Source organism: Xenopus laevis, chromosome 8L, assembly GCF_017654675.1.
Source record: "Xenopus laevis strain J_2021 chromosome 8L, Xenopus_laevis_v10.1, whole genome shotgun sequence".
NCBI classification, from domain to species: Eukaryota; Metazoa; Chordata; class Amphibia; order Anura; family Pipidae; genus Xenopus; species Xenopus laevis.
Genome location: NC_054385.1, coordinates 81766567 through 81910745, shown reverse-complemented (window position 1 = coordinate 81910745; position 144179 = coordinate 81766567). Strand labels below are relative to the sequence as shown.

The window sequence follows — 144179 nt, the reverse complement described above, 5'->3', positions numbered from 1 at the left end:
AGATAATTAGTTTGGCTACAGATGGTTATCACAGTATTATATTTTGCTTCACAAAAAATGTATATTTAAACATTAAGGGGCAGATTTATCAAAGGTCGAAGTGAAAATTCGAATTAAAGGAATAGTAACACCAAAAAATGAAAGCGTTTTAAAGGAATGACAATTTAATGTATTGTTGCCCTGTACTGGTAGATCTGGGTTCTTTGCTTCAGAAACACTACTATAGTTTATATAAACATATAAACAAGCTGCTGTGTAGCCATGGGGGCAGCCATTCAAGCACAGGATACACAATAGATAACAGATAAGAGCTGAAGAATCCCATTGTATACTACAGAGCTTATCTGTTATCTGCTGTGTAACCTGTGCTTTTTCTCCTTTTTCAGTTTTCAATGGCTGCCCCCATGGCTACACAGCAGCTTGTTTATATAAACTATAGTAGAGTATCTGAAACAAACACATCCGTTTTACCAGTGCAGGGCAACACTATATTATATTGTCATTACTTTAAAATACTTTAATTTTTTGGTGTTACCGTTCCATTAAAAAATTTTGCATTTCGAGCTAATTTTTGTGAACTTTGATTAGGGAGTCTATTAGAGATTAGATAAATTCAATTATTTTTTAGAAAAAAATTCAAATTTTGAAATTTATCATGTACTGTCTCTTTAAAAATTAGACTTTGACCATTTACCATCTAAAACCTCCCAAATTGCTGTTTTAGCCTATGGGTACCTGCTAGAACCTATTTGGAGTCAATTGGTGGACTTTGAAAAATCAAAGTTTTTGGGGGAAATTCGAATGCGCTATCACTTTGATTCATACGATTGGAATTTGAACGAAAACTGATCTATTTGATCAAAAAAATTATCTATTCAGCCCAAAAAACTTCAATTTAATTTTGGCCTTTTGAATTCGAATTTCGAAGTTTTTCAATTCGAAATTCGACCCTTGATAAATCTGCCCCTAAATAATAGAAAAATAGTTAATAAATTACCATACGTAAGCTCATTACAAAGCATGATTCAAAAGTGGCATGTGCATTCTCCCTTAGGGTTTGGTAACGTCCATCCCCATAATAAGGCTAAAGCTTTTAGAACTGAAATAACTGAATAACTGGATATTGGTACTAATCTAATGATTACATTTTATTTCTGCAAGGTCACAGTACAAGGCTTTGGTATAAGTCATGGTCAAAGCTAAATAAGATGACATAAAAGCAAGTCAAAAAAAGTTTTCATTTATTTCAGCTAGTAATAAACTCATTCTGACACCCAAGTCTTACAGTGTGTGTGTGTTCTGTACACAGCCCAAAGGTCCAATTTTTGCAATGTGACATGTAGCATTGAAGGGATATTACAAAGCTATGGGAACCTCAGATACTGCTTTAATTAGAGACCTTTTGGCTGTGACATCCTCTACTGTTATTTGTACAGTTTATATGGATGAAATCAATGTACAGTGAGCATTATACAGCTCCTATAAATAATGAGCATTTAATTAAAAGCACAGACTGAAAAACAAGTATTTGCTGAATAGATACAAGAATAATGTGAACTGAGCAGACAGGGAGACAACTCTCTTGCATAAAGCCACTTAGTTTATTTGTGCTAAACAATGGTTCACTTCAGGTGACCCATGAAGTTAGCACAAACAACAAAACATAAACTAAATCCAATACAGTAATTTTATTTCATTTTGTGGCAGGATACAGACTAGTCTGAATATTTTTTCACATTAAGAACAAAGCTGAACATGCTGCAAACCACCTTATTATATACCAAGTGAAAACCAGCAAGTTAACTCCTTCAAACATATTTTCTGGCCTATAGTTTACATACATAAATAAATACATTAACAGACCACCAGTGCTAGGTACTGATTTCATGGGACTGTGATAGTGACTCAGACTGGAATTAATTTACAAACAGGGACAAAGTATTAAATAAAAAAATGGAAAATCTAAACTTTTCCTCCCAGTAAAGTCTTCATATGAAATTCCAGAATGATTGCACCCAATGCATGCACCATTAGGCTAATGCAGGGGGGATATTTGTCCAATTTATAGGCATTATACAAATTGTATAGGCATCATTATTGAAACCAAATGGGTGCCTCCAAAATCTCACACCATTTGCACATAAGAACACACCCATTACTTATGTGCATATGGCATGGAACCGCACTGGGGCCAGCAAAAAAAATATTCTGATGAATTATACCTTTTAAAACTCATAATAATGACTTTTATGGGGGAATGTAATAAAAGTTGGTACCACAAAAACTATTCACAATCCGAAAAGTTAAGCCTTTTGCAAATCCGGAAACTGTTTAGCGACCACTTCCGACATGGAAGAAAGTTTGTGAATTTTATAGTTTGCACCAATGCGCAGTGAATGTAATAAAACTTCTTACTGAAAAAGTTATGTTTGTTCCAAAAGATTATGATACCTTCGAGCACTTCGTTAAAATGTGCAATTTAAAATTCGCAATGCACAATTAAAATTCAGAGTGCAATAACAGTTTAAGGAAGAATATTACATTGCGAGATGTGAATTTTTGTTCGGTGCAAATTGTTTTTCACTTTGCGACTTTTATTACATTCCCCCTTTAATCTCATAATTATGACTTTAAAAAGTAAAAAAATGACTTTATATCTCACAATTATGACTTTAAAAAGTAGGAATTATGACTTTTAACATTTTGAGCTTAAAGGGCAGATTTATCAAGGGTCGAATTAAAATTTTGAATTCAAATTTATTTTTTTATGGTCAAAACTCTCAAATTCGAATAGGGAGTTATCCAAATTCGATTTAAAATTTTTTAAAAATTTGAATTAGATTTTTGAGATTTATCATACTCTAGCATTCAAGAATTCAAATTCAACTATTTGCCACCTAAAATCTGCTGAATTGCTGGTATCCAGGGATCAATTTGGAGATGTTTGCAGCCTTCCTGACATTCCAGATTTTTTCCAGAGAAAAAACTCGAATCGAATTTGATTGAACTTGATTCTAATTCGATTTGAGTTTTCGGGTTGTTTTCATTAGTCCTACTTTAAAAAATGTGATTTTAATAATACATTTTGATTAGTTGAATATCGAATTTATGGGAGTTTAGGGGAGTTTTAAAAAACTCACATGAATTCAAAATTCAACCCTTGATAAATGTGCATATAATGCATGTTAATGGAGCAGGATTATATAGGAACCTCATTAGCATATAACATACAACCCCCATGACAAGCCCAACATATTAAGGCCAAACAACACACCTAGGTATTAGTGGGTTTAATGGTCATTGTTGAGTTCATATAGAGGAAGGCTTCTACAAAGACTCTACCTTATATCTTTAGATTTATTACTAAACATTATTACAATGGGGGACTAATAGGTTTAAAGGGTAAGCAAATGACAATATTCCCATCTGAATAACATGCTTTGAAAGGTAAGTGAAAAGATTTTGAAGCTTCACAAACACAAAATCGGATTTAGGAATAAGGGCCCAACAAAATATGCGGCCTTCTTTGGCCCTTGCAAACCCGCGTTGCTAGAAATTAACTATTTCTGGGGTTTGTTAAACTTACAACTAAAGTGTGCATTGATGTGTCTCTCACGCACTTTTCTTCCCTGTGGTTGGTTATCCATCACTTAGTATACTGCTGAAGGTGGGCTGGCTCATGCCAATGAGGCGTGAAGATACTTGCTGGAAGCTACCAGTGTCCAGGAAATGCAAAACTGCAAGTAGCTTGCACATCCCAGGCACTGCCTGAGACCGTGCTGTCACAGGTTCAATGGCTTCACTGATGAGACCATAAACCTGGAGAATGGCGGCATGGCTCAGGCTGTACATCTTCACAACCTCATCGTCAGGCAGCTAGTCAAGAGAAAGGATGCAACTGCTTGATACTAGTTAATGGCTCTTTTTAAGGCACTTAATGAATTGCAATTGTTTTCATATATAATTTTTGCAACTTTTTTTTTTTTTTTTACAGATTTCCAGATACAACAAAGCATAGAATTGAATAGGAGGAAAAGAAGATATGTTTTATTATGTGCAGTATATGATGTGGGAACATGCTTGACATATTAGAGCAGGGGGTATCGTGTAGGTTATACCTGTGGGTTGTTGGCTGTGCTTTGAGTACCTGAATCCAGATTCCAGTTGCTGAATTACATCAATTTTCAGGTAGTGATCTCCTCCTCAAGAGAAACATTATCTCTGTCTGTCCTTCCATGACTTGTAAAGGACAAACCTGAATGCACCAACTATAAATCAAAACAATTCAGAATAACTAGGTGTGAAAGAAGGTAACACTCTCATATTTTGTAAAGTCCTCTCTAATTTTCTTTCTGCATTTCATGTAGGAAGTGCAAATCTGGGAAATCTTGTTATAAAGCCCCAGACATAAAAAAAAAAAAAAATCAGCATAAGCTTCTGCTCTTAATCTGTTATCATTTAAGGTGCTCATACACAATAAGATTTGCTCTTTGGCAAGGTGCCCTCCTAAGGTGGATGATATTGGGCTTTAATACAATCATTAATTTAGGGTCAAACAATAGATTACTACTGTGGGTAAACAAGCCATCAGAGCAGGGCCGGAACTAGGGGTAGGCAGAAGAGGCAGCTGCTTAGGGAGCAACGATGTGGGGTGCTGGGCTGCTTCCACTTCTGCCTACCCCTAGACCGGGCTGCGCTCCTCTAACAGCACTTATGTGCGCCAGATTTGCCGTGCATGCATGCACTAGCGTAGCTGCGCCTGCATGCACCAGCGTAACCGCACATGTGTGTGCGCCAGCATAACCACACATCTGCAGACACCAGCATCACCACACATGTGCACAGGAGCTACAGGGGAAGGAGGGGGGCGAGCTGTCCAGCTGGGTTGCCTATGGCACCCAGCGAGCCTGGCCCACCTCTGCATCAACGAGCTGATGCGGCCCCCTGATCCAACAGGAAAATATAACATGCCCGATCAACACATTGCTGATTTTTGACCAGATTTTGGTCAGGTAAACTGCCAAATTGATATAAAGGGCCTGAACCAGCAGAACAAAACTGTCTATGTATGGCCACCTTAATATGCCACTAAATTGGCTGCAGTCAGTTATGCATTTTTTGCACTTTTGTATCATTGAGCTTGGTGCCTCTGAGATACAGCTGATACTGTTGTTGCCAATGTGTCAAAAGTGATAGAGTTGTGATGACACTTCAACACAGATCAGATGTAACTGTACTGAAAAATCTAGTTGTTAAGTGATGGGCGAGGGTAAGTTGCAGTACTTGGTACAGTGGAAGTGATAAAGGCCTATGGAGAACCCTTGGTTTCCTGTTTCTGATGTCAGGGTTGACTGTCTTAGAAAACAATTTTATCTCAGGTTTCCTGACAAACCTGGGTGGCCCCTGGGTGGTCTGGTGGCCTCTCCTCGAGGGGGGGTAATGTGAGGACTCACCCTGATGGTCTAGTTGGCAGTTGGGGACACCCTCCATGGTGATCCTTCTCCTTTGCTTGCCTGCTCTTCTATGGCACGTGTGGTGCACACTTCTGGGTTTTACGCGTTGCGAGTATCTTGAAATCATTGCATTTGGCCAAATTTTGAATATTTAAAGGGGCTTTGAATCCAAACTCATTGCCCATTGTTAGGTCTAACTTGTAAGTATCCTGGGTGTGGTTTTTGTCTTGTTTGATTCCAGTTTTGACCCTTGCCTGCCTGACTATTGTAAACTCTGCCAATCCTGACCCTTTGCTTGCCTGACTACTCTGAACTCTGCCAATTCTGACCCTTGCCTGCCTGACTCTTCTGAACTCTACCAGTATTGACCGTGCCTGCCTGACTATGCTGCCTGTACTGACCCAGGCCTGATTGAACTCCACCTGAACCGACCACTGCCTGTCTGACTCTGCTTGAACTCTGCCTGTACCTACCCCGGCCTGCCTGACTATGCTTTACATCTATTCCCGGAACTGTTGCCTTCTGTCCAAAACCTTGGAAACGCATGTGCCCCTTTGCTCGTTCAGAACATCTGCTTTGCTCCTCTCAAGGTAAGACCTGGCGGCATCTGAGTAGCTGAGGGCTCCTCCCAAGACAAAAGGTGGCTGCTACAGGAGGAAGATTGAGCCGTGACCAGGAAGCTTAGCACTTGTTCTGAATTTAGGAAACCGTATGTGACAACTGTATTGGTGAGAGGCGAGAAGTTGTGGCATGTTGGTGTCCCACACTGTTGTGTCCAAAGTAAATGACTACTATTATGATGCTTATGGCTAGAAAGGATGTCAACTATACTACCTTCTTTGTAGTATCTCTCTTTGTTTATTTATTATTTCCTCTTAAGTAAATTGACAAGTTGATAAGCACAAGCTTTGGTGTATGTTATCATTGGTGTATGCTATAAACCACCTTGTATAAGTGACGAGTATGAAGCCCAGCTACTTTTACAAATAGAAGCGGCTTTACAACTATGTCACGTTTTTACTATGGATGACTTCAATTATCAAGACATTGACTGGAGTAATAGGGTTGCCAAGACAGAAAAGCCAGTAGGTTTGTAAATATGCTGAATGACAACTTTATATTTTAGCTCGTTCAAGAACCTACTAGGAAAAACTCTCATTTGGATCTTGTAATAACTAATAATATTGAACTCATCTCTAGCATTTGCATGGATAAGCATTTAGGGAATAGTGATCATAACATGGTCTCCTTTGAGATTCTGTCGCAGAGGCAATTCTATAAGGGAGTAACTAAAACACTAAATTTCAGACGTGCAAACTTTGATAGTATAAGGGCATCATTGCAACATATTAAGTGGGAAATGCTTTTCACAGGTTTAAACACGGAACTAAAATGGGAAGTCTTTAAAATGCTGCTTAATAAATATACATGTCAGTATATTTCCCTTGTAAACAAGGAACGTCGTTGCAAAGCAAAACCTTTTTAGTTCAATAGAAGTGTTGGTGTTGAGGTGGGTTAAAAGAGATGTTTTTAAGGCTTTCAAGTTATCTGGGACTGCCGAATCATTTATAAGGTACAAGGAGGCCAAAATAACAATCTTGCAAAAAAGCAGATCTTGCAATCTTGCAAAAAAGCAGAAAAAAATCAGGCAAGCTAAAATCCATATGGAAAAAGGTATTGCAGCAAGCAGTAAAAAAAAATCGAAAATAATTTTTTAAATATTTTAAATATGTAAATATGTAATATAAAAACTAAGCAGAAAGGGGTGGGACCCTTAATATCAGAGGAAGGTCAGCTGATTGATGAGAAGAAAAGAGCGAAAAGAGATTCTGAATTATTTTTCTTCTGTCTACACAAATGATGAACCAATTAATGAAGGTTTCCATCTTAATAGTCCTAATTCTAGTAATAGAACTAATGATGAATGGTTTACACATGAAAAAATTCAAAAGAGACTAGAACATGTTAAAATTATAAAAGGTCCAGGGCCGGATGGTATAAATCCCAGGGTACTTAGTGAGCTTAGCTCTGTGATTGCCAAACCTCTTTACTTAATTTTTCAGGATTCATTGAGGTCTAGCATGGTGCTGAGAGACTGGCGAATTGCTAATGTGGTGCCGCTATTCTGACAGTGGTAGGAAAGCTTTTTCAAGGGTTAATAAAGGATATGGTACTGGACTTCATAGCAAATCATAATACTATGAGTTTGTGCCAGCATGGTTTTATGCATAATAGATCTTGCCAGACTAACTGAATTTCTTTTTATGAGAAGATGAGCAGGGACATCGATTCTGGGATGGCAGTGGATGTGATTTACTTAGACTTTGCTAAAGCAATTGATACAGTACCCCACAAAAGGTTACTGGTTAAATTAAGGAATGTTGGAACATAGTATTTGTACCTGGGTAGAGAACTGGCTAATAGTGATGGGCGAATTTATTCGCCACGCGGCGAATTCGCAGCGAATTTGCGCGTTTCGCCGCCAGCGAATAAATTCGCGAAACGCCCGCGAAAATTCGCGGCAAAAATTCGCCGTCATCAAAAAAAAATTTTCCGAAAAAACGGACGCCGGCGTCAAAAATTCGTTTCGCGAATTTTTCGCCGTTTCGCGAATTTCGTGCAAAATTCGCAAATTTTTCGGCGAAGCGAAACGGCGCAAATTCGCCCATCACTACTGGCTAAAATAGAGATTACAAAGTGTGGTGGTAAACAAATTTTTTAATTGGACCAGTGTTGTTAGTGGAGTACCACAGGGCTTTTTACTTGGTCCTTTGCTTTTTAACTTGTTGATTAAAGGAACAGTAACACCAAAAAATTTAAATGTTTTAAAGTAATGAAAATATCATGTACTGTTGCCCTGAACTGGTAAAACTGATCTGTTTGCTTCAGAAACACTACTATATTTCATATAAACAAGCTGCTGTGGAACAATGGCGGAAATCGAAAAATGGCTATATGGCACAGGTTAACGAATGGATAACAGATAACACCATTAGACAGACAGAGCTTATCTGCTATCTGCTATGTAACTTGAGCTTTTTCTCCTTTGAATGGCTGCCTCAATTGCTACACAGCAGCTTATTTATATAAACAATAGTAGTGTTTCTTAAGCAAACACAGTTTTACCAGTGCAGGGCAACACTGCATTATATTTTTATTACTTTAAAACACTTTTATTTTTTGACGTTACTGTTCCTTTAATGACCTGGAGGTGGGCATTGAAAGTATTGTTTTTTTTTCGTTTTTTTCTGCAGATGATACTAAATTGTGCAGAACAATAGGTTCCATGCAGGATGCTGCCACTTTGTAGAGTGATTTGAATAAGTTGGAAAACTGGGCAGCAATTGAATGAGGTTCAATGTTGATGAAAGCAAGGTTATGCACTTTGGCAAAAATAATATAAATGCAAGTTATACACTAAATGGCAGTGTGTTGGGAGTTCCCTTAACTGAGAAGGATCTAGGGGTTTTTGTAGATAACAAGTTGTCTAATTCTTGGCAGTGTCATTCTGTGGCCACAAAAGCAAATAAAGTTCTGTCTTGCATAAAAAAGGGAATAAACTCAAGGGATGAAGACATAGTTATGCCTCTTTATAGGTCATTGGTAAGGCCACACCTGGAATATACAGTCCTTAAGAAGGATATAAATGAGCTGGAGAGAGTGCAGAGACATGCAACTAAACTGGTTGAATTATGAGGGTAGACTGTCAAGGTTGAAGTTGTTTTCTCTGGAAAGTGGACATGATTACACTTTACAAGTATATTAGAGGACATTATAGACAAATAGCAGGGGACCTTTTTACCCAAAAAGATGATCACCACTTCAGACTAGAAGAAAAGAATTTTAACTTGAAGCAATATAGGTGGTTCTTTACAGTGAGGACAGTGATGTTGTGGAATGTACTGCCGGGTGATGTGATGGCTGATGAAGTTAATGCCTTTAAGAATGGCTTGGATCTATAATCCCTTCCAAACATGCCAGGCTACGGTCACGTATCCTATTATTCTATGCAAAGAAAACAGTGGCAATGCACTGGATGGGTAGTTCTCCACCCTCCCTCAGAGTATGGAAGCAGTTGGTCAACAATGCTGTCCCACTTTTCAAACTTACATATGAAATTAGAGGTTCACCCACCAAATTTGACAAGGTCTGGGGGCCGTGGTGTGATATCGATCCGATCCCTGAATTAGGGTAACCTAGTGGACCCCTACATAAGACAATTAAGCAACTTCACAATTTAGTTTGGAGCAGATGGTGGCTCAAAAATAATTCATAAAGAATACTTCTAAGAGTGTCCAATTGACCCCAATACAGGGTTCTTACTGTTACAATTCTCTATCGACTGGTAATTCATGTCTGATTTCATGTAATGCATACGAGATGTGCTGTTATGTCTTGTTTTACGTGTTTAAAACAATAAAACTTACCTTTTAAAAAGAATGGCTTGGATGATTTTTTGGATAGACATAATATCAAAGGCTATTTTGATACTAAACTCTATAGTTAGTATAGATATGGGTATATAGAATTTATATGAAAGTAGGGAGGGGTGTGTGTATGGATGCTGGGTTTTAATTTGGAGGGGTAAACTTGATGGACTTTGTATTTTTTCAACCTGATCAAACTATGTAACTATGTATGTAACTTTTAAAAATGTGGATTATTTGTATAATATGGAGTCAATGGGAGACGGCCTTTCCATAAGTCAAAGCTTTCTGGATAACTGGTTTCCGGATAAAGGATCCTATAGCTGTATATGCAAATATTGAGTGTACATATGCTTTTTTTATTTTGTTTAACTGGTTAGTTTACAGAAAATATTTACCACCCTGTCTGTTTCTTGCAGTTGGGCTCACGAAACAGACCGGTGTGTTACCTTACACAGTAAACATATTGGCCCAAAAAATGTGCAACAAGGCCGGAAAAGTAAAAAAGAGCAGCAAAAATATATAATTACAGTGTGTTAAGTTTCTAGAAAATGAAAGCAGAAATAAAAAGGTGGTCTATAAAATATCAAAATAAACATTATCTAACATTTCTAGAAAATGGGCAGCACAAAGCATTTCATACACAAATATGCATCTTGACATATGCGGTTGCTGCTGCTGATTAAGAAAACACAACGTTTATCAAACACTTAAGAAGTAATGTAATCAGAATGCCTTCAAAAGCATTTGTTTCTCTATAAAACTTCCTATTGTTTTTTGTCAGGCCTCTCACATACTGAAAGCAAATTGTGCCACAGGACAACGATTAAAAAAGAATGAGGTCAAACCCAGCAGTTTAAGGTTATGCTTTTATTGAACAGCCCAGCGTGCATTGTAAAGGAAATGCTCAAATAAAATTTTAGAAGGGTAACTTTGTAGAAGTCAGAACAAAGCACAGACAATGCAATTTAATGAGGGTTAAGGTAAGTTGGAGAAGCAAGATGTATGCTGGATTTCTAACCTGTTATTCACTTTGCCCAATTTAAATTTATCCAGCAGCTCATGGTGAAAGTAATGTTTTGTAAGATATCAATATGACTTACTAGCTAAAAGACACATACATTTCAGATTAAGAGTTACAGTCATAACAGATATTGTGTTGAAACAATGAGTGCAAACATAAAGGAACAGTAACACCAAAAAATTAAAGTGTATTAAAGTAATGAAAATGTGATGTAGTGTTACCCTGCACTGGTAAAACTGATCTGCTTGTTTCAGAACTGCCATTGCTGCTGAGTAACAATGGCAGAAATTGAAAAAAAAAGGCTATATGGCACAGGATAAATAGTGGATAGCAGATAACATTATGTTCTACAGAGCTTATCTGCTATCGGCTGTGTAACTTGAGCCTCTTCTCCTTTGAATGGCTGCCCCCATTGCTACACAGCAGTTTATTTTTATAAACAATATTAGTGTTTCTGAAGCGCAAACAGTAGTTTTACTAGTGCAGGGCAACACTGCATTACATTTTTATTACTGTAAAACAATTAAATTTTTTGATGTTACTGGTCTTTTAAATGTGGGCAGCACAGCAAACATACAGTATGCCATGATTGTCAAAGATGAACAAGTGAATGTAAGTCAGGGAGACCCGATCAGATTAGAAAGGCTTTCCTTGTCCTTTAAGGCTTCTTACAGGATAAACTCAAAAAGTATGATACCTCTTCTTCTCCTACATTTTATTGTGACCTTTCTTCACCCAAAGCAAAGCATGGCTTTTAGCTATCGCAGAACCTCTTGGAAAAACAAAACACTTTTAAGCCAGGTAAACTGTCATGTTCAAGCATAGGAAAAAGAAAAAAGCTATCCTTGCTGGATATCACGTCTTTTTTCTCATTCCAAAATCCCCATCATCCTGAACACAGACTGACAGAATTATAACAAAACACTGGAGAGAACCATGGCTTTGTCATTTGACTCTATCAAAATGTAGAATTTGATACATATGCAAATCCTCATATAAACAACAGCTTTATGAATGTTTAAAGCTATGATCAGTTTATTACTGCTGCTCAGGTGCCTTTTGTTTAGAAACCATCTGTTTCAGTGTCCTGTTACTTTCTGCTGTACAAATGGAAAAAATAAAAAAGGACTGTTCATTGTAATCATAGTGCTAGACATTAAAACAAAGAAGCTATTGATAGCAGGGGTCATTTATTATATAAAATGTTCTTAAAACACAATGGGAGCATCGGTCATTGTGATTTGCGTATATTTCAGTCCTGTCAACCAGTTGCCAGTGTTTTCTTGGAGTTGTTTATCAACATCATTACAATGGTGGCTGCCCGTTCATATAATCTGCAGGCACATGTTTAAGCAGCAAGAATGGCGTGGCAGCAAAAAATTTACACTATGCAAAGTCATGGGCACCAGATGCAATTGATATATATATATTGAACTATCTCTTTCATTAAATAACCCTTATAACCAAGAATACTCGTGTATATGAGAATAAATATACGTATTTACATAAATATATCCTTGGTTAACAATAGCAACCAATCAACAGGAAGCATTTACTGGTCATCTGTTTAAAAGCAAACAGCTTATTGGTTGCTATGGATTACTGCTCCTGGGCAAACTTAATGCCTTTTATTACATATGGGGGATAGTTAGTTAGACAAAATGTAATGAGAGCCTTCACAGGCAACAATTCTTTAGTAAAGATTAGCAGATATCCAATGTTCATGAATGTTGGGATCCTTGAGTCAACATGTACCAAAGTCATAATCGTTATACATAACTTGTTTTTTTATAATTGGTTATTGAAAGTACATCACCATCTGCTTTGTTCAGTAATTAAGATTGCCTAAAACTGCCAGAGACTATCGTCTACTCTGCACATATAAATGCCTTGCAAGTTGTTAGTAGCAGGAAAGCACGTTTTAGAAGAAAACGGATTGTAGTTTAAACCAAAAAACAAAAGTCTAAAAAAAAAAGTCTAAATCTGAAATTCTGTAAATAATTTAAATATGAAATCATACTTACTATTTAAAAAGTAATAGCTGAGGTTAGAGGACTGTTCAGCGTGTTATGGTACTGTAACACATCATTTCCAGGTACACATGAATAACTATGATCGGCATTGAAATCCAGATGGGACTTTATAATCTTTGCAGTAAGTAAAGAAAGCAGGGACTAATAGAATCCAATCAGCAAGTGGTACTGAATTATGAGACTAATGAGCAAGGGGTTTTGTTAAGTATATGTGTGTAAATCTGGAGAAACTGCTACTGCTGGATTAAAGTTCTCAGCGTGATTTGCATTAATAAGGAAAAAGCATAAGTAAACGACAGCAGTTATGAAATTATTCAGACTGGGTAAGTAAAACAGTATATGTGTTTACAGTTGTGTTGAACAGTATATATGTGTGTGTGTATATATATATATATATATATATATATATATATATATATATATATATATATATATATATATATTAGCTATTTAAAAATAAATATGTGTGTGGGTATCAGCAGCTCTGAGGGCTCTGTACAAGTTTCTAAGAGCAGCTACCTTACCTAGGCAAAATAATAAAGAAAAGAGGTGTATAGCTCCGCTCCTGAAAAAAATCAAATAACAAAGTCCAAAAAAGAGAAAAATAGAAAAACAAATGTGTGGTCATCTCCTCAAAAGATCCCTAGTCCAAGGGAAATCAATTTTTATGAAATACAATATGAATTAGAAGCAATCCAATACTAGTAAAGCAGTAGTAAGTGCCCATTTGGCTACTAGTGATGGGCGAATTTATTCGCCAGGCGCGAATTCGCGGCGAATTTGCGCGTTTCACCGCCAGCGAATAAATTCGGGGTCAAAAACGGGCGCCGACATCAAAAACGGGCGCCGGCGTAAAAAAAAACCGGGTGCTGGCGTCAAAAACAGGCACCGTTTCGCGAATTTTTTGCGCAAATTCGCCCATCACTAAAGGCTACACATGTTGTAATAAAGATTGTTTTAGTTTTCATAATTATATTGGCTACTGCATTAATTGTATTGGATCTCTTCTAGGCAAAAAAATGTCCAAATGTACTGTCTCTCCTGTTGCTTGTGGGTACTTACTTTTCTTCTGCACTAGTATCTGTAAACTGTGCTGCCCAGAGTATCATTATGGCAGGGGGGCAGTGGATTGCTGACCATATCAGTTTGCAAGTATGCATGTAAATATGTTTGCTGCGTGCATCTATGTATTTGCACAGTTATAACAGTAATACTGACAATATACGCAAATATCGTTCTCAGATATTGCTTGAAAGGAACATTAAAGGACAGAGAAAGGCTAATTCGGGGGGGGGTGACAAAATGTTAGACTTTGCTTTCTTTTCTAGACTAGTGGTCCTTTTTTTGAGGAAAATTATATTTTATTTATTATATTATATATTAAATTATATATTTATTATATTATAATTGTTTTCAGACTTTAGTATAATGCAGTTGTGCAATCCCAAACTTACACAAGGAATCCATGTAAATTAGAAGTTGCATTTCCTTAGATCAGTGATCCCCAACCAGTAGCTCGTGAGCAACATGTTTCTCTCCAACCCCTTGGATATTGCTCTCAGTGTCCTCAAAGCAGATACTTATTTTTGAATTCCAGGCTTGGAAGCGAGTTTTAAGTGCATAAAATATAGTATTACTAAGTAGTACTAAGTATAGTATAAGTATAGTGCCAATTAGAGCCTCTTGTAGGCTGCTGGTCCCAAAGGGGCTACCAAATAGCCAATCACAACACTTATTTGGCACCCTAATGAACTTTTTCATGCTTGTGTTACTCGCCAACACTTTTTACATTTGAATGTGGCTCACGGGTCAAAAAGGTTGGGGATCGCTGCCTTAAATAGATCTCTGAGTTCATTTTCCAAAAAGCAATAGTGAGAGAATAATGTTTTTATTGACTGGTGGGATGACTAACATTTAGGCCTTTAAATCCAGCTGCATAACAATAGCACTATATTGTCCATATAATTTTTTTCCCCTAAAAATCTTACCTAACAGTGTCCGTGTTACACCTTTCCAACCAAGCAAGCATATTAGTGGAGTTTTCTAGAGCTCTCTATAGGGCAAATTTACTAAAGGGCGAAGTGGCTAACAATAGTGAAAATTCGCCAGTGTGACGTCATTTTGCCACTTTGACGATTTAGTAACGGTTGCTGGCGTAAATTTGCTAGCGAAGTGGACCTACTCTAGCGCTACTTCGCACCCTTACACCAGGCAAAGTTTCGCTCTGGCGAAGGGACGTAACTACGCTAGTTCAATAAGTTGCAGATTTTCGTGAATGTTACCTCTTGTGCCAGACTTTACTTCGCCACCTTAGACCAGGCGAAGTGCAGAAGTCCCAAAAAAATTAACTTTTTATAGGGTGATAGGCTGAAAAAAATTGAAATTGTTTTTTAGGGTACCCTCTCCCCCCCTACATTTGATAACATATGGCACCTAAACTATAATGTGGGCACATGTGTAGGGCATTAGAACACATTTATTAAGGTTCCCTGGCCTTGTGTAGTGTAATGTGTTTGCTGCTGTATATACTGCCATTGTTCTTTAACTGCACGCCGTATGCAAATTTTCCATCGTTAGCGTAAATTCGAACCGCTGAACGTAACATTACTAGCGCAACTTCGCAAATGATGGTAACTTGTGCGCCACTTCAGATCTTCTTGAATTTGCACAGCCCTGGCGAATCTACACCTGGTGAGGCGAAGCCAACGCTGGTGCAACTTCGAAAGGTAAGTAAATTTGCCCCTTAGAGAACAGAGCCTAAAACTGTGAATAGGCTAGCCAGAGATCCTAAACCAGTACAGCTAAGCCAATGTGCTTGCTATGGCTATTTGATACTATGACTTCGAATTTACTTCAACTTCGATTCGAAGTAAAATCGTTTGAATATTCGACCGATAGTTGAAGTACTGTCTCTTTAAAAATCATTTGATTTCAATACTTAGCCAAATTAAAGCTACCGAATTGCTATATTAGCCTATGGGGACCTTCCAGTGCATTTTTTAAAGTTTTTGGCATCGAATAAAAATCCTTCGATCAATTGCTAAAAATCGTTCGAATCGTTCGATTTGAAGGATTTAATCGTTTGATTGAACGATTTTTATTCGATCGAATGCTATTTTAGCGCTAAATTCTTCAAATTTCGATATTTGAATTCAAAGGATTTCAATTCGATGGTTGCATTTCAAGGGCTTTAACCCCTCGAAGTTTGACCCTTGATAAATCTGCCCCGTTGTGTAATATTTTCGCATAATAGTATCTGTATTTATGTATTATATGAATCAGGGGAAACTTTTTTTATACTCATATTAATTTACTAATAAAAGTATACTGTAAATGGTATAGTATTTTAAATGGCCTTTTAGATTTTTGTCATCACATAATATATTTTGTACTTTGTACTTTGTATTTGCACATGTAGTCTAATATATATCAACTTGTATGAGTCTGCTTAGAATTTATCTTACTTTTTTCATCCTACATGGCTTTAATATAGGAAAAAAGCATTGACCTCAACCATAACATTGTACTTGTTTTATGGGGCAGTAACAAATATCAACCCGTCAGCAAGTAGTTTTTACTGGTCATCTGCTTAACATTTTCTTCGTTGCTACGAGTTATTCCACGTTAATGAATGAAAAGAATGGAATGTAACAATCAATCTTAAAATGCAAAATAAAGGTTCACACTATATTCAAGTAAATATATGCCACTGTGTATCATTTATATTAACATATTTGCAAGATCATACTACATAATTATTTATGTCAAACTTATCCAATGTATTTATCCCTATACACCACATTGTATCCAATGAATTTATTGCATGCACTTTTTTTTATAAACTATAACCTGTAACCTAGGGGCCCATTTACTTAGAATTTCGAATGGTCGAATATGGCTACTTCGACCATCGAATTGGCTACTTCGACCGTCGGCTACGACTTCGAATTGAATGATTCGAACTAAAAAACGTTAGACTATTCGACCATTCGATAGTCGAAGTACTGTCTCTTTAAAAAGTACTTTGACCCCCTAGTTCGCCACCTAAAACCTACCGAGGCCAATGTTAGCCTATGGGGAAGGTCCCCATAGGCTTCCTAACAATTTTCTGATCGAAGGAAAATCCTTCGATCCATGGATTAAAATCCTTTGAATAATTCGATTCGAAGGATTTAATCGTTCGATTGAACCATTATTCCTTCGATCGTTCGATCGTAGGAATAGCACTAAATCCTTCGACTTTGATATTCAACGTCAAAGGATTTACATTCGGCAGTTGAATATCGAGGGTTAATTAACCCTCGATATTCAACCCCATGTAAATCTGCCCCCTAAAGTATAATTAAGAACTATCTTTTAAATATGGGTAAAAGTGGTACACATGATAGAATCAATACAAGAAATGCATTTTACTGCATTTTTATTGTTTTTCAGTTGTGGAAGATGGAAAATGTAATAATACAGATTGTTCCAATCAGTCTATTTCCTATACATGTCAATGAATATGTATGAACACCATTTTCGAAAAATGTAAATAAAAATACATTTTAGTTTAGTGTGAATGGGATTTATCCAATTGCAGTATGTCATGGAAAGTTCAGTACATATTATTATGTATCAGCCATATTTAAATTTCTTGGATTCTTTTAAACCCTGCTTTTGCTTGTAATCCTAAACAAGTAGTAAACTTGTAGTTGTAAAATTGTAAACTCAAATAAAACATTTTGCATGATGAATGCAAATTTTAACTTTGAGCAAAGCCATTACAGATGGGGCACTTTAGCAAAACGAATCATATGTAGTGTTTTACATCCAGTGACTCCATTGTATGGGGAGGGGAAGGAATTTTTTGGCACTGAGGAGATTACCCATAAGCGACACAGCACCCTGTCTGTTTCCCCAAATCAAACTTTTTAGTGCTTAAAATCCTGTGTTTTTACTCTAAACCCTGAAAATGTTTATACTTATAAGTGTAAAAAGTAGGAAAAAAAATGCTAATATAAAACTTTGCCATCTAAAAGCTGACAAAATCATGTAGAACTCAAGGGGAGCTGTCATTATCAAATTATAAATTCTTTATTTACAGGTTTTCATATTTTTTTTCACTTGTAATCGCAAGTAATCATTGTTATATTTGTATTCCCTATGTGTTTTATTTGTTTATGCTTTTTATATTCCGATTTTAAAATAAATATGTTGACATTCCTGCTTTTTCAAAATGTTAGTTTAGTCAAACTAGGAAAAAACTCAAAAATCCGAATTTTGATAAATAAGGCCCTTAGGGGCAAATTTAATAACCTCTGAAAATTCGCCAATGACTGCTTCGCTCACATCGCAACACTTAAACAGTCGTAGATTCGCCAGGACAACGCTAATTCACTAAAATCTGAAGTTGCGTCCAGGGTGCCCAATGATGGCGAAGTTGCGCTAGTGTTACTGCAGCATGCAAACCGAAGTTGCATACGGAGGGAAGTTAAAGTTGAATGGACGTATATGTTGCAGCAAATACATTACACTACACAAGCCCAGGGAACCTTAATAAAAGAAAATAGAGTTTTTATATTGCCCTACACATGAGCCCAGTGTATAGTTATGTGCCATATGTTAGGAAATGTAGGGGGGAAGCAGGTTACCCCCAAAAAAATTACGATCTTTTGCAGCCTATCACCCTGTAAAAAGGAAAAGACGCCAGCATTTTTTTGGGACTTAGGAGGAAGTCCTATCTACTCTATTGCACTTCACCTGGTCTGAGGTGGTGCAAGAGGTAACGTTCAGTAAAATCTGCATCTTAGTGAATTTGCGAAGTAACGCTCTTTCGCCAGAGCGAAACTTTACCTGGCGTAAGAGTGTGAAGTAGTGCTAGAGTCTAACTCCTTTGGTAGCTAAGTTACGCCGGCGACCATTAGTAAATCGGCAAAGTACCGAAATGACATCACGCTGGCGAATTTTCGCTAGCGTTAGTCACTTTGCCCTTTAATAAATTTGCCCCTTAATTTTTATGCCTTGTAAAGCACTGCATATGCTTGTGGTGCTATATAAATAGTGAGAATACAATACGTCATTTTTGATCTAGCTAAAATGTTAACTTCTGCTCACCATGACTCTTTAGTTAAGATTATCATGTAGGCAGAAAAGCAGCTCTACTATTTAAATGCTCAGTCTGTATGTGAAATTGATATTTATCTTTAAAACAGTCATAAAATGTAAAGTTTTAAATTTGATATATTCATATTTAAGTGCAAGTTAACAAACTAATTTAAAATCAATATTTTTTTAATCCTAAATGTCATGTTTGATTTCCTGTCCTACAGGATGTAAAGTCTTTTGTTTTCACACCTAATAACACAAGCGAAAGGTTAAAAGGTTCAACAGGATATTTTTCCTCTTGTGTTAAATGTCAGTTAGATGCTTGCTCAGAGCTATCAATAGAAGCCCTATTTAAATCAATATTTTCTATTCTTTAGGCAGATGCTATAGGATAGGAAAGTAAATCAGAGTGTGAATCTTTCCTGTAAAAAGAACAATGATCATTAATATGGGTCTAAATTACCATTTTCTCTTGCCCAGATACAATAATCTGTATTTCTCAACAGTGCTGGGCAATTTTCTCTCAATAAACATATCAAGTTTTTTCGAATAAAATTACATATTTTAAAAGGAACATGAAGTTTATTGATTTTCCTTAGTAAGCTTTCTTACATTAATCGTGCAGTGCTGTTATGGGCTTAATCCTAATGTTCTTTTTTTAATCCCAGTATCTCAGACCACATCGATATAAAGATTATCCTAGCTGAATATACAGATCTACTTCTTTGTAAGCTCAGAAATGACTGTCCATTATGTCAATGCACACAGAAATAAAATCACATAAAATAGTGGTGAAGCAACAACATTTTTCAACATTAATTTAATGAATAAGGCTTTTACTGTACTTTTTTTTTGCCTTTTTTATTAATTAGAAAATATACAGAATATGGTTTTGTGTTAGTTCTTGCACTACACTAGACAAAAATTGGAAACTGAAACTAAAAATACATTGTGTGTCCTGGTTTGTCCAAGCACAAATAAAAAGAATAAGCAGTCTACTGAGTTGCCTCTGTATAATGAGCTGCTGTACATTTAGCCTAACTGGCTGCAGCTGGGGGAAAGGAGGGTTTTGTTTATATAGAGGGCATATTAGTTGACTGATGAACTGTTTTGATTGTGCTCAGATGAACCATGAAGTAGAATGTGACTTTACTTTTAATTTCAGAGTTTGCAAGGAATATCAAAAACCTTATATATTTTTTAACTAAAGCAATAGCTCAATTCAGTATACTGTAGATTCCACTAACCAGATGAAATAAATTGTACATTATTTAGCATGTTCTAAGTTACTTTCAGAAAAGTGTCCTTTTTCACACACACTTTGCTAGTGTAATGTGACTGTGTTTTTGCCAGAAAGGAAACAAAAAGCTTCTATTCCATTTTCACAAAACAGCACATCTACACAATTTTCTAAAAAAATGTGTATATAAAAATATTTAAATGTCAGAAAGCATCCCTTAAAAATGTTTTTGGAGTCCTATAGTTGGTGAGCAAGGGCATCCATCAAGCAGGTCATTCAAGCAGTAATAAGCATAAAACACGATGAGAAAAAATAAATTGCATTGTACTTGTGTTAAAGATAAAGCAACATTTAATTAATGGCTTTCTGGTACTGATACCTTGTAGAGGAAAACTAAGAGATGAATAATCTTGTTGTTAAAGCCTTAAATTACTCATTTACAATCATGGCTTTTAATTGCTTCTTCTTCATTCTGCAATATATAAAAAACACGGACAATGAGAATCTTTAAACTTATCATGTACAATTGGCACTTGTAAAAGCCCACATGCTTATGAAATATTCCAGCTGTTAAAGAGCTTTAGCTAGTTTTCATGACAGCATGTTTTTATTAGTTTTATGTACTCTAAACCAGAGATTCTTATCCTTTTTTCATCTGGGTCTAAATAATATATTTTTAGATTATCAGTTATATAACAGTAAAAAATAAATCAGATATGTTTTACTTTAAAGCAGGGGTGTCCAACCTTTTGGCTTCCCTGGGCCACATTGGAAAAAGAAAAAATGTCTGGGGCTACACATGAAATACACAATCACTTTTGATTTGTAAAAGTACCACTTGGATAACCAGATGGAGTTATAAACTGGAATATGAGACACCTGGATATTAAATAGACTTATTATTATTACTAACTGGGCAATGGGCAGAGTCCCCTCTCCTCCCAACTCCATAGGTCACCACATTGTTACAACCTGGCATAGTAAGCCTGTTCCTAACAAGACAACAGACTGAGGTGGTTAATGTGTCTGGATTTAGAGAGCACAAAGTGTTATTTCACTCTCTTGTTTTCTCCTATTTCCATACCTTTATTTCTTAATTTCTTTCTTTTTTTTTCTCCTTCTCTTCATTCATTGGCACCCCTCCCCCAGATTAGATGAATGTCTACCAAAAATAATAAACAAACCACTACTGCCCCCCCTGTATGTTTGCTCAAGTAGTAGAGGAGCCAGGCAAATCTAATGTCAAGGGGCGCATTTACTAAGGGGCAGATTTACATAGGGTCGAATATCGAGGGTTAATTAACCCTCAATATTCGACTGCCGAATGTAAATCCTTCGACTTTGAATATTGAAGTCGAAGGATTTACCGCAAATACTTAGATCGAACAATCGAAGGAAAAATCATTCGATCGAACAATTGAATCCTTCGAATCTAACGATTCGAAGGATTTTAATACATCGATCGAAGGATTTTCCGTCGATCAAAAAAAAGCTTAGAAAACATATGGGGAAGGTCCCCATAGGCTAACATTGATGCTCGGTAGGTTTAAAGTGCCAAAGTAGGTAGTCGAAGTTTTTTTTAAAGAGACAGTACTTCGACTATCGAATGGTCGAATAGTCAAACGATTTTTAGTTCGATTCGAAGGTCGAAGTAGCTTATTCGATGGTCGAAGTACCCCAAAAAAAACTTCTAAATTCAAAGTTTTTTTACTTCGAATCCTTCACTCGAGCTAAGTAAATGTGCCCACAAGTGTTACAGAGATGAGAACGTGCAGCAGCTTATGAGAAAACAGTGTTCCAACTCAGTGAAGTGCTCAGCACAAGCAGCCAGAAACCACACTGATTTTGCTCCACAGCTGCTCCCTCCACCAATGCGCCTCTCTCCCGCAATTCTCCCGCACGTGAAGAACGCAAGACAGACATATGCGCAGAACCAGTGCGCAGCAGTAACAACATGCTGAATTGCCAATGCCAGGCACCAAGTAGTGGCAGCCTGCAGGCCCATTAGGTCCGGAGGGGGGCATATTCTTTGCGATGGGAACCAAGTATTTCAAACTGGGCCGCAGGTTGGACACCCCTGCTTTTAAAAAAAAGTGATAATAAATAAATAAATAAATGGGTTCATACCCTTAGAGGGTTGGAAGAGATTTTAAACTAGGGGGGGGTACTCTCCTTCTCCTCCTTCCCCCCTACATTTCCTATACAGTGGGCAAATGTATAGGGCACAATAACAACTCTATTTTATTTTATGAAACTTTCCCAGGCTTGTGTAGTGTAATTTATTTGATGCTACATATACGTCCATTGTACTTTAACTTGGCGCCGTATGCAAATTAGGCATTGCTAGAGTAACTTCGCTTTCCTTGACGAATTAACGCTAGTGCAACTTCGCTACCATTCGCCTCCCTGAGCGCAACTTCGTATTTTAGTGAATTAGTGGCGTCCTGGTGAAACTTCGCATGACGAGCAACATTACTGCCAGGACAATTAATGGGAACAAGTTTATAAACTTGTTGCATGGCAATTGTACGGCACAGGTTGTTGAGGAGTCAACCAGAAAAAATGCTATACTGGATCTAATGATCTCTAATGACTCAGAATGTATAGCAAATGTGTAAGTAATTGAACCCCTGGGCAATAGTGAACATAATGGAATCTAATTTAATGGCTGGTGCAAAAAACAAATATACACTGGGGCACCAAAAACCCTGAATTTCAAAAGCTAATTTTAGACATGGTTTGCATTCAAAAGAAGTAAATGTAGAAGAACCAAGAAACGCCATATGTGGATTAATATAGAGGTAAAGAAGTTAATAGGAATAAAGAGAAAGGCATTTAAAAACTACAAGTCTGTGACAGCTACTGAAAAATAAAGATCTCACGAGTCTAAAGAAATGCTCTTTTATATAAAATATAAACTAAAAAAAAGAAAGACCATTGAGTGCTTGAAGATTTTGAACAGTGCAGGGCATTCCATTTTGGAAAAAAATGAAAAATAGATTAAAATTTCAGGTACAGAATATGAAAACATATATAACATATTGAACAGATAAAAACTGGTATGGAACAAAATAATTCAAAATATTTTGTGGAGAAATACAACTAAGATATTAATCAGACTGGAGCATCAAACATTTGAAACATTCCTGGCAGGAAGAAGACATAAAACCAGATCTTAAAAGTAGATGGATTTATAGGATAATTATATTATAATCATAGAATCCCTATACAAACATACAATATGATAAGAATGCTCTCCTCGCACAGAAATGCAGCATTTATAATATAACATCTACCCCTTAGAGTGCAGGTACATGGAACACTCTAACATAAAGCAATCACTCATTCCTCCCACCAAGGGGACAATAAAAAATAATCAAGATAATATTAAATGAAAGTCCATCAAAATAGAATTACCATGATAAAAAGCATTTTGTTTCAAACCCCTACTATACTTACTGTAGGTGCAGCCAATTCGGACCACTGTACAATATAGTATGGTTAATATCACTATGTCAATGAACTGTTATACATAATATATCTAATAAAGATCTCCGCTGCTGTAGTAAAATTATATCTTGTACTGAGGATCACTATTCATGTATATATTATATACATATATATGCACACTCCCGCTCATACAATGTAGCACATAATTAAGTCCAATTATGTTAAGTCCAATGGCCTAGCCACAATAATGTAAAGGAATACATATGTATTGATATAATAGCCAAATAAATCATACATGGACAAGCAAAATATGTGGAAATTAGTGTTGAACGAAGGTTTTTTATGTCGTGTATCTACAGATTCCTTCTCTCTCCCTATTTCTGTTTTGACTAATTCAGCATGTAATTAAGAGCTATGGGGGAAGCTTCCATGGTGTAGAATTCATTCCTTAGACCCCCCCCAACAATGGAGACTTTAGGCTGAAATCCCCAATTAATGAGAAATAATCAATTCCCTTGTCTTTTTTAAACCAAAAATTGTTGCCTTGGTGACTGATTTGCCTTTGCAAAGCTTACATCTCTATGTCAATATGATATACTGTACGTCAATAGAGTTTAGAAAGTATCACTATGGCAACCAATTCATTTTTGCAATTTCTGATATCAATAAATATTATGATATGTATTTTTAGTATAATTTTAATATGTATATGTCCACAATGGCTGATTATGCAATATTGTATAGCCACATATATTGATAGACTGAGATATACTGTTTATTAGACACTGATATGTCCATGGAGTACAAACTGATAATGTGAAATAGAGTTGGAGTTTCAGGTCACATGGAAACTGAAAGGCTAAAAATGTCACATTGTTCTCGTGAGCAAAATTAGATGTTCTTACAGAGCCTGCAATTTAAAGCATGAAACATTATGGGGTATATTTATCAAAGAGTGAAGTTAGAAGTCCACAGAGTGAAATACCGCCTCTCACCATTCATTTCTATGGGATTTTTAAAGGTGCATTATCACCTTTTGATAAATATGCTTTTAAAAATCCCATAGAAATGAATGGAGAGAGGTGGTATTTCACTCTGTGGACTGTGGAGATCTCTAACTTCACTCTTTGTTAAATATACCCCTTTATGTCTAGCCTCGACTGATCTTATTTGTTTCTCTGTTTTGGACTATCCATTTAACATACTAGATGTTAATTTGTTGGACAGCCATGCCCCAATGCCTGTTGTACCGTGGGATTAATTACAATGACTTGAAAACCTCTTCTTCTGATTTGTGTATTAACGTCAAACTCTGCTAGGAACAAGAATAATCAGCCCTACAGTACATACGCTCTGCTCAGGCTTATTTGGCATTGTATGACCTATGCTTTCCTTTCCCTGAGTAAATCTCACAGGAAAGATCCTGATTGATCCAAACCCCAACCTTATCTGTTCATTTAATTCTACATGACCTACTTCTGTATTCAGTGCCAAATGGGGATTAAAGGTGTTTGAATTGCTCCAAATAACTCATAAAATGTAGACACCTCTGTAACCTATGCTTTGGTAAGCCTCCAATTTTTGATTCATTCCCCATGGCCATGTGCAGAACATTTAACGGTTAACATTATAAAGGGCTTTAGAAATCAAAGCTTTCATCCCTAGAGAACTCTGCAACTATTTCCTAAATTTGGAAAGCAGCCAGCACAAACAGCAGAGCCCTGCCATTATAGTCAAAGCCACAGAAACAGAGGTATTTATATCATATAAACAGCTATATCAGCTATACTTTTTTGATAGACAGACAGACAAATAGACAGTCAATGTTACATTTTAGATCTTCTTGCCCCAACCTTTTTTAATTGTGAGCCAAATTTAAAAGAGTTGGAGAGCAGCACAAGTATGAAAAAGTCCATGGGGATGTCAAAGGGCTGTGATTGGCTGTTTGGTAGCCTCTATATGTACTTGTAGCCTACAGGAGGTAACTAAAACTTGCCCACAAGCCTGGAATTCAAGAATAAGCACTTGCTTTGAGGTCAATGGGAGCAACATCCAAGGGGTTGGTGAGCAACATGTTGCTCACAAGCTACTGGTTGGGGATCATTGCACTAGACAAAGTACTATGCCATGCATACAATGTTTTCAGATTCCATCAGAGCTGTATACAGTGGGACTCATTTAAAAACACTGGGCAAATTTGCATCTCGGCAGTAACCCGTGGTAACCAAAGTTTTGTTTTTATTGTTCATCCTGCAGGTGGCTGGAAAAAAAGCCACTCACTGATTGGTTGCTATGGTTTACTGCCCAGGTTCAAATTTGCCAGTGGTTATAAATGAGCCCCAGTATCTCCAGAGAAATGTTAACATGGTCAACACTTCTACAAAGGTTCAAAATAAGAACAAAAACTAAAATGACACTAAAACCAAAATTACAATTTCTGACTCGGCTCTTCAGACCTGGCTCACTCAGACCCGGTTGCATAAGTGTTCCAATTCTGTCCAGAGGACCAAAGTTACAAAATGTATCCACTAGGCAGTTCATAACAAATTGGCATGGCCAGTTTATGTTTTGTAGTATGCATGAATACTGTAAAGATTATTAATGTATAATTATTGTACAGGTATGGGACCTGTTATGCAGAATGCTCGGGACCTGGGGTTTTCCGGATAACGGATCTTTCCGTAATTTGGGTCTTCATGCCTTAAGTCTGCTAGAAGTTCATTTAAACATTAAATAAACACAATAGGCTGGTTTTGCTTCCAATAAGGATTAATTATATCTTAGTTGGGATCAAGTACAAGCTACTGTTTTATTATTACAGAGAAAAAGGAAATCATTTTTAAAAATTTGGATTATTTAGATAAAATGGAGTCTATGGGAGACAGCCATTCTGTAATTCGGAGCTTTCTGGATATCGGGTTTCCAGATAACCTTACAGGGTGATATAAAATGAAAAATAATCTACTTCAGGTTCTAACTTGAAATTTACAGGAAACACATTTCGGTGGGCTTTTTAAAGTAAAATATGTCAGCAGAAAGCAGAAATTGTAAGGTGCATTTACTCCAAGGTTCAGCCTTGCATGAGGTAACGAGTTCTAATGAAAAGCCCTAAATTAAGTGTTCCCCACTATCTCCACCGAAGATAATTAATTTGATGTAGGACTCATTTAAACAAATATTTAGAAACCACCCTCTTAGAACCAGAAGACAAAGATTTAAACATCTTCCAGATGTGAAAGAATGGTGGTTGCCATGGTAAAAGGCTATTGTTAAGAATAAAAATCTTAAAATCACTATTTGTATAGGCGTATAGGCAAAAGCTTACAATGTGCTGGGTATTCAAATAAATATGAAAATATATACAGATTTTGTCACAGAGAATCAGTGAACGGCAAGTGTATGACCTTTTCTGCTGATGTATTTCTACAAGGGATACACCGAATCCACTATTTTGGATTCAGCCGAACCCCCGAATCCTTCATGAAAGATTCGGCAGAATACCGAACCGAATCCTAAAGGAGGGGGAAAACATTTTTTACTTCCTTGTTTTGTGACACAAAGTCACGCAATTTCCTAACCCGCCCCTAATTTGCATATGCAAATTAGGATTCGGATTTGGTTCAGCCGGGCAGAAGGATTCGGCCGAATCCAAATCCTGCTGAAAAAGCCCGAATCCTGGCCGAATCACACTGAATCCTGGATTCGGTGCATCCCTAATTTTTACAGTGTATTTAAAGAAAACTGAACTTGAATGAATTCCTCTGTGAGAATGTATCAACTAAATTCCTTTTTGTGCTTACGATTTTAACAATGCAGCAGTTTCCACCTAGTAATACATGCAAGCACAGTGAACCATTTTCTTTAGGTTATTCCTAGTGCTCCATAAACTCCTTCTAGTGTGTAATCCATTGAAAGGTTGGCCCTCTCACCTGGCTCAATACAATATTTTATCTTTTTTCCAATTTCTGACTTTTTAAAGGAGACATATAGGATAAATGAAAAAAACATTATTTTGTAGGCAATTGAAAGTAATATATGGTGTTTTTAAAAATAGCCCCTCCATTGGAGCTCCCTATAGATGTTCTCTGGTCCTTGTCTGTGTTTCAAATGAGGGGTGAATGGTCCCTGCCAGAAGCACAGTAGGAGGGGGACAGCCAATCACAGCCCTGCAGTCACACAAGCACAGACAGGCTTCAGTTCAGTTCCCTATCAGGTCCTACTAGCTGCTTATTTTTTTACACAAAATGTCTCTTTGAACACTAAGGGGGTTATTTACTAAACTCCAAATGCAAAAATCACGAAACATTCATGATTTTTTTGTTATAAAATCAGACTTTGAAAAAAATCACAAATTTTTCTGAATTTATTAAACCTTGAGGATGGAAAAGTCTGAATCTGAAAATCCAGACCTGTCGAGGTTACATATAAGTCAATAGGGAATGTGCGCTGGGTTTCGTGCAATACCCCGAAGTTTTCAGAATTTTCGGGTGAAAATTCTGAAAACATTGTGAAATTCGTGAAAATCTGATGAAAATATAATTTTTACCCGCAAAGCAAATTTTCGGGAAAATTTAATAATAAATAAGCGTCAAAAAAACAGAGCGGATTTGATCGGAGTTTGTAGCAGAAAATATTGCAATAAATTCGGACTTTGATAAATAACCCCCCAACTGTCCGACAGGCACAATAGCAGGTGTTAATAGATGTAATAAAAGGCAGAATGTTTGCTACGGGTCTAATCACCTATAGCAACCAACCACAACCAACCAGCCGGTAGCAATTACTTATCACCTGCTTAAAGGAAAACTAAATCCTCAAAGAATGTAGGTCTCTATAAAAATATATATTGCATAAAACAGCTCATATGTAAAACCTTGCTTCATGTACATAAACTATTTTCATAATAATATACTTTTTACTAGTATGTGCCATTTAGTAATCCTAAATAGAGAATTATAAAGGTCACCCACTGGGATCCTACCATTCACAGTGCGCACAAACAAACCAAAAAAACATACATGTAAGGTTACATGAGCTAATTAACAGACAGAGTTCTGTCTTTTGCTTCCACATTTCATCCTGTTACAGTTAGAGCTGCAGTATTTCTGGTCAGGTGATCTCTGAGGCAACACACAGACCATCCCAAAATTGTGGTTCAAGGTAAGAGATGTAAAAAGGCAATATTTACTTAAAGATATATTCCAGTTTGACAAGATTTTTTAATATTAGGGATGCACAAAACCCACTATTTTGGATTCGGCCGAACCCCCGAATCCTTCATGAAGGATTCGGCCGAATACCGAACCGAATCCGAATTTGCATATGCAAATTAGGGGTGGGAAGGGGAAAACATATTTTACTTCCTTGTTTTGAGACAAAAAGTCACGCGATTTCCCTCCCCGCTCCTAGTTTGCACATGCAAATTAGGATTCGGTTCGGCCGGACAGAAGGATTCGGCCGAATCCGAATCCTGCTGAAAAAGGCTGAATCCTGAACCGAATCCTGGATTCGGTGCAGCCCTATTTAATATGCCACTTAATATTTTATAAACTGTTGTTTAAGTAATAATTTTGGAGGGAAAGTTTTTCTTTGAAAGCAAATGTGTTGGGTGTTGGGTAAACCTAATGCGATTATATGCAAAAAGCTGATATATCACCAGCTGTAGCTATGGTTACTATTTGATATCAAAAGATTTTGTTTTTTATTCTATTCCGAATAAACATAGTGCAGAAAATATATTTAACGAATCAAACACTTGTCCACAGACTGGCATTAGAATTAGTTTAGCTTTGGTTCATAGGACAAACTGGTTTATTGGAGAAATGCTGTAATAAATGAAGAAATTTGTCAAAACATTATCATGATTGTTCGAACCATTAGGGAAGTGTTAATAATTGAAAACAATTTCAACTGCTGCAGCAACTCCCTAAGGAATCACCAGTTTAATTTTCAAAAAATCTGCCTGCAAGGGTTTTGCAGCTCAGATTGCTGTTGCAAAAAGATGCCTATATCTGATCGGATCATTCAATAAGCACTATTGTCTGAAGTAATGCTGCACAGTGGCAGGTGCAGGGCAGCACTGTTCTTAGACCATAGGGCAGGTGGTAATTATAGGGCTCTTTTGTAGGGATAAATAGGGGGGCAGAAGTTAAAGTTATAATTATACCATGGGCCATTGTTCCTGTTAGCAGAAACCTGCACCAGCCTGGGGTACTTCTGTATGAGCATCATATTCTTTCACCTCTTCATTCATCAATGGCCCAGGTCTGACGCTGACATTTTGCTTAAAGTTCAGATTCTCCCTCTACTGTGTGAAGAAGGAAGATGAGAAGAAGATTGCAATGTGCTAGAATCACAGAAGTACCCTGGGCTAGTCCAATTTTCTATTAACAGGAGCAAATGCCAAGGAACCAGCTAAGTGATTTTTTTTTTGTTTTGAAAAAGAAAATATACTGTAGTTGAATGAACTTATGTCAGCTCAGTCTAGCATTAATGAATAATTTTAATCTTTGTTTAACAATACTGTAGCTTCTATATTTAGCAATTAAGCTTGAGTAATTCCATCATGTCGATGTGTCCCATTATGTATTTGCCCTGGGTGTCCATAATGTTGTATATAACAGGGAAAACTGAGGCTGGGAGTAGGTGGTAGAATGGTAACTTTGACTTCAATGATTTTATTTACTGTAACCTACAGAAATAAAATTGATTCCCCAATTTGGTTATACTTCTTGCAAGAGGATATATAGGGTTCTATAGCAAATGTCACATCCCAAAGGTATCAGAGATATTACAGTCAAGAAGGAATATGTTCACAGATGAATCCATGGGCACTTTAAAGGGGTAATTTATCCCCCCTTTTTTAGAGGTTTTTTTTTTATATCTTAGAGATATATATACCTCGAATTAACTCTTAACTTTAATGGTTTCTAATTTAAGAAAAAACTTGAATGGAAAAAACTTGATTCAGCGAGTTTGGGGTTGATTTTATGTCAAAACCCTCAAAAAAAACATCTTCAAATGGTCCAAGGGACCTCTGCCATTGACTCCTACATGACCTCAACAGGTTTTCGATGGTGTATTTTCAGATACGAGCTATTTCCAGGGTCAGAGGTTTTTATTTTTACCTGAAAATGAGTTTTGACCAAAAAAAATGTAACTTTGTAATTTTCATGGAAAACACAACTTAAACATTAATAAATCTGCCCCATGATGTAATACCATGCCCTTCAAATTATTAAGGATTTTATGGCTCCTGTCCTTTTATTCTAGACAGTTTCCTACTTTTCGTATCCTTTATTTATATAGTGCAGACATACAGTATTCATCGACACTTTGCAGAGATCTCTGCCCCAGTGGAGCTTATAAACTAAGTCTTGTAAGCAACAATAACACTGTTGAATCATGCTAAGTACATAAAGAAGTTTAACTTCTGCTTGTATTTGCTCTTCCTGGAACAACCAGATTGTGATTTACACCTTTATATTATTTGATGTTCAACATTTATCATTTGCCAGGGTACCATTGCTCACTTTTGGCAACTGAAGTGACATACTATCTCTGTCTCTATTCCTGCTCTATCTACATGCACTGCTGCTCTGCTTAAATGGCTAAGCCATAATTTCTCTGACCTGTGCTGCATTATTGGCACATCTGTTTAATTCAGTTGCTCTTATATAGATGGCAACCATCTGTCGAATGTTAAGGACACAATGTGGTATCTAATAAAAGTCTAAAATGCATGCAAAGTGAGTTGGTAGGGAGTGTAAATACTTCCCTGCTCCCACATACCCACCTGTATATGGGATGGTTAGTTCTTCGCAGTTGACACATATGTCAGATTTTTGTGTAAATATTTAACATTCTATAGTGTCCCAAAATACTACAATGTTCCAGCAAGAAGGTTATCAAAAAAGGCAAATAACCCCAGATTATATGTCAGTGGTATATAAAACAACAGAACAAACTGCAGCTGTTGGCCCTCTATGAAGAAAAATAATTTTCTTTGAATAATGAGCAATTTCTTCTGGAATGTCATAATATCTATAATTATCTGCAATAAAAATAATTCATAACACACCATTGAAACTTGACTAACTTCAATGACTGTCCAAAGCATCATTATAAAAATAACACACTAGCAATCTAACACAGATCTTCGAAGAATGGAATTGACCCTTTCATTGTCATCATCTATCTTTATTAATATTAGGTTATTATCACCATAACCACCAGTCATCTATAAAAAAAACACATCATTACATAATTTGAAGCAAGATTTCTTCTACAGTAGAAGATATTTTTGACAATAAATAGAGTTTGACCACTTTATCTCCCATATTGAAGCCGAACACATGAAACTGAATCCGTAATGAGAAGATAAATACTCATTTGCATAGAAATTAAAATGACTCACAATAAATAAACGTCTGAGGAATACATAATGGGTCTGTGGCTTCTCAGATATATTACTGCTTTTGAGTATAGACATATCATTATCACTTGCATGAACTCCATGGATATTTTGGTGCACTTTACCTCAAACCGTGCAGTTTTGTATGTTACATTTGTGCCTTTCTCTAGAGGGGAAACTGAGGGATGGTACAACTGAGGGACTGTGCAAATCTGATTTAATAACACTACATTGCAATGCATTTTACATCAATGAAGGCACAATGAGAAAGAAAATCTTAAGACTTTATTTACAAACAGCAAAATAATATAATATGATTATAGGATAAGATAGCAAGTTCCCATTCCTCTTGTTTGCCTGCTCCGAGTTTGTTTGAGCAGTGCCAGCACAAATCCAAAAGTGCAGTGTATGTATTCAGACAGCTTAATTTGAAACAGGGATAACAAACACATTTAGTGCCATATATCCGCCTATATTTCAGTAAGTCACATATATTGATAGATCATTCTGATTCATAAAATAAAGTACAGAGATTCTATATATATTTGCTCTGTGAAATAAAGAAAATCCAGCATTATGGGGAGCTAACACAGAAATGAAACTGCCCTAATTCAAGGGCCTTTCTGTGAGTCCACTTGTTTTCTTACATACAGTAAGTTTCATTGTTATTCCTATCATGTCTCCATGCTGTACCATGTAGAATCGATGTGTCTAAATTGAAGAAAATGTAAGCAGCTTTTCAAATACAGCAAACAATCAATCAGCTTACTAAAACGGTAGCTTGTTTGCCTGGCCCCAGTGCCTTGTTTTAGCAGCTCTGTTGTGTGCTCTGTAGGTAGAAATGGTCTACTAACTGTCATCACATATAACAGAATTGCTAATGTGTGTCCTAATTGTCTGACCCAAATACTCTGTTGTATATTAGCTCCACATGCTTCATGCAACATTTCAGATAATAAAGCCCATCTTTCTTCTAGTAAGGAGAAAAACAGAAACGGAAAACTGAACTGTACAAGACAATAGAGTTCATTCATGACAGACTGGGGTAAGATGTGCAGAGCACTACGGAGTGATCATTCTGCTAGCACTTTTCCTTCAGTCTGGCAATGGTAAACACCTCACACCAGATATGAAGCATACATTAGGGGGGTTATTTAATAAAACTCAAATTTTTCTGGTCAAGGTTTTAAAGGGGAAAAGTCAATGCTTTTAGAGGGAAAAAAAATGATTTTTCAAGATTTATTATACCCCGAAGCTGCTAAAAGTCTGAATCTGAGAGTAGAAATACACTGGCACTCAAGGCAACTTCAATGTAGGGTTACCCCTTGCTGGTTTATTTGGTGCGAACTTTCATCTGCCAGAAAGAAAAAATGCACTTCCATATTTTACATTTAGGGGTAGATTTAGTAAGGTTCGAGTTTGAGTTTTTAAGGTTATTTTTGTGTCAAAAATCGATTTTTCAAAACAACTCAAATTTTTCGAGATTTATTATACCCCTATGCTTGAAATAGCTTGAATCGGAAAATACACCATCTAAAACCTGTCACGGTCATGTAGAAGTCAATGACAGAGGTCCCTTGAACCATTTGAAGATGTTAATAGCCTTCATGATGTTCGAGTTTTTTTCCGGATGGTTTTGTCCAAAAACTAGATCAATTTGAGCAATTCAAGTTTTTTCAATCAATTTGAGTTTTTATGTTGTTAACCCCAAATGTGCTAATTTTCCATAAACGTTTATTCTTAAAAAAGAAACCATTAGAGTTGTGAGTTCATTCAAGTTCATTCAAGTTCTAAAAAACTCTAAAATTCAACCTCTGATAAATAACCCCCATCATTTTTTTCTGCCTTTTTGGCCTATTGAGACTGGGTTAAATTTGATGGATGCGACGTCAGTCAGTCAATAAGAAATGATAGCAGACTGTATATTGTGCCATCCTAGGTGGCCTTTTTCCTTATATAGGCATCGGTGCCTATTTGTGCATGTACATGGAGAGCAGGGGATCCACAAACCACCACACTTCACTATCACCAGGTTCCAACATAACAAGTGCATTTTCACAGTGATCCTGTCTCCATATTATTCACTTTAGTCTTTCCACTCGAACCTTGACTGGACACTTCAAGGGAAACAAACTACAGACTGAAGTAAAAAAGGGGGTTCTGCGTTGTCAGTGGAGTTTATGCTGATGATGAAAATTCGCCCAGCTAATGGGGGACTGATTAATTGCCCCTGTCTTTACATTTGATTGTGGGTAGCTATAAAATACTATTCCCTCACTAGAGTCAGTGCTGGCCTATTTCTTTCTAATAGAGTGTTGTTGTTTGCCTCAAGCTAAAGGGTAGGGGCCATGCACAAAAGCTCAAAATGTTTTTCAGCTGTTCTACATTATTGGCTTATAATTTTACTTTTTTCATACATACTGTAAAGATGCTTCCTCGTCCTAAACTAAGCAATATTATACCTACATTTGGAATTCCATCTACATATTGCTCTCAGGTCTCTGAAATGATTTCTGCTATCACATCTGGTATTCAGTCACCGGAAAATGGAAATTTCTTTGACATTCTGCTTCCTTGGTTCATGTCATGACTGCCTAATCTCTAATTTATGAAATAAAGTGAACTGATCTGAGTAGATAATTTTGCTTTATTTAAATTATTTTTCTCTAATAGTAGAAATCTCATCCATAAACACAATTTTGCAAATGTATTAACATTACAGGCAAAGCAACATGAGTGCAAATGACGGTGGGCACTACAACAGTTATAAATCATGGAAAAGCATCAGCTGACAAGAGAAAGCAAAAAAATACAAAAAAATTGATAAGTAATATCTGATGGTGAAATACAAAGACAAAACAACACGTATATGCCCTTTTGGGAAAAAAAGACATACACAAACCCTAATTTATCCAGGGCTGAGAAGTGGGCTATTTTGTCATTAACTCATTTTTATTTCACCTACTCACGAAAGATAATAGCCCAGATAAAAATAAACTCTGTTTATAAAAGACTGACAATGGATCTAAATATGCACCTACTGTGGGTCGATTGTGGTCATATATGGCCCAATCCTCCATATAGTATCTGACTGATTGGCTTGTTGGCCAAATTGACAGGTACAGTATGTGTGTACAGGTGTATGGCCATCTGCCATTGGTCCATTTATTCTGTGAAGAGAAGAATTGCTCACCTAATCTGGGCATTTATGGCTATCTTAAAGGAATACTGTGATGGGAAAACATGTTTTTTTCAAAACGCATCAGTTAATTGTGCTACTCCAGCAGACTTCCGCACTGAAATCCAATTCTCAAAAGAGCAAACAGATTTTTTTTTTTATATTTCATTTTAAAATCTGACATGGGGCTAGATATATATTCAGTCAGTTTCCCGACCGCCCCCCAGTCATGTGACTTGTGCCTGCACTTTAGGATGGAACTACTTTCTGGCAGGCTGTTATTTCTCCTACTTAATGTAACTGAATCAGTCTCAGTGGGACTTGGCTTTTACTATTGAGTGTTGTTTTTAGATCTACCAGGGAGCTGTTATCTGGTGTTAGGGAGCTGCTATCTGATTACCTTCCCATTTTTCTGTTGTTAGGCTGCTGGGGGGGAGGGAGGGGTGATATCACGCCAACTTGCAGTAAAGAGTGACTGAAGTGTATCAGAGCACAAGTCACATGACTGGGGGCAGCTGGGAAACTGACAATATGTCTAGACCCATGTCAGATTTCACAATTACATTTAAAAAAAATCTGTTCACTCTTTGAAAAATGGATTTCAGAGCAGAAGTCTGAAGCAGCACTATTAACTGATGCATTTTAATAAAAAACATGTTTTCCCATGACAGTATCCCTTTAATATATGGGTTGAATGCTATTTTATCAATGAGGACACAAACCACATTCTGGAAACAAAGCCAATTTGTAAAGCATGATGATGACTTCTTTATACAGTATGTCAATTTGTTTATATTCTTAGTAAAATACATAAATCTAGTATTTACCACTGGGTACAGAAGGTTTTACTGCTTTGTTTTAGTAGAAGTTATTTACGTAGGCAGTGCATAATATTTATAATATACACAACAGAATACAGACTGCATGAGCATGGTACATTTTGCTGCTTTTGCCTGATTGTAAGTTTGGTAGCATGGCTTCTTCAATATATTCTCTAACAGGTATGCAACCTATCATCCAGAATGCTCAGGATCTGGGGTTTTCTGGATAAGGGGTCTTTATGTAATTTGGATCTCCATAACTTAAGTTTGCTAAAATAAAATTTTAACATTAAATAAACCTTATACGGATTAATGATATCTTGGTTGGGAAGGTACTGTTTTATTATTATAGAGAAGTAGCAAATAATTTAAAAAATTCTAAATTATTTCCTTAAAATAGAGTCTATGGTAGACGGCCTTCCCTTAAATTCAGAGATTTCGGATAATCAATCCCATAACTGTACTACTGCCAAAGATAACCATTATACTATATGTGGGTACAGTTATTGCCTATGGAGAAGGTCTAAATGTAATTATGCAGAGAAACATATATTGAAAATGACTGCATAAGGGAAGCTGGCGCATAATTAGTTTGCAACATGGTCTTTCAAAAAGACTCAATTTTCTCTTATAGTCATGTTTTGGCCATGTTTTTGTTCTGTATCTATGAAAGTCTTAATTTGCCAAATGAAATAAGTTTGACTTAATGTAGTTTGCCAACATAAAATGATTTTGTGGTGATCAAAAGAGCTACACTGTGGGTTTCTTTATATGTTTCTCTTACCTTAAATACCCTCAAGAGCTTATTAGAAAATTCAGCTTATCGAAGCTCGGACCTGTCAAGACAAAATATAATCACCTGCAGAAAAGTTATTAAAGTGCTGACACAAATGCTGTAAGGGATACTCTTGCTTATTTCTCTATAGAATTCTGAGGATATCTTATCAATCACTGCAACGCACTTATTCTTTAGAGAGGAAAGTACACCAAATTACAGTCAAGGAAATGCATATGCATCAAGATATTTTCTAACATTACTACGTAAATTAAAAGTTGAAACAATCTTTTAAAGATGGGCTGGTTTGATAATATATAGTATATCTTTGTAAAGTAATTGTTTATGTTAGAACTTCATTTCTCTTATCCACCATTATAAAAGGTGTGTGTGGGGAATACCATAACATAAAAAAAGCTTGGTTACATTACTATTATCAATGCATTTCTGCACTGAATTACATTTCTAAGGCTGCAATGTATTGTTGAGGATTCCTATAAGGATATAGACAAAAATAATCATGTGTATGCCATATGTATTATTAAGCTGTACAGTATGTTGACTATAGCAACTAGCTTTCTGCAATCCAGAACCCATGACAGAGACTCCAGTAGTGGAGCCCATCAAATTTAGTTTGAGATCTTGACATACCTTTCTCAGCTGACCCTTTAGAAGCCCAAAGAAAGATGCAAGGGGTGATTAATTATGCATGGGGAGGGTGCAAAGTACAAAAATAGGTTCAAGCCGCCATGTTTTTCATAGTATGCCCTCTGTCCAATGGATGACCACTCAAAATGTGCAGCACCTTGCACAATACCTGTGCTTGCCCAGTAAATACAGTGCTTCCCGCATCAGATCAGCTGTATTCACAAGGGGCTGGGGGGGGGGGAGTATACCTTCTTACATTGTATCAGGTGGCATCTCAGACCAACTGCACAGTATGTTGCCCAAAAAGGTCCGTTACTATAGAAACTGTAATGCTGGATACTTTTGTGGTCACTGAATGAACTGGTTCATGTGGGATCAAAATGTCTCTAAACAGGTAGCTGATATAAGCTACAGATTTATTTTAGGGCCCTTCTGAAAGGGACTATGTTTTATTAGCTTTAAAATCAAAGATATTATCCCTGGTACTGACAATTTTGAGTTTACTAAGACATGGCATTGTTTTAAACCTGTACTTTCAGATATCCCTCCTCCTAATCATTCTTAGCATTTATTACATTACAATATGTTCTTATACTCTGCAGTGTTAAATATGGCATTTCAGTGGAAAATCAATACAATTGGTCTTAGGGAGAGAAAAGGGAAATCAAACTGACAAGATTTCAAAGGATTTTCCTGCTGCACAATGGCAAGCTAGAAATACATTTTTTTCTGTGCACACACTTAAATGTCAAATGAAATCAGAGCTTTGCTCTTCATTTTTGAAATGCATGCACTTATCTGCTCTGGGGACTGCTTTAATGCATGCCTAACCTCATCTTTAGCATCTTCTTGACTACAGTTGTTAAAAAAATACAGCATTTTTAGGGTTCATGCCAAAAGAGGAGTTGAGAGGGGTCAGAGTGGTGACCCTCTAGTAAATTTAGAAATTTACAGTAATGCACATAATCCAGTAAGTCTTCATAGTATAGTATCATAGTGATTAAAAGATCCTTAGAGGAACAGTAAAGCCAACAATTTTATTCTAAGCCCTTCCAATAATTGGTCAGTCCTACTCTAACTTCATTATTTGCAATGCTTAATATATAAATACCTTCATACAATGTCAAGTCAAGAGTCAAGAGTTTATTGCCATTTCATCCATATACATTTGTACAGTACACAGTGAAACTAAACAACGTTCCTCTAGGACCATGGTGCTACACACAACATAGATGTACCGGACAACAGACAAAAAGTGCAAGTGCAAAAATATGCAACTCCTGCAAGACAGGACAGCATAGTGCAGGGACAGGACAATACACTGCACACTCAGAAGATGTAATATGTTAAGTAAATAATGCTAAACATCAGACATGATGGGTGTATTATTGTGACATGACAGTTGCAAGAACATGATAAAGAACATGACAAAGTGCAGATGTGCTCATAGAGAACAACTGTATCCAATGGCTATTCATCCATACAATGGCGTACAGTGGCTGTGTAATGTTGTGGTATATAGTAAGGTCAGATGGAGTGTGTGTGTGAGAAAGAGATCTGTCCGGTCCCTGAGTATTCAGGAGCCTTATGGCTTGGGGGAAGAAACTGTTACACAGTCTGGTAGTGAGGGCCACAATGCTTCGGTACCTTTTTCCAGATGGTAGGAGTGTAAAAAGTGAGTGTGAGGGGTTTGTTGGATCAGCCACAATGCTGGTGGCTTTACGGATGCAGCAAGTGGTGTAAATGTCTGTGATGGAAGGAATAGAGACACCTATGATCTTCTCTGCTGTCTTCACTATCCTCTGTAGGGTCTTGCGCTCCATGACAGTGCAGTTCCCAGCCCAGACAGTGATCTGCACATTCTCTTAGCACTCTTCCAGGGATATTGTCTGGTCCTGCAGCCTTCCGTGGGTTTACTCTTTCCAGAGTCATCCTCATGTCAGCCACCGTCAGACGCAGTGCCTGGTCACTAGGCAGAGTGACGTATACTCATCCAAGTTGATGTAGTCGATGTAGGTTGCAGCCTCCCTAAACATGTTCCAGTCAGGGCACTCAAAACAGTCCTGAAGAGCAGTCATGGCTCCTGCTGGCCATGTTTTCACCTGCTTCAGAACCAGTTTAGAGTGCCTGACAAGTGGTCTGTATGCTGGAATTAGCATAACAAAGATGTGGTCTGAGTATCCGAAGTGTGGGCGGGGCTCTGCTCGGTACGTACTGGAAATGTTTGTGTAAACCTGATCCAGCGTGCTTGGCCCTCTCGTCAAAAATTCTACATGCTGAAGGAATTTAGGGAGCATTGACCTGAGATTTGCATGGTTAAAATATCCAGTGATGATAATCAGTCCATCTGGGTGAGTGTTTTGTATGTCCGTGATAGAGCTGTACAGCACCCAGAGCGCATATTTGGTGTTCGAGCTGGGAGCAATGTAAGCTCCAATAATATAAATGGAGACAATTTCACAGGGTAAATAAAAGGGTCTGCACTCCACAAGAGTTGTCTAATTCTGGGCAGTGTCATTCTGTGGCTACTAAAGCAAATAAAGTTCTGTTTTGCATAAAAAAAGGGCATTAACTCAAGGGATGAAAATATAATTATGCCTCTTTATAGGTCCCTGGTAAGGCCTCATCTGGAGTATGCAGTGCAGTTTTGGACTCCAGTCCTTAAGAGGGATATAAATGAGCTGGAGAGAGTGCAGAGTCGTGCAACTAAACTGGTTAGAGGGATGGAAGACTTAAATTATGAGGGTAGACTGTCAAGGTTGGGGTTGTTTTCCCTGGAAAAAAGGCGCTTGTGAGGGGACATGATTACACTTTACAAGTACATTAGAGGACATTATAGACAAACAGCAGGGGACCTTTTTACCCATAAAGAGGATCACCGTACCAGAGGCCACCCCTTTAGACTAGAAGAAAAGAACTTTCATTTGAAGCAACGTAGGGGGTTCTTCACAGTCAGGACAGTGAGGTTGTGAAATGCACTGCCGGGTGATGTTGTGATGGCTGATTCAGTTAATGCCTTTAAGAATGGCTTGGATGATTTTTTTGGACAGACATAATATCAAAGGCTATTGTGATACTAAGCTCTATAGTTAGTATAGGTATGGGTATATAGAATTTAATTAAAAGTAGGGAGGGGTGTGTGTATGGATGCTGGGTTTTCATTTGGAGGGGTTGAACTTGATGGACTTTGTCTTTTTTCAACCCAATTTAACTATGTAACAAACTCCACCAGCGTTGAGCAGTGGCTGGACACAAGCACAGAGTTCCTGCACCATTTCATGTTGATGTAAACACACAGACTACCACGCGATTCTTACCGCTCAGAGCAGCGACTCTGTCAGCTCAAATCGCGACTAGCTCATCCAGCTGAATGGCGGCATTCGGGACTCTCTCGCTGAGCCACGTATCCGTGAATACGAATATGCAGCAGTCTCTGAATTCAAGCTGGGTAGTTTGCTGGAGTGGAATGTAGTCCATTTTATTTTCTATGGAGCAGACGTTACACAGTAGTATGGACGAGAGAGCAGGTTGGCTGGGGTTAGTTCTTAGCCTAGCACGGACTTCTGCTCGCTTTCCACACTTCCGCGTCCTCGTACACTGTTTCCGAGTGCTTCTCCTCCCGCTATTGGCCCCAGACTCCCGCTATTGGTCAGAAGATCTGGCTCCCGAAGTAGCCAAGATCCCATAGTGTGTACAATAAGCCATCCTTTATCATAAGATATACATGATTGCTGTACCGAAGGAGTGTCTGGCGATTATAGACCTGGACCTTAGTTGTTCCGACATCCATAGCTTCACAAAAAACAAAGTAAAAATGCACAAAAACCACAAAAAGGCTGCTGCAATCTACTGTCATGCCGCCATCTTGTTTGCTACTAGGCCCATAGCCTCCCCCGAGGAGCCCCACGTCACCAGGCCAGCAGTCTGCCTGCAGCTCAGCAGTCTGCCCTGCAGTTCAGGCCCCAGCTTGGTCCCGGGTACCTCTACTACTCGAGTCCCCGGCTTCTGTTGAGGAGGTAGGCCCACTTTTGTTCTCTGGCTCTGTGTGTGCTAGAGAGACAGTTTTTCCTCCTTTAGGCAGCAGATGTCCCTTTTAGGCTGCTGGCGTGGGAGATGTTGGCAAAGGGGACTTGTAAAGCACGAATGGGTGCAGATTAAAAAAATAGCATTAGGCAGCATTCTCAAAGTAGAGATTTGCGTGCACATTCCCATCCTCTCCTATACTGAAACTGGTCAGTTTCCATTCTTGTCATCCAAATACGTTTACAGAGTCTGCCAAGTAAGTTTGCAATCCATGTTGACATATGTTCTCCTCATAAACTGTGCTGACAATGCACAGTGATGTCACTTTTGGTCACAAAGAACTGGAAGGGAAGGATGGGATGACGGAAGGTAGAGTTAGAGAGGATCCAGGGAAGCTAAACATCATAGTGATACTTAGGGGCCCCACACAAAAGTGGCAAAGCCTTGTTCCTCATTGTGTCCAGTGGGCCATCTCTGTGGTAAGGACCATAAGTTAACCTTCCCTAAATTATGCCCTGAGGATCAGTACAGATTTGTTTCTTAAACAAACATACCGTAACAACTTTCTTCATAATAATAGCAATCTTCCTACTAATAGTGCTGTGCAATAATAATTTTAAATAATAATAATAATCTTCGAATTCTGTCTAAAAACATATTTAAAATGAGAGAGGCTAGACTGCCTTTTGTATCCTAATCTACTTATTCACTCTTGATTATGAGAGTGAACAGAAAACAATGGTCATTGTTGCAATCTCTCTCATTGATGTCATATTGTAGACTACCTAAAGTTAAAGATTAAATAACTAAGACATCTACTAGTAAAGTCTATAAAGAAGATCCTTTTACTAAAATGGGTCTTGGAGAATCTGATACATTACTTTGTTTGTCTTGCAACTTGGTCATTCAATGTGAATTTGTACACCATTTCCATAGTAGACAATTTAAAGTTAATTTATTTAGGCAATAGTCGCTTTGTTTCTTATCTTATCAAGTTACCATGTAGGTTTAATTTATGTTTGCTAGACAATCCAATCTGTTAGGCTAGGGCCTGGGCCACACAGGGTCAAAATCAGCCTGCTGAAATCCACAGGTTAATATCAGCCCCTACCACTGGCAGTAGCTTACTTCTTCAGTGGATTTTGACACAAAATGCAAAGTCTTGTGGTCCTAGGCTTATGGATTGGATTGCCAAACATAAACAATGTGGATTTAAATATTAATCAGTCTGTAAACATTTTTAAACAGTTTTAGATAGGTCATACTCCCTCACAACTGCCACATTTTATGTACAATACTTAACCATATTTTATATACTGAACTAACTGCATCAGCCTAAAGACACAGCATCTTTATCAGTATCTCAGTAATGATCCAGGCCTTTAAAGTTTTTAAAGGGGGTCACTGTCTTGAATTTTGTTAGGGGTGTCTATGACACACACTTGTCAGTGGGCTTTGAGCAGCTGTTGAGAAATTAAGCAAATTACAAATTATCAAGCAGAGAATGAGGTTTGCTTGACATGATACAGGGTTGATTATTAAATTATGATGCTAATTGCACTGGTTTCAAAGCTGCCATGCAATGAACATCTAAATACATATACAGTGTATTGTGCATCGGCCCCTAAACTGACAGCATCACAGAGCATGTGCAGTGAATCAGCAGAAATGAAGATGGGGATCTACAAAAGCATTTTGGAGGCACTGATACATGAGCCCTAACATAATGTATAATATTTCTGCCCTACTTCTTTAGTTAAGCTTTTGTTTTCCTTTAAGAGAATAGAATGTTTGCCAGTTGCAATGGAACTAGCTCTTTAAACTGAAAGTTGCCTTATTTATTAACACAGTCACTTGTGTTAACAGTGCACAATCTGTATTTATGCTGGAGAAACATTTACACCTTAGAACAAAAGTCTTTTTACATTTTACATTGCTACGAGAGCTACAGTATATGAGATCATGCTGGTGAGAATAAAATAAAACACCAGTATAACTTACAAGAATCATTAGATAGCACCAACACCAGTTTTAATAATATAGATTATCAGTCAAACTGACACTTAAAATACAGTGCCCATTGCAGCTGTATAAATGCTATTCATTATGCTAATACTGTTTTCGTTCCCATCCTTGCCTTGACAGAACTCGAGTATTGTTAAAATTTAAAAATAAATCCAATTTCATTTTCACAATTCTAAGTCGGATGAAAAAGCAGAGAATGTTTTGGAATAGGAAATAATTGTTCTATGCGAAGCATTGTTTGCCTGAAAAAGCTTTCTAAACTTTTGTCCTACTGAAAAAAAGTATATATTTCTCTTTACCTTGTGTGAATTATATGTTAGAAAATGATTTAAATGTGCTCACCAGAATAATAGAGCTTGCCAGCTCAGCGTTCTAGCTTATGCATGCAGCAAAAGCAAAAACTATTTGAGCATTTCAAAAAAACCTTTCCAAATACAGGAACAAATGTTTATGGCTTATGTAGAAATTGCTTTATGTTAAATCTAACATATTTTCAGAGCTCTAGAAGGCCCTGGATTCAGTACATTTGAAAGCACAAAAGGATAAAATCAAACGTCTGATTGGATGCTATGGGTTACCAAACTAAAACACCATTACACTTTATGGACAAGGCACACATAAAACATGATCTCTCAGATTTGTAGTCCCCCTTTGTGACTTTTTAATCACTTTTTTTGTGTTTTAGCCATTACTTTCCATGAAACAGATTTCTCTAAAGTCTTTTCTGCCATCTTTTATCTGTCATTTGATGTAAGTGCAATATACAAAGTAAGGGTGAGCCTGGTGCAGGTCAGAGCTGGGCTTTATGAGTCACAAGAAATCAGCCCTTTATAGTTAATCAGGGACAGGCATTAGTGAAGCAGGGGAAGTCAAAATACAATAAAACTGTTGAAGAGAGGTCAAACAGGCAAGATTTGGCAATGGGAAGTTACAGGTGCAGGCAGGCACTGGAACAAGAGGCAAGAGTGGTCAGGACAAGCCAAGATTGAGAAACAGTAAAACAGTCTCCAATAAAAGATCGGGTAAAGCGAAAGACAAAGATCTGGTCAATGCAGACTGTATGAAAACAAAACAATAATACAAGGAAATAATCAGCAATTATCAGTTAATGTAAGTGATCAATGAGTATTACCTATGTTTTAACACTATGCATACTAGGTGGAAAAGGTGCCAATACAAAATACTTTTTATGCCATAAATCTATCTTAAGTTTTAGGGGGTTATTTACTAAAATTTGAATTTATCTCATTTTCCCAATAAAAAAAGTTTGACCAAACTCCCATGACCGATTTTGGCTTATTTATTCATAAATTAACTTGATTTAATCAGATCTGTAAAAAAACACAAAAAATTTTTTTCAAGCTTGATTTTTTTCATTTTTGCCTGAAAACCCAGAAAAAGTCAGATTTTCAGCTAAACCCAGTGCAGACTATAACTACAAATTGGGATAGGTGCCTCTCCCATTGACTTATACAGGACCTCGACAGATCTGAGATGACAGATTTTCGGATTCTGGTTTTTTGCAGTTCAAGGTTTTTTTTCCATGAAAAATGTCTTTGTCAAAAAACGGTTTAGTAAAGAACCCCCTCAATATTAAAAAAGTGTTTGAAATCTTTAAAAAACTTGTTTGAAATCCCAGATACAGAAAGCAGGTTGATTTTAGTATTTTGAGCATTACTGCCCTGCTTTTCACAAGACTGCCTTCACCTGTAATTTCATTTTTTTCTTTCTTTTCTTTCATTTGAGTACTTTACCATTTGCTTTTTGCTCTTATAGCGTTAATAAGATCTGATAAAAAATATCCCTCACCTCATAGAGAGCAGCCATATGGCAGAGAATATAAGCTGTTTAGCCCTCTCAACTAATAATACAATTTTAAACATGGAAAAGTAACATTTCTTTATACAGGTACAGGATCTACTGTATCTGTATACAAAACTGTTTTTTGCTTTTCATCTTTGAGTGATTTGCTTTTTCTCTATAATAATATATGTTTTTATTGCAAAACAATATTTATTATATTGATTTTTTAGTAGATATAAGGAAGCACTATCTCCCTTTAAAGAACATTTGTTCTGGGCCCCTCTTGGCTCATTACAAGATTACAGACATATAACAACCATAGTTAAAAAATATCAAGGATTGCAAATAAGTTTCACTTTAATTGAACTTCAAGCTACTGTAGGTTTCTAGGACCATCTAAGTGAGTAAAGAGGCATTCTACTCAAAGCTTACACTTACTGGTCTACAAGGTAGGCATACCTAGGGGCAAATTCACCAAGGGTCGAATATCGAGGGTTAATTAACCCTCAATATTCGACTAGGAATTAAAATCCTTTGACTTCGAATATCGAAGTCGAAGGATTTTAGAGCAATAACTGTGATCGAACGATCGAAGGAATAATCCTTCTACCGAACGATTAAATCCTTTTGATTCGAAGTATTTTAATCCAACGATCGAAGGATTATCCTTCGACCAAAAAAACTTAGGCAAGCCTATGAGGACCTTCCCCATAGGCTAACATTGGGTTCGGTAGGTTTTAGATGGCGAACTAGGGGGTCAAAGTTTTTTCTTAAAGAGACAGTACTTCGACTATCGAATGGTCGAATAGTCGAACGATTTTTAGTTCGAATCCTTCGATTCGAAGTCGAAGGTCGAAGTAGCCCATTCGATGGTCGAAGTAGCCCAAAAAACAATTCGAAATTCGAAGTTTTTTTACTTCGAATCCTTCACTCGAGCTTGGTGAATTGGCCCCCTAATGTCTGAAAACTGTGGCCTGTAAAGCTTAAAAAAACTGAATGTAAAATTGCAGTTTGCAATTCACATTCTTTTTTTTCCGTTTCTTGGCTATTTAAGTTTTTACTAACTGTCAATATAATTAATTTTTGTAACAACAGAAAAACTTGTGATTTCTTTATTGACCCCACTCATTTGATAAAAAATAAATATAAAGTGCCAGTGCTTTTTTTTTTATAAAACAATAAATTGTTAATATCACTCCATCGACTCTGTGTGTTTTTTACAATTAATTTTCAGTTAATAGTTGATTATCACAATAACGTATGTAAGAAGGTGATTGGTTTGTGTGCATGAAAATGTGTATTGTATGTTTAAAGTGAATGTGAGTGCTGTAAAAATGTTAAAGTAATGTTTAAGTGATTGAAAGTGTTAAACGTGTTGGAAGACTGTAATGTGTAAAATGTACCACAAGATGGCAGTGTTGTCATGTAAATGGATGATAAAGGTTCCTGGGTAACAGAGGGAAAGCACATGTACAGTATTGAGAATAGCACATGCACAGTAAGTGTCAGGGTAGTGTTTAATTGAAGAAGGTATTTAAAGGGGAGACACACCCAAAGGGTTGTTCACATGCATTTGGATTTAGATAGAGAGAGGGCACAAGTGTGAAATACTAGGTATTTCAGATAGTCAGGACTATTTAGCATGGGTAGTTAAGACCCCAATGAGGAGGTAGTGGCATATGTGCCAAGGCTAAGCCAGTGAGGGTGCAAGTGGAAGTTATAGGAAAAAGGACATCCTGAAGGAGGGGGAAAAGAAAAGTCCTATCCGGAGTAGGCCAGAGGGGCATAGGTCGTATGCCGGACTGGTAGGACCGGAAGGTGTCACAAGGAAATTCCTACCCTGAAAGGTCAGTGGTGCACTGGCGTGGTGTTAGCCCGGCTGAAGCAGGGAGGTGGTGAGTAACCCTGGAAAGGGATGTCCTTCGGAAGGTTTCGGGGAAAAACCTTTGTGTGTTTGGAGTGTCGGCTTAGCCAGTAAAGGAGAAGTTTAATATTGCCCGTGGATTGTATAACTGTATGCCCTGATGTGTGGAAGAGTCAACTGATGAAAAAGTGTGCCAAATAAACAGTTCCAGTTTTTGTTATAATCAAGAGTGTGGACTTTAATCCTTGGATCAAGCTGGGTTTCCATGGTGACGGTGTTTAACCCTTTAACCCCCTTACATAATTTGGCGCTGCGAGCAGGGTGAGGAAGAGTATGTGCTTTGGGAAACCCCTGTGAAGATTGGATTTGTTTATTGGGACTGTGACCATCGCTGTTTCCTGATTTGGCTGGCTACAATTGATGTGACCGGAAGAGCATATACCAAGTAACGGTACTTGCCAGGCAGGAAGTGGGCAAGCAGCCTGGGACCCATTTTCGCGCCACAGGAACAGGAAACAGTAGTGTGGCCAGCTTAAAAGTCTAAAGACCGTGCGGAGTGGCGCAGTGCTGTGGTGCCGAGAGATTGGAAGGAATAGACGCACCTGTTACTATGCAGAGTACCTCCGCAACCGAGATGTCGGATAAACAGCTGGCCGACACCGGCCGTCGGTTTATGTGGACTGGAGTCTTTGCCCAGAAAGTTTGCCGCAACGGAGCAACCGTGATGGTTCCCATGTGTGGGAGCTGCGGCAATGAGGCCCAGTGGTCGGATGTGCGGGCGGCTGGACATTGTTCGGTCTGTACCCGGGATTACTTCACTGGCCCGGTTTACCTCAAGAACCAGTTATCGAAATCCTTGAAGGACATCGACCGGCGCCTGACAGCATGGGAGGCCTGGCGTCTCACAGTACCTGAAGGTGAGGCGGCACAGATCGCAGGCACGATGGCGGTGATTGGGTCGCTAAATTCGGATTCAAGCCACGAGGCTCCACCGCCCTATATCATGGCGGATGGCGGTGTGGAAGCGCCTGCCCCACGCCCCACCTTGGCAGCGGGTATGTTGCACAAAGCGTTGCGCACCAACGTTATGCCGTGGCATACTAACAGCAGTCGCAGTACGCTACCGAGTGTCACAATACCCCCAGTGGTGCAGGATTCCATTGAGCGAGTGGATTCCTGGCTGGATCCGCACAGTACCGGAGCATCGGAAGGGGCCCCATGGGAGGAGGAGTGGGAGGCAGACCCCCTTGCTGCAAGTACAGAAGGTGCCGCGTCGGTGACGGCGGTGCCTGCGATGACCGAGATGGTTAAAGCGGCAGTCCCTGAAGTGGAGCAGTGGGTCTCGCCTCCAGTAAGTGTGCTATCATTGGGTGTTCGACCCCGCAGCAGTGCGTATCAATCGCCACATACCCAAATGGTGAACGACGAGAGTACATTTTGGGTACTACCAGGGAAGGCCCAGGAAAAAGAATTTCGGGCCGTGTCCCAGGTTCAAAAGAAGATCAACCTGGAGATTAGTAAGAAATGGGGATTCTACATGCCGTACGCCCCAGAGTATGTGTTTGACGAGATTGAGAAGAATTTAGAAAAATGGGTGCGGCAGGATATTCTCTCATATCTGAAACTGGATGAGTACAGTTTGGTGCACCCCGATGGTGATACTCGGAAGAGGGCAAAAGATCTCCTGGAGGAGACCGTTCCCATGTGGTGGCAAGGGTGCACCGTGATGCGACACTATGTACGAAGTGTGACCAAGCACACCCCAGAGCGGCACCTCAGTGTCGATGTACCCTTGGAGGGTGGAGGTACTGTTGAAAAACCTCACCCAAGGTACTACATATCGTTTGTCAATACCAAGAATTGGTTCACTCGGATGATTTGAGAACAGAGACTGTTAGTTGATTGCACAGAACTGTTGGTGAGTGCAAAGTTTACAGAGACTGTTATTTGGTTTTGAACATTTCAAAGGATTACCCAGTCGGGGTAATTCATTCAGACTTTATGTTTGAAACTTGTTTCGCATCCAGTTGGAGGATGCATCATACCCTTAGGTTGAAGATGGTTACCCAGTCGGGGTTAACCGTGGACTTATTGTTCAGTTTTAGAAGTGTGCCTTGTTCTACAGTTTTATATTGAAAATTTTACTAACCTTATGAAGGTAATAAGGTTTTGTTACTAAAAAAATCAAGTTATTTAAGCAAATGCAAACTTTTGTGTCTGTTTTCATTTTCATGTGTGATTGGTTGTGTGCACGAGGACGTGCTTGATTTAAAAAGTGTCGAGTGTAAGAAGGTGATTGGTTTGTGTGCATGAAAATGTGTATTGTATGTTTAAAGTGAATGTGAGTGCTGTAAAAATGTTAAAGTAATGTTTAAGTGATTGAAAGTGTTAAACGTGTTGGAAGACTGTAATGTGTAAAATGTACCACAAGATGGCAGTGTTGTCATGTAAATGGATGATAAAGGTTCCATGCTGGGTAACAGAGGGAAAGCACATGTACAGTATTGAGAATAGCACATGCACAGTAAGTGTCAGGGTAGTGTTTAATTGAAGAAGGTATTTAAAGGGGAGACACACCCAAAGGGTTGTTCACATGCATTTGGATTTAGATAGAGAGAGGGCACAAGTGTGAAATACTAGGTATTTCAGATAGTCAGGACTATTTAGCATGGGTAGTTAAGACCCCAATGAGGAGGTAGTGGCATATGTGCCAAGGCTAAGCCAGTGAGGGTGCAAGTGGAAGTTATAGGAAAAAGGACATCCTGAAGGAGGGGGAAAAGAAAAGTCCTATCCGGAGTAGGCCAGAGGGGCATAGGTCGTATGCCGGACTGGTAGGACCGGAAGGTGTCACAAGGAAATTCCTACCCTGAAAGGTCAGTGGTGCACTGGCGTGGTGTTAGCCCGGCTGAAGCAGGGAGGTGGTGAGTAACCCTGGAAAGGGATGTCCTTCGGAAGGTTTCGGGGAAAAACCTTTGTGTGTTTGGAGTGTCGGCTTAGCCAGTAAAGGAGAAGTTTAATATTGCCCGTGGATTGTATAACTGTATGCCCTGATGTGTGGAAGAGTCAACTGATGAAAAAGTGTGCCAAATAAACAGTTCCAGTTTTTGTTATAATCAAGAGTGTGGACTTTAATCCTTGGATCAAGCTGGGTTTCCATGGTGACGGTGTTTAACCCTTTAACCCCCTTACACGTATAAAGTGCCTGTTTTTCTTAATTCATTAATTATCATCAATTGCTACAATTGATTTATAAAGTGCCTGTGCTCTTATCAATTCATTGGATCCAACCTTTCACTCCATGTTTATAATTAATCAATTTTAAAGTGACCAGTGCTAGTTGTTAAATGTGCTAGATGTGAAATATTAAAAATTATATGTCTCCAATACGGCGTCCACCCAGTAGCTCCTTGTTCGTAAGTAAGGAAATTGGAATATAGATAGTAGGTGGAGTTGCCAGGGGCGATCCTGGCCCCTCCGCCGCCTGAGGCAGCAGCAGTTGCTGCTGCCCTCCCTCCCCCCGGAAACCCACAGCATTAATTTGCTTGCAGAGTGCTCTCCTCATTTCCTTATAAATTGGGTTTTAAAATAGTAGGTATTACTCAGCCACAAACAAGGTTTTTTTTTCTCTCTATTTTTGAATTTTAAACAGTGTGCAACCCTTGTGTGTATGTAGAACCAGGCAACAATTAAATAAAGAAAGTTAGTGAAATCCTATTACATCCATGGCTGGAGAGTCAGGCTTATGTTAGAATTTTACTTTGTTGTCACTGTAGAGATATGGGGTTAGTTTATCTCTCAACAATGAAATGTGTTTCTAGACAGAAAACTTCAAGCTTTGGCACTACTACATCACCTGGTCTTGCAGTGTCTGACCTATAACATTTGGTTCAGGTGAAGCATTTCCCTCCTGTGTATGATGAAACTGCTGATGCTTTTGTTTGCAGTGACTGAGCTTCATGTATTTAAGTCTATTTTATAGACATAAATGCACAGTTTTCTTATGGGAAATTTTGAAACGCATCGTTTGAGCCTCATATGGTCATCAATAGCTCATTCTACGCGGGTGACACAGTAACATAGTTAAGTTAAAAAAAGACACGCCCATCAAGTTTATCCTTTTTAGGTTTGGGATGAGTAGTCTGCCTTATTCCCTTTAAAAAATTATTTTCTGCAGACAGGTGTTTTTTTTACCCTACTGTTGACTATCTTGCAGCGCCATCACCAGAGCTATTTGATCATGCTTGTCATGAAATTTACTATAGTGTGGAGTGGAGTGGTAGTGAAGACAGCAGCAAAATAATTGTAAAGTTTAGAAAACATTTAGAAGACATGAATAGCCTAATGTATTTTGTGCCAAACGGGCACTTACTCATAGGCTATTGGTCTATAGGGGTCAATTTTCAATAGGGTGGGACAAGGGGGTTATGGTGGATGCAGGTGGTGCATAGTAGGGTAAGTTTTCTACAACAGTCCTAGTCCCACGTGTAGGAGCAATGATTTAAGGTGGGTCCATTTGTCAGAATTCCTGACCCTCATAAAATTGGACTTAGTTTAATGCTCAGCCTTCTTTTCTACAGTAGTAATTCTATGGTCAGAGAAAGTCCCTTTTGCTGGTAAGGAGCTTGTAGCTAGTTAGCTAAAGGAATGTCTCTCATTTCATGAGGTAGCAAGGGGGTTTTGTCTCCACTCAGCATATAGATCAGGCGGCACTCCAGATAAAATAAGAGATTATTTATTGCAATGGGTGGAGAATCTACATTGCCTAAAGCGTTTCAGGAAAGACTCCCTTAATCATAGGCTCATAGCAATCATAGTAAGGGGGTATTGTTGTCAGACAGGCAGTTACAAGGTATTTCCCAAAGCCTTGTGTGTCCTCATGGGGTTTATCTCAATGACACAAGCTAGATACTGGACTACAAGATGTTATTGGTATAGGTGGCAGTTATTGGAACCTGTTTTTTCATGCATTTTTCATACCTTGTGCTTTATTTTTACTATATTTCCATAATTGTGGATTTCAGCATTTGTTATTTGTCATCTATAAATTTGTAATTTGGTAATTAATCTATTTGGTATGGGTATATCATAGTGGTCGATGGGTATCTTATCATGTCCTTGCCATTTGGTACAGGTTACCATGGTTCACTTCACATGCCCACTGCAGCTGCACTGGCTGGAATGTGGGTATTTGATGGTTATCTGGATTATATATATATATATATATATATATATATATATATATATATATATATATATATATATATATATATATATATATATATATATATATATATATATATATATATATATTCTGGTCTCTGTGTCTTCTTGGTATTTACTTTACATCACCCAGTTCTGCTGATTTAGATCTATTAATGTACATGAACTGCACCTGCCTCCCCCTAGTCTGTCAAACATAGAGAAGTCTTCAGAAAAATTCAATATTCCAGGGAACTCTGTTGTTATTATTATTGTCACTTTGCTGCTTCCCTGCTAAACGTATCTCCTGATAAATATCTGCCTATAGTATATTTATTCTGTTTGATCTTCTGTGTAGCTATGTACCTTAGGTTACTGTGTTCCAGTTTCCTGTTGTGCTCTCTAGACCTGCAAAGGTAAATATAATTCTCAGACTGCATTTTTCACTTTTCTGTTCTGCACATATCCTTTACCTTCTGTATAGTGATGGGCGAATTTATTCGCCAGGCGCGAATTCGCCAGCGAATAAATTCGCAAAACGCCCGCGAAAATTCGCCCAAAAAAATTTGCCAGTGTCGAAAAAAACGGACGCCATCGTAAAAAATGGGCGCCGTTTCGCAAATTTTTCGCCAAAGCGGAACGGCGCAAATTCGCCCATCACTACTTCTGTACACTGCTTAATAACAGACTTAATGCTCAGAACATACATGCGAGACACTAAGGCAGTGATCCCCAACCAATGGCTCACGAGCAACATGTTGCTCACCAACCCCTTGGATGTTGCTCCCAATGGCCTTAAAGCAGGTGCTTATTTTTTAATTCAAGGTTTGGAGGTAACTTTGGTTGCATAAAAACCATGTGTACTGCCAAATAGAGCCTCCTGTAGGCTGCCAGTCCACATAGGGGCCACCAATAGTCAATTGCAGCCCGTAATTGGCACTCCTAGGAATCTTTTTCACGCTTGTGCTGCTCTCCAACTTAAATATTTGAATTTGGCTCATGGGTAAAAAACGGTTGGGGATCCCTGCACTAAGGGGTGCAAAATTGTTCCTTTGGGCTGAAGCACATGGCCGGCTTGATTAGAAGAAACGGAGCGACAAAAATAAGGTAAGTAATAGAAATCTCGGACATTGTCGCTGCGTGAATCTGACATGACTGTCGGATGTGAATGCTGAACATTGTGTCTTCATCTGACAGTCGTGCCGGATGCACGCAGTGGAAAGGTCTGACATTTCTATTACTTACCTTATTTTCGTTGCATCAGTCTAGTCGCATCCGATTCCTCTCATTGCGTCAGATCAGACCTAGCCACACAGTGTGTTTCAGCCCTAAATGTTCATTGCAGAAAACACTTGTGCCCAAGACATACCTGAGCTCTGCACAAACACAGAACATAGTGCAAAGTGCAGTTTTTGGAAACAATATCCTGTCCTTGCGAGTGCAAGAAGTGTGTATGGGTGCAAATAGTGTTTATGGATGCAAATACTTGCATCCATAGTATCAATGAGTATTCTGTTTTAGTGTGATGCAGTTGAGACAAAGTTCATAAATAAACAAATTCTAGCCACCTATATGTCAGGCCTATGCCGTGTATAAGTCTTTTTCTAATACTATTTCTAAAAATATTCTTTAATGCTAAATGAACTACTATGCTGCATTAAAGGGAACATATCTCTTAAAAGCCTTCTAATTTTATATTAAATAATAATGTGTATATCTATATATCTAGATAAATAAAGCAATGAAGGGCACTTCATTCACCTCTACATGCAATAAAACATACTGAAATGTATAGTTATCATCAGTCTACCAGTTATGTGCAATTTGCCCAAGTGTTTTCCCCATTGCTCTACAGAAATGATGAGCTTCCTCTATCTGTTTGAAAGAATCTCCCTTTGTGACAGAGGGAATATAAATGATGTGAATGCCTCTGGAAGCAATGTTAGGTGGCAATGATTCTGAGCATCTGACATCAATATGAACCAATATCCAGTGGCCTTTCCTTCCTAGTTTAGCTCTTCTGAGCCAGTTTGTTCTCTTGTGATGTTGTTTGTTTGAACTGCCACTTTTATTACTTTTATATGACAAGCATCACTGAGTGCCATGAACATTTTCCCAGAAAGGAACTCATGGCAAAATAAAATGTGAAAGCTGTAAAAATCAAAGAACAATTCAAAGATTAAAGTGTTTTTTGCCTTTCCCTGTAATTCCTATTTTTAATACAGACAGTTTCACAAAGACATGTCAATACGTAAATGAAGTGCTATCCTTTGTGCAAAGTATTGAAATTCTGCCATCTTTTCCCTATGTATAGTGACAGGCACCAAATGGCACACTTGTACTTAGTTAAGTGTCTTCACTCTTGTTTTCTTCTATTTGATACATTCTCTCACATTTGTTGGCAGGTTTGCAAATCCTGAGGCGCTCCCATGCACTTTGTTGCCATTACATTTGCCTCACATGGTATATGTACAAGTGCATTTCTTGCATTTTATTTTTGGTCCTCATAATCAGATGTATCAACCTTAAAGGAAAACTATACCCCCAAAATGAATACTTAAGCAACAGATAGTTTATATCAAATTGAATGACATATTAAAGAATCTTACCAAACTGGAATATATATTTACATAAATATTGCCCTTTTACATCTCTTGCCTTGAACCACCATTTCGTGACTCTATCTGTGCTGCCTCAGAGATCACCTGACCAGAAATACTACAACACTAACTGTAACAGGAAGAAGTGAGGAAGCAAAAGGCAGAACTCTGTCTGTTAATTGGCTCATGTGACCTTACATGTGGTTTGTATGTGTGCACAGTGAATCTTACGATCTCAGGGGGCGGCCCTTATTTTTTTAAAATGGCAATTTTCTATTTATGATTACCTAATGGCACATACTACTAAAAAAGTATATTATTATGATAATGGTTCATTTACATGAAGCAGGGTTTTACACATGAGCTGTTTTACTCAGTATCTTTTAATAGAGACCTACATTGTTTGGGGGGTATAGTTTTCCTTTAATGCTGCTGCACTTTGTCGGATTTTGACCCTTTGCATTTTCACATGCTGTCTTTGACTTGATGCTCGGATATAAAGGAAAAGCTACAGTTCCTTCCACTTATCTTTATTCCACTTATACTTATTTTTTATTAGTTAGCTACTGTGATTTTTTAGGTGACTTGTACTGACCACCATTTTTTTAAGGACCAATTTTATAGCTTATAGATAAACAATCTTTATATTGAAACAGTTTCTGACCACCAATATTTTTTTTTTTTTGGGGGGGGTGGACAAACTGTATTGCTTAGTGATTATTTTATTTAGTGATTGTGTATATATTACTTTTTCTATTTATTTATGAGATGAAAGTTAGTTCCACTAACCACTTCCACTGACTGAAATGTTTTGTTTAGTTACATATACTGTACATATTGACACAAGTATTCACTTATTACATTTAGAGGCCCATTTAACAAAGTTCGAATTCATGTGAATTTTTTTTCAATTTGAATATAATTCAACTGGGAGGTTATTCAAGAAAAAAATTGAATGTTCCATATTCGATTCATATTTGATTCGTACTAATCTACTTTTTCTCCTGAAAAAAACTTGAATGTCAGGAAAGCTATTAAAGGGGAACTCCACACAAACATAACTTAAGTTTTTGTAAAAGTAAACATAATTTCAAACAGCTTTGCAATATACATCAACTAAAAAATATGAAGACCTTTCATGATTTTTTTATGGTATGGAACAGTTCCCTAAGCCTAGCCCTCTGCTCTTCTGCTGTCCTCAGACTGCATCCTCCAAACCCCACAATCCCCTGCATCCTCCAAAACCCACAACCCCCTGTGATTTCAATAAGGAACAGAACATCACAGTGCAATGCATTGTGGGTTATATAGTTCTTGTATTCTGTCTGTAAGCTGTGGAGAAGTTCTTATAATTTGTAATGTCAGTGTTTAAACCCCCCCTCCCCTGCCAGGATTTTAAATCAAACAGAAAGAGAAGATCTGTTCAACAGCTGGATTTCAGTATAGAAAATGGCATTTATTCAGGTAACTGTGATAGGTATATTAGGGTTTTCTGTGTTACATGGGCCTCTTAATCAAATTTTGGTTTGGAAGCCAGAGTTCCCTTTTAACGTCTCCAAATGGCTCAACGGACCTCTGCCATTGACTTATACATGAACTCGCCAGGTTTTAGGAGGCGAATATTGCAATTAAGATTGTTTCCAAGGTCGAGGTGTGATAAATTTGAATTTACATTCGAATAGGGGGATTCACTGTGCTAGGGGAAAATGGCTAATAGATTGGAGGAGTGTTTAAACTAGGCAAGGGGGAGGGTGGGCTAAATAATTATGAGAAAGTTAGGGTAGACTGGGCAGTGGGATTAGTAAGGGGTCATGGGGGAGGAGTGAGGGGGGCATACAGTTTATAGCTAAGGAGTTCCTGTTAAGATCTGATTCTCCATTAAGTAATGTACAAAGGAAAAGCATTAACTTCCGCTGTATGCTGGCAAATGCACAGAGTTTGTCAGGTAAAATGGAAGAGCTAGAGTTAATTGCATGCTCTAAAAATGACTATATAATTGGTATCACTGAGACCTGGTGGGATGAAATATGTGACTGGGCTGTGAATTGAAATGACTACTACCTTTTTAGGAGTGACAGGGAGATTAACAGGGGTGGAGGATGTATTTGGATGTAAAGCCAGAATTAAAGCCATGCACTAAAGAAATAACCACGAATGTCACTGGGGAGGGTGTTCAATCCAGAAGATAAGGAAGCAGGGCTGACCGGCACTCAAACGGATCCACAAGACCAGAGATATTCAGTTAAAAAATAAATTTATTAGTAGAAAAGTTAAAAATTTAGCTTCACCTCCATCCACCCTACGCGTTTCACACCACTCAGGGTGCTTTAGTCATGGGCTGTGGAATCCCTCTGGGTAGAGATTTTGACTGCGCAAAAGGTTACAATGAGAATTATCATTGGTTTATGCTATAAACCACTTCATATAAGTGACAAGAATAAAGCCCAGCTACTTTTACAAATAGAAGCAGCCTCACAACTAGGTCATTAGTTATTATGGGGGACTTCAATTATCCAGACATTGACTGGTGTAATGGGGTTATCACTTCTAGCCAACAGGTTTGTAAATATGCTGAATGGCAAACTTTTTATATCAGCTCGTTCAAGAACCTACTAGGAATGACTCTCTTTTGGACCTTGTAGTAACGAATAATACCAAAGTCATCTCTGGTATTTGTGTGGATGAGCATTTAGGGAATAGTGATCATAACATGGTCTCCTTTGAGATTATGTTGCAGAGACACTTTATAAGGGTATAACTAAAACACAAAAAACTCTGTAATGCTTCAATGGCAGTCTTTCTCTGTTAACAGAAATATGCCAGAGGAGGAAAACACCTGGGGGGCAAATTTATCAACATTCAAATGTCACTTTTTTTTAAAATTTGATATTTTTTTGCAGCAAAAATTATTATTTTGATTTTCTGAAGTTTCAAGTTTTGAAATGTATTAAGCACAAAATGCTTGGTTATAAAAATTCAACATGTAGAAGTCAATGGGAGTTGTATTTACAAAGTTCAAATTACTTGTCAGTTCAAGATCTTGAAAATGAAATGTTGCAAATTGAAAATGATAGATAGAATGTAAATTTCAGTGTTTCAGTTGTTTTTTTTACATGATTGATTTCAGATTTTTCTGAGTATGTTTAATAAATTCAATATTTTCAATTTTTTTTTAAATGAGAATAAAACTCAGAAATGTAATTTTTTCAATAAAATGGCGTCCCATCTATTGTGGGCCTTAGAAGAGATAGACTGCTTAAAGACATTGATGCAGGAACAAGTTGTGAACTGACAGAGAAAAAGCTTCACATGCTGCTGAGTGGACTGTAGAAATTGGAAGACATAGGGGGAAATTTACCAAAGGGCAAATTTTTGTTAATTCACAGAGCATAAATTTATTCATCAAAATACGAAGTTTTGTCTCGGCAGACAAATTCTTCAGCGTGAGGATTTCTAATCAAACTTTCACTACACAAGGGGCAGATTTATCAAAGGTCGAAGCTAAAAAAACTTCGAACTTCGAATTCAAAAAGACCAACCAAATGGAGGTCGAAGTTTTTTGGGGTTAAAGTGGGCCGAATTCGACCTACTAAGAATCGTACTATTGTACTTCGCTCGTACTTCGATTTGAAGTTTTTTAAACTTCGACCTTCGATCTCAAAACTCAAACTCGCCCAATTGCCTCCATACAGGTTCTAGGAGGTCCCCCATAGGCTAAAACCGCACTTCAGCAGCTTTTAGGTGGCGATTGGTCGAAGTAGAAGTTTTAAAGAGACAGTACTTCAAAAAAATTCGACCTTCGAATTTCGAAGTTTTTTCAAATTCGAATCGAAGTTGGACTATTCCCTAGTCGAAGTACACAAAAAATAGCTCGAAATTCAAAGTTTTTCAATTCGAAACTTCACCTCGACCTTTGATAAATCTGTCCCTTACACTTAGGTCAATTTAAATGATTTAAACAAATAATATGCACTGCAAATACTCACACCCATGTCTTGAATAAATAGCACAGGGATAAGGAGAGATCTCTCTATCTCCACCAGTTTGTCAATTGGGTGTACAAGTAGAACAAATTCCTAGTTAGATCAGTGAATAGTTATGCAGTTTAACTAGTCCTAATAAAGACCGTTACAAATAATCAACATTTATTATATAGTATATGACCCAGTTCCACTGACCTATCTCAGTGCCTCAACAATGAATAACAACTTGCAATATATTAATTTAGAAAAATTATTGTTGAAAAAAATCAGTAGATTGTTAAAAAAAAAAAAAAAGTCAGCAACTATAAATAAAGGACTCTCTTGCAATTCTGCATCAGGAGGTGTTAAGCAGCAGAGACAAACAAGATATTCGTTTGGAAAGTGAGATACAAGATTTAGATGCAATTTTCTGAACAAGCTTTAGCCCACTCGTACTGTCAGAATGCTAATTATATAGCTCATACTTAACTTAATATATTAATTACCAAATTACTTGTTACATTAATCCTAACCACCATAAACAACCCTGTACACATTAATAGAACTGCCACAACAAATCCCTGCTTAAAGATCATTTATGCCACAACATGAAGCAGTCTCTTGGAGCGAGCCTGGTATGTGTGTATACATCCTGTATTTATATACTTACTAATCTTCAGAGCACAAAATAAACACTTTATCCAAAAAGCTTCAAACGAAGCAGTGTCCTCTCTACATAAAAGATAAGGGCAATCGACTAAAAACACTGACACTAGTGTGCTCTTGTTAGAGGGCACCTTTTATATTAATGTTTATTTTTTTATACATCCCATCCCTTTTGTGTACTTGAACTCAAGCGCATTGAGTACAATCCTGTGTTCTCATAGTAAATTATAAATAAAAGTCTGCACTCATGTGCAAAACCATAACTACTTATGAACAAATGCATGTCAATAATGCAAAATGTTACAGTTGGTATGTTATGTTAGCCTGCTGGGTTTTTGGTAGTGACAATTAAAAAGGAATTGTGGAAAAAATGCTGCAGTGTGGGAAACTGCCCTGACTTTTTGCCCATTGCACTGGAGTAGATAAGGTGTCCTATGTTATATATGTGAATACTTGTAGAAGATTTATAACCATTTCAGAACCAGTTATCTCTTCATACATTGGTTAAGTCCATATTTTACAAACAAGATAATCCTTTTGGGGTAATGTAATAGAAGGTGCAAAGTTTGCTCCAGGTCTAGTCACCTATAGCAACCAATCGGCACTTTGCATTTACTAGCCACCTATTTAACAGCAAATATCTTATTGGTAGTTATAGGCTACTGTACCTGGGCAAATTTTGTGCTTTTCATTACATATGGGGCTTTGTCATTCTGATAAAAAATGCATACAGGAAATCATCTAGGGGAAATTATTAAATAGCATAGCAAAATAAAGGGAGATTAATAAATGAACAGAGCAGTGTGTAACTGTTCTTGAACCTTTTAAAATATTAATATATTGGGACTAATTTTCTTGCCAAAAAGTTTTTTCCCCATTGTCAAAAAAAAATGGAGAAAATGAACAGCTGCAAAGGCAAAAACTGGCCTGAACAACATCCCTACTACTTGGAATATATAAGAGCTGTTAACATATCTACAAACAATATAGTGGATGCAGGGTGTTTTAGTCATGTATTAAGCCAATAATAAAGTGCATCAATATTTTGGTGGCATAGACATGTTAAAACTATCCTGTATTACTTTGTTGCCACCCTCAAAGTCTATTGATCTTCTACTTTGAACATGTAGAATTCAGTGGTAAGCTGGCACAAAACTGGACTTCACTCCAAAATAGATGCAAATAAAAAGTTTTATTACGCAAAAAGGAACATCTCAGAGGGGGCCTTACACGTTTTGTGCCTTCTGGGCACCAATTTAGCTTTAAGAATGGCACTATAGTCTTTATCTCTTCTTTATCTATCTCACTTCCCTTCTTCAGCCAAGTTAGAAAAAAAAGGAGAAAAATGTATAAATGTCTTTGTTTTGCAACCAAAGACAGGCATCTGCCTATGGAAGGTAATTTGTTCTGTCAGCTTTCCCAGTGTTCTCTACAAAATAATTGCTTACTTTGTATTGGACCGGTGAATGTTATCTGCCTTCAGTTGTCCATGTGCAAGAGCTCATCAAGCAAACTCCAGAAGGTTTATCCCCAGAAAGCAAAAATATTCTGGTTGAAGCAAAAATGTTAACAGAATAAAAATCCTCCATTACCAGTTGAGAAATGATACAGAGAATTCAGCAGAACAATCCATCAATTCCATTGAAAAAAATCCAATACTTGAAGTTGCAGAATAACAATTTTTCACTTCTTTTGAGTTTATGCCAACAGAATGTGACTGTGATGTTAGAGAACAGAATTTGGAGGATGTAGCAGAAAATAAAACTGGCCACTACCTTTGTTAACTTATATTTTATTCTGAATTTATTTATAGTTTAAAATAAGTAAATCCTGTTTAGTTAGAACTAAAAAAAAACTGATATTGAAGTTTGTGTATTTTGTCCAGAGTATTAAAAAAAAATTGTTACAAAAAAAAGTATTTCATCATTCTCATTTGGAGTTACACACGTGCTATGGCAACGATTTTACCAGTAGATGAAAGCCATCTCATTAAGCCTGCTTATTTTGTATGTGGCACCTTTTGTACAAACAGACTATTAATAAACAGGACAGAGATTCTATACAGACACAAACAAAAAACAACCTTTATTAAAAGTACATTCCATTCTATGCTAAAACTCTGATTTACATTACTGACATTTTTTATAATAATGTGCTGAATATAAACCAATATAAAACTGAATATAAAACAAAATAAACCAGAATGTTTTAGAATGGCTTAGTAAAGGGGGGATGAGTTCTCTAGCTACAAAAAAGTCAATATACCAAAATGAGGTTTATATTAACTAGGAGGAAATCACAATTTCTGAACACCTCTGGGAAATAAAATTGGTAGTGGAATGATTTGTCATTCTTCTTATTTTTCTCACTTTCTTTTCAGTCCTATGGGATTTTTAGAATTGTATATCAGAAGGTGAAAGTTAGAGTTCACCATTTAAAAAATAAGTGAGAGTGCTCGACATGCTATGGGCCAAAACAAATGCACCCTGAGGGCCCATTCACTTTCACTCGCAAAAGTCGAGGGTTCTTTTTCAGAGGAAAACTCAGTTTAAATTCTAATTTGATTTGAGTTTTCGTGTGGGGACTATTCAATCGAATTTTAGATGTTCACATTTTTTCATAAATAACATACAATTCGAATTGTGAATACAATCAAATTTATTCAAGTTTAAAAAAAAATTCACATTACTCTAAAATAGACCTTTGATAAATAACCCCCAAAATGTTATTAACTGTAAATATAATTAATTTTGTAACAACAACATCATCTGCTGGTAAGTTCCTGTAACTGTACAGTCAAAGACAATCAAAATCATAAACTGGTAAGTTGTAACGCTACAGGAAATGATGCAGTTAAGGGAGACCCACAAGTGCCTCAAACTAACACAAAGCACCCCCCAAGTTGGGTATCCGACCAGTGAATTGAAGAGCGGATGATTAGACTTAACCAGGCAGAATGCAGGCTCAAGGTCAGGGCAGGCAGCAGACAGTCAGAACTATGGACAGGCAGAGGGTCAGGCTAGGCACCAACTAATCACAACAGTGAACAGGCAGAGGGTCAGCTCAGGAAGAAGACAAATGAGGATTAAAAAAACAGTCCAAGTCATAACAGGAGAAGTCAGAGAAATACACAGAGAAGGGCTAAGAACTGGCGGAACACCATGACAACAAGTGTGTATGGAAAGGTTTCCCTGGTGGTGTAGTGGCGAACGCTTACCCTGGTGGTCCACCATGCTTCCGGCGGGGGCGCCCGCCGCATGCGTCCTTCTCCTTTGGGGCTCTGTGTTCCTATGGTGTGTGTGCCGGCGTTATGACGTCATTGCGCCTGGCGCGAAATTCAAATAGTATAAAAGGGGAATTCAGATATCAGTACACTGCCCATTGTTAGGTTCAATTAGCCTTGTTCCTGGGTGTGATTTTCTTAGTGAATATTATTGATCTTCAGTGTATTGACCTTTGCCTGTCTGTTTATTACTCTGATCTCTTGAATCCTGATCCTGCCTGTCTGTGACTACTCTGACCTCTCCAATCCTGATCCTTTGCCTGTCCACTGACTATTCTACATTCTCCAATCCTGATTCTGGCCTGTCTAATGATTCTCTGCTTGTGCTGGCCCAGTCTGCCTGTTCCTGGTGGTGTTCTTCCTTCCAGTATCCTGGTGAGACGATCGTGCCCCTTTGCTCGTCAAGAACCGTTAGCTTTGCTCCTCTCTCAAATAAGACCTGGCGGCATACAATTAGCCGAGGGCTCTTCCCGAGGTGAAAGGCGGCGGTTATAGGCAGAAGTGAGAGCCAAGACCAAGGAGCTGAGCTTGAGTTCTGGATTTAGGGTGCCGAACGTGACAAAGTGCTAATATAAAGCTAAACACTCTTTTAAGGGAGAAAGGGCACCAAAGCCAGTGCCAGGACCTGTGTGTTGTGTGAAAATGCATACATGCTATGCATCAATGCTGACATGGAAATTAATCTGAGAGCCCATGTTGGGGCATGTACACAATAATGCATCGACCATTACGCATTGTCCCCAGGAATGCACAATGGGAATGCTAAGCAATTTACATAAGTGTTCTGATGTTGCTGTGCTCAGTAAAAACATGCCCTTTCCCATCTCCTTCCTGTGCAGAATAATATCAGGACACTTCTTTGGTTTCTTATGAAGGCATATTTCTTTGTCTTTGATTGCACATTTACAGGAACTGACCAGCAGGTAGCACTTTTGTTACAGAATTCATGATATTTGCAGTTAAAAACTTATATAGCTCTGAATAAAATGTAATTAATGTCAACTGAAAAAGTACCCTGAACAATTTTACTTTGTTTTTGTAAGGTTTACTTTAAGTGGCAAAAAAATTAAGGGTCGAATTTAAAATTCAAATTCAAATTTTTTGAATTTTTTTTTATGGTCAAAACTCTCAAAATTTAAATTTGTGAATTATCCAAACTCGATTCAAGTTTTAATTTGAATTTGAGATTTACTATACTATGGCCCTTTTGTATTCAACTATTCGCTACCTAAAACCTACCGAGTTCATGTATAAGTCAATGGGAGAGGTCCAGGGACCAATTTGGACATGTTATCAGCCTTCCTGACATTCGAGTTTTTTTCGGAGAAAAAACTCGAATCGAGTTTACTCGAATTTGATTCAAATTCTTTTAGAGTTTTCGAGTTGGTAAAATTAGTGTGAGTTTTAGATATTCTCTTTTTCTATTAAATAACCCCCCAATCAAATTTCGAGTAATATTCGAATTTAAAGGCGTTTAGAAAAACTCACATGAATTCAAAATTCGACCTTTGATAAATGTGCCTCCCAATATATTGCAGTTTCAGTATAAAAAAATAGATGATGTTATCAAAATGTAAAAAAAATATATATACAGTGAAAAGGCATAATGTGTATATATATATATATATATATATATATATATATATATATATATATATATATATATATATAGATATATATATATATATATATATAAACACACAGGTAAGGCAGCACTCACTTGATCAGAAAACGTGTATTAGATATAGAAATAAAGCATCAGGCTACGTTTCGGGCATGCATCATGCCCTTTATCAAGCCAAAGGTTACACATGGTTTACAGGTGTGCAAGGTCAGGTGACTTAAAAAGGAGTTATCAGGAAGTGACATCAGCGTTAAGTATACAGTTGTGACCCCTATAGGTCAAGGTTCACATTATATTTCATACATATTGCCCTTACCCTTCATGTGCCTATTTTAACCTATGATAGCCAACATAGTTTACAATTTATAAAAACATGATTTATTGACAGGCTCAGTCCAAATTGTATCTAAATCACATCAAGTTTTTTAGATACTCATAAAAAGAGGTACAGATACATATACACATATATATATATATATATATACATATATACACACACACATATTTAGTGAAGCATGTATAGCCAATGCAACGTTTCGGTCCCTACCGGTGTTCTGGTTCTTTTTTGGAAAGTATATGTAGGCCTTAACCGTGCAACTGGGTGATGTTGGGAAGTGGTGTGCCACCCATTACAATATATATATATATCTATGTATTAAAATTTCAATTACCACAACGTCGCAGTTTTTGCCATACAAATCAATGACACTGTAATTTTCTGTTAAATGCAGTAAAGTGGACAAAAAAAGGTTAGTGAAGTTGAAGCAGAAGGGAATGAGTTTTGGCTTTTAATAGAAAATGCAGAAATGCAGGTAGGAGAATATAGAAAGTGCAGCAGTGCCATCTACAGCACAGAATGTTTTTACAACAGACATATGCAGGATTCAGAGCATTATTCAAAGCCAAGGAACATTAAACATGATGGATAAGCTACAAGCTGACTACGTGACTGAAAAAAAAAAAAACATTTTTTGAAAAAGCAATTCAGTGTTTCACATTTGACTGCATAATAGTGTAAGACAGCGGTCCCCAACCTTTTTTTGCCCCAGGGACTGGTGTAAAGCCCGAATTTTTTGCAAGGACCGGGGGGGGCATCAACTGCGCACGATGCATCAAATTTGGGCGCAACAATGTCAAATTTAGTGCATGCTGCGTTAAATTCGGGTGTGCCAGAGTCAAATTTGGTGCGTCCACATCAAATTCAGTGCATCCACGTCAAATTCGGTGCGTCCACGTCAAATGCGGACTCAGGTATATCTGTGGCCCGGCAGTGGGCCATGCCATGTGGTCCGGCGATTCGTGACCCCTGGTGTAAGTGTTGAGAATCAAATTTATATTGCATTATTCTAATGTTTTGTCTGCAAAGCATCTGCTGGTTCAACAATGCATAATTTACTTTATCATCTAAAAAAAAAAAAAAATCAACTTGCTCAGATCTTCCATAAAATTCACATGCTTTATATCTCAAGAGGTGCAAACAAGATAAGAAGATACAATGATTATAAAAATTATTAGCTTCCGCCTTCAGCCATATAACTATATGTTACTGGACCCCACATTCATTTTAGGGCCCCTTAAATATATGGGAAGATTCCCCTTTTTACAAACATATATTAAATTGCATATCATTCATGGCACTATTGGCTATACTTCCGTACTTCCCTATTAGTAGCTGCAGGGTCTACTTCCTTTATGGCCAAAACCCTGGCGCCCATTAAAATCTTTCCTGTAACTCTTCAAAGCTGCATTTATGTGGGAAGTGCATATAAAACCAAAGATTTGTCTATGCAAACATATGAACTTAAATAACAAAAAATATGTAACAAATTTTAGATGTAAAGATGCAAAGGAGGAGATGGGCAAAACCTCCACACTGAATATTCCTTATATAGTTACATAGTTCAATTGGGTTGAAAAAAGACAAAGTCCATCAAGTTTAACCCCTCCAAATGGAAAGCCAGCATCCACACACACACCCCTCCCTACTTTTACATAAATTATATATATCCATACCTATACTAACTATAGAGTTTAGTATCACAATAGCCTTTGATATTATGTCTATCCAAGAAATTATCCAAGCCATTCTTAAAGGCATTAACAGAAAGCCATCACAACATCACCCATCAATGCATTCCACACTGTTTAGGAAGTGTAACCCTAAATAAGGTCATGCCTTTTGGAAGGACAGAATTAATCAAATCAGGCCAAACAGTAGGCCAACAGTTTGGGGCACATTTACCTATGGTCGAATATCGAGGGTTAATTAACCCTCAATATTCGACCGTCGAAGTAAAATTCTTCGACTTAGAATATCGAAGTCGAAGGATTTTGCGCTATTCCTACGATCGAACGATCGATATTCCTTCGAAGGATATTCCTTCGATCAGGAAATTGGTAGAAAGCCTATGGGGACCTTCCCCATAGGCTAACATTGGCCTCGGTAGGTTTTAGGTGGCGAACTAGGGGGGTTGAAGAAATTTTTAAAGAGACAGTACTTCGATTATCGAATAGTCGAACGATTTTTAGTTCGAATCGTTCGATTCAAAGTCGACGGTCGATGTAGCCCATTCGATGGTCGAAGTAACCATATTCGAACATTCGAAATTCAAACTATTTTTCCTCTATTCCTTCACTCGAGCTAAGTGAATGGGCCCCTAAATGTTGTTTCCATCCAACTATATCCCCTGTAAAACTGATGCATGGACTTACATATTACAGGTTACTTTTTGCTAATTGTATATGCCCAACATACAGTAGATATTTTAGCAATTCTGTTCTTGAATAACTACTCCTTCATGTATTTTTTGAGACTTGGTTGCCTTGGAGAATTCTGTTTTGAGATTGTGCAATAAGTTCACTATATAAAACATGGCAGTTTTAGCCATTTTCATTCTTAGGGTTTAGTTCTTCTTTAAACCCCTGGCAAGGGTTTCTCGACTGCATTGCACTCAATTTAAAAGTTGATGGTGTTAAAGCACACATATGTTCTGGAAACCTTATGAAGTAGTTACTGCTACCAACTGCATTGGCCATTAGCCTGTTTCACAGAGTTGACTTCTTGTTACACGTAGGGGCACATTTACTTAGCTCGAGTGAAGGAATAGAATGAAAAATACTTCGAATTTCGAAGTTTTTTTTGGCTACTTCGACCATCGAAATGGCTACTTTGACCTTCGACTACGACTTCAAATTGAACGATTCGAACTAAAAATCGTTCGACTATTCGACCATTCTATAGTCGAAGTACTGTCTCTTTAATAAAAATTTCGACCACCTACTTCGCCACCTAAAACCTACCGAGCACCAATGCTAGGTCCCCATAGGCTTTCCTAGCAATGTCTGATCAAATGAAAATCGTTCGATCGATGGATTAAAAACCTTCGAAATCCTTAACTTCGATGGTCGAATATCGAGGGTTAATTAACCCTCGATATTCGACCCATAGTAAATGTGCCCCTAGTATTGTGTATCGATTATTGTTCCTTATTTTTACTCATTTAATCATTCCATATTCATTGCATAGTGTTCCCAGTTTTCCTCAAGCTACTGTCATGTGTCCTCAAGGTTACACAGCATTTAGGCCGCTTGTCATTATAGACAAATAGCAGGGGACCTTTTTACCCATAAAGTGGATCACATACCAGAGGCCACCCCTTTAGACTAGAAGAAAAGAACTTTCATTTGAAGCAACGTAGGGACACAGTCAGGACAGTAAGGTTGTGGAATGCACTGCCGGGTGATGTTGTGATGGCTGATTCTGTTAATGCCTTTAAGAATGGCTTGGATGATTTTTTGGACAGACATAATATCAAAGGCTAATATCATCAGCCTTATATTGTGACATTTCTATTCTATGTGTACTGTATATTGTGATTAGGTCCCTAAGCTCTGTAAGTGACAGCAGCACAGAGTATGTGCAGTAAATCAGCAGAAAAGAAGATGGGGAGCTACTGGGGCATCTTTGGAGACACAGATCTTTACTGCTAAAGGGCTGTGGTTGCTTTGGGGTGGTACAGAAGCACAAAACATACTGTATAACATTTCTAGCCTACTTCTTTAGTTTAACTTTCCTTGTCCTTTAAATAGACATAGTAATAATTACACCACTGCAGCACTTCATTGTTGGTAAATTCAATATCAGGATACCCGGGAAAGTCCAGGACAGTGCTTACACATATCCCAGGTTCCTAACAGAGTCCAGCCCGGGTGTTTATGTCTACCTTAGGTGGATAATTAAAAGGCAGCTCAGGCCACAATGGAGATCTCCAGTCTGGGGAAAAGACACCTGAGAGTCGTCTCTCTGCGAGACTTGGAATCACAAGAAGATTCTTTGTTTTCTTTATATTCTCTGTTTGGGAGGCAGGCAGTAGGCCTACTCCTGGTTAATCAGGATAACTGACCTGTGTTAGTTAGAAGCCCAATAAGTGGCAAGTATTTTATTTTGTACTATTTATTTTTGTTACAAATCAAATAAACTGTCTGAAAGGTATTACACTTTCATGACAGGAGCTGTGATAGTGCCGTGGGCTGCTTTACCCTCAGAAAGCTGGTCCCAAATACCTAACTCCTGATAGGAGCATATTTGTTTCACTTTTTGAATGTTTATATTATTACTTTGCTGTTTTTGTGCATTTTCTCAATATTTTGAAACGTGTCAAAACTTTAAAATTAAGTAGTCGGAACATTTAATACAAGCATACACATTTATTGCGCAGAGTAAATTAAATTAACACTATTTCAACTATGACGACTTTTGTGGAAGGACAAAACTTAAGGCTCAGTGAAAAAGTCTGCACTCACATGTGAAACTGTAGATTTGTTTTTTTATTTGTGCCTATCCTTCTTTAAGAATATTCATTACTGTCTCTCTATTACGTCACTGCTAATCTGTCCTTTTTAGATATTCACCACCCCTCCTCCACAGTCCCCAGTCTCTCCTGTGCTCCTTCTCCCCTATTACCAATGAGGAAGTCTCAAAACTTTTGGCCACTTCTCACCTTACTACCCGCCCACTTGATCCCATTCCATCCAAGCTTCTCTGCAATTCCAGTCCCTGTCTAATTAAAACCTTAACTCATCTATTTAATCTCTCGCTCTCAACTGGAATTTTTCCTTTTCAACTATAACACACTCTTGTCACCCCCATTGTGAAAAACCCCTCTCTTGATCCCTCCAATCTCTGGCCTATCTCTCTATTACCTTTCATCTCTAAACTACTTCAGTGACTAGTCTACAACTGACTAACGCCATTCCTCTCTGACAATAACCTACTAGACATTTTTTTAATAAATAACTAGACATCCGTGGTTTTTAAAAGTGAGTTTTTTCGTTGTTTAAAACCTACAATCTGGTTTTAGGCAACAACACTTCACCGAGACAGCCCTAACCTGACTAATTAATGAACTTTTAAAAGCAAAAGCCAAAAACCACTTCTCACTACTAATACTTCTTGATCTCTGCATTTGACACTGTGTATCATCCTCTCCTCCTCCAATCCCTCCATTTACTTGGCCTTCGTGACACGGCCCTGTCCTGGTTCTCTTCTTACCTCACTAAACATTCCTTCAGTGTCTCCTACACTGGAGTATCCTATTCTCCCCTACCTCTTCCTTCAGTTCCTCGGGGCTCTGTCCTGGGTCCCTTATTATTTTCTCTCCATACTTACTCCCTCAGCAAACTAATCAACTCATATGGTCTCCAATACCACCTCTTTGCTGATGATACTCAGCTCTATCTCACCAGGTTCCTCAAGTACCCAAGTTGTTGCCCAAGTTTTTTGCAGGCTAATTTCTGCTTTGGCTATAATGTCTCTTATGTTCCGTCCCCTCCTGTAAGCTATTAAAGGATGGGATTCAATTCTTTTATTTCAGGGGCACAAATTTATAGTACATTCCAGTCAGTGATGTGTGTGCCGGCCAGAAAGACGTAGTTTACCCGTGGGTTGGGAGGGTTCAGGCTGGCTGCCACATCAAGTCTTTGGGCTGCTTCCGGCTGAATGTATAGATTTGGGTCTGCCCCACTCCATTGGTGACATCACTGCAGGGCGGGTAGGGCACAGGTCTTTAAATGGAGGAGCAGAGCCGGGTTGGGTGAGAGTGGGTTGGGGTCAGGTGTGGGTCCAGAAAATCTGGACCCATACATCACTAATTCCAGTGTCTATGTAAGATTGCAGTAATATCCCTGCTAACAGATGTATATAGGCTTACAAATAATAATATTTTATGCTCCTTATTTGTATGTTTTTCAATGTTCAATGTTATTCAATACTCTTAATAAAAACTTCATGTGGGTAATCTCTTTTAACATCTCAGTAGCCTTTACAGGGAACACATTAGGATCTGAATGATCCTCTTAATCCTTGCTAGTTCGGTTTTTGGCAAAGATTTTTTAAGAAATTTAAAAAAGACATAACCGCTCCAACTCACCGCGTTCCTTTGTTTTGAGGCCGGCAGCACTTAGCATTGATCCGGGTGCAGGAAACTCTTAAGACTAGTATCCCTTTTAGCCAGTTTTTGTGATATAAATGAAATTGCTCTAGTTTGGAATATTATGATGAGCAATCGACTGAAGCAGAAGCTGATTGATACAGGATATTCCGTCAGTGTAGTTGAATCTGCATATCTGAAAGCACGTGCCCGAGATAGGAATAGTCTTCTTTCAAATACCAAGCTTAATAATAAAAATAGTAACAGTCCAACAAAAAGAGACAGTGGGACACAAAGACTCCAATTTGCAAAATAATACGGAAACACCTTCCTGTATTATATAATGACCCCATAATGAAGGATATACTGACTGAAAGTCAATTGAAATTGATTTCTAGGAGGTCTTCGACTTTGGGGAATAAATTGTCACCCAGTATGGTCTCTAGTCCCATTTCTTCTCCTTCACCCTCGTTATCAACAATAAGTACCTATAAGTGTGGCAAACATCCCTGTAAAACATGCAAAGTTATTTCAATCAGTTCTGAATTTAAGTCAAATGTCACAGGTGAAGTGTTTTAAGAACCGCATGTATAATAACTGTTGTAGCCATCGGGTAATATAGCTATTAGAATGTAAGTCGTGTCTGAAGCAATATGTTGGATGCACAACCTGCCCCCTAAAAGATAGGATACGGGAGCATTTGAATGCCATTGACAAACGCAATATTAAATCCCCAATTGGTAAACATTTTAAAACCTGAAGTGAACGGGGTACCATGGATTTAGGGGTGAAAATAATTGAGCGAGTACCTACTCCGCACCAGGGAGGGGACCCATGACGCCTTTTAAATACTCGTGACGCTTTTTGGATATTAACTTTACATACACGCAACCCACATGGTTTGAACACCAGATTTAACATTTCACATTTCATTTGAATTATTTTTCTGTATTTGATTTTTGAGAATTTGTAATGTGTTTGTAACCAATTGTGTTTTATCGTTTAATCAATAATACAGTGATTTTGTTTCCAATTACAATTCCTTTTAGAGTAGGTAGATACTTTTTGTAATTTAATACCTAATTCTGCCATTGGAGGTCACTGTGGGGCTTAACTATGTAAACTGATGTTCTTACTGTTGCTTTTTTGTGCTTATGATTAAGGGCAGCTGCGCCCGAAACCTGTCAAGCTAACCATGCAGCGTGTTCTTAATATGGACCAATAAAGATTTCAGTTTTTAACCAATAATCTGGTGTGCGGAATTTCACCCTTTTTCCTTTCTACAAAGATGTTTTAAGAGCTGGTGGGTGAAAACTATTGAAATGCAAGAGCATATTGCAGTCTGTAGATTTCTTATACCATTCAGTCTCTAATACACTATTGTTTATATAAATGTTAAGATCAAGGAAGGATACACATTCTTTGTCATGTACAAGAGTGCATTTGGATTGTATGTACCACTGAATTCAGTTGTTTCAGGGATTGCAGTAATGTCTGACTAGTAGCCTTCCAAATCAAAAACACATCATCGATAGCGACAGAAAAAAGTGCATTGGGAAATAAACAAGTGGTTAGCATATACAAATTGTTCCTCAAAGTTTACCTTATATAAAGTGGCATAAGTGGGTGCCACATTACTTGCCATGGCTATTCCCCAGCAATGGATTTTGTATGCATCACCAAACAAAAAAGTAGTTCTCATACAATATAATTTTAAGAAAATCAAAAAGTTTGTTCTGCTGTGCTATATTCTGATTTTTTTTCAGTTCATGACAACTTGCAGACCCATGTCATGAGACATGGAGGTATAAAGATTCCCCACATTGAAACTTGCTAGATAAATTAATTAAAATAAATAAATTATTTTAGGAAAGTTACTGCTCAATAGATTTAGTAATTGCATATTGTCTCTAAGTTATGACTTCACAAGGGGTTGTAAGACCTTGACAAGGTTGGTGGCTAGTGAAGAAAAGACAGAGTATGTCCCTGTTACTATTGGTCTCCCCGAGGGGTGTCTTGGGTCATTGTGAATTTTAGGTAACATACTGGAAGTAACTATTTTAATAATACCTCTATCACTAGGCTGTTTAACAACTTGGGTTATGTGTTCCTGTATTTCCTAGTGATTTTTTGTATACCTCTTTATTATAAAGCTGTTGTGTAATTTCTTGTACATAATATTCTATGTCCATCTTTATCATTCCTGTCCATAATATTCTCTATCCATCTTTATCATTCTTGTACATAATATTCTTTATCCATCAGTGGCAGAACTACCGGGGGAGCAGGGGGTGCGAGCGGACCAGGGCCCACACACCCTCAGGGCCCCCCGGCAGCCCGCTCACCAGTGAAAGCGGTCAAGTATGGAGGGGGGCAGTGTCAGGGACCCTATCTATTTTCTCCACACCCTGAACATTATTGAGTCTTTTTCTGAGCACAGTGTTGCTATGTACTGTTGCTGCCAGGGACACCTCTATCCCCCATAAAGAAGGTATTAAAAGTTTAAGATAATACATGTATGGTACCAGTTATCCAGATTTCATTTAACTTGGGGTTTTCCATATAAGAGTTGAAGCCTAAACTACTAAAAAGTACTGTAGGGACCTACAGGATTGATATGTCCCTATAGACTTAAAGCCCTACCTTCCTTTTGTACTCCTTTGTTATTGGGTATAAACCCTGTAACATTTCCTTTAGTACACCACTAGTTATTGGCCAAGGGTTTAATGACCAACTCCTGCCACACTTCCATATAGTGTTGGAAAGGAGTGGCCTCTTCCTCTTTGGCTCCTGGTGTCCTTAAAGCTAGGTGTTCCCATTGAGCCTTGGATCACCAGGGCCCCAGTAAAGCCACTGCCCCAAAGGGACCTGGACCCTTGGTGATTAATTTGGGGACCAGGCAACCCCGTGAACAAGGAATAGCTATCATAGGGCAGTTTTGTAATTGACTCTCTTGGACTGTAAGACAGAGAGCATTAAGCAGCACGAGCAGTTGTCGCTCCATCGAGGATTGGTAGCAGGGAGTAGCTTCCCAAAGGCTTCTTTGTTTGCCTTTAGTGCAGGGACTCGGTGGACAGGGTGTTAGGCTTTAGACTTTGTCTCCCTAACTACTTCACTGGTGATCCCGATCCCCACAAAGGTATATCTGTCCTCTGGGAATTGATGTACACTTGACTACTGAGACTCATGGGAGATACAATCATCTGCTGTATCATGTGATCTGTCCTCTGTGATTATCACCTGCTATTACTTCATCTCCTGCGTGAGTAAACCTGTGGTCATTGCTTATGCTAATAAATCCCCTTTTGTTTCATCATAAGAACCTCCTGGCGTCCAATCAATCTATTTTTATGTACAGTAGCCTGTGTGTTGTAGTTGTACTACACCTTAAAGGGACAGCTTCCACTTAGCGAAGGCCCTGATCCTGATGTGTGAGTCCAATGTAACCCATGCTCATTACCATTAGCTGGACACTTAACTATCTGTGGTCTGGATAGCTCAGATTAGCGTTACAGTACTAAAAAATAATTTAAACATATAAAAAGTCTTGTATAAGATTGTTTCGCTTTCAGTAAGGATTAATTATATCTTAAATTGAATCAAGTACAAGGTACTGTTTTTTTATTACAGAGAAAAAGAAAAGTTATTTTTAAAAATTTTTAAATTTGATTAAAATAGAGTCCATATGAGTTGGCCTTCCCATAATTCAGAACTTTCTGTATAATGGGTTTTCAGATAATGGATCCCATACCTGTATATGTATAATACATATATACCCAGAAGGCTAATTTCAGCTATGCTTGTATCAACATTGTTTTTAAAAACAGTAGCAGTGCTAATATGGTTCCAACATATGCCTATATTTTTATGCAAAGACTGGAGAGCTATATTTGACTTAATATTCCCAAATTTAATGACAAAATCAAACTCTGGAAAGGTATTGGTGTGATATTTTTATTACATGGAATGGAGACCAGAATTCTTAGATACTATGCACAACACTATAAAGTTTATATGTGAATGAAATAACAGTTGTGTATATTTCTTGACGTCTTTCTTGACATCGTGGGAAATGGTACATTTTCTACAGATTTATATGTGAAACTTATAACGCAAAAATAGTATACTGCATTCTAGTTTGTACCCACTAGGGGTCACTAAAGATGCACTATGGAGTCAATATATTAAAAGATGAAGCCTATGAGTCTAAATGATTTTTTTTGTTGAGCGATTGGTTACTTATAGGACTAATCTGTTAATTTCTATGCCAAAAAAATCCCCACATATAGACCACATTCTTATTTCTTTAAAAAAGTGGTAAAAACATTGGGAAATCCTAGGACAGATATGTGGGCAAATTATTTCCCTTTATCTCACTATAAAATGGGTAGGAGTATTGGGATTACAGTTTTTATTAAATTTCTGCCATTTGTGCTGTGAGCTATCATTGAAGTATAGGTATGGGATCCGTTATCCAGAAACTCACCCAGAACGTTCTGTATTACCACTCCACTTTATCCCAAGAATACATATTTTTAGAAATTATTTGTACTTGATCCAAACTAAGATGTAAATAATCCTGATTGGAAGCAAAACTAGCCTTTTGGGTTTTGGGCTAGGCTTCTCTAAATACGTGTGTTTTAAGAGATCTTTTGAAGGTAGAAAGGTTGGGATAAAGTCTTACAGACCGTGGGAGAGAATTCCAAAGGAGGGGTGCAGCCCTTGCAAAGTCTTGAATGCGAGCATGTAAGGAGGTAATGAGAGAAGAGTTGAGCGGTCAGTAGTGGAGCGTAATAAGCGGTTGGGTGAGTATATAGAGATGAGTTCAGAGATGTAGGGTGGGGCAGAGTTATGTAGTGCTTTGAATGTCAGGGTCATTAATTTGAATTTTATTCTGAAAGGTAGCAGAAGCCAGTGCAGGGATTGGCAGAGTGGCATGGCAGAGAAGGAGCGGTTACTGAGGTTTACAAGCCTGGCGGCAGTGTTCATTATGGACTGGAGAGGTGACAGACTCAGGAGGGGAAGGCCAATTAAAAGCGAGTTACAGTAGTCTAGACATGATATAACAAGAGAGTGAATAAAAATTTTGGCGGCATCTTGGGTGATAAATGATCGTATTTTGGATATCTTCCTTAGGTGGTTACATAGTTAAATCGGGTTGAAAAAAGACAAAGTCTGTCAAGTTCAACCCCTCCAAATGAAACCCAGCATCCATACACACACTCCATACCTTAACATAAATTATATATATATATATATATATATATATATATATATATATATATATATATATATATATATATATATATATATATATATATATATATACATACACATATCTATACTAACTATAGAATTTAGTATCACAATAGCCTTTGATATTATTTCTGTCCAAAAAATCATCCAAGCCATTCTTAAAGGCATTAACTGAATCAGCCATCACAACATCACCCGGCAGTGCATTCCACAACCTCACTGTCCTGACTGTGAAGAACCCTCTACGTTGCTTCAAATGAAAGTTCTTTTCTTCTAATCTAAAGCGGTGACCTCTGGTACGGTGATCCACTTTATGGGTAAAAAGGTCCCCTGCTATTTGTCTATAACGTCCTCTAATGTACTTGTAAAGTGTAATCATGTCCCCTCGCAAGCACCTTTTTTCCAGAGAAAACAACCCCAACCTTGACAGTCTACCCTCATAATTTAAGTCTTCCGTCCCTCTAACCAATTTAGTTGCACTTAGTCTCTGCACTCTCTCCAGCTCATTTATATCCCTCTTAAGGACTGGAGTCCAAAACTGCACTGCATACTCCAGATGAGGCCTTACCAGGGACCTATAAAGAGGCATAATTATGTTTTCATCCCTTGAGTTAATGCCCTTTTTTATGCAAGACAGAACTTTATTTGCATTAGTAGCCACAGAATGACACTGCCCAGAATTAGACAACTTGTTATGTACAAAAAACCCTAGATCCTTCTTAGTTAAGGAAACTCCCAACACACTGCCATTTAGTATATAACTTGCATTTATATTATTTTTACCAATGTGCATAACCTTGCATTTATCAACATTGAACCTCATTTTCCAGTTTGCTGCCCAGTTTTCCAGTTTAGACAAATCACTCTGCAAAGTGGCAGCATCCTGCATGGAACCTATAGTTCTGCACAATTTAGTATCATCTGCAAAAATAGAAACAGTACTTTCAATGCCCACCTCCAGGTCATTAATAAACAAGTTGAAAAGCAAAGGACCTAGTACAGAGCCCTGTGGTACTCCACTAACAACACTGGTCCAATTAGAAAATGTTCCATTTACCACCACTCTTTGTAGTCTATCTTTTAGCCAGTTCTCTATCCAGGTACAAATACTATGTTCCAGGCCAACATTCCTTAATTTAACCAGTGACATGATTTAATAAGTGACTAGATATGATGAGTGAAGGTCAGGGCAGAGTCTAGGAGAGTAATCCCCAACCAGTAGCTCATGAGCAACAAGTTGCTCTCCAAGCCCTTGGATGTTGCTCCAAGGGGCCTCAAAGCAGGTGCTTATTTTTGAATTCCAGGCTTGGAGGCAAGATTTGGTTGCATAAAAACCATGTGTACTGCCAAACAGAGCCTCAATGTAGGTTGACAATTCACATAGGGGCTACCAAATGGCCAATCACAGCACTTATTTGGCACCCCAAGAACATTTTTCATGCTAGTGTTGCTTCCCAACTCTTTTTACTTCTGAATGTTGCTCACGGGTTCAAAAGATTGGGGATCCCTGGTCTAGGATAACCCTAAGGCACGGGCCTGGGAGGACAGGGTGATGGTGTAATTGTTAGCTCTGAAACTGGTCATGTGCTAGAAAGAAAGTTCCGGGATAAGTCCCGCCCCTTCCAGAACCAGACGTTACCATTTGTTTATAGTTGTATACTGATAAAAGCTCATAATCGCCACTGTATGCGCATCTCAAGTCGTGGGCCATAATCATCGGCCAAACTGGAAAAGATAGAAAATCCTATGTTTAATTGACTGCCTCTAGATCAGCCTTGTGCCCTGTGTGTCTCTGCAAGATGGTACGGTCTTAAATCGCAGTACTGCCCGCCCCCCGTGCGTGGAATGAACCATTTGTGAGCGAATTGGGGAACGTAACTAAATACGTAAAATCTCAACTTCGTCTACCATTTATCTTCACTGACAAATACATTGCGTGGGCTAGGTAAGTTATCGCTGGCACCGAATAGGTTATGGCTGAATAACACAGTTTACGGCTCGCAGCATCCCTTGATTGCAAAGGCTATCGATAGATACTGGAAGATGTGGTTCACCAACTGCTTAGGGAGCGCGGGTTTGCATGTTACATACTATCACACCCCCCCCGCAACATGATTAGATTGGGTGGACCGGACCCCGCCCACAGCTCATCTTGTCACTTCATGTTGTTGTTTTGCAGGCGCAGTCCCAGTGCTCCAGGTGCCCGGCTTTCCCATGGCTCTTTGCGGGGATGTGGGAGCCTCGTCCCTCCCCAGCGAGCTGATTGTACATATTTTTTCCTTCCTGCCGGCTTCTGACCGGCTCCGGGCCTCCGCTACCTGCTCACGCTGGCGAGATTGCCTCTTCTACCCGGCTCTATGGCCTGAGCTCCGCCTGGGCCTGCGAGTGTCAGCCACGGAGCGTCCTCGCCTTGAATTCCTCATGAGAAAATGCGGGGCCTTCGTGCGGGAGCTAAGAGTTGAATTCGCCGCTGAAAACTACACGGCCGGTGGCTCCTCTACCGCTGAGGCGTCAGAATCCGACGTGACGCCCCCGGCCTCCTCCTGCTGCTGCACCGCATACTCCGAGGGGGATGACGGGGCCCAGGGGGGCGTAGGGAACGAAACGGATGCACAGCCTTCTTCCCGCTGGCTCGATGTGTTGCGCACTTACCTGGAACTGGTGCTGTGTGTGCTGAGCAGTGTCAGGAATAACAGGTGAGTGATGATGGGACTATAATACTGGCAGTACCAGGCAACGCTTCTGCACACGCATCTCCATCATTCCAAGGGGCTGCTGAATTGGAAGGCCAGTTAGGTTGATATTTGTTGTGCAATGTGTATGAGCCCTATGTATGCCCCTAATAAACAACAGAAAATGCCTCAGATTTCCACCAACGCAGTGGTCCCTAGCAACTCACCTGCAGTTTCCTTGTAGCTGCCTGTTCCACTAATCACATATTCAGTTACTTCATGTGGGGGACACAACTAATCACCCCTAAAACCAGAGCTGTGGAGTCCAAGTCAGGAGCAATTTTGAGTATCTGGAATCCCCAAAAATCAGGCTGTAACTACTGAAGAAGCAGACCCTGCAGCTGCAGAGGGGCCCGGGAGGTATAGAGGCCTATAAAGGTGGTCATAGACTCAAAGACGTCGCCAAACGAGCGGATCTTTCAGCGATATGCCACTAATGGCATGGCTATATCGGGGGTAATTCAAACGTTCGGCCGTATGGCCGATCAATATCATGGCCAGATATCGATCGGGAAGCCCCCATACAAGGGCAGATAAGCTGTCAAATCGGTCCAAACGAGATATCGGCAGCTTTATCTGCCCGTGTATGGCCACCTTTAGGCCCTAATTCATATACAATTTACCTTTTGATGTTTTTGGCAGCTGAAAAATAATTTGCTCTGGGGCCTAATATTATCTTGTTACTCCACTGCCAAAAATGTTCCAACTCCTAATAACGTTAAAGGACCAGTAACATTACATTTTTTAAATCAAATGAATTTTTACTCAACGACAAAAAAAAACAACCACCAAGACACTTTTAACTTTAAATTTGCAAAGTCTTTATTAAGAAATAGCGTACCAATTCTCTTGCGCTCCTTTTCAGAAACGGTGACAGGGCGACGATCCATCATGCGGCACTCGATTTCTCCCCCCTGCCTTCTATAGGAGATAGCCAGGGAGGAGAAATCGAGCTCCGCGCTATGGATCGGCACCCTGTCGCCGTTTCTGAAGAGGGAGCGCAAGCAGAGAATCGGTGAGTTATTTCTTAATAAAGACTTTGCGAATTCAAAGTTAAGTGTCTGAGTGTTTTTTTTTTTTCGTTAAGTAGAAATAATTTTAATTACATTTTTTTGTGTTACTGGTAATTTAAATACTAGCACTGAACAAATTCAAATCAGATTTAAGAGCTTCTATGAAGGAGGATATGGCAGAAGCAATTCTTTTTATAAGAACAATACTTAGTTTGTATTTAATAGCTATCATACGGCTATGTGCCAAGTTCAATTCATATAGGAGTTGTTTTAGGTTTTCCAATTGTTTTTCCTTTTATGTAGTTTAACTTTTATTGGTTTACAATTATCAGATGGTGTGGTTTTCTATTTTTTAGCTTTGGCAGTAATAAAAAGCCTGGTATGTTGTGTACTTAACTTCTTTCAATCAACATGAAAAATACATTAGTATATAATAAAGGAACAGTAACACCAAAAAATGAAATCATTTAAAGTAATATTTTTTTAGCATGCACTGGGAAAGCTGTGTGTTTGCACAGGTTACATAACCGATAAAACACCATTGTATTGGACAGGACTTATCTGTTATGTGCTATGTAAACTGCCTTTTTTTCCACCTTTAATGGCTGCCCCCATGGCTACACAGCAACTTGTTTATATAAAATATAGTAGTCTATCCGAAGCAAACACGGCAGTTTTACTAGTGCAGAGCAACTTTACTAGTGCAGAGCAACAGTACATTATATTTTAATTCATTTGATACACTTTCAGTTTATGGTGTTGCTGTTCCTTTAAACACAGAGGAATCGGAGGTACCATAAATTGAGAAGTCGGAGTTTAAGGATTTATGTACTGACTCCACAGCACTGCCTAAGGGCTGAACTCCGCGGTGCGGTTTGTTCCGATCCGACAAGATGAGAGGAAGCGGATGCTACAAGACAGATGTGCAAAATATCATGTAAGTAATAGCAATGTCGAACCAACAAGCTGCTTGTATCCAACATTCTGATTACTTACATTATATTCAGCGAATCCGTCTCATCGCATCCGATTCCTCTCAACGCCTGATAGGAACAAGCCGCACCGTGGAGTTCAGCCCTAAAACTACTCTGTTTGATATTGCAGGTTCAATAGAAAATAATCTTGATACTCTGATGTGTGACTACTGGCCCATAAGAACTAATCAGAACTCCGATTAGAAGAAAGGAGGTTCCGCATTAATCTTCGGAAGGGTTTTTTTTTATAGTGAGAGCTGTGAAGATGTGGAATTCTCTCCCTGAATCAGTTGTACAGGCTGATACATTAGATAGCTTTAAGAAGGGGTTGGGTGGCTTTTTAGCAAGTGAGGGAATACAGGGTTATGGAAGATAGCTCATAGTACAAGTTGTTCCAGGGACTGGTCCGATTGCCATTTTAGAGTCAGGAAGGAAATTTTTTTTTCCTCTCTCAGGCAAATTGGAGAGGCTTCAAATTTTTTTCTTTTCTCTGGATAGCAATTAGGCAGGTTAAATATAGACTTAAAAGGTTTAACTTAATGAATGTGTGTCTTTGTTTTAACCTAACTTACTATGTTACTATGTAACTGAAGTGGCAAGAATGTGTTGTTCATGTTGTCTCATTGGGAAGTCACTATAGGTGCCATGCGTGATGCCAATATAATAGGGAAGAAAGATAAAAATATAGAAAGGCATTTATTTTTATCCAGAAAATATGTCAGCCTTGCATCATTAAATCTGGAGATGTTGTAGGCACATCTTGCACGGCTAATTAGTTACATATGGTGCAGCTTAAACTCTTTTTGCAGCATGCGTCTTAATGAATTGCTAATTAGTCATTCAGCTTGTCAGTTTTGTACATCTGGTTTTAAAGGACAATACAAGCTAAATAATGAATGTGAAAGGCACCCCCATTTGGGCTCATTTCTAACATGGGACACTTGACACTTCTCTTGCAATGACTCTAAGCAGCATGGCACATCTATTCAAACACTCCTTAAAGGAGAAGGAAACCCCCTGGGCGCAAAACCCCTCCCCCTTGTTGCCCCTCCTCCCCCCTGGCCTACCTGCCCCCCTGGGCAAATGCCCCTAACTTGTTACTCACCCCTCTGCGCAGGTCCTGTCCACGGAGTTCACAGTCGCCATCTTCTCCCACGCGCGTCTTCTTCCTGCTTTGACCAGCGTCTTCTGGCGCATGCGCAGTAGGAACAGTTACGGTACGGATCTACTGCGCATGCGCCGAATGTCATGAAGAAATCGTCACGTGAAATCGGAAAACTTTGTGACATTCGGCGCATGCGCAGTAGATCGTACCGGTAACTGTTCCTACTGCGCATACGCCGGTCAAAGCAGGAAGAAGACGCGCGTGGGAGAAGATGGCGACTATGAACTCTGTGGACAGGACCTGCACAGAGGGGTGAGTAACAAGTTAGGGGCATTTGCCCAGGGGGACAGGTAGGCCAGGGGGAGGAGGGAGGGGGGGCAACACGGGGGAGGGCGGGAGTGGTTTTGCGCCCAGCGGGTTTTCTTCTCCTTTAATCCCATGCACCGGATGAACGTTTGCTCATTTGTGGCATAGAAATTGCTCTATTGCACATGTACTTGCATAGGCTGGCACAGAGGTTCTTTGGAAAGATGATGGCTGTGTCACACTCTGCTGGTGTGTTTTTTTGTTCCTTTAAGAAGAGGAGATTCTAGTTTATCAATTAGCTAAACTGATATCCACCAATGATTTTGGCTTACATTGTCCTTTAAAAGGGTGTGGTGGCAACTACAAGCCCCTGTTTCTGCATGAAGAGACCACCTGCTATCCAATGGATACATAGTTTGGTCTGATGAAACTTTCTAGGCAATAAGACTGAAAAGACACACTGCCTCACTTTATACCATGTGTGGACTGAAAAAAAAAACATACTCTGGCATTTCAAGTACCCGATGACTGAGGCAACCCCAATGTAAAGAACAGGATGGCAACTTGTATCTGGCACTTACAAAAGTTGTCAATCTTATACATGGGTAAATGTATAAATAACTTTTGGCAGATCAGTGAAAGTTCTAAACAACATTATAGTGTATTTAGTTTGAAAATAGATACCAGTCCATTGTGTCCAGCCCTTCTATGAATGCTTCAATGTGGATCTGATTTGTTCACACACTGGCAGCTGTGTTATTAACCGTAAATCTTAAAAGGGTATACAGGACATTAAATGTAAGGAATAGAGGTGGCACAGTCTATAAAGAAACATAAACTATAATTGTCACAACTTGCAAAGGAAAGGCTGGTAGAACAGAATGATTGGAGACCCTAAAGCAATATGTAAGGCTATACGCATAGCAGCACTAATATGCTACAAATTCATCTAATTAATTGAATCATTGTATTATAATGTATTCTTATTCCAGGTCTATTCATTCATGTACATCATTGGAGACACCTGCAAGTGTCAGAAGGAACTTAAAGGACAAGTCAAATTCATTAATGGAACCCTTAATTATTACCCTTGGTCAGAATTCCACTACTCTAAATAAATTCACAGGCTAGTAATCTCTACCACCATTTTGTTTAATTTTCCCAGTGATCCATGCAAGCATATTTTTCAGTGTTTCAAAAAAAAAAACTAGAGCTTGCCAGAATGAAATTCCTCTGTATTCACTTCGATGAGATTTTTAGGGACATGTATCAATGGGTGAAAGTGGCAGTTTACCCTTAGATAAATATGCCTCTAAAAAGACCATAGATTATGGGGCACATTTATCAAGGGTCGAATATCGAGGTTCAATAAACCCTCAAATTTAAATCCTTCAGATATAGAATTCAAAGGATTTAGCGCAAATCCTTCGATCGATCGAAGTAAAAATCGTTTGATGGAACAATAAAATCCTTCGAATCGAACGATTTTAAGCGTTCGATCAAAGGATTTTTCTTCAATCAAAAAAAGGTTAGAAAAGTGCTGGGGAAGGTCCCCATAGGCTAACATTGTATCTCGGTAGGTTCAAACTGCCGAAGCATGTAGTCAAAGTATCTTTTAAAGAGACAGTACTTTGACTATCGAATGGTCTAATAGTCGAACGATTTTTAGTTAGAGTCGAAGGTCGTAGTAGCCTATTCGATGGTCGAAATACCCCAAAAAATACTTCGAAATTGAAGTTTTTTTCATTTGAATCCTTCACTCCAGCTTAGTAAATGTGCCCCTAGATGATTAAGGGAATTTCACTTTGACAAACTAGTTTTACACTTACATAAATATGCCCCTTTTGTCTCCCTGGCCTGTTTTTTTTTTTTTTTTACTACTTGTAGTAAAAAGTAAGTGAATTTATTCACTGTCGGTGCCTAAAAATGTGTTACTCTGTGAGTTTGACTTTCCTTGTCCTTTAAACATGCAGATGAATTTGCCAGTTTTGCAAAGAATTGCATTATCTGTTCATCTCAATGAAGTTGAATAGGAATCATATGAAAATTGAACTTAATCTAGAGTGTATTTCCCTTTAAATAGCCAACTTCCTACTATAGAGGCAATGCGGCTCATCTGAGAACTGGCCACTCTTGTGGCTAGTAATGGCTTCTTTGGGGTTGCAAATAAATAAGGCTCTCTTACCTCTGAACCTATAAAAATGCAATGATGAGTTGAATCATTATGGTTTTTTTGTTCTCAGACTACATTAAGCATTTTTCTAATGTAGGAAAAATATTTAGTTTGGATATCAACTGGAAAATGGAAAAGGGCAGGCACTGACTGGACCAATTAGATAATAGTATATATATATAAAGCTTTACATGTAGGTAGAGATCCAAATAGAAAACTTGTCATAGACTGTCCATTTCTTAGCAATGTTTCAGTTGGTCTTCATTCTCTTCTGCTTCTTTCCAGATTGCAATTTGAAATGCTGCAAACAATTACAACAATTTGTATTCTTTTTTTAACTTTTCTATGCAGCCTTTCTCCTTTCTCTTTTTCTCTTGATGTCTTCATAGTCAAACCACTGGCTTGTTGTTGGTGCAAATAAATAAATCCTAGCACCCAGATAGCTGCAGAGAGAGCAGCAGAACAGAAATGTTCAATCATTCCAAAAAAAAAAAGTACAAATTGTTTAATAATATAAAATGATTTAAATACCTTTTTGAAGTAACTTTTAGTATATTCTAAAATGTCCAGTTCCTAGCATCTTTGCAACTGGTCTTCGTTATTTATGTTCTATTTGAGTTATTTGCCTTTTTCTTCTGACCCTTTCCAGCTTTCAAATGACCCCATCTAAAAAACAAATGCTCTGTATGGCTACACATTTATTGTTATTACTACTATTTATTACTCATCTTTTTATTCAGGCCTCTCCTATTCATATTCCATTATTGTATTCAAATCAATGCCTGGTTTCTAGGGTAAGTTAAACCCTAGCAACCAGGTTGCTGAACCGGATAGCTGCTAAATAACTTAAAAACCAGAAATACAAAATGAAAACCAATTGCAATTTTTTTCAGAATATCACTCTCTATGCCATACTAAAAGTTAATTCAAAGGTGAACAACCCCTTTAACAGCAACCGTTTTAGTACTTCATGTTGGCAAACGGATACTGGGAATTTATAATCTTTTTTTTTTTTTTACTTTCACTATAGGAACCTCCAGAAGTTAAGCCTTTTTGGTGACATCAGTATTTTGCAACAGAATGGCACTATAACAAATGCTTACCTAAATAAAGTGGACCCTGGTGGGAAAAAAATCAGACAGTAAGTACCATATATTGATGAGTTATATTCGATGGTAAATTTGAGCTGTTAACCTTTTTTGAAATTAACATATTGAGAGAAGAGAATTTTAATATTGGTATGGTATCCCTTATCTGGAAATATGAGTTACAGGAAGGCTGTCTTTTTTTATTATTCTAATTTTTAAAAATGATTTATTTTCTTTAATAATAAAACAATAGCTTGAACTTGATCCTAACTAAGCTGCATAAATCCGCCCCAGTGTAAAACAATTCTATTGGCCGTTTAATGCTTAAAAGAATACCACAGATCCCAAGCATCCTATAATTTTACTGAAGAATCTGTTTATCAGTGGAGATGCCATGAGAATAGAAATGATCAGTACTAACTCCCTTATGTGGTCTTCTGTGAATCTGAGGAGAATTTCCCATCGCTTCGGAAGTGGCAGAGATTTCCTTGAAAAGAAGGCAAGTTTCCATCACAGCTGCATTGTACATCGTGGGTGGATAGAACAGTCACATGGCCTGCATTGTTCTCTAGCTGTGTTTAAATGTTATACACCTCGGCCTTTAATATAGTATAAGGATTTTTATATTACATTACTACATGTATGGGACCTGTTATCCAGAATGCTCGGGACCTGGTGTTTTCTGGATAATGGATATTTATGTAATATGGATCTTATAGGACCAGTAACACCAAAAAATTAAATTGTTTTTAAGTAATAAAAATATAATGCAGTATCTAAATAAGCTGCTGTGTAACCACAGGGGCAGCTATTCAAAGAAGAAAAGGCTCAAATTACACCGCAGATAAGCTCTGTAAAAACGCAATGTTATCTGTTATATCCATTATTTGACCTGTGCCATATTGCCATTTTTTAAATTTCTGCCATTGCTACTCAGCAGCTTTTTTATATGAACTATAGTAATGTTTCTGAAGCAAACCGATCCGTATTACCAGTGCAGAACAACACTACATGAAATTTTAATTACTTTAAATTATTTTAATTTTTTTGGTGTCACTGTTCCTTTAATAGAAAATAATGTACACCTAAATAAGCTCAATAGGCTGGCTTTGCTTCCAGTAAGGATTAATCATATCTTGGGTTGAATCAAGTACAAGGTACTGTTTTATTATTTAAGTATTGAAATGTAATGTTTGTATTCTCAGAGTGTAAAGTATGAGGTTACAAAGAAATGCATCATTGAACACAAGTGATTTGCTGACTCTGTAGCACATACACCGGTTGAACCGGAGTGCTGTGCATTGTGCCCCAGTTCTGGTTGTGCTTGTGAAAATCTAGAAAAGAATTTCTGAACACAGTATTACTTGTACTGACTAAGGTTCCCAATTCTAGAATTTGCCCTGCTTAGAAATGTTGAACCATGCCATTTCTATCACCCTTTGACCTTACCAGCTATGGTAAAAAGTGGATAGCACTTCACTATAACTATAAAATATAGCTATATCAATTTATAGAAATATGTGCATACATTTTACAGAATTCATGCACCCAATATATTTATACAATTGCATTATTTTTCACTTTCAGAATAAAAATGTAACTACTATATCTACATTGGCCTTGTGGGACTATCCAGTGGTAGAAACAACTAAAAATGTTTTCTGCGTCTGCTTTCTTCAAATTTCCCAGGGGAAACGTATGCACATTTTTAGTTAAAGTTTGGCTTTTTGTTCTACTGCGCATGTCCATCCGCGCAAAGAAAGAGGAAGATTTTCCTTCTCCTTTAAAAGAGGAAATGCCCCCTACTCCATACTTACCCCTCGGCGCAGATTCTTCCAGCGGAGTTCCACGCATCCATCTTCCGCTGACTGGGAGATGAATTGGAGCAGTTTGCGACAACACCTCATACGCAGAATTACACTGAAATTGCTGATCTCGCAGTCTACTTACCAAGGATGCAGAAGATGGATGCGTGGAAGTCCGCTCGAAGAATCTGCACCATGGAGTATGGGGTATTTCCCGGGGGGGTAGTTAGCCTGGGGGAGGAGGAAGGGGAGTCTACCTGGGGTGGGGGGTACGGGTTTTTTTTGCAAAAGGGTTTCCTTCTCCTTTAAGGGGAGGGGTATATTTTTCTTTTTTTTTTACTTGCATTGTATTGCTTTTTCACTTGATTGAATTCAGGACCCTGTAATTTTCGGTAGTTTTGTCACCTGCAGTATCACTGGAGGCTCTAGTTTTAACATGAAATCATCCTGTTTTTTCCAGAATACAGCAGTACTTTGAAGAAATATTGAGGAACAGCAGGCAGTTAAAATGGTTGTCATGTGGATTTATGCTTGAGATTGTTACTCCAACATCTTTGTCATCATTATCTAATCCAGTTGCCAACACCATAGAACATTTAAGTTTACTGGACAATCACACTCCTGCTAACACCACCCTGGTAACTGCTGTTGAGCTGGAGCGGTTTGTTAATCTTCGCTCTCTTGCTCTGGATTTTTGCGATTTCACAGCAGAAATGGCAAGAGTGTTGGCTAACAACAACCATGTGCCTTTGCATAGACTGTCCCTTCTTGTTCACAACACTTCACTCAAAAACAAGACCCTGGATAAAATGCCAGAAGATGAAGATTGGAAAGCCCTAACCCGAAACAGTGGTAATCTTCGTGTCTACATGATGGCATTTGACGTCAAGAGTGATGATATGTTAAGGATTCTAAAGCCCAGCATACCATTAGAGAGAATTCATTTCGACAGCTACATAACATGCGTATCGGGAGCGGTTGTAGACCTCATCTCTAGGCAGTATGACGCATTCCTTACTCACTTCATCTTAATGAATGATGTCAATGATATGTCTGGCTTCCCAGATCTCAGTGACAATAGGAATGAAGATCCTTTGGTTCTTTTGGCCTGGAGATGTATGAGACTCTCTCTTCTGGCTGTTCATGGTAAGGATAATATTTATTTTGTTGCATTTGTGCTTTGAGTTACACATTGCTTTTGACTTGGTGGAACATTTTTTCCCAACACTCTCTACTTTGTAGAGAGGCAACCTGCTCTTTCTTGTGTGTCACCACTGGATTTGATTGTTTTCTAAACAGTTACTACATTTATATGCAGGTACTAATTCTCTGCTAAGGGATTCTTCATATACTATATTGGCATTCTAATATTAACTCAAGTACAGTATACCATGGGCTTTAAGAAATACATCCAACAGAAATTATCCAACAAAATATCCCTTAAAGATTCAACTATAAATTGGCAATATAATGGCCAATTTCTGTGAAATTTAATTGACCAGCTAAGAGGAGAGTGATGTGAAGATAGTGTAGATGTTCCAGTGCCATGCTTGAAGTCCTAACAGTCACATGAAGTAAGTGGGAGATCCATGTAATTTCATTTTCCAGCATTATTGTTCAGTATATAATCCTGGGAACTGTAAAACAGTTACTCCAAATAATTGGTTTGTGGACAAAACACAAGTAAAGATTTCGTTTGGTTGAATTTCAATTGTATAGCTCTCAAATCTTTCAATAAATATTCCATTCCAGAAAAGGTAACTTAATAAACTCATTTTAAGCTGCATTTTATACCAACCATATAACAGGACTCCAAGGTCAGCACCTTATTCCCATCTACAAAATCTCCCTCAACACCTTAGAGTATATTGGGATACAAATACAGTACCTAAGAGTTTACATATACAGGGAATCATTTTACCTGAATAGATGCACAGTTACAGTTGGATATTGTTAGGAGACTATAGGGGAATGGCCCTGCTCGTGAACTCTTACAATCTAAGTGGGAAATTTTAGGATCTATTCATTCTGTTTTTAAGAAATAATAGGGCAAATGTCCGTCTGATTAGAAAATAGGGATGAACAGAAACTTGGAGTCAGTCTTTTTCAACAGGATTTAGCTGAATCCAAGTGCCTGGCCAAACTTAATCCTTAAAATCACACAACCTTTTTGTAATACAAACAGCTATTTCTTTTCCTTTGCAGTCTTCCTTGCCTTAAATTTCATATGCAATTTTGGGTTCAATTTGGGATTCCCCCAAATCCTTCATGAAAGCTTTGTGATTCAACTGAATCCCAAAATGAGGGATGCCCTGCATTATCATCAGAAAATATAAACGGTCAGATGTGGTTGCCACCTTTTAATGGACACATGAAATCCACATACTATACGTTTGAATATAAATTCATTTCAGTGTGCACTACAGAATGTTTAGAAACAAGGGCAGTCTGTTTCATGCACGCCTACTGATGTCTACAACTGAAAATCTTATAAATATGCCCCTAATTGTATTTGTGTATTAGGGAGGGAATCAATTGAGTAGTCCCATTACTTTCAGTTCCTCTCTGAGTCAGATCATAGCCAGCACAACAGTGTACACATTCCTCAGATATTGGGGGTTTGGTGCATTGCTGTTTCATTGAAAGGGTTGAGGGGTGTATAAACCTGTTTTGATCAGGAATCCACTTGTTCAAAGACTAGACTAGAGCCTGTATGATCTGTCCCCAATTAAAATGAGAAGTCAACACTCTCACTCTGGAACAAATGGAAACAGTGTGTTGAATGATTCAAATGTTTGATCCCCAGGTAACACTGTATTCAATTCAAGCTAAAAACACTTAGATGTTTGTCACTGATACATGACTATTTTTCTCCCCCTCTTTCCAGGTTACACAGTTTGGGCACATAATCTAATCGCAATTGCCCGTCTGCGTGGGCCTGATTTGAAAATGTTGGAAGTGACAGAAGAAAGCATAGACTTTGATCAAAGCGAGCTGGCAGATCAAGATGTGGATCCAGTACATAACCTTATAGAGCAGGTATCAATTGGACTTGCACGACCCTGGCGTGCCGTCATGGACATAGAGTTGCTCAGTGTATTCACAGAGCCTTCTCGCCATTTTTACAGAGAGATGCAAAACTTCAGTGAAGGCATTTAGTTTTTCTCCCCCCCCCCCTTTTTTTTTTATTATCCTAGAGGTTTCCTGTGGTTACATATGCAAAATAGGGTCCTATTATGTTTTCTCAGTAGCGTGAACTAATCCTTCGTGCTGTGTTTAATCAGTATTAGCTATATAAAATTGTATGTGTGTATCTACTTCTTGATCAACAAGGAAAGTCGTGTATTGGTTTAGAAGTCAAAAGTGACATTGTTCAGGGCTTTCACGGTTAAAGTACTTTTGGTCTCCAAATACAGCGGTTCTTTATCGAGAGAACTGCATCTCTAACCAGAAAGCGTATGCAGCCCACTGCATAAATAGGTGGTGCAGATGCAAATAAGGGCACTTATTAACTTTGGGGACCTATGATTATTGTGTATTCATTGCAGGCTGTTATGCCTTTTTACAGACCAATGTTGGGATTCTCCATAGATGAAACTATTGTTCAGAGATTTACATCTTTACAGGTTAAGATACTTGAAGACCGCCGTGAGGCTAAGCGCAGATGAATCAATATGATAAGTTTTTTGAGCCGTTTGAGGAGCTTTCCATTGCAAAGATGGGCTTGTTGGCTAGCAGATCCACTGACCAGCTAGCAAAGATGTTGTTGACCACATAGAAGTTTTTCTCAGGTTACTATATAACTTTGGCATTTGTATTTTTTGGTTTTGTTTTTTTACCAAGTAATTATGCATTTTGCTATGTGTTTAAGTGGTGTGCTCAGGAGCCAAACAATAATTTCCTTTTACAATACCTGTATCCCAGTGGGTGTGCATAGTATAGAGTTTGCTATTTACTTGGTAAAGAATTACAAACTGAAGCAGTCTTTTATAGTGAATTGGTTTCTTCTTGCCTAAAAAAAAAACCAGACCTAAAATCAAGTACTTGGTTTATTTCCCTATATTCTTAGATCAGCTTTCAAGTCTTAATTGTGAGTCATTTTGGTTCTTTGTGCAATGCAATGTTAATCTGAAATACTGTTTCAACTTTTAGAGGAGAGAACAACATATGTTCACTTTGGGGGGTTTGTATATTTTTTTTTCCCCCCCTCCCCGAGATGGATTTTTTTTTATTTAATCCCACATAAACGTGAACGCGTTTAAGGGAGCAAATTTACAAAAGCAATGTGTTGGCAAATCTTTAGTCGTGAGATCCCTGGCAACCAAGTCACTGGATTTTCTCTGTCAGCGCCTGTTTCAGCTGCCAAAGAATAGATTAAAAATGGAAGAAGAGCCCACATGCTGGCAGGGCCAGCCATCACCAGGTCGGCCAGATACTGCTAGATTGTAATATAAAAAGGTCGAATTTCGACCTGTGGTACGCAGCTGTGCTGTGGCTCAGTCACAACCTCAGAACTCTTACACTAACATGCACCTGTTTCACTGTGACTAGCGAATGTAGAGATAGGAAGAGATAATGAAAAAAAGCTTGTTCTATCGCTGGTATAAGCTGCTATAATGCATGAAGAACATTCCATGAAGTTTGTTTTAATATCTTGTTATATCTGAAAGGCTTCACAAGCCTAACTAACTGTTTCAGGGCAACCGCGGTACGGACGTGGTCTCTGTGAGACTTCCACCTGACCCCAGTTTTAAGTGGTACGAATGTTGTGCATTTAATGATAAAAGGACAGTCTGCAATAATAAAAACAAAGTTGAAGTGGCCAACGTGGGTGCCCAGCAGTGCTGAGACCTGGCTGCTTTGAAAAAAATCACTTTATGCAACAGATGTCCGGATATGATTCTATTTATGGAAAAAAAAAGTTTATATGTGTTTTACAAATGGTTTTACCATCTTATATTTAAAAAATGACCTTTGACAGGTGTGCACTGTTTTGTCTCCAGTGAGCACATACCATGCAGATTTTATATGTACATCAGTATAGAAGATCCACTGGCACAGTGTGTGGGGGGAAATGCCAGAAGTGGTAAAAATTTTATCTTTATAAATGTGATCAGATAAATGGGAAAAAAAAATGGAACTCCTGACAGAAAACAAGGAAACCAGCCGTATGTTTGAAATGACTGATACTGTTTGGTTTATGTTAAATGTATATTCTTTTAATCAATGAATAAAGCATTAAAAGGCAGCACTGGATTTTTCTTTTCCACACTAGTGGTGTTGTAGAACAACAAGATGCTTGTTCACGTACAAGGCCTTGCAGGAATAATATACTTCTTTAGAGTTTTCTTCAAAACGAACAGAAACCGTTACATTCTGCTTTTGCTTGTTCATTTCCAAACAATTTTAGAAGGAATGAGGGGGGCATTACAGCATCCATTTATTTGCTTTAAAGGGGACATATACCTTCATTCTGAACATTGTACATGTGGATACCATATTGCTAATAATTGAAGGAAGTGCTATGTTTGGCATACCTTTCCCATTTATTAGCTCTTTAAAATCCTGAATAGCGATTACGCGACTCTTTTCTTCCACTCTTATCCTGCTCAAGAGCCGCCGGCCCTTACCCAGTAAGGATGGGGTGGGCAGGCAGTTCTCAGTGACGCAAGCTTGAACCCTGCTTGATAGATCACTGCGTGGACTAGTCAACTTCCTCCCATATACCGCAAGGATTTTCTCTGGTATCATGGAAGACCAAGCTGTTAGACTAACACGCACAACTACTTACATAAATCCTTTACCCGTTCACGTGTTTCTCTGTGTTGTCTCCCTGTCTGCTAAATCTGCTGTAATACAGGTCGGATCATATGCTTTTTTTAATGCAGAGTTGAGTCATGACGAGGGTTTAAATAAGATAACATGTGAGATCTGACCTGTAGCCAAATGCTTTCTATTACCGTAGATTTAGCAGACAGGGAGGCACAACACAGAGAAGCACTCAATTGTAACAGCACTAAAATAATTCTATTACGGGCAGGTTTACTTATGTAATGGCGTGACAGATCGCTGCTATCTCTGTTTTTAAGAACGGAGGGCAAGGGTGCAGGCAAAAAAAGCCAACCGCACAGAACGGAATAAAGTGAAGCTGATGAAATCAGAAGGGTAGAAAACTGGAAGAGAGAACACTGAGAAAAATAGAGGCAAGGTGAGGGGATACTTAAATAAGATATAAAAAAAATATATAAGGGAAAGATGAAAAGTGTATTAAGGAGAACCGAGTAAAAACGTGTGGCTGTGGCAACACTATGACTGTTTCCTGTGGGAGAATAAAGAGACACTCATTAATCTCTTGAACAATCAAGATGGCTCCACCTACTGTTTTATAACTGAATGAGCTTCACTGTTCAGCCTTCATGTTTCTGCTTGTTTAACTTGGAAAAAACAATAAAAAATCAAGTGAAAGTGAAACACTCCCATTCCTCATTTTAGCCTATATGTTGAAGAGTAAGCATCTCTCATCAGCTCTTACATAATGATGTTTTTCAGTGGTAAAATGTTTTTAAAAGGTTCTTATTTTTGCATCACTGCAAATTACAATGAAGGGGGAATATTCTATTAAAAGATTAGTATGACACAATGTGTCTCCTTTAAATGGGGAAAACAAAAAATGTATTTCTAGAAAGCGTAAGGTATTTTTAGTTATTCAATTTGTTGGATTGTATGGGCTATTCATAAATCTTATTTGAATATGAGTATTTAAATCTCAAAAGCATTCAGTAGACGATGTGGGGCTTTGTTGAATCAACATATAAGACATGGATGAAGAGAGTAGACGTGAAGAATAGAAATGCTGAGGATAGGGTGGGGGACTTGACTGGGGGCAGGTTGTTTCTTTATGGAGGTAAGACAAATTGAAAGAATTTTTCCTTCCTTCAATCTTCACCTCTTCCTCTAGTTTATTAGCAAAGCCTGCTGGTGGAGAATTAACTCATTCCATAACTTATCAAACTGACCAATGTTTGAGTAGCAAAATACAGGCCCCCGAACCTTTGTTTGAGCCATTATTCATGTAAGAATATCACCTATTCTACATACCACCCTGCCTGTCAGTGAAGGCCAACAGGAGACATCCCAAAGCCGTCCAGAAAAAGTGACTGTGCTAATGTGAAATTAACATAATGTGAAAAATAAGCATTTAAGAAACAAAATCAATGTAGTGCTGCATGTAGCACTTTCCTGACAAATTTTGTTTCTGCAGAGGCAATAACATCTTCTCCAAATGTCTTGCAAATCACCTCTAGTATAAGATGTAAGAGACAAGGGTGTAGCATGTGAATTGCTGAGCTTTAAGAGAAATCGTGCCAGTTGAGTATTTAATCTTGTCTCCATAATGTTTAAACAGATACAGCCCTTGTCACTAAAACTGGCCATAGACACAAAGATACCATTGTACAAAACTACGGTTCGTACGATTTTCTGCCTGTGTGGAATGTCCTGACATTTTTCGTGCCATGGTGTTCAGTCGATCAAACAGGTTAAAAGATTTATATCGGCTAACGATACGATCTCTGCATGTATGGGCGACTGTCACTTTCATTCTTTAGAATCCAAATTAATGATATCGGAGTGCCAGAAAACACTTTTACACATGTCTCTCAGTATCTGCAGTGATGATCAGGTCATCCAAGTATGCTGTGATACTAATTCATTGTAGTCAATGTAGCCAGTAGGGCCCCTAGAACCATTGTAAATAACTTGGGTGCAGAGGCCAAAGGTTAGGGCTTATAACTGAAAGTGTTGTTGACCTATGGCAAATCGGAATTGCTGATGGTTGTGGCAGGTAGGAATGTGCAGACACTTGTGTATTCAACATGTAGTAATGTGGTCTGGGGGATTTAATAATGGAAGAAAGAGATTCCATCTTAAATGACATGTAAAGCCTACATTTTCCTACCATGTATATAAATTGGGCACAACTTCCCCACCCAAGCCACATCATTTGTACTGCATATACCCCCTTCATTTGCCAGCGCCATCACATTTTCCTAAAACAAACCGCAGCTTCCACCCGGCGCCATTTTTCCTCTGACACATCATCACTAACATTGACATCTGCAAACCAGACATTCATGCAATGCAGAATTACACAGGCACAGCATACTTTGTTCTGCTGGGGTTGAGCTGAGCTCAGGAGAGGTGGTTAGAAGGAAAAAAAAATTTGGACCGCTAGAGTTTTTATGGGAAGCAGCAATGCTATCTCTTCATTGGCTGTTAAGACTGGAGGGTGTGTAGTACTCTGAGCTGAGAAGAATTGAGAGTGCCCCTTAAAGTCAACTAAGGGAGATGTAAGCAGTTGGTATAGGGTGGGATTTATGACTATCCTTTCAAGATGACTTCTTTATGTTTATAACAAATTGACCTATACAAGTGCTAAAAGTGTTACTATCGCTTGAGTTTAACTAAAATGTTTATTTCCTTGGCTGCCAAGCAACATGTTGAGTCTCTCAGCATGCTTTAGTTGAAAAAAGTTAGTATTAAAACCATGTGTGTCTGAGAAACTTTAGGAAAATGTTTTTTTTTTTTTCCCCATTTATGATGGATGCCCCCCCCCCTTTAAAAAGAACAGTAACAAAGTTTGAGCAGCTATAGCAAAAGCTTAAAGCACAGAAGAGGATCCCTGTCGACGGTTAAGAGCCCACTCACAGGGCACTGGCAAATACCTGGCCATTGGAACACCAGCTGTCACAAGGTTTCCCCTATAAGAAAAACTACAGACTGGATGTTTTGGCCTTTTGGAAGAAAAGTGCTGAAACCTGTTGCACATTATGTGGAATAAACCAGTTTTATTTAAACGCATATGTCTGTTCCATGGCCCTGTGTATATCTGGAGTTGGGGTTGGTGAATAAATGCCATGTCATTTTCCCATACTCACTGTCATTTCTTCTTCTTGGTCGCCTTACATTGCGGCATTTACCAACATACATTATTCAATAACACAATTTCACATTGTATTACATTCAAATAATCCATATGGAACGAATACAGCATTAATGTTTAATGTGTAAATCATTTTTTTTCTTTCAAAACAACCACTCAATTTCCTCAGATTAAAAAAAAAAAAATTAAAATACCATGCATCATAGCATCTAATGTACATATATCTATTATTCACAAATGTTAAATTACCATTTTATACAAATCTCTACACTAAAATATCAGTCTAAACCGAAAGTAAAGCAGGTCAAATTTAAAATAAATATAGTTCTTGAGATTTCATTCTAAATTGTTGGAGCAAGAGATGACATTAAGATGTTGGTTCCGGTGCCTTGTCTTGTGTTTCAGCTGCTGGAGGAGGATCAGGAAAATGTTCACTTCGAATTGGTGGTCTTAAATGTGGTGGTGGGAAAAATGGATCCCCGTGCATTGGAAAAGGAGGATAGTGCTGTGGTGGAAGAGGACTTCTCACTATTTGTGAAAAAATTGAAAAAAAAAACACACAGCATGAGCTTGAAAATATTTAAACCACATTCTTTCTTAATAGCATGTGTGTAATGAAAGTATAAGTGTCTGGACACTAGGGGGCATATTAATATTAAAGGAAAACGATACCCCCAAACAATGTAGGTCTCTTAAAAAAGATGTTGCATAAAACAGCTCATATGTAAAATCCTGCTTCATGTAAATAAACCATTTTCATAATAATATACTTTTTAGTAGTTAGTAGTATGTGCCATTGGGTAATCCTAAATAGAAAATTGCCATTTTATAGCACTTCTCACTTCTATAGCAACAAGCTTTCCATCTGATTGGTGAGGCAGCGCTAGTAGAGGTTGCACAATCAATGGCCAACAGAACTAAAGATTGTTCAAGTTAGACATTTGTTCTCCAGTGAAAGCCCTTAAAAAATATTTATGGTTCATAATAAGAGGAAACGCCTGCTTACTTGTAGCATGAATTGGCGGTATTCCTGCATATTCTGGTGGTGGGTACATGTCAACTGGAGGTGGTTGCATTGGAAAAGGTCTTCTGAAGTAATGTCCTCTAGGGTCCATTGGTAATAAAGGAATCCGCATTGGAGGAAGGGGATGGGCTGCATATGCCATTGGTGGTACCTCAGCTGCTTCTCCAGCCATAAGTTGTTGGCTGGAACCACCATGACAATTCTGCAAGACAAACAGAAATACTGCACCTATTGTCTCTTCTGAGAATCACTGCAAAGTTCATACCATATGGCTGGATACATACGTCATTCTCTTCAGATCCATTTCTGCTTGTGTTAGCTGACTGACCATCTAGAGAAGGGCATGAAAAAAACAATCATCAACAAAGTATAAATTCATTTATTTTTGGGACAATGATAAGTCTGCAGGGCTAATATACCAACTGTCATTTTATACAGAGCGATAATGATATAATAGTTCCCACTTACGAACACATTTTCAAGTTAGTCATATATATTTTTTATTTTATGGAAATTTTGGTCAAGCAAGACTGTTTACTGTGAGAGGGTTCCAATGCATTTAGGCTGGCACAGCTGACCATTTGTTTCATTACTACAGGATGCAGATGTCTCAAAAAAAAAAACCAAACATGTAGAACAGAGAGGTGCTGTGTTAGCCATAGCACAGAATAGGAAAACAAGTTTCCTGTGTCCAAACAAGACCATTATAGGATGAAACCGTTATGCAAAAACAGTGTAATATGCCTGATGAAAAGAGAAAATACTGTGATAATGTCAGAAGTTTAACTTTCTTCTTCAGGCATGGAGTGTCTCCTGACTAGTGATGGGCGATTAAACTCACAGTGAATTTGCACGTTTCGCAGATGGCGAACAAATTTGTGAAAACTGCGGCAAAAATCTGCTGGCGAAAAATCCAGTGCATTGAAAAAATTTGGGCTCGCGTCAGAATAAAAATTGTTGCGCGTCAAAATTGTTCGGCCGCCAATTAACTTTAATGCATTTGGACGAAATAGCGCGCATCTAAATTGAAATAATTTTGACGGGGGGCGTGGCTTGGACATGACGGAGAGCAGACGCTAAATTGCAGAGCTCCGTGCACAGAGACGGTATTCGCTTCAATTCGGGCTTCTAAGAAACTCTTTTGATATGGGCAGGACAAAGAAAAGTCGTAAAAGTCCCGACAAACAAGTTATCCCGCAGAAATCCCATCTTACCAAGTTTTTTCAAAGACGCTCAGCTTCTTGCTCGGACATGCACGCTGAGGCGGAAGTTCAGGCGCCATCTTGGGAAGGGCCGCATCTCCGCAGCGATTCAGCTGCGCGCATGGACGGAGGAATGGAAGGGGGAGACCAGTCGGTTGGACGGGACATGCCGGCAAGTAACTCTTTCTTATCCCACACTACTACCACACACGTAGTCCGCCCGAGAGACTCGCCTCAGTGGGAAAGTGGCGATGATTGGCAGGTCTCCCCTTCCTCCCCTAGCATACCGCTTAACTGCGACACAGGGGCCTCTTTGGAAAATTCGGTTTCCAATCCCACTACAGACACTCAAAATGGTCCGGATCAGACCAAGTCGCCTTCTACAGAGGATCTCCCCTCTAGGAGCCAAATAGCCCGGAGCCCTGGTAATTTGGGAGAATCCCACGTGACCCCTGCCCTAGATGCAGACCTAAGGGCCCATATCCTTTCACTGCCCTCACGCCAGGACATTGAAATTCTGGTAATAAAGACTGAAACTACGTTAAAGTCTGAGATCTCTACGATTTATAATAAATTATCAGAAATTGGCGAAAAGCACACACAGCTAGAGATATCTGTTAACAAGAATACAGATAAGCTGAAACAAATGAAACAGGCCATGATGCATTATGAAGACAGATTTTTGTATCTTCAGAACCTTCTTGATGACCAAGAAAACCGTTCTAGGCGCAATAATATTAGGATTAAAGGCATTCCAGAGTCTGTAAACCATGCAGACCTTGGCCGTACTCTGCTTACATTATTCAATGACTTACTTGGAGAACAGCCTGATAATCCTATAATCATAGACAGAGCTCATAGGGAACTGAGGCCTAAGGATCCAACCTCTGGTTCCCCCAGAGATGTTATTTGCAGGATTCATTTTTATAAAGTGAAGGAAATGATTATGCTCAAGGCCAGGGACAAAGGGGACATAGATTTTGCAAATGGGAAACTGCGACTATACCAAGATTTATCCAGACATACACTGCGGCTCCGACGATCCCTTAAACCAGTTCTTGATCTGCTTACGGAACGTGGCATTAGATATAAATGGGGCTTTCCCTTCGCGCTGATCGCTATGAAAGATGAGAAAGCGATCACAGTCAAGTCATACAGAGATATCGCCTCTTTTCTGGACTGTTTTGATCTACCACAGGTGCAGATTCCTGACTGGAACTCATGGGACTGGATTTCCTCATCTACCTATGCACAGAAAGGTTCGTCTAACCGCAATAACCGTCAGACAAGAGAGCAAATCCCAAGAAGTGGCCAGAGTACGCCGACCAAGAAAAGACTGGTTGCTACTTGAATGAGGGTTTTTTCATCTGTGCTTATGTTTCAAATATTCTGTGCTTTTCAGCGCCCCTGAGTCAGCCCTTCGCTACAAAATGGCCCGAATTGCCTATCGTTTGATCTCAGTTAGATATCTCTGTTGCACTTCTAGTGCCCTCATTTAGTGTTTTCTAATACTCACTTCACTGTTTTTGTGCTTAACACAATAATATGTTTGTGTTGCAACCTATGCCCCCACATAGGTTCACTGAACCAAGACATACTTTGTCTGTTTCCGAGACTGGTACTATGGTTTACAGCAAGGTTATTGTTCAGAAATGTCATTCTATTGTTTTATCTTTACTTGGGAATGCATTGCTTCAATGTTAATGCCTGTTCTTTTCTTTCAGTCGCTCAGCCGTTCTATTAAGCAGCTCCGCTCACGTAGATATGACCATGCATGATCTCCTGGTTTGCTCCTATAATGTCCGAGGTTTCAATTCTCCTACGAAACGATCTCAAATTTTGACAGGTTTGCATAAACAAAAAGCTATGGTGTTATTTTTGCAAGAAACTCATTTTAAGCTGGGCCACCGTCCACACTTTCGTAACAAATTCTATCAAACTTGGTTTTTCAGCGACACTCCGGATTCCAAAAGCAAAGGTGTTGCTATTGCGTTTCATAAAAACCTTAATGTATCAATATTGGATTCGAAAGCAGACTCGAAAGGGAGATTTATTTTTGTGAAAATAAATCTAGCGGGTCACTTAATGACCTTAGTAAATTGTTATGCTCCTAATGTAAATCAACACCAATTTGTGGACTCCATGATGGCCCAGCTTGAAAGTTTCTCTCAAGGTGTACTTATGTTAGGTGGCGATTTTAATTTGGTTTTGGACCCTAGACTTGATACATCCTCCGGTAAGACTAGCGTCCCCTATATCACATTGAAGAAAGTTAAGGCCCACCTCCATAATAACCAATTGATGGACTGCTGGAGAATAGGCCATCCCAAAGATAAAGATTATACGTTTTTCTCCCAGGTCCATCAAACCTATAGCAGAATTGATTACCTATTTCTCTCCCATGTTGCATTAGATTGGGTTACGAATTGTTCTATAGGTATTCAACTTCTGTCTGATCACGCCCCAATATTCGTTAATTTATCTCTCCCATCGGTGGAACGTAAATCTTGGACCTGGGAGATTGAATGAATCTTTGCTAAGGGATGGGGACTGCCTTGAGGAGCTGAAAAAAGAAATAGCAGCCTTAAGGAAGTCCATATCACAGATGTTACTCATCCAGTGATAAAGTGGGAGGCACTCAAAGCGGTACTACGGGGTTATCCTTATCAAACATGGCACCAGACTTAAAAAGGCACGCTCCCAGCTCATTTTTGATTTAACTAAGAAAATCATGAACCTAGAACTATCCCATAAAAACTCACTTTCTGGGGATATTCACGAGGAGCTCACTTTAACTAGAGAATTGTTGAAATCTGAACTTAATAGGAAATCCATTTACTCTTTTCAGAAATGTAAAAGCTATTTTTACGAACATAGTAATAAACCGGGTAGGTGTTTAGCAAGAGCTGTTAAATCTAAATTAGGGACTTCATTTATCCCGGCTATTAAATCGAAGAATGACCGAATAGTTTACAGTACTCAGGAGATTGCCGAAGGTGCTACAACAATACTATACTGAATTATATAACATCCCCGGTTCGCAGGTGGGAACGGATATTCGTTTCTCCCAAGAAATGGATAATTATATTAATGACACGGCTCTTCCTTGCCTTGATCAGGATGTTGCAGAGTCTCTTGAAGATCCGTTAACACTTGCAGAACTTCACAAAGTGATTATGAACTCTCCTCCTAGTAAGGCCCCGGGCCCAGACGGGTTTTCTTCCCTTTTTATAAGGTTCTGAAATCCGAGCTCTCAGATCCTTTGCTTGCTGCCTTTAACAATATAGATACATACCCATTTCCCTCATGCCCGCTATTAGAGGCTCACATCTCGTTAATTCATAAACCTGGTAAAGACCCACTTTCTTGTAAAAGTTATAGACCCATTTCTCTGCTGAATAGCGACATTAAATTGTATGCCAAAATTTTATCTGATCGCCTCACACTTCATTTGCCATATCTTATTGGTTCGGATCAAGTAGGTTTTGTGATGGGCAGGGAAGCTAAAGACAACATATTAAAAACTATTACTATTATTGATTACGCTAAACGCCACAAAGTTCCCCTGCTGGCCCTGTCGACTGACGCAGAGAAAGCCTTCGACAGGGTCAGCTGGGTTTTCTTATCCAAAACTCTTTCCCAAATAGGACTAGGCCCCAAGGCCCAACAAAGGATAATGGCATTATATAACTCCCCTCGGGCTCGAATTAAGGTTAATGGCCAATTTACTGACTATATCCGTATAGGCAATGGGACTCGGCAGGGATGCCCCTTGTCCCCACTATTATACGCTTTAGTTATGGAGCATTTGGCAATAGCTATAAGGAATAATCCAAATATACCCGGGATATTGATACAAGGAACACATCATAAGGTAGCACTATATGCAGATGATCTCTTAACATATGTCACTAACCCCCATATCTCACTGCCCTCACTAATGAATGAATTCAAAACTTATGGGAAATTTAGTAATTTTAAGGTTAATATGGACAAGTCTGAAGCTCTGAACATTTCTTTACCCTCAGAATCGCAACAATTGTTGCAACCAATTTCCCCTTTAAATGGAAATCTGAGGCCATAAAATATCTGCGGTATATATATTCCATCAGACCTGGGAAAGTTATCTCAACTCAACCATATGTCTCTCCTCTCTCAAGTTGTAAAGGACTTGAATTATTGGCAATTACCTCACATTTCGTGGTTTGGCCGGCTTAGTTTGATAAAGATGAATGTTCTACCTCGACTGTTATATCAATTTCAGGCTATCCCGGTCCAACCCCCTACTCGCTTTTTTAATATTCTGCACTCATCGTTCACTAAGTTTATCTGGGCTAAGAAAAACCCTAGAATCGGTAGGAATGTTTTGAGGATGCATAAATCTAATGGGGGTCTAGGCCTCCCTAACATAAGGAGCTATTTAAGAGCTTCGGTTCTGAACAGAATTGTTGAATGGTTTCACTATAAAGACCAGAAAAAGTGGGATTCAAATTGAACAAGCGCTACTCGACAGACCTATACAGGCGCTGTGGTGGCTACGTCCCGCGCTCAGACCTGACAAATGCACATTGCCTAAAATATGCAGAGAAACCCTCTCACAGGCAGATTGTTTTCTGAAAACTGCTCCATATTTGATTTCCCGGATTGGTTTGATGACACCGATTATTGGTAACCCCGATTTTCCCCCGGGTATGACCAAGGGTTTATTCCTGGGTAGACGGTTTAATGACAATTTTATATGTGGACAGGTTATGCATGATAAGCTACTGTTGCCATTTGAGACTGTTTGCCCTGATATTCCAGCAACTTTTTTATCTCATTTGAAATTTTCTCAATTGCAACACTGGCTACGGAATCCGGTGAATCGACAGATTATGAATACACCCTCTACTACTTTCGAAGATCTCTGTTTACAAACAGACCCTCCTAGGCATGGGATCTCTCTACTATATAAGTTGTCAGGCCCCGGAGAGGTGATTACGCTTCCTAAATATACTGTTAGTTGGGGAAAAGAATTACTAACTACATTTAGTGATGAACAATGGAAATCGTGCTTTTACCTTTCCCATAAATTCTCCATAGCATGTAAACCTCAGGAAACTAATTATAAAATTGTCTCTAGATGGTATAGATGTCCTGAGCTTTTGCACAAAATGTACCCTAAGGTCTCTGCTCTTTGCTGGAGGTGTGAAACAGCATTAGGTTCCCCCGCTCACATATGGTGGTCGTGTTTGCTGTTAAAACCCTTCTGGGAAGGAGTGTTTAAAGTTGTTAATATAGTAACGGGTCTGGATATTCCAATGATTCCTTCAATAGGTATTCTGTCTATGCTACCAGGAAATATGTTTAAATATAAACGGTCGTTAGTAGGTTTCTGTCTGAGTGCTGCGAGAACTATAATTCCCCGTCACTGGAAATCCAGAATGCCGCCTACGATACAGGAATGGTTCAAAGAAATGGGTGAGATTCAACGTATGGAGGAATTACTTAGTTATGTACATGAGAAACATGAGATGTATATTAAAACCTGGACGACATGGGTTGTATTTTTGGAATCAGATCAGTTTAAACTTTTGCTCTCGGACTAGGAGCTTATCTGCTTTAGCCGCTTTTCATATTCTTTTTTGACATATTTATGGTGGGCTTTACTTGCATATCGTCAGAGTGAATTACAACGGCTGAGCGACTTTCTTTCTTTCTGACTCTTCCTTTTCTTCTTTCTTTTCTGTTTCTGTCCTTTCTGGTCCTTTTTTGTTATGTTATCTATTTGATTTTGGTATCCTATTGTTATGCTTCTAAATTGTTTGTTTTTCAACAAGATATGAGTGTACTTTGAAAGCGAATGGCACCTAGACTGCTGTAGCAGTTTCGAAACGCTCTCCGATATGGGACGTACTTTGTATTATGATAAATGTGACAGTGTATTGTTATATTGATGACTGTGATTTTCCGAGAACTGTCCAACTCTATATCTTTGTTGTGATATTATTCTAACCCTGATACCTATGTTTATGATCTGTCTTAATGTGCTTTTTTTTTATTCAATAAAAAGAGAATATACAAAAAAAAAGAAATAATTTTGACGCCCATTGATTTAGACATTTATCAAAGTTTCGAGAATTTTGCAGTAGATTCGCAAATTTTTCAGCGAAACGGGACATTCGCCTGTCACTACTCCTGACATATACAATAGGAACAACATTCTACAATAATACTTATCTTTCTGTAAAAAAAAAAAAATATATTTACATATTTGTATGACTACTGCAAATCAATTACACTGAAGCAGTCATTGCCTATAACTGCCCTTTCTTATGTATTTGTTCATGTAACTAACAAGGTCAACTTTATTCCTAGCACACAAGTGCTGCCTTAACAATCAATTACACAGAACCAGTGCTCAGTGATGATATCTGAATCCTTCTGAGAAACAGTGAAACCAGCTGCCAGCAGTAACTAGAAGCTCACTTCTTTTCCCTAGCTAAAAGAAGTTGCTAATGGATTTACAGCTATTTTATTCAATAATATCTATTTGAGACCAAAACTGCACAGCATATCCTAAATGGGTCTGTAAAGTGGATGAATGGTCCTCTCACTGTGAATCTATGCACTTTTTTTGTCCTTACAGCTGCTTGCTACATCAGCCTTGTACCTTTATATGTCTATGGAACTTGTTGACTTATAATAACACGATAATTTATAATAGGGGGTACACTATTTACTATATAATTGCATTATACTGCAGTCTCTATAGGAAGATATGTAGAGCTGAAACAATGCGGCTATGACAATGTGTGGTTGTGATTAAATGGGAGTGGTAAAACGTGGGTGAGGCCTACAAAAACAAGTGGTTTGCTTTCCAAGCCTCACCTCAATATGCATGCCCACATTTTACTTTGAAGACAAAATTAAGGTTACTAGATTTTCAAAGTGTGATTCATATACAGTTATAGGATCCCTTATCCGGAAAACCCAATATCCACAAAGCTCCGAATTACAGAATGTTTGTCTCCCATAGACTCCATTTTATCCAAATAATCCAAATGTTTAAAAATGATTTCCTTTTTCTCTGTAATAATAAAACAGTAGCTTGTACTTGATCCCATCTAAGATATAATTAATCCTTATTGGAAGCAAAACCAGCCTATTGGGTTTATTTAAAGTTTAAATGAATTTCTAGTAGATTTAAGGCATGAAGACCCAAATTACGGAAAGATCCCTTATCTGGAAAACCCCAGGTCCCGAGCATTCTGGATAACAGGTCCCATACCTGTACTGAAAATATTCTGCAAGCAATATACCTGGTTGATCTGAGAAAGATTTCCCATGATTTCTAGTAAGTTCTGCCGGTCCTGAAAATCTTCCTGATGGTGCAGGGTATTGATAGAATCTTTCTGGCCTTCTAGATGGGAAGGGTAGCTCAGGATATGGTAAACCTGGATAAAAATATAGCATAAACCATAAATACACACAAGAATCTAGATTTCAAGTTTCATTATATAAAAACGGAGCATTCAGTTGTCACATACCAAGGCTTTGAAAAAGCACAACAGGAAGTGCAAAAGTATCATCTTAATGGTGGAAAGAGAATAAGCCATATTGGCACCATCTATACTTGTGTATTTGTGCTTAACTTATGCTTGCCACATTAATAAGCACTGGGAAGCACTCTAGAAAGGGACTGGGGTTTGCATTCTTAAATATTATCCCCATCTTGTGTTTCATCTCAATGATGAAAATGTTTATCTATACTGGTTTACAAAATGGACAATTGAAAAGAACCATGAAAGAAAGAGCTCACAAAAGGTCAAAATAAAACCACTTGGGTAGAGATTGGAAGAATACAGAAGTTAAGAGCCTGATATCCAGTCTATTAAGCAAGCATTCTGTATGTAATATAACATAATAATAACGAGGACTGTTCCTTTACAGTATATTCAAGATCAGAAAACAAACATCACTAAGTCTAAGGCCAAACTGGTTCAAGACGTATTTAGGACTATCAATAAAAAAAAAAAAACTCTGTATTTGAGAAACCGACAATTGTTTCCAAATTATATATAAAATGTATCCTACAGATGGATGGTTGTCCTAAGTACAGTCCATGGTAAAACCAGGGTGCTTATAAAGCATATTAATGCAACAATCCTTCATTATCCCAAAGGACCTGCCAAGGATTTTGTATCAAGCTCCAAGGTTCATATCTCCTCTCTGTCGCTTATCTATTCATTATTACAGTATGTATACACATTGTGTATGGTGACATTTTTCTGAACCACAATGAAACGTTTCAATTTTTAATTCAATATTTCATCAGTAATACAGTGTCTTGATTCAGTCTTACACTAATGGCCTTTAAATAACTCTAAAATAAACAGATTCAAATGGAAACAATATGGCTCATTTTCCAATACCAAGGGTGGGGCACAGGGCAAGATGCAAAGTGATAAGAAGAGGGTGCTTTGTAGCTGTTTTTGAACTACTGCCTCATTTTTCTCTTTGTAAAGGAGGCACTGTATTTTTTACCTGGTGGTGGCATGCTGGCTTTATGGTCTCTATCCCATGGAGGTGATAAGGAACCAGCATCAGAATGCGTGCGCTGGTGATCTGCCTTTCGTTCAGCATTTATATCTCCACGTTCTTTAACACCGCCATGTGCTGGGTAATATCCAGGTCTTGCACCTTATGATAAAAAAATAAAAACGGAATCATTTTGACATATATGAAACTGTATATAGCCAAGCACCTGATATATGCAATTACTAAATCTTTCATGGATATGTAGCCTTAAAGGGCAAATGCCCCTAATTTTTTACTCCCCCCTCCGTGCAGATTCTGGCCTTGGAGTTCACGGCAGCCATCTTCTTTCTTCTGTCTTTTTCAGAAGTATCGGCACATGCGCAGTTGGAGTAAATTTCCAGTCCCGAACCACTGCTCATGCGCCGAAAGTCACAAAAATTTCCAAGATTTTTTAGAAGATTACCGTGACTTTCGGCGCATGCGGAAATTTACTGCGCATGCGCTAAAAAAAGAATCTGCACGGAAAGGGGAGTAAAAAATTAGGGGCATTAGCCTTGGGGGTCTACCCGGGGGGGGGGGGGGAGGAGGGTTTTTTTAAACTACAGGTTGAATTTTCCTTTACTGTCCCATCTTGCACTACATCACTACAGTCACATTCTTTGCCAGCAAACATATTACTAAGCATATATTCAATTCATTTTAGTGTCAACAAACTAATTATGTGTTGCAAATAGGGATGCACTGAATTCTGCATTCGGTTCGGGATTCGGCCAAGATTTGGCCTTTTTCAGCAGGATTCGGCCTATCCAAGTGCCTGGCCAAACTGAATCCGAATCCAAAACAAAAAAATCACATGGTTTTTTGTCACACCAACAAGAAAGTCCAAATTTTAGCAGCGTACTGCACGTGTGGTTCTCTTTCTCCCTTGTGTCCCTAATTTACATATGCAAATTAGGGCCCGGTTTCAGTTCAGTATTCGGCCAAATCTTTCACAAAGGTTTCGGGATTTATCTGAATCCTAAAATAGTGGACTCGGTGCATCCCTAGTTGCAAAACCTAAAAAAGAATCATTAACCAGATACTGAAGCCCAGAGATAGAAGCCTGGACAAATCAGAAGAAATATATCTTCCTGGCCTAAAACTCACTTAATTTCCCAGTGTTTGTGCGGCTCCCTGGTTTATTTATATTTACATTTTATATTTACATTTTTCACATTCATGCCTGCGGTTACCTAGTTTACAACCTTCCCTTTTAATCTTTCTCCAGCTCATCTGAATAAATAAAAAAGCAGGCTTTTACAAAATATGATCACATGTACTTCTTGTCGTATTAGTTGATAAAATAAATGGTTTCACTCATTGATTTTGAACGGACTGTGACCGACTTCCATTCATTTTAGTGTGCTTCCTAAGGCCCCACGTGAATTGAGTCCATCTTATTTTTGCTCAGCCTCTGTCAAAACCAATATACTACTATATCAGGGCTATTTTTGAAGGTAAACAAAGCACATTTAGTTTAAAGTTGAAATCATATAAAACAATGTCATGGAAAAGCTGGGAAGGTTGAGGTTTAACAAAGATAAAACAAGGCACTGACCTCTGTCTGCTCCTGGAAGCATGGGAGAAAGTCTCAAAGGGCCTTCCAGAAGAGTTGGGGGAGAGAGGAATGCTCTGCTATCTGGTAGTCTGCCAATAGGAGATATTCCATATGGGGAGCTGTCTAAAGGGAGAGAACCAATAACCAAATTACTAAAGGTGTGACACAAAGAGGAAGAAACAGTGAGCAAGGAGGAAAGAATGATTTTCAATACAGAAATATCCATTCAGTGGTGATGATACACAAGTGTCACTATGGTTGTTAAAGTAAACACACAGTTTTAGAATGTCAATGGTTCTCTATTTTAAGATTTTCTTTTACTGAAAATAAAAAGAAGCCAAATGCACAAGACAACATTACAAGAGTAAACAGCAGTACTGGCCATTTAAAAAAAATCTACTAAAGAAAATTCTCTAACAATATTGACAAGTATACCTTGGTGGTTTATAAAAACATCTGCATAAACTATTAGAGAAAGAGAGAAAAGGGTTTTTTTTTATTCAGATTAAAATACAAATCAAAGTATTCAACATTTCAGTCAACATGTTTTGTGTACGAGTTAACAGGAGTAACACACATTTATTTTCACCAAGTTGTGTTTTTTTACTAACAGCATAGTAAAAGTGTATATAATTTTCTATGTCATATACTGTAATTCATTTCTTTTGCAAAATATTTCGATTAGACTACAGAAGAGGCAAAATAACTGCCCAACATACCTCTGCCTATAGCATGAATCACATCCAAAGCAAATGGATCCTTTTCCAGTAGTTCCACTTTATATTCTGCTTCAATTAATCTGGAAAATTGGAAGCACAAACATATTAAAGGTCTACAGATCATTTCCACAAATACTAAAAAGTGGTACATGGAGTAGAATATTTACGCAATAAATGTGCTGCTTCCAAGGTTCTGCAAAATACTTACTTCTGTCTAAGATGTGCAGTCTCTTTTTTGATCTCACTCAAGTGCCTCTCTGCAGCCCTTGCTGTAAGCTAGAAAGGAATTCAATTCCAAGTATGTTATATAAATGCTTGTAGTTAATAGACAATTATTCTGAAATTAAATAGGTCAATGCGGAAATGGATGGAAACTCACCCAGTTGTCGTGAGATTTCTTTTCATAGGAAGTAACCTGAGGTAAAAGGAAAACAAAATGAACAGTTTTTTGAGTTTTAAATGACAACTGCTTCTATATTATATTTGATAGAGAGTTCACATGTAGCTGTAGTTAACGAATAAGTGCAACATGGTCATACTGCATGCTGGGGGATATTAAAGGAGAACTAAAGCTTATCTAAAGAACTAGGCTAGATATGTTGTATCTTGTACCAGCCCAAGGAAACCACAGCCCTTTAGCAATAAAGATCTGTGTCTCCAGAGATGCTCCAGTAGCTCCCCATCTTCTTTTCTGCTGATTCACTGCACATGCTCTGTGCTGCTGTCACTTACTGAGCTTAGGGACCCACTCACAATATACAGTACATATAGAATAGAAATGTCATGTTATTACATAGTTACATATTTAAATCAGGTTGAAAAAGGACAAAGTCCATCAAGTTCAACCCCTCCAAATGAAACCCAGCATCCATACATACACCCTCTATACTATCACATAAATTATATATACCCATATCTAAAATAACTATAGAGTTTAGTATCACAATAGTCTTTAAATCATCCATAAGGCTGATTAGTAATTAATAGAGATATTACTACATGGCAGCATAGCAACCAGTGTAATTAGCATCAGAATTGAATAATCAGCCCTGTATCATCAGCTTTTATTTTAAGCCAACCTCGTTTATTTCTGCTTGATAATTTGCAACAACCCCTAAGGTTAGCTTCTCAACAGTTGCTCAGAGCCCACTGAACATGTGATGGTGACCCCCTGTGACAAGTTTGAAGGACTGAATCATTGCTCCTATTGAGATGCTGAAACTTTAGGCTGGTGTAAGTACAGTATAAAAAATATGGCATTTTTAGCCACATTAATTTTAGGGTGTAGTTCTCCTTTAAATGCAGTATAGATTTAGTGCCGATAGGCTGTGTTTGATTTACTTACAATAAGGAGCCTTGACATGGCACATTAACTTACCTATTGTGGCCAAAGTGTGCTACGAACACCTCTTTTTTTGTAATAATTATTTAGGGCAGAAACTGCACTGGCAATCAGAAAGTATTTGCAACAAAAAAAAACACAGTTTCTAGCAGCTAAAAGCACCAGAATATATGTTAGACAAGGTGCTGGTATATGGTTGCATCTAGAAACTGGTCAAGACTATAGCATAGCAGTGGCAATGCTTTTGTTTAGTGTGAGGGAGAATACAACCAGAGCTAAATGTCTCAGTATTTCATACAGTTCTACAAAAGAAACAGACCTGACTTTGGTAGGAATAGACTGTTTTCTCAATTTCATCTTCCAGTTCCTTCACCCGTGTTCTATTGGGGAAACAAAAGGAGTGATCATTAAGATCCTTTCATGGAAAACCTTTAGCACTCTCTTCTTAATTAATTCATGTATTTTCATTCTCTTACTTGACAGTAAAGAGTTCCCCAGTTGCTAAATGTATTTTTTCATCTACTTTTGAAAGCTTCTCCTCTTTTTGTATACGCTCCTTCTCCTGAACGGTCAGCTTTCTAAAAGTAAAAGTAAAACGGATACAAATCAAACACATCTCGTAATTTAATTTTGCATATGACTGTTTTTCAATAGTCTGTAAATGCACATTTTAGGTTTCGAAAATCAAAAATCCTGACTCGAACATGATGTCTTGTGAACTTTCAGGAAATCCAATAGTGTATAGACTGCATAGAGATTAGATAGATATTATACTACAGTTAGTAGAAAAATTCTTCATACAGCACCAAATCGATTAAAAATGCCTTTATTTGAATTTACATTGCAGAACCTGGTTAGCAACGTTTCAGGCCCCTTCCGCCTTTTTATCAAGCTTGAATTTTCCTCCTAACTGAATGCTGGTGGAAGATGGACCACTGACTGTACATGCACCAACACTTATTAAAACTGGATGATAGGAGCTGACTCCATTATACTTTCAAGATATTATACTATACGCTGAAATCCGAAATTCAATTGTAAAAAGGAAAAACAGATCTGTGGTGTTCAAATCTGTTTGTCACTGGGATCTTTGTTGTCCAGAGCTGTGTGCAGTAGAGCAAAAGTTTGGCTTTAAGTGTAAAATTTTGGTAAATCAGCCTTGTGGTGTAATTAGATAATGATATATATGAAAACAGGAATTTAGAAGCAAAATGTACCTCCTTTTAACATGTACTATAGTAACCATCTCCTATGACTTCTTGTAGTGCTCGTGCTTCATCTACCTAAAACCTACTCAAATTGTGCTATAATAATAATATTCCAACAGCAGATTGTGTAACTATGTAACATTATACCTGTGAAGTTTCTTTTCATTCTCTTGATACATTTCTGACATCACACTCATTTTCTGCTTCATATTTTCCACTTCTCCTTCAAGCTGTACTTTTTCAGAGAGCATTGACTGCTTAGTATTTTGAAGATTATTAATGCATTCTGATATATAGGAAAAAAGAAACATGAACATAATAAATAATGGCAATATAATTAGCAGAACATAATACAATATTACATTTATCACTGCAAAAAGATATGATTCGTGAAAGCAAAAAAAAAAAAAAAAAAAAAAATGCAAAGAAGTATCTGCATAACCACTATTTATACAATCATAGGGTGGGCAGTATGCATATGCTGTTGTGGTAAAGGATTTTCATTATTCTTGGCCAACCAATGGCACAATTTTTTAATTTTTTGAAGATAAAAAGGAGATTTTGTGTACTCACCGTTGAATCTCTTTCTCTTCAGTCGCTTGGGGGACACAGGGACAGTGGGGTATAGCTGGTACCTATAGGAGGCAGGACACAACTAGGCAAAAACGGGTTCCTCCTCCACTGGCTATACCCCCAGTAGGCAGAGTTTCACTCAGATTGTAACAAAGTCAACAGGAATGAAATAACCCATAAAACATTTTTAAATAACTTGTACAAGAAAACAATCCGTGACATGTCTGACAGAAAAAGAGAGATAGCCTCAATCCAGGGAGCCCTGTGTCCACCAAGCGACTGAAGAGAAAGATTTAACGGTGAGTACACAAAATCTCCTTTTCTCCAGGTCTGCTTGGGGGGCACAGGGACAGTGGGGATGTACCAAAGCTGTCCCCTAAAGGCACTCGGGTGGGCGAGTGAGGCCTATGTGGAAGAAACCACAGCGGCTTGAAGCACTTTCTGCCAAAGCGAGTGTTAGATGCCGCAAAGGTGTCAAAATGGTAGAATTTGGAAAAAGAGTGGACCGAAGTCAACGTGGCAGCCTTGCACAGCTGTTCTGCCGAAGCCCGGTTCAAGGCTCCTCTGCTTCCCGTGCCGCCTTGGTGGTTGATATAAGCCACCGCAGTGGCGTTGTCCGACTGAATCTTTACTGCTTGATCCGTTAGATTCCGATGCCAATGCAGGAGACCTAGTCGGATCGCTTGAATCTCGAGCAGATTGATTGGTAATTTCTTTTCTTCCGAGTTCCAGACTCCCTGTGCTGGTTTTCCTTTGAGGACTGCTCCCCAGCTGAATAGACTTGCGTCTGTAGTGAGAATGTGCCAGTGTGGTTCTCCCAGCAGCCTGCCTGACGTGAGGTGGCTGGTATGCAACCACCAAACCAGGGATGACCGAGTCTTGTGAGATACCGGATCTCCTGCAGTAGGGATCTCCGATTCCAACTCGCCAGAATGTTCCATTGGAGCTCTCGAAGGTGAAACTGGGTGAATGGCACAGCTTCTATGGTGGGGACCATGACTCCTAGCACCCTCATGCAATACTTGACCGATTGTCGTTGTTTCTGCAAAAGAGACTTTACTAATAATCAGAGATGAAGGGCCTTCTCCCGAGGAAGAAAGATTCTCTGGGTCTGCGTGTTGAAGTGCATTCCCAGGAAAATCATGGATTGACTGGGTGTCAATGAGGACTTGGCTAGGTTCAGCACCCAGCCTAGTTCCTGCAACCTGTTCAGGGTGATCTTGAGGGAACGTTGAGCCTCCTGAAGGGAGGGGGCCTTGATTAGCAAATCGTCCAGGTATGGAGTGATGGAGACACCCGCGCTGCGGATCACTGCTGTGGCTGCAGCCATGATCTTGGTGAAAACCCGAGGGGGCGAAGTTAGGCCGAAGGGGAGGCTCGTGAATTGGAAATGATGATTTTGGAAGTCAAATCTCAAGTATTTCTGATGATGAAGGAAAATCGGTACAAGCATGCATACATGGTGAATGAGCTTGTTCAATTCTTTTAAATCTAGAATGGGATGGACTGACCCGTCCTTTTTGGGCACCACGAAGAGGTTTGAATAGTAACCCTTGAACCAATCTCTTTGTGGTACAGGAGTGATCACCTTTGAGAGGAGAAGAGTGGAAATGAAATTTTGGAATGCTGCTCGCTTGTCTGGTTGTACCAGGAGCCTGGACATGAAAAAACAATGAGGGGGAGGTGTTGAAAATTCTAGGCAATAGCCTCGAGTCACTACTTCGTGGATCCAGGCATCCTGTACTAGTGTGAGCCAAGCTTCGGCGAACAGACTCAGTTTTCCCCCTATTGGTGATGTGGTTGAGGGTGTGAAGACACCGACATGCCGAGGTAGACTTGTCCCCAGACTTAGGAGTGTGCTTTTTGTTGTGCCAGGAAGGTCTTTGCTTGTTTGCAAAGTGTCCCCGTGCCCCGAAGGATTGCCTTGGGGGGAGAAGGATTGCCTTGGGGAGAGAGGAGCCACGAAAAAACCTTCCCCTGCGAAAAGTAGGACGTGCCTTGGGTTGTGGCAGGAGAGTACTTTTGCCCCCCATGGCTTAGCTGATAATTTTGTCCAAATGAGGGCCGAAGAGGAGTTTACCTTTGAAGGGAATGGAAGTCAAGGATTTTTTAGAAGAAAAGTCCGCTGACCATAGTTTCCCCGCAGCCACTGCAAGGGCTGAAGATCTACGGATGACCTGAACTGCGTCTAGGGAAGCCTCGGTCATTAGCATCTTTTATCTGAGAGGCCAACTGAAAAAGCTCATGATGAGGGGCCCCAGAGGCGATAGCACTGAGAAGAGATTCAGACCAAGCTTGAATGGCTCTGCTCATCCAAGCTGTAGCTAAAACGGGACGCAGGGAAGTGCCAGAGGCTGGGAAAAGAGAGCGCAGTAGACTCTCTAGTTTCTTGTCCATGGAGTCCTTGAATGCTTATGCGTCAGGAACAGGGAGAGCAGTGTTCTTGGAAAGTCAGGACACTGGTGTGTCCACTGAAGGTGGAAGAGAACACTTTTCCGTGACTTCGTTTGGAAAAGGGTATAGCTTTTGAAAACGACGGTTTGTCTGAAAACGTTTCTCAGGCTTGTCCAACTCCTGTTGCATGATCTGATCAAGTTGTGAGTGGGAAGGGAAAATTGGGGAAGTCTTGCTGTGACGTTTGCAGACTCCTCTAAGGCGCTTTTCAGAGACTTCCGGTTCTTGAATGTGAAGGGTCTCTAAAACAGAGGTAATTAGAGAGTCCACCGAGTCTGAAGAGGGTTTAAGTGAGTGTCCTCAACCTGGTCTGAGTTGGAGGAAAGCTTGCCATCAGATCTGTGCCCGTCACAGTATAAAGGATATGTATAGAAGTAATCCTGGAAGGTGAATCACTGTCTTCATCAGATGGAGATGGGGCTCTAAATTAGTGGCCCTTCACTTGAGATTTTCAAGTCGCGACAAAAGCTTGTCTAACAATTGGGCTAGCCTTCGAATCCACGTGGCCAGTTGGGGAGCCCACTCGGGAGGGGAGGGAGGGCCCTTGGTAGGGGGAGGGTCTTTGTTCAGTGTCGAGGATTCCCCCTGTGTGGCCTGGTCTCCCAGAATGATAGGACCTGGAGGTTCAGAATCACGCTCAATAGGCTTAGATTTAGAACATAAAGGCTCTTTGTGCCCAGATGGCAAACGTTTGCAGCATTTGGTATTTAACAGAGGCAGTGGGAGGTGCCCTGGAAAAAAGGGTGTCGCTTTGTCCCTCAGACATGGTAATGGGGGAGAGAGTGACCCAGGAGGGTCTCTATTAACCCCTCTAGTAACCCCTGAGAAGGCTGAACACTAACCTGCAGAGGGAATAAGCAGGGAAGGAGGATCAGCAATCCTGTGTGTGCCATGCCAGAGCAACGATTAGGCAGCCAGAATACCCCATTGTATGCCTGGAGCTGTAGACAGGAACTGTGTAATTGCTGTGGCGCAAATCGCGCAAAGTTAATGTGGGCGGAGAATGGCCTCTAGTGACGTGCGCCTCAGAGCCGGCGCACCTCTGAAGGAAAGGAAGGGCGCCAGAGAATAGAACGTGCACTGCCTAACCTTCGGTACAGACTGGGAAGGTTGAAGTGAATAAGAGGCGCTAACTCCCCACAAGGGATCCGAGCACTCCCAATATTGCTGCCTTTTGTGATAATGTGAGCACCAATGCGCCAATAACAGTGGGAAATGGCGAAACTCTCTGTGGCCCATAAACAAGGGGAAAATATTACTTACCCCATAGGGCCCTCTAATCACTGTCCTCCGGCCAGTTTGCTTTTTTACCTGTAGGTGGGAAAAAAAGGGGGGTTATCAGGCTGGGTGGTCTGTGCTAAAGGGCATTCCAAGACCCCTGGTCAGGTCCCACGTTGGGGGGTGTCAGAATGGACCTCTACACGATGTAGAAGGTCTGATCAACCCCAGGTGTGAGTCTAGCTGAACAGCAGTCAGAAAAAAAAAAATAATAAACAGCTGTGTAGAAAAAAAAGTATGTCCTATCCTCCTGAGAACACAACTTAAACTGAGTGAAACTCCGCCTACTGGGGGTATAGCCAGTGGAGGAGGAACCAGTTTTTTCCTAGTTGTGTCCTGCCTCCTATAGGTACCAGCTATACCCCACGGTCCCTGTGTCCCCAAGCAGACCTGGAGAAATAAAGAGTTTAAATAGAGAGTTTGTAAACCTAACAGAGTTCTACTTTAATACAGAATATGGAGTCTCCAGTGATTTTGAAGGGGGGGAAATAACTGTTATACATAAAAATCTGTGCTGGAAAATAAAAATCGATAACATTACTAGCAAGAATCATATGGTTTGTACATATTATTCATATTAATTTACCTAAAAGCTGTTCTTTAACTTTCATTTCATCAGAGAGGTTGTCGTACAATTGCTTCTTTTCAGATTCTATACTTCTCAAAGATGCATTTAGCTGTAAAGGGTAAAAAAGGGTCTTAATACATGTATAAAATCCTAAACAAGCAGCATATAAAATTCAGAGAGACATGTACATTACTGTACATGACTAGTGATCTTGGGAATTGCCACCTGCTGGTGTACTCGCTAACTTTCCCTGCTGGTGCTGCAGTCTCACACTTCTCTTCTCACACTGTTCCCTAGCTTCCCCTGTGCTGGATATTCTCATACAGTAGGTTATTCTGAATTGGGATCCAAGATGGATGCTGGTGACATCATCAATGACATCAGCTGTTGGTGGGCCAGGCCAGATGAGAAAGAGCAGGTGATGGCTGGAGCACAGGAGAATAGAGTCCATGCTATAGAACTATCATTTGGGCTACAAATGTGCAAAACCTTACGCTGGGGATCTAACAGCTGAACTGGTGTTATTTTTATCTTTGACCTTTATTTACGGTCAATACTACTATTTACGGGCTGATACTACAGGGATACATATCAGACAGTTATATGCACTTTATATCACACACAGTGCTTGCTGAATGAGCATTAAATGGAGTGGTCTTGCTCTCCTTCTTCCTCTCATCACTCATACAGGACTCCTATAGAGCTTTGTGAGGGGCGGATAGTGTTAAATCTGCACAACACATTTGAACTTTGTCCAAAAATCTTTATACTCTGTCTGCAGTTGCATCACACGGTCATTGTGGTACAATGCACGGTTTGTGTGTGTCATACAAAATTTAAAACATGACTCTTGCGATACAGAATTTAAAAATAAAATACAAAAACGTACCATGGCAGCATAAATTAACTTTTTTATCGTCCGCTTCTGAGGGTCAGCTAGGTTTTATAGGGAGAGAGAAAAAAGCAATCAGACAACTTCTATATTGTGAGATTTCTAAACGGCATACAGTACATTAAAGGTATACTGTCATGGGAAAAAAATTTTTTTTCAAAATACATCAGTTAATAGTGCTGCTCCAGCAGACCCCGGTACTGAAATCGGTTTCTCAAAAGAGAAAAAAAAATTTATATTTAATTTTAAATCCGACATGGGGCTAGACATATTGTCAGTTTCCCAGCTGCCCCCGTCTTGTGACTTGTGCTCTGATAAACTTCAGTCACTCTTTACTGCTGTACTGCAAGTTGGACTGATATCATCCCCCTCCCTTCCCCCCCCAGCAGCCTAACAACAGAACAATGGGAAGGTAACCAGATAACAGCTCCCTAACACAAGATAACAGCTGCCTGGTAGATCTAAGAACAGCACTCAATAGTAAAATCCAGGTCCTACTGTGACACATTCTGAATTAAAACACAGTTTTATTTTGCTATTCATGAAACTTCATAACATTTCAGTAGAAATTGCTTTTTTACCACACATGTTGTGGTTTTTGGTACAGCTGTAAGTAGCAGCGTGGCAGACAAGCCCCAGTCTGGCTTTTTTAAAATGTCTGCTTAAAAAAAAAAAAAGAGATTGTCCAAGAGTGTGTTTATATGTGCAGCGATCTTTTGATTCTATAGTTAACAAACTTTTATATTTAAAAAAATAAACAAACAGTAGCTGTGTCAGTATACAATTGAAAAAACGAACAGATAAAACGCTACAGACGAAAAAGGCATTGCTCTGCTTGGTTCTTGCCACTACTTCCAACTGAAAATTGCAGAAAGACCTGTTTGCCATTGAATAGAACTTAGCCCAAAGTTTACAAAATATCAACTTTATGTAGAGAACATGCCTTTTTGCTTAAGACAATGTTTGACAGAAAAGTAGATCATTTCTGGAAAGTATAATGAAACGTGTTGGTGGGTAAAAGGCAAAGTGAGTAGTCCTTGTTTTTATAATATTACCTAGAGGTTCTCCGTTTTCAAAGTCCCATTTTAGATTCGGGATAGAAATGTCTTCTGCTTCATCCCCTTCGTCCGTCTCTGGCCCCCAGTCTTTTATTTTCAACAAATTGTCAATAAGTGACTGCAAGACATGAATTAAAAGATGATAATAAAATACTTGGGAAATTTGCAAAACATATTTTGGGTGCGAATGATTCCTATAACAGAAGTAAGGGGCAGATTTATCAAAACGTGAGTTTACCACAGAAAAGCTTACTCACTTTCTATTCATTCCTATGGGATTTTTAGAATCATATATATCAATGGATGAAAGTTAGTGTTCACCACTTGATAAATACAATTCTAAAAATCCTATAGGAATGAATAGTTTTTGGGTGAGTTTTTCTATTGTAAACTCTTATCTCACATTTTGATAAATCTGCCCCTTAAAGTAAGATCACACAGGACTAAAAACTGAATGGGCATTTAATGAACAGAGGAAGTTATAACAGATTTTAGCTTAATCTCTAGTGGTGACAGCTTTGTTTGAAAAGAAATTTTCATTGACATGAAACAAAAAAAAATTTTTTTGGAGATGCAATAAATTTCACACTCATATACACAGAAAGGTTTTTTATTTATTCTTACTTATTTTATTATTATCTTTGATATGATGTAGAGAGTGATTTTCTAAGACAATTTGCAATTGGTTTTTATTTTTTTAATTACTGAGCTTTTTTTCAGCAGCCCTCCGATGTGGTATTTCAGTAGCTATCTGGTTGCTAGGGTGCAATTTACCCTACCAACCAGGCAGTGACGTTAATGAGAAACTCAAATATAAATAGAAGGGGTACTGTAAAGAAACAGAAGTAGTAATAAAAAGTAAATATACAATAACAATATTGTAACCACACAGAGTAATAGTTTTTTGGTTACTGGGTTCAATGATCCCTATTTGAGAGCTCTAAAGAGGCAGAAGAGGAAGGCAAATAATTCAGAAACTAGAATAAAAAAAAATAAAGACCAGTTTAAAAGGTTCTTACGAACAGACTGCTCTATAACATAACATACTAAACATTATCTTAAAGGGAAACCACTAGAAAAATGAAGATGTACAGGTCAATCAGGAGAATTCTAAATGAAGCATACCTTAATCTGGATCTGTTTATTGTTCATATCTTCATGCATGGCATCCACTGATGAAGTCAGCATTTTAGAATTCTCTGCAAGTTCACTAAACCTTTCTTCCCATCCCTCTGCTTCTTTGGAAAGCTGCATTGAAAAAGAGACATTTATATATATTTTATCTCTACAAGCCCTGATCAAATTTACACTCTTTAATGTTCTCCTAAAATCTTGAATATTATCATATACTACACCATGGCCCAAAGAGAACATTTATTGCATTGTAGCACTAATTTAGTAATCCAAAATCATTTGGAGCCAGATACAAAATCTGGAAATGTATTGTAATAGAACAGAGTTTAACACGAGAAACTTGCACAGTTCTTACCCTGTTTAAAAGAAAGTGAGATAGAGCTAAATTAAATAATATTACTGAATTATGACTTGCTTGAGAGAGATCAAATAGCTTTTAATTCACATACCTGCTTAATGCTTTCTTGTAGATGAGATGTTTCTTCTATAGCATCTTGAAAGGATGTCTCCAGTCTGCCTTGATTAATCTCAAATACTTTCATTGTTGTGCGGATCTACACAAAAAATAAATCAATAGTTGAATGGCACAGTTTGATTGGTCAGGTGGAGAGGCCTGTGATTTTGCATTGAACAGATTACAGGACTGGGCCCATTGGTAAAACCTACAGCTAATGATTATGCCCTACATATTGGTAAGGAAGTTTTGATGATAACTCCTCACTAAATGGTTTCAGTTCATTGCTATTGCTGGGATCCTTTGCATGAAAGTCTCTTTTAAGGTCATATCCAAGCATCTCAGCTGGGTTCTGATCTGGACTCCGCCATTCGAGAATAATTATATAATCTTTAACCCAATTCTGTTTAATCCAGTTTTGGATAACAAGGTGAAGCCACAGTTGTTCTGAATTTTGCCTATTTATAACAAAGAGGAACCATTAACTACTATGTGCATCACACTTCAAATGTTGTCTAGCAAGACACCATTCTAACCTAGGAATTCCAAGATATCTGTGGCAGAAGTCTCAATAACTGGGGTGAAGGAGTGGGAGAATAGCAGCCAATCGCTAGATACGTCTGGCTATTTAAGCTATATTGCAAGCAAAGACATCCAATTTGAAAATAACTATGCAGAAGCATCAACGACTTGTCGGTTTGTTTGTAAGTCACTTTAAATATTAGACAAATCTTATTCTCTAAACAGTGTGCAAGTAGACGTGGAAGGCAAGTATGAAACAAGTTTACATTATTATTATTATTATAAACATGTATTTATATAGCGCCAACATATTGCGTAGCACTGTAAATGTGATTATACAACTAAATCACATGAATAATACACATTACTTCTTCTTTTTGTGATTTTCCTTTCTTTAAATCATCTTCCAGTGTTTTGATTTTTTCATTGACATTAGCAATCTGCAAATTTAAAAAAAACGCTTTTTAGTAAAACATTTACATCTAAATTACACATTACAATCTATGTTCTGAGGTGTTAAGCAAAGTAAAATAAACCTTGCTTGCTCATCATTACTACTACTATATTGTTGAATTAACATACAGTAACAGCTTAATTTGGATAAGCACCTCAAAAACAGTAGTATTCTACTAACAAATATAGAAATCTAGTCCGCAGAAATATGATCTAAAAAGAGTGAACTCAACATTAATTATTTTGCAATAATTCCCTCTCACGTCTCCCCAAAGAGTAAAAAGGGTGTTATCCCGATTTGCTTTTTAAAATAAACAAATTAGTTCTTGGCCATTAGCCCATAACATCCAACCAGATTACTAGTCAAACTAAGTAAAAGCGGACTGCTGATTGTGGTTGGCATGGGTTACCAAACATGGATGCAAGTTTTGCCTGTCTTGCTCAACTATCTCCATGTACTTAGACTTATTAGATTTTGCTTAAGTATCTTGTTCAGGAATATCAACCTGCACACCAAATGTGATCTTCAGGGAAAATTGTGGTTGCCTTAAACATTCAAAGGATAGATTACTAAAGAAATGCCATTCTGTGAGGAGTGTTAGCCCACATATGTTAAATAGAAACAGACACAAATAAAAGAGAGCAGAGTCCTAACGGGGCTCAATAGTAGAGAAGAGATGTACATCAATATAAGAGAAAACTGGCAAGGGTGACTGTAGGGTTTTATAAGTTAGGCAATAGATCTGTACACATAACAGGCATGTTTCTGCATTATTTTTTATTTGAATTACACCCTATAACAAATATAAAGTGTAACACACACACACACACTTTGACTTTCCACATGTTCCTTATACTATTTTCAGACAGTTCTTTTACCAGAACAAAGCACGACAACTTTGCTTCACATGAGCTTCATAAACAGGTTGCGTATTACAAATGTATGCTACCCATTTATCACTTTTTTTTAAAAAATAATTCTACTATAAAGTACTAAAATAATACTAGCGTGAAAAGACAAAACAAGCAAGGACATAAATGTGCAGGCACACATATGTAAATGATAAAAGTACTCCCCATGATTACCTCGGTTTCTAACTCCATTCCTAATGCCTTCTCTTCTTCCACCTCTTTTTCCAGTTTAAGAATTTTCTCTTCAAAATCACAGTTTGATTTCTGCAGTTTTTCCTGTAATGTCTAAAGGAATTTTAAGTCATTAAAAAGCCTGAAGAAAAAACTTTTTAAATTAATTGTTCAGTATAAAAATAAAAACTGTATAAATATATAGGGTGTGCAAAATATTTTTTATTTTTTTTTTCGAATATAGTTAGTTAGGCAAAAATGTATTGTATAAATGCTGGAGTGATTGGACGTCAAACATAACAGAACAAAACTACTTTTGAATCTGAGCTGAATGCTGAGGATCAATTGCAAACTCACTGAACAGTTATGTCCCATGTGGCCTCCCTTCAAGTCACTGACTAACTAGAGCTACAGAGCTGAAAAGCAGGAAGTGGTGTTCTGGATACATTATACATTACATTTTTGGCTAACTATATTAGAAACTTTTTTTATTTTGAACAGGCAATCTATTAATCCAGTTTTTATTTTCACACTGAACTGTTCCTTTAAGGGTTATATCTAGCCCTGTACAGATTCTAGAACCTCATCTCCTACTCCTGGCTGGCGCTCTTCTTCATAAAATTGGCTAAAGGTACTTTATGCTGAGCACTGTGTTGCCATCTTTTGTGAAACTTCCAGCTACTCCCTGTACAAATTCATTTTCAAGGAGAATGCACTGTACAGAAATCTAAGAAAATGTTCAGTCTAGTGCAGTTCACAACATAAAGTACTTTAGTCCATTTTGTTTTCTGTCCAGCATGTCCTTTACGGAATGATGCTTTAACTTACGGAAAGATCCCTTATACAGAGAACCCCAGGTCCCAAACATTCCAAGATAAAGATCACATAAATGTACAACCAGTCCTAGGGCATGGTCTTGTGCAAGTAGGCTATCCCTGGCACTCTAGTTGCAGGTTTATTTATGGGATGCAAAGGAAAGGACAGTGGTGCTTAAATCATATACCCTGTAAGTAACGACCCTGTTTAATTATTCATTTCTATGTAAGCTTACCTGCTATTATTTACAAATGCGCAGTTATATCTCCATATAGCAGAAAAAAGTTGAAAGTTATGTTTTATTATAATAAAATATTAAATAATCTTTTTTTTTTACACAGATCAACAGATATATACTCTTTCATGTCAAAGTGAAGTAGATCTCTGCAAGTGTTTTAACTTAAATACACTGACAAAACACAAATTAGTTAAAGGGAAACTATACCCATAGTCTCTATAAAAAATATCATATAAAAACAGTCCATATATAAAACACTTTGATCTGAATTCTCATACAAATATACTTTCCTAGTAGTATGAGCCATTGGACAATCATAAATAGAAAACTGTAATTTTTAGGTATAAGTGCCTCGCCCGACTGAGGATTCACTGTGCTTATGATATGATTATTTAATAGATCACTTATTGTGATATAAATTATCTGTTGGTTAAGTATTCATTCTGAAGGCATAGCTTTCCTTTAACAATATGTCAACATTTTATTTCACATAAAAAATGCATTACCTTCTGCTCAGCTATTTCAGTGACTAATCGCCGATGACTTGAATCCAACAGAGATTGCTGAACATCTTCATACTGCAATGCAACAAAAAAAATAAAAGGGGCTAGTAGTTAACTATTAGTAATGAAAGATACCTGAAAGGTCAAGCTTACTTGTTTTTGTACAACACTGAGTTTCTGGAGAACCTCACTCTTGCCATTCACTGCTTCAGAAAATTTAGCACCAAGTTTCTTTTCTCTGCCTAAAAGGAAAAGAAGGAAAAATGCTTCATTTTTGAAAAGAGAAAAAAAAAATCTATGGTGTTTCCCCCTTTGTTTAGTACTGTACATAACAATGACCAATTGTATTATTAAAAGCATGCTCAAAACAACAGTTAGAATAAAATGGAACAGATTTCATGAAACCTATTCGGGTAAAGTCCCCATTTGAGGCCCAATATTTGGCAAAGACCCCACCTTAGCACAAACCAAGGCCCCAAACAGGCTTGGAGAGCTCCTAGGTGAGACCATCCCCAAAATTTGAGAACCAATGCCTTAAAAATATTATACTGCTAGTTCGTAATGCTAAGGGGTTATTTACCATAACCCCAGAGCAAATGCCAAGGGGTAAAATTGGGCCAGCAGTGGTTCCGAACTTGCACATCCAAATGATCCCTGCCCCACACACAACTGATTAATACAGCACTGCCGAACAAAATGTAGCAGACGACACTGCAGGAGAACAATGCAGCACAAGGCAGCCTTGTCCTTACCACATGCCACAGGGCAGTTGGCAAGTCCAGGGCTCCTTTTCGGTCTCCTAACTTGCACTGAGGACTACATGCCTTGTCCTCCCCACCAATTGCCTACATAAATACAGCACTGCTGAATGCAGAAGTCACTGTATTCATGGGAGACGTGCAGGTCTGTATGCATCTACATATCTGGGTACTATCGGAGGGGAAGAGTGCAATATGTAAAAAACATGGCAGCCTGCACCACATTTTAGTACTTTGAACCCTGTCCTGCCAAAAGCAAATGACTTCACTAATCTCAGGCAGATTTAGGGTTCAAGCATACTGGGAGATTTAGTCGCCTGGCGACTAATCGCCTCTTCTGCGGGGCGACAATCTCCTCGGACTGCCTTCCCCCTGCTATAATGACAGAACGCAAGCACCAATGCACTTGCGGCGATTTGATTTCTGAAGTCGCTCGAAGCAACTTTGAAAATAAAATGCCGCAAGTGCATTGGTGCTGGTGTTTTGTTATTATAGCAGATGGTAGGCAGGGGGAAGGCAGTTCAGGGAGATTGTCGCCACGCAGAAGAGTGGCGATTAGTCGCCAAGCGACTAAATCTCCCCGAATCTGCCTGTGTGCTTTAAGCCCTGGAATTGCTGATCTAAAACTTTAATTACCTCTCTCAATCACAGACTGCACAATCATTTAATGCACAGTCCTTTAAACAGTACTTTAGTGGATCTTCTGTCAAATCGACAAAAATTATACATATAATTATAACACAGAACATACCTGCATAACATCTGCTTTTAATCTGAAAAACAAAGTGAAAAAGAAAATTAGCTCCAGTGGAAGAATTGGCAAAACTAATGATTTTAGTGCACAGTAATCTATAGAAATGAATACACATTTAGCTTAGAGCAGTCAACTACAGAAAGACAATTGTAAGCAAAAATATGATAGGCTGTTAAAGGGCTCTACTCCAGAGTACAAACTGCAGTTTTTGTGAATAAAAATAGCAAAGAATGTTACTAGTCAAGTAAGAGGAAATTAAAAAAAAAAATAAATTGGTCCTAACCAATTAGGTCTGAGACAGTGGTTAATATCAGAGCTTGTTTTGCATAAACAACAATAATTTTATGTATTTAAATACTTACAGACCGAACAGTTCTGCATGTAAACAATAACACTGTTGAAAACCCCAAAAGAGCAGTAAAAATGACCACTTCCCAGGAACACCCATACAAGTCCGAATCAGGAAGAAGATCTGATAAAGATGACATGACCTATGAAAGAAAAAAACATAACCAAACAGATGTAAACATATGTTTAATAAATACAGGGTCCAGAAAAAAACTTCAACTTGATCCATGAATATTTATGTGATATTGGAAGATTAAAAAAAAAACAAAAAAACAACACATGCCTTAATACCATATGCGTCTCTTGATTTTTCTGAAAATCAAAGTGCTAAATATATTTTTCCACTGGCGATTCACTTTATTGCGGGTGGGAAAGCATTTGGAGCAGGAAAGCAGATTTGTTGTAGACAACCAATCTCCTCATGTGTCAGTAAAGGTTACCACATCTATCACAATCTGAAAAGGTGGGACACATAACAACCCCCAGAATGAAACGTATCCACTTCAATCACTCATTAGGCTTGAAAAAGGGCCATGGAAGGGCCAAGACATTGCCCAGTTGATTTGTTCTTTTGATCAATTCGCAGATGCATACACGTTAGAAATGATAAAAGTGAAGGACTTAAAAGTAACACACATTTAACCTAAGAAAATCTTCCAAAAGTACAAAGCAAATCTGGCGTGAAAGCTATTTTCAATTTCGGCCAAGGTAATTATATTGATTGCAAATGAGTGAGCACATATACCAGTGAAGCTCTGACAACTGTTAGCTTTGCTCAATTTTTTATAGCCATATGGGCTAAACTTTAAAGGCGTTTGTTGCATAGTAAAGATATTTACAGTCAATTGCATCTTGCTTACATGTGTAGACAATCAACATCCCAATTGTGTATCTGGTTCCCAAGGATGATTTAGACTTAGTGAACTGGCAAAAGACTGCAACTGGTCCTAAAATAGCCTATTTAGTTCACTATGTGTCCCCAGGACCAAATGGGTGTATATGTCAATAGGTCCATGTGGCAAATCATACAAGCTTACTGGCAGGTATTCACAAACCTAAAACAGCATGTGGTTCCGGGTTTAGACGGATAGGAGAGGCAAACTTTAAAAAGGTAAATAAAAGGTAAATAACTCCTTATCTTGCATGTTAACAAACAGAACAAAGTTTTGTACTATTCCAGAGACTCCCAGAGCTTTCACATAGATGTGCTGTAGGCATACAATGCTGCAAACGCTCTTAAAAGTTGCAGAGCATCACTAATGTACTAATAACAAAACTAATGAAACTTACCTTTTCTGTGCAATTCAGAGCCCATTATTTACTGTACCTGAAATTATCTTTTCTGAGAAACTAACTCCAAATGCTTGGTGTACAATTATCCTTTAAGACTGTGATAAACCCCTTTGCTGGCTCCTTAGAATGCCTTTCAGAGGCAAGTGGATTAAATCTGATCTGGCAAATGACAGTGTGGAATCCTAGGCCTTAATTTCTGTTAAAAATAACTACTTTGTTTAAGCACTGACTTTTCATTTCATGGATACTAAGCCTGCAATACCGATACTACTTTACTGAGAAGAGACCTTGACCTAAGAGCAGCTGTTTTGGGGCAGACTTGTTTGCCATTCTCCAAGCTAAATGAAGTCTACTTTTGTCTAAAACTGTGGAGAAAGCATTAAAAGAGGCAACACAGTTCCAACTGTGGACTCAGTGAATGTAAATATTATTTATTTGATGCCAACATGTTAAACCAGTCACACTAATAGCTATGCTAGATCTAAGGTCTGTACAACTTTCACACAAAGCAGACTAGCAGTGCTACCCCTAAGGAGTAAACATGTAATTACAGAAAGTGAGCAGAAAAAATATTTTTCTGTGTATGACCTTAATAAAATATTGAAAGGAATATAGAACACTAAGCATGATTTGTGCTTGGAATCTTAGTGACCCAAACTGTGCTTAAGTATGCAGGTTCTAAGTAGGAGGGATGGGTCTGTAGAGAATGTTTCTTCTGCACACCACTGAACTGTTATGGCCTGAGTACAATCTCATATGTACAAAGCGTGCAGGACGACTGTTGCGTTTTGAGAGAAAGATTAAAAAAAACAGTCACATGAGTAACAGGAACCCATTTCCTTATTCAAACACTAAATTGTCTGCAAACGTAACCAGAAACATGAGAGATATGTTTGGGAGCTACAACAGATGCCAGCCTTACTACTGGACTATCACTACATGCTTAAACTCTGCAAATTGGGAGGCAGATTAAACAAACAACTATATTCCCATCAGGCCACTATCTGAACACCAGTTGCCTGCTTCCTTTTGTAACAGTTTTTCCCTCATGACTACAGCAGAACTTGGCAGATCAATACAGTCCTGAAACAAGATTATGTGTTAATTAAGCAACTACACTACAAAACACCCATAAAACTATCAGGCGCTTTACTGTATTATTAAACAGTATCTATAAAAGCTCCAATATGCAGCGCTGTGATATCAGTGTCACATGAGCAAAGAGCTACTGCCAAATGCTACCACTGTTTGCATGGAAAAACTGATTTTCAGGTAACCAAGGGACTGGTATAGCAGGTGCTGAGTTCAATTTTACAGCAAAGTTTTTTTAAGTACCATTTCTTGCTTGGAAAAAACTGAAAAACAGGGGTTATTGGCAGGTGGTTCAATGCCTCTTCAATAAATATGAAACAAGAAAAGAATGAAAGAACTAAATCCTAACATAAAAGTAGGCTAGAAATGCTTCACATTATTTTGTGGGATTCTGTACCAGTCCAAGGAAACCACAGCCCTTTAGTAGTAAAGACCTCTGCCTCTAAAGATGCCCCCAGTAGCTGCCCATCTTCTTTGCTGCGGATTCACATGCTTTGTGCTGCTGTCAATTACTGAGCTTTGGAACTGACGCACAATACACAATATAAATATAGGATATAACACAAAATGTTCTCATTACATGGCAGCTCAGAAGCCAGCACAATTGGCAGTAGAACGTAATAATCAGCCCAGTAGCATCAGCTTCTATAACAGCCGAACCTCATTTTCGGCTTAATGATTTGCCATGAGCCCTAAGCTTAGTTTCTCAACAGATGCCCAGTCCACACAGAGCATATGAAGGCCTGAATCATTACCATTATAGAGATGCTTAACCTTTAGGTTGGGGCATTAAGCTCAGTATATAAAATATATAATTTCTACTCATATTTGTTTTATATTTTATTTGTTTTATATATATATATATATATATATATATATATATATATATATATATATTGTAAATGTCCTTTCAAGATCAAGATGTAGCTAGTATGATAGATTATATATATATATATATATATATATATATATATATATATATATATATATATATATATATATATATATATAATTCTTCTGTAAGCAGCCGCACTCGGATCCGGATTTTGTAGTCGTGGGCGCTGGTTCAAATATTATGTAAAGATTTCACATAGAGCCGCACACCAATTTCTTCTTCATAAATCAAGTGATATTTATTTGCATAGATTTGTTTTCCAACGTTTCGGCCCACTTTAGGGCCTTTATCAAGGATAAAGGCCCTAAAGTGGGGCGAAACGTTGGAAAACAAATCTATGCAAATAAATATCACTTGATTTATGAAGAAGAAATTGGTGTGCGGCTCTATGTGAAATAGAGAGAGAGAGAGAGAGAGAGAGAGAGAGAGAGAGAGAGAGAGAGAGAGAGAGAGAGAGAGAGAGAGAAGTTCACAAAGTACCTGCACTCCTTCCTTGTTAGCCAAAGGTGGGTGCTTGGTCAGTCGGAGTATACAATGTTCAAAATGGACCAGCACTCCAAATCTTCAATCAGGAAAAAGCTTATTTCAACATCACTCACATGTCCAACGTTTCGGCCCACATTAGGGCCTTTATCAAGGATGATAAAGGCCCTAATGTGGGCCGAAACGTTGGACACGTGAGTGATGTTGAAATAAACTTTTTCCTGATTGAAGATTTGGAGTGCTGGTCCATTTTGAACATTATATATATATATATATATATATATTCGATTGTTGTTGATTATGCTATATTTTATGACGCTACCCAGGCACTTCGATTATTTTGTAACACGAGTGCCAGCTAATTTTGAGGTTTGGAGGCATGGATAGATAGATGGATAGATAGATGGATATATAGATAGAAATCAACAATAACAAATCAGTACAGGTACCATCATCAAAAGCAAAACAATGCTAACATCAAAGTCTCAGATTAGCTCCCAAACACCACTGAGTTAAATAAAATAGTGTTCTTCCTCTTTCTGTGATGCTGGCACTGTTGTAACCTTATCTCCCTAGTACAATACCAGAGGTTCCAGTAGTGGCAGCATCACAGAAAGAGGAAGAACATCAATCCGGAACCTCCCTGGCTAGAGGCCAAATATCCCCCTACAGTGGCTGACAATTTAATTGAGCTCATAGATGTTTCACATTTACAAGGATCATCAGTCCTACAAATGTGGTTCAGAGGCAGATAAGAATGTTGGCTGGTGCAGAGTAGTCTTAGTGTTACTGCCAGCTTCCCTGTCCTCAGAATACTTAGTAAATCTCCTCAAGCTGACACCTAATTGACACACAAGTAACTGCAATGAAATGTAACACTGGAAGCACCAACAAAACACCCCGCACTTACTGGCAAAATACGCTCAGTGCTGCTTATCTTCATTGCACTCATTCCTACAGCCCCCCTTTCTTAAAGGGCACCAATCATCACTAAGCTCATCTACTAAGTAAACACTTTGTGCTGAAGCTCAAGAAATCCGATTTTTAAAACAGTTAGAATCGTTTGCATAATGTAAAGCAGTAGCTCACTGTACCTTTTGCAAAATCCCCTCTACCTCCACTGTAGTATAATCTGTGGCAGACATCTTGGAATGCTTTGCTTCCTCCTACGTATATCTTCACAGCCCTCAAATCTCGCACATGCTCAGTGAACATGTTCGTTGCCTAGCAACCGTTGTAAGCGATATTCAGAACAGCTCATCTCTTCTCTGTTATTTGCTGTTCCTTAAAGCTGCCGTCTGTCTGTGCGGGTCAGCTGATCCCCTGCTCACTAAACTTATCAAATCATTGGGGTGATTCTGCCAGTCGCCCAAAGACGTGTCATTCGATTCTGTGGTTACTTCTGGGTCCTAAAGCCGCCCTAGCCCCTTAATCTGTTATGTCACTTCCCTCCTGCTGTTTCTCGTTATTTCTGTAGACGTGACAAATACCATGGGCTTTTGTGCTAGTCCTCTTAAAGTGCCACTCTGTCTCCAATCATTTATTCTAACCTCTGCTGACTGGATATCCCCTGGGGTCCTTTGCCTGTCACCCAAATTTATACAAAACCCCAGGAGCAGTGGCGTAACTATATATTACTGGACCCCACAGCAAATTATTTTTCAGGCCCCCAAATGTCTAGAGGTTGACCTGTTTTACCAATATTTATTGTAATTGTATATGAATTAAGGCCTCATGGGGTCCCTATACCTCCTGGGCCCCCCTGCAGCCACAGGGTCTGCTCCCTCTGTAGTTATGCCCCTGCGGCCAGGAGTCCTCCTTTTTCTGGAGGAAAGTTCATATAGGCTTGATTTTTTTTTAATTTGCTCCCCTGTGAGCCCCCCTGCCAGTTGCTCAGAATTCCTAAAACTTCTTTCTGGCCCATTTTAACACATGGGGTCCTCCAGCCAGTTCTAAAAAATTACTTTCTACATTTTTTGGCATTGTTTTCAGAAAACAGAAATAATGCAGGGCAACCTTCTTGTGAAATCTAATTCCGTGACTGCACAGCTGTTGTCTGATTAGTTCTACACTCAGGTTTTCCAGTCTGTTGCTTTTATGTAGAACTAATTGATTTATTTTATTTGTACAAACTTGCTGTATAGCCAGTTTATCAAAGACTATTTTACTACTTAGGGTCCTCCCACATTTAGCAAACCTGGTCTGCAGCCTACTTTTCCACTGTGGTTTCTCCTGCTACTCACCCTGATGTCTGTTTTACCACTGTAGGTCCTCCTGCTACTCACCCCATGTATGCAAAACAGCTTTATGGGCTATGTTATCACTGCAGGTCCTCTTGCTACTCATCCTCATGTATGTAAAAAAGCTGTATGGTTCATTATGACCTGCTTTCTGTCTTTTATTATTTGGTGCCCTCCTGCTACTCACCCTGATTTATGCAAACCCAGTTTGTGGTCCTCCTGCTACTTACCATGATGTATGTTAACCTGTTTTATGGCCTCTTTTTGCACTGTGGGTCTTCTTGCTACCCTCATGCTTTATGGCCTGTTTTACATTGGCTGTCCTCCAGTTACTCGCCTTGATGGATGTAAAACTGCTTTATTAAAGGGGTTGTTCACCTTTGAGACAACTTTTAGCATGATGTAGATTGTAGAGAGTGATTTTCTGAGATAATTTGCATTTTTTTCATGTTATATTACTGAAGGTTTTTGGGTTATTTAGCTTTTTATTCAGAAGCTCTTCAATTTGCATTTTAAGCAATCTGGTAACTAGGGCCCAAATTAGCTTGGCAACCATGCATTGATTTGAATAAGAGACTGGAATATTAATGGGAGAGAGCCTGAATAGAAGGATCAGTTATAAAAAGTAACAATAACAATACATTTATAGCCTTACAGAGAATTTGTTTTTTAGTAGGGGACAGTGACGCCCATTTGAAAGCAGAAGAAAAAGACTAATAACTATAAAACTATAAAAAAAAAAATAATGAAAACCAATTGAAAAGTTGCTTAGAATTGGTTGTTCTATAACATAATAAAAGTTACCTTAAAGGTGAACCACCCCTTTAACTATATTACTTCTTTGGGTTTCTGCTGCTCACCCTAAATTATGTAACCCTGCTTTATAACCTACTTTGCCACTGAGGCTCCTCTGGCTACTTGCCATGATTTTTGAAAACCCACTTTATAGCCTATTTTACCACTGCAGTGCCACTTGGGGTCCTCTTGCTAGACCCTATAATTTTTGTGGATGGTTTATCAAAACACTTTTCCAAATGGAAGCCTTGCAGGCAAGTATTTAAGTGAGTGAATATGTATTTTTGATAAATTAGATAGATATTTTAACATAACCATAATTTGTCTATAATTGTATATTGCATTTTAAAGGTCAACTAACACTTATAATTTCCTGCTGATACCAGGTGCTACTGAATGTGAGCCTGTATCACAGGTGCTTTCCTTCTGCTTGTGTGTTATGAATAATGCAAATGTTAGCGTTATATATGGTATATAGCAAAATGAAGTAAAATAAAAGACTCAGTATACCTGGTTAGTAATCTTCATAATCAAGGAAACAGCAGGACAAATTAAGTCGGTGTATATTTCAATTATTTTTGATGCTGCCATCTCACCAAAAGCCATCAGTTCTGTGAATTTAAATATTAAATTAATAATGTAGGTAAAATTTAATGAAAAACACTAACCAGCAGTTGGTACACTACATCACAGCCTTTTACCCAGCAGTAAAATTGATTTGTGTTGAAAATGCTTGACTGAGATTTTAACCACAGATTCAATTTGCAAAACATGTTTAAGAGAATTGCTTCTGAAACACAGATTAGTGGTGGCAAACCCTAGTAATATATTTGTGCAGTGAGAAATGAAGGCACTTTATTTACATTACACTTTGTGTTCAATTGTTTCAAATAGTTCACCAGAAATAAAACCTTTTTCTTGTGCTTTATATTCTTTATTTTTGACCCTTTTTGTTTAGTAGAACCCAATTTTATGTTTTCCAACGTAAATTCATGTAGTAAAGAACACCTCTCACATGCTCTGGCTTGCGAATAAACAACGTCATTTCCGGGTACTCAAGGTTATAGGTATATTGAAGCTTAAAGGGGTTGTTTATTTTACAACACTTTTAGAAACCTGTTCAGCTGGTTTAAGATAGTTCACCATAAATAAATACTTTTTCATTTACTTTCTATTTTATATGTGTGACCATTTTGTTTAAAATTTAAGTGTAATCTAATTTTTCATCTTTCTATAACAGCTCTGGGATGGGTGGTTGGCGACTCTCTAAACCAGGGGTCAGCAACCTTTACTATCATAAGAGCCATTTTGCCCCCTCTTCCACTAAAGAAAAATAGCCTGGAGCCGCAAAACATAACACAGCTTATAAATTTTTAAAAGTTTTAACCTTTTTTTAATTGTAACTATTACAACAACAGAATACACAAACAGAAGTACAGTGTGTATGTGTAGGCCTACATTGAAATAAATTAAACACTGAATAGCCCTATTAAATGCTAGTGTTCTCATCTGTTTAATGTGACTTCTGTTTCTGAAGCTCCATGCTGATCTTCCCTCTCTTGTCTTAAGTGTGTGACCGCGGTAAGGACCATGATAAATCATCTTGCTGTGGTTCGGTCTTGCCTGTCACTCCTGGGACGTCTATACAGCCCTCGCACCTGCTGGCAGCTTCCGGAGTGTGCAACCGCGGTAAGCTAACCGTTAGCTTACCGCGTTCGCACACTCAAGGAGCCACCATTAGGTGTGAGGGCTGTATAGACAACATGACAGTCAAAGCAGCAAGACCAAGCCACAGCAAGCAGGATGAAGAGCCGCATGAGGCTCCGGAGCCGCAGGTTGCCTACCCCTGCTCTAAACTGTTCTAAATTGATACATTTAATTGATGCATTTCTTATCTTTGTCCCTGCTGAGTAGAATCCCTGAGTTTCATTAAAGGTAGCTGTTAGAATTGATACAATAGTTGCTAATACTCCAGAAATCCTGCTGAGAAATATATCAGAACCTGCTCCTGAATTACTACTGAGCTGCCAGACTGAAACACCAGAGACAGGAACCTTAAATTTAAACTTAAATTTTGGAAAAACGGTAAAAAGTCAAAAGCAATTGAAAAATTTCTAGTGAACAATCTGAAAACAACTCAACTGAAAAAGTGTTTGGAAGGTGAACAACCCCTTTACATTTTTTCCCCTTCTCATGTCTCCCTTGAGCAGCTCTGTGAGGGGTAAACTGTTCTAATCTGATACATTTTTTAATTTTGCCTTGCTGAGCATAATCCCTGAGTTTCATAAAAGGGATAGTGGCATGGTCCAGGTTTTAGAAGGAATGTGTCATTTATACCTACATAAACTCTAGTCCTGCTATTATTTACTACTGAAAGTAACCCCTGCCTCCTGCAACTCACCCCTTACTAAACCATATGTGCATGATGGAATGCTAAGTAGCGGAACCGCCTAGGGGAGGCAAAGCACAGGTACACTGCCTAGGGGAGGCAAAGCACTAGAGTTTATTTAGGCATAGGGACACTTTCCTGTTAAAGTTGTAACATGTCACTATCTCATTAAAGGCAGTTGTTATAGCTGGTAAAATACTGAGAAATGTATCACCTAATGTACAAATCGTGCAGAGTCTGCACGGATTACTGAGCTAGCCTCAAACAACAAAGTGAGATACATGCAACTTCAAATTTCAATTTAGAAAAACAGTAACATAAAATATGGAAATCAGCCCATTTACTTAGCTCGAGTGAAGGAATAGAGGAAAAATAGTTCAAATTTCGAATGGTCGAATATGGCTACTTTGACCTTCGACTACGACCTTCAACTTCGAATCGAATGATGCAAACTAAAAATCGTTCGACTATTCGACCATTCGATAGTCGAAGTACTGTCTCTTTAAAAAATTCTTCGACCCCCTAGTTCGCCACCTAAAACCTACCGAGGCCAATGTTAGCCTATGGGGAAGGTCCCCATAGGCTTCCTAACAATTTTCTGATCGAAGGAATATCCTTCAATCGATAGATTAAAATCCTTCGAATATCGGTATTCGATATTCGAAGTCGAAGGATTTTACTTCGACGGTCGAATATCGAGGGTTAATTAACCCTCGATATTCGACCCTAGGTAAATGTGCCCCCTAATGTCTATTGTTCTGTCTGAAAACAACTCAAATACGTTATGGAAGGTTATCAACTCCTTTAATTGCTTGACATTTCCAAAGAGAACTTTGCCATTTGTCTAGAGACCTGGCACTACTAAATAATTATCTTAAAAGGCAGCATAACTATATACTTTGTCTTCATGCTGGGTTCCCCATCCACTTCTGTCGGTCCAGTTTATGGTCAACCCAAAAGCTTGACACTCAGGATATTGCTTTGTAAGAATCTAAAAGATGGAGTTAAGTGTATATGCTATTCATACATGATTTATTTCATTTCATGAACTGCGAATATCCAGTAAATTAAATTAAAAAAAACTCCAAGGCATTTTCTAATATAATAAAAAATAATTTTCCCCTTGTAAATTAAAAGGATACTGGAAGTCGCCTTCTTCCGTTAAGTCATGATACTTCTTGGTGACTTCTAATATCCTTATTATTTACAGTGGGTACAATATTCTCTATACAACTTTGCTTCTTCTGCCTTAAAAAAAAAAATTTCTTTGATGAATCAATGAAAAATTCTACTTCATGTGTTTTCCCCTACATGGCGGCCCACACCAGGCACTCTCTCCCAGTGTGGGCGGTGTAGCACTGTGAGGGAGGTTTTCTTGACTGTTTGTTCCCCATCCTCCAGTTATGGAAACAATCTGTGCATGATAGATACTTATAATAAAGGTCCAGTTTTTCTTTTATTTATAGATTTACCTTTGAATGATGATGTAATTGAAACAGATACTTTTTCAATCACTGAATTTAATTTCTGGTGAAATGTGTCTTTCTGAGGTTGGTCCAGATCTTCCTTAAGAGTATCATATCCAGGCTGAAACATGGGTATTCTTTCAGCTGCAAAGTATAATATGAACAGCAGACAATATTAAAATGGCTAATAAAATTTTTTATAAAGCAATTATAAACCCCAGGAGCCGTGGCGTAACTAGATATTACTGGGCCCCACAGCAAATTATTTTTCAGGCCCCCAAATGTCTAGAGGTTGACCTGTTTTACCAATATTTATTGTAATTGTATATGAATTAAGGCCTCATGGGGTCCCTATACCTCCTGGGCCCCCCTGCAGCCGCAGGCTCTGCTCCCTCTGTAGTTACACCCCTGCGGCCAGTAGTCCTCCTTTTTCTGGAGGAAAGTTCATATAGGCTTGATTTTTTTATTAATTTGCTCCCCTGTGAGCCCCCCTGCCAGTTGCTCAGATTCCTAAAACTTCTTTCTGGCCCATTTTAACACATGGGGTCCTCCAGCCAGTTCTACAAAATTACTTTCTACATTTTTTTGGCATTGTTTTCAGAAAACAGAAATAATGTAGGGCAACCTTCTTGTGAAATCTAATTCCGTGACTACTACGCATGCGCCTGCCTGGACCAGAATGAAGGCAAGGCAGAGGAAGACAAAGAAGATGGCAAAAAAAAAAATCTGGGGTTGGTGTAGTTTTTAACAAACTGGAGCACTGACCCGGGGTATCAGGTAAGCAATTATAATCAATGGGGGTGCCTAGCATGTTGGCACCCCCTGTGATTTAACCTTTCGTTCTCCTTTAAAGAACAACTAATATTTCTAGATGATCTAAAAGGGGGTTATAAAGGTATTTAATATATATATTTTTGATGTCATTATTTATATCAGTTATTAACAGTTTTCAGTTTTAAGAATTTAACAGTAATACAATTAAAACAACACTAATTTCGCAAAATACCTACTTAAAATAAATGCTAATAGAAAGTATTCTAGGGAAGCCATTTTAGTTGTATTTTATATAGCGTTCCAATGGTGCTATTGTTAGTAACTTTCAATCATTGACCAGTTTTTTGCTGTTTCAGAAGATAAAACACTAGCTGATCCGTTACTATTGTTTTTATAGATTCCATTTCAGTGTCTTTCTTTGTAAAAATGAAAGACTTCTCCCCAGACAGCCATTCTGTATTTCCTTTGTCTTTTGCTTCAGTGCCATAAAGTAATAGACCGTACATGCCGAATTTTGAATCTGTTCATTTCCATTTGATATTATCACTGTCACCTGAAAAGCTTCATGCTTTATTTAAAGGTACATAGATTTGACAAATCCACTCCTTAGAATTATTCTGATATGCTTGGAGCTGGGTCTACCATAAGATATATGAATTATTTTTTAGCAGATTTAAGGTGTGGCGATCCAAATTGCAGAAAGATCCCTTATCAGGAAAACCCAAAGTCTTCAGTATTCCTTAATAATAGCTCATATACCTGTATTGCACAAATTAGTATTCCAACTCACCTGCTGTTTCTATGTCTTGGATATTTTCACTCAGTTCATTGTTTGATAGAAAGTCTTTTGCAACAACTTTTTGAATGTTAGCATTACTACTGATATCGCAGTCAGTATTCGGGTTCCCAATATCTGTAAATATTTCTGTCCTAAACATTTCACTCACTATAGGCTTCTCTGTAGATAGAATATTGCTTTTTTCCTTTTGCCTATCGTTGGGAACGTCATTTATATTCACCTTCTCTTCCTGTTTTTCTGCTGAATCAATACTATTTTCAGCAAAAATTTGCTCAATTTTGACTTCTAGGGGTATATCCACCTCAGTGTTCTTTTCAGGCCTTACTTCTTTTAAACCCTTTTCTTTTTCTTGTTTCAAATCCATCTGATTGGAAGAATAAATATTATTTTTTAAAATGTCCAAATCCCTTTTTTCTTCAGATTCCAAGATGTCACCTTTAGAATAAACTTTTAATTGATCCTGAGGTATAAAACTCCTTTGCGATGTATTGTTTTCTTCTTTTGGGGAAACAGTTCTGTTGGTTTCAGCTGTAAATTGATTTTCTAACTCATTTGTATATGTCTTTGTTGGCTCACTGTCTCCAGATGTTGTTTCTGTAGTTGTCTGAACAAGTGTATTATTTGTAACATTTGTCTCTGTACTTGTAAGTATTTTAAGAGAGAGCTCTAGACTTAGCTCATTTCTATTATTGAGACCACTGTCCACATCATCATTTTCAGTTTTACTTGTGTCAGGTTGAACCATTTCATTACTCTCCTTTGAATTATATGGCTGACCTTCGTATATTGTGTCTTTAACTCCTAAATGGCTTTCTACAGCCCAATCATCTTTATTGTTTACCCAGTTGTCATTAATAATGTGATCTTCATTATTCAACTCTTTATTAGATTGAAAAGTATTTTGGTTTTCTGACTTAACACTCTCAATGGGTTTATCAGTATGAGTTATCACAGAACCTTTTTCCTCTGATATTACACATGAAAAGTCATTTAATATCTGTGAATCACAAGACCCACCTTTCTGTTGGCTTTTAGTTTCATCAAATGTTTTCTCTCTGTCTTCATTGTCAGTTGAAGTTAATTCTTCATTATGGCTGGAGATTTCAGATGGTTCAGTTTCTAAAACTTCTTCTAAATTTTCAGGAACATCTTTCATCTTAACTTCTTCTTTACTCCCAACTCCCAAAACGTCATTTATAGCAAAGTTAAACCATTTTGACTTAGGCTCTGTAGAAATGCTGGCTTCAGATGGTATTTCATCTGCATTCACTTTTACCTCATCAGATTGACTTGTATGCGTAGAAGTCACAACATCAGTCTTGTCTATTTGCAGTGTTACATCAGCCTCCTTTTTTCCAAATGGCAGAAAATTTGTAAACTGATTGCTAAACCATCCAGGCTTTTTCAGTTCTACTTCATCAGTTCCTTTCATTGGCATTTCTTCACTTATTGCAATTTTCCTTGAGTGAAAAGTATCTTCTTTTAAAAGTTCTGTATTCATTTCAGCACTTTGTTTGTCCTCTGACTTTCCTATGCCAAACCATCCTGCAATACTTGATGCAGACCATTTAGATTTGTCTGTATCTGTTTCTTCCAGGATCTCAGATGATTGTATGTTCGATTCAATCTCTGCCGTTCCAATAAGCGTGTTATCTACAAGAAATATAAAATATACAACTAATTTTAATTATAAATGTAGCGTTAGTTTTGACCTGTCAGGACGGATGGTTCTATAAATATCACAGCACAATCAAAACATCAGACAATCACATTGTTTAGATTTTAGAACATGTTTACTATGTGAGTGAGCTTATATAACATGCATCATTTTAAATGCTGGGACGGTTAAATACAGCAGAAATAAAGTTTAAACAAAATTAGCTTTGTTTCTTATAAAAATGTTTTTTTTTACTGGTAAATATTACTCACCTTCCATTAATTTACTTTCCAAGTCACTAACATATTCACTTTCCTCATGCTTATGTAGCACACTGTCCTCATTTTCAAAAGCATATTCGCCCCCATTCAGACAAACAAAGTCAATTTCCTGAAAGAACAAAGTTCAAAACATGATGTAACTACAATCTGAATGTACATATCTAGGGGGTTATTTACTAAACTCGAATTTTTCTGATGGAGCTATTTTGGCAAAAACTCAATATTTTTCGTGGAAATTTTTTGAGATTTATTATACCCCAATGCTGAAAAAGCCAGAATCCAAGTTTCTGTGCCTCAATGGGAGAGGCACCCAATTTTAAGCTATCGTGATCTGCACTGGGGTTAGCCTGAAAATCTGACCCTTTCAGGGTTTTTGGCAAAAACTCAAAAAAAATGGAGCAATTTAGGGAAAAAAAGGCAGAAAAATTTGTACGATTTGGGTTTCGCTCGATTTTATCGATTAAATTGAGTTTTTCTTAATAAATAAACTTTAATCAGCTATTTTGTTCAGATTTAGCTGAGCTTTTTTAATTAATATTATGAGATAAATTGGGATTTTCGTAAATAACCCCCCTAATATTAAGCATTCTCATACCTATTTAAATCACATTTTTGTGGCACATGAAACTTGGTACATGACCACAATTGCTCTGGAATTCTTATAGCATTGTGGGGAAAAATAGTGCTTTGCATTCTGCAAACGGTAAGTAAATGTGCTAAGTATTGGTCACAATATGTCAGTTTTGGATAACAGAATCGATCTTAAAGAAAATGACTACAAATATGAGTTTATAATTGTAAATTATATGACATACTAATAATAAGGTTTTACCTGTGCATCAACCTCTACTTCTTCAGTCACATAGACTTCTTCAATTGTAACAGTATGCATTGGAAAAAAGCCATATTCTTTTCCAGTCTGTAAGAAATATTTTTGTTAAAGTTTTGAAAGGAGGGTTACTCTTTACAGGTGATTTTGACTATATAAACTGCATAGAAATCAGACAAAAAAAACTTGTGTTGAGTGACAAGTACATAATAGTGGTTCTTGTATTCGATTTGTAACTTTTAAGTTGAGGGCATTGCCAAAGTACTTCTGTCTATCATTGCAGCACACTTCTATTGTCTAAGTACCTCACTACATAGGAGTTTATGTCTGCCAATATGGCCCAATAACCTGAACATCCCAAAATGTAAAAAAATTGCCTGGAAATGGTCTGAACAATGAACAATCACTGCACTCCGAAACACATTGCAGAGACATGCAACAATACAGCAATGTGGGAAGGAAATGTGCCAATTGTTGCCATTTTTTGCACATTGCTTTCTTGCTATAAATGACCATATTGTTTGAACAGGATGCTCAGCCCATGCATAAAATTGTTTACAACAACCAATCTGCCACATTTAGCTTCCTTTCCTTTAATTATTTATCTAATGGGGTATTTCAACCAATGGTCTTGCATACCAATTTCATTAAAGTGCAGCCATTAAATGACTAAAGTGAATATCTCTGGGGCTAGAGATGTGTGTGAAATAGGACTGTGACTTCTGGGAATAGAAGGAGAACAGATGGACTGGGACTGTTGGTTGTTGTGCAAATAAACAATATTATTTTATTCTAAACAAAAAAATACATTGGGTTTACAAGACCTCTAAGAAGCAGGACGGGAGATGTTGATAGTTTGTGCTTCTATTGCAAATTCATTGTAAAATTGCTGATATAAGAAAAACTTAAAAAAAAAAGTAGAGCACCCTGAGCAACTTACAACTATTTGTTTAGGCGTGCCTTGAGATGTTTTTTTTAAGGAGACAGACAAATTACCCCTCTGCACCGCTTGTTACATGCAATACCCTAATAACCTACATTCCAAATGATTGCACAGTGATACAGGAATCTGAAAAAAGATGTCCCAAGTTAAAGGTGTTTACTTACACTTCCTTGCCATAGATCCTCTCGTTTACCAGACAATTTGTAAAACACAATGACTTCTTCTCCTTCTTTAAAACTCAGATATCTGCAGTCAGGTCCATTGTAATCTTGAATAGCCTGAGCTCTTAACATTAAACCTTGAGTAAAATAATGAATAATTATCATTCAGTTTATGTTTTCCTTGATTTCCTGAGAAACCAAAAACAGTCCCATCTCACCTTAGTTTCTATATCTGATTTTATTTATTTTATAGTACTCTTTTTCATGTTACTTCGCTTTTTCTTCTCTATTTGAGTTTAAATGTATCCTGTCAGCTTATGTAACTTTTTGTAACTTATTTTATTAAGTAGCAAAGTTTCCAGTTCAAAACATTGCCAATGTACAATCTGACAGTTTATGGTTGATGTTGTACATAGGTCAAACAAACAAACAAACAAAGAAAATAATATATTTATTTAACCCACAAGGTTAAACATCTAATCGGTAACTTATGTATCTCAGTCACTGTTCACATGTCGAAGGAGTCTCACATATTTAAGTATCTGTGTATATAGTTACATTTTTGGGTTGAAGACAAAAAAACATTTGTCTGTTATGCTCAACCCTTGAATGTTTTCCCCAGCATCATTGATCTGTATTAGAGGAATAAAAGAGTGGTAGCTTCCATTACTGATTACTGTACAGAAATATCAGTTTTAAAAGTGGCCATATTGTCACAAGACTATGCTTGGCTTTAGCAAGTGATAGCATTTAAGCAAAGTATTTTTCCAAAATTGGACAACCCTTGTTTTAAGATCCTTGTTTCATTCTTATTTCCCTCTGTTAATTATAACTCCTGGTTAGAGCTTTTTTCAGTACTTGTTGGCAATCTTATATCCTGCTGTGCAATATATGTTTAACAATGGTGGTGAACCTTGCCCTGCTTGTATGATAACACCATGGCCTGGGGATATGGGAAACATTATGATAAAAATTAAACTTAAAAGAAATGCTAAATGAATGTGTCTCTAATTCAGCTTTCCTACAATAACGTTGTGAATATTATACTGTGCACAAACATCAAAAATTATCACTGATTTACAGAAGAATAATTGCTTATATCAGCACAACTGTTGAGATTAATACAAACATTTTCATTGATATTCTTTGATTAAAACAAAAATATGAAACAAAATTTAAAACACAATATAAGAAACCATTGAAATGTTAATTTAATACTTACTTTCACACTGAGGATCCGCGCATTTCTTCTTCTCTGATAGAATTTTCTGAGACTGAAGTGGCACAGTCAATAACAGGCTTAAAACAACAAGCCTGTGCCCCCACGATTCCGCCATTTTCTTTTCATGAGGTGCCCTGCAAAACAAACTGGGAATTCCAAAACAAAAGCATTGAAAGTGCTGGATTCTTCATAGTCTCATGCGACTGTTCTGTAACATGGCAGGCATAAATTGCAGGGTCAGGGATCTGAAGAACACTGATTAGTTTAATGGTTAACTAAAGTACAGAACTTTAACAGCCACCATAAACACAGAAGACTGGAACCTGAGAACTCTCATGGCAGCAATATTGGTTGATTTATAAAAAATGTGTTTTGTTTTTTTTAAGTCTAGAGCTATGTACATTCACAAATTATTTTTAGCGCAGTACCCTGAAAAAATCAAGTCCGAAAAAGGTGTAGTGAAAATTAGATAAAAATCGAGTTTTCAGAGTATCAATCGTACAATAGGATTTGACTCTTCATTTGTTTGCTCCATTTTTTTCGAGAAAAATTATTGATAAAAGAGTTCTTATTGATAAAAGAGTTCAATTTGTGGAAGGGAGTTTGGCCGACTTATTTTTCATATTTTTTTAATTCGAGTTTTAGTAAATCAGTCCCTAAATTTGTTTCCACACCCGTCAAGCAGTATGAAATATCTATTATACCCTGGAAATATGGCAGAAATGCATCAGAAAAACCACTTAAAAATATAATATATCTATTAAAGTTATGTTCTATTTATTTTCCTTTAGTGAAATATGAAGAAATTGTTTGTCTATATTTTCGAATATACTGTAAGTAGGAGCTGCAATTTTCTAGCTGATTAAAACCTTAACATTCACTTTCTATAAGGCACACCCAGTAATTACTCTCTATTTCTAGTTTGGTTAATATAATTAAAAAG

General features: G+C 38.1%; 2 protein-coding genes across 4 annotated transcripts; one reads left to right on the top strand and one right to left on the bottom strand.

Moving 5' to 3' along the window:
• Nucleotides 1-78142: 78142 nt before the first annotated feature.
• fbxo33.L (F-box protein 33 L homeolog) lies at nucleotides 78143-92726 on the top strand. Of its 2 annotated transcripts, none has more exon segments than NM_001096128.1 (5): nucleotides 78143-78227; nucleotides 78462-78978; nucleotides 85616-85726; nucleotides 87939-88624; nucleotides 90366-92726. In NM_001096128.1, coding segments are annotated over 4 exon segments (1551 nt in total). In that variant the 5' UTR covers nucleotides 78143-78227; nucleotides 78462-78496; the 3' UTR covers nucleotides 90638-92726.
• Nucleotides 92727-96304: 3578 nt separating this feature from the next.
• mia2.L (MIA SH3 domain ER export factor 2 L homeolog) lies at nucleotides 96305-143456 on the bottom strand. 2 transcript variants are annotated; one of them, XM_041573035.1, is made up of 31 exons: nucleotides 143237-143456; nucleotides 142018-142151; nucleotides 140914-141000; nucleotides 140073-140190; nucleotides 138135-139796; nucleotides 136577-136714; nucleotides 133226-133326; nucleotides 125932-126060; nucleotides 125567-125588; nucleotides 124211-124299; nucleotides 124061-124132; nucleotides 122504-122614; nucleotides 121333-121404; nucleotides 120438-120542; nucleotides 119980-120102; nucleotides 118852-118972; nucleotides 117794-117840; nucleotides 116923-117013; nucleotides 112179-112317; nucleotides 111300-111401; nucleotides 111143-111203; nucleotides 109861-109896; nucleotides 109690-109757; nucleotides 109482-109561; nucleotides 109198-109227; nucleotides 108763-108885; nucleotides 107172-107327; nucleotides 105947-106081; nucleotides 97728-97774; nucleotides 97426-97645; nucleotides 96305-96947 (listed from the first exon to the last, which is right to left on the bottom strand). In XM_041573035.1, exons 1-31 carry the CDS (start codon nucleotides 143349-143351, stop codon nucleotides 96787-96789), a joined length of 4695 nt encoding a protein of 1564 aa, XP_041428969.1. In that variant the 5' UTR covers nucleotides 143352-143456; the 3' UTR covers nucleotides 96305-96786. The 2 variants fall into 2 exon arrangements, with proteins under 2 accessions (XP_041428969.1, XP_041428970.1); XM_041573036.1 differs by lacking the exon at nucleotides 109198-109227 and having other exon boundaries at nucleotides 143237-143455.
• Nucleotides 143457-144179: the final 723 nt, after the last annotated feature.

Bases quoted from the DNA above. Each gene is read 5' to 3' on its own strand.
- mia2.L (XM_041573035.1), bottom strand. From the start codon at position 143,351: ATGGCGGAATCGTGGGGGCACAGGCTTGTTGTTTTAAGCCTGTTATTG. The intron at 139,797-140,072 runs GTGAGTAATATT...TATTTCTTGTAG, and splicing joins GGAAAGTAAATTAATGGAAG to ATAACACGCTTATTGGAACG. The intron at 125,589-125,931 runs GTAAGTATTTAA...TTTGTTTTTCAG, and splicing joins CATGCAGAACTGTTCGGTCT to ATTAAAAGCAGATGTTATGC.
- fbxo33.L (XM_041572150.1), top strand. From the start codon at position 78,326: ATGTGGTTCACCAACTGCTTAGGGAGCGCGG. The intron at 78,979-85,615 runs GTGAGTGATGAT...CTTTCACTATAG, and splicing joins AGCAGTGTCAGGAATAACAG to GAACCTCCAGAAGTTAAGCC. The intron at 88,625-90,365 runs GTAAGGATAATA...CCCTCTTTCCAG, and splicing joins CTCTCTTCTGGCTGTTCATG to GTTACACAGTTTGGGCACAT.